The following is a 116,068-nucleotide window of genomic DNA, read 5'->3' on the forward strand; positions in this document are numbered from 1 at the left end:
GGAAGCTTACCTTTCTGTCAGTGACAGTCTGAGGTTAGTAGTAATGGGTGAAAGTAACGAGTAAATCTTTTTGAACAACTCTTTTTAGTGTACAGTATGTACAGTGTCAGCGTGTCGAATGACTTTTCCCTCTGGTCCACTAGATATTATTATGAGCTTTAAGTTATTAAGTTATTAAGTGGAACACGTTAGAAGATGACTGGTAGTGCATTAAAGAGAAGTTTTGTGGGACAGGCAGGACTAGTCATCAAACGTGTATGTACTCAGCGTTCCTCAGATGCATTTCAAAACTCTCAAAAATCGTCTCCCAGCTAGCTTGAGATGACTGGACTCTGTGGAGTTTTTTAAAAAGCAGTTAAAAACCTTCCTATTCAGACAGGAATTTTGGTGGCATATTGTGTTTCATGTTTTAATCCTTTGTTTTTATCTGCTCTCACTGAACATTGTTTCTAGGTTTTATTTTGAGTTAATTGTTTTTATTGTATTCTATTTTGTTTGTGAAGCACTTTGTGAATGGTGTCTGTGAAAGGTTCCACATAAATAAACTTTGCTTGCTTGCTTACTGTAATGAAAGGTTGTGGAAAAAAAAGTGACACGATATTTCGCAAAAAGTATCAAAGCTTTAAATGTTTGAAAGGTTCAGCACAGAGGAATGGTTTCTGAAAAGAATCAGTCCACCAAGATGCTAGTGGTTGAATAGCTTTTTTCCTGTAGGTTAGGCAGGGCTGTGTATGTGCAGACGAGTGAAATATACACAGAGTTGTCAAAAGCATTTTAAAATGTATTTTCAGAGCACATTTTAAACAGTACTCTGTAATGTACACATCTTGTATTAATTCTAGCATTCTGTTTATTTAGAAGCCCTTCCTCGTCTTTCACTTCTTCTCACGCTGCAGTGCCAATTCCTCCCAGTACATGTCTGGTGCAACTTCACAACTTCCACAAAAGTGAGTCTGTTACAGCAAACTCTGATGTAACTGCTGAAATGATAAAAAGCATTATTGTTACTTCCATGAGCAGTCTTCCCTCAGTAGCAGATGCACCTATGCTGAGTGTGTGTGTGTGTGTGTGTGTGTGTGTGTGTGTGTGTGTGTGTACGTACACAGCAGGTGTTAGTGGACAAAAAACAGCTTATTGGGACAGACCAAAGAACAGAGTTGGAGTAAAGGGAAAGGGTGTCATACAGAAGGCGGTTAACCTTCAAAGCCGCCGCACTCTCTGTTCTCACTCTGTGAAGGCTGAAACTTTATTAGGCATTGAGACTCTCTCGCTCTCTCTCTTCTTTAACGGTGCCTTTAACGGTGCAGCTTTCCCACAGTGTCTGCATGGGATTTTTCTGCGCAAGGTTGACAAAACACAGAGCAGATAGATGCCTGCAATGTGAAATGTCAGGGTGAAAATCCTCACTGAGGTTAGCTTGCAGGTTGAATGTGGATTTTCTTTTTTTTTGTGTCTCAACTCTCTGATGTCCTTCTACAGTAAATATTTCTTAATACCCAACATGCAGAAAATGTGATGTGATTCTGTTTAGCACGCTCAGCCTTGAGCAAGCAAAAACTTTAAAAGCTGTGTCGTGACCAGTGGAAATAAAATACTGTAACACAGCTCTAGCATAAGGAAAGAATAGTTTCAGCTCTGATGCTGAACTGGTTCTTGACTTCATATAAGTCAACACCTGATAACCTTTAGCACTTGAACCATGAGCTGATTCCTGGAATGCTGCTGCCGCTCTTCACCACCAGAGAGCAGTAGTCTATTAAAAAATAATAACACCATGTCTCTCTCTGGTCATTTAGATGGAAATCATGACTAAATGATTGATCCTCCTTATTCAAATTCAGAGAGATTGAGGTGTTTCTTTTCTTCTTCTCACACCACTGAAATCTTTTTAGTGCAACGGCAAATAATCTGCAAGATACTCTGATTATGCAGCTTTAGTTGCATCTACAGTGTAATTAACTTTGTAGTGAGTGAGTTTTTTCTTTTTCTCCTCAGGAATTTTTGGTCTCAGGAATATGAACAGCTTAATTTGTTCTCCTCTGGGGGCCTTCTATTCTTATCTGTACTTACGCTCCAAAAGGTTTGTTTAAAAATAGAAAAACAATTAAAGTAGAGGCCTTGAAAATATGCTAAGTGTTTTATTGGTGTAAAAGTCTTCTCCTCATCATGGTTGGTCGGTAATATAGTTCACAGTAACAAGAGAAGGCTGTAAAAGTACTGTAACAAATGTTCACTTCTAGCAAGCCACTAGAGCTGACAACAAGCGCTGCAAATTGACACTGCCTGCAGGGCTGAGGGCTGAGTGCTTTGTCTGATGTGTGATAGAGTGTGGCAGGCTTGTTCCTTATTAGACTCATCACCTCTGTGAAATCACATGAAATAGAGAGAATACGCTCGGCGAGGGGCATGTCACAAAGCCAACCAGCTGGAAAAAGCTTCATACTCGAGCTGTAAACAAGTCATTAATGCCAACTGTTCGACATGGAGGCTCCTCTGCATTTAAGGTAAAAATCCCACCGCTGAATCTCAACCTTGGTGGCACAGGGTTTCGGAAAAGTTCAGGAGCTGGTAGTCCTGAAAGAAATAGATGGAAAGAGTATTTTTCAAAAGCCAGAAGGTGGCTCATTGAAAGTCTGTCTTTTCTCACAGTTTTCGGGGCAATTAATCACAGATACAACAGATATTTACCCAATTCCCCTCTAGGTCATAATAATAACCTCGTTCCCCGAACTGAAAGGCAGCGGCATTGTCATCTGTAATGTAAATGAGTGTGTGAGACGCAGGAACAAACTGACAGTTTCACCAGACAGTAAACATTTACCAGAATGGCACTGTGTGTAAACTCACACGGTCATTGTGTTGATGATTACAGAGCAGCGGCGGCGCTCAGATGCCTGTTTGGAGAAACGAGTTCCTGGTGTGTCCTCTGAATGCCTACTTCTTCACGACTATAATATGGGAACAAAGGCAGACCAGATGTGAATCTGCGTACGGTTTGTAAGTCCTCTTGTGAATGTGTGTGTGCAGTTGTGAAGGGTAGTGGGGGTGATGGGGGTTTCCCATTACACTTTCAGCTGACCCACACAAAAAGTAATTGCAGGCTGGTTCTGCAGAGAGCTAAAATCAGTGGTTTTGCATGTCTGGCCATTGCTTTTATGCGTGGGCTTCTTCATGAAACAACAGGTTGTTTTCTGTTATGGAGATAGTGAGGACAGAGCGAAGAGTGACAGGAGGTCGGCTCCTTTCATCGATGCTGAGTGTTGAAAGCATAAGAATAACAGCTGTGTGATGTAGGAAGCGATGGAGAAGCCATTCAGATTCTTTACTTAAAGGAACACCAACAAAATGACCATTGGTATATTAGTTAGTCATGTTGTGTTACCTTGAATTTGTGAAGAACAAGATATTTTTCTTGCATGCCTGCACATAAAACAGCGAACATTTATTGATTGTTTGCGGGCCGTGTTTAACAGCAGCAAAACTATCTCAAAACACTTGTTTACAAACTCACACACCTTGTGCAGTATAATCCAAGTCTCTTTTATCCAGTCGTATGATCAGTACTTCCCAAACACATGCATTTTTGCTAAAAAGAAGGTGTCTGGCTTTAGAGAGAGTAAAAATAAGCTTCACTTACAGTTCAGTTCAGGTTTTAGCGAAAATGCATGTGTTTGGGAAGTACTGAGCATTTGACTGAATAAATGACTTGGATTATACTGCAAAAGCTGGGGCGCAGGGGGCTGGAATTAAAAATATCGTTTTGTTTGCACTTTAAAAAAAAGTGCCACAAATAAATTAAAATTGGCAAAATCATCAAGTGAAAAGATTAAAAAAAAACAAAACAAAAAACAAACAAACTGTAAGCTGTGAGGCTTTCACCCTTTAAAGGCCCCAAATGGTTTAGTCTGCCCCTGGACTATAATTTGTCCCTGAACAGCTTAAGCACATGAGCGAGACTTTGTGCTGCTGGAGCACTAACATACGCTGTCCTGTCCTTCTCCAAGACAGGGCAATTAGGGTTCCAAAAATGAAAAAAAAGAAAGCAAGAAAAAGGGAGAAGGAAAGAAAGTAAGTAAAGGGAAAGAAAGCAAACTGACACTCAAACAGTAGAGACATGGATCAAGAGAAGGAAGACAGGGGGCCCTAAGTGACTGCTTATGCATAGGGCCCAGAATTTGGTGCTACACCCCTGCATGCAAGAATTACTGAGGTAATTTTTTTTCAGGAATTCAGGGTAACACAGCATGACTAATTGATCTACAAATGTCATTTTAAAATATCCTTTAAATTACAAATAAGAGAAAAGTTTAACTTAGGTGTAAGTTCAGATTTTTAGTTAAATAAACTTTATTATCAAAAGTAAAACTGTTCTCATTATGCAAAATGGCCAATTCCAGAGTCATAATACTTTACTGGATTATTATTCATGATGCATTAATATGTAAGCTGCATTTTAATGATGTAGCTGGTCAAGTGGCTTATTAGAAGTACTTCATACTGGTGAGTGGTATAAACTATTAATGAATCATATTTAAGACTGATCAAATGTTTTGTTTGCAAAATATCAATGTGTGAAATAACCATATCTGTTAACATATGGTGAATAAAGTGTGTAAAATGTCTCATTTCCATCTGAAAGTTAGTAAAGTCAAATCATAGAGTAGCATAAAATGACAATGCACAAGTACAAGTAGTCTAAAAATGTACTTCCACCACTGAGTGTATGCACGGGAAATTCTTCTCTGTGCCATACGAATACATTCACATAATGTACATTATTCATTGGAGTTATGGGTCTTTCATTAAGAAAGCGTGACCAGAAGCAATAAAACCAGTCCTTTGTAATAATGATGCAAAACATGGAGCTTCTTCTTGGATATTGCATGTTGGACATCTGCAGAAATAGATATTGTGAACTAATAGACACGTCAGAAGCGGATAATGTCCGCAGGAAAAAAGAATAAGCGTATATTTCCACCGTCACACTCAGCTTTGACACTGCATCACAGATTAAAGCTCCTACTTCTTGATTCTGTTGGGACAGAGGTGTGTGGGTGGTGTGTGTCTACAAACAAACCAAATTTTCTCAGTGGAGTACAACCACGTTTAAGTGGGCTCATCTTCGCTGTAAGAATCTGCATTGTTTTGTTAGCAGTTATTTTGGGACTAGACAAATCCATCTGACCAACAAAACCTGCCTCATGCATTCACAGACCAAACAACAATCATCTTATTGTAAAATCGATTTAGATAAATGCGCTCTGTTGTGCTCCTGCTGCGAAAACAATGTGTGCTGCAGTGGTGAATATTCATTTGGCGTTTAATGATGAATGTGGTCCAGCTCATCACAAAATGTCTATTCACATAAATTAGCTTTCATGATAAGAAGGGAATGCTTTTGTCATTTGAGGCATGCACGCCAAGATGTTATGCAAATGCAACAATCTGATGGGTGCCTAACCCTCATACTGCCTCATTACCAGACAGTTTTGAATCTTTCTCATCCCCATGTAGGCTCAAACCCCAGAATCTCCATGTGTGGCCTTATCACAGCAGAGCAGCTGCTGAGCAGAAGGAACCCCACATTCAGTAGTGTATGAATATGACATAAATCTGAGGCTGGACTTTCCAAAAGTTTCAATGTGCTCGGTGGGTGAGAGAAATGGGCTGCAGGGGTAAGCCAGAGTTTGAGCGCTAATTAGTCGTGTGGGAACAGAAATAGACAATTAGGGAGTCCAAAATATGGAGTAAATACTGCTCATCAGCTATCATATGGACTCCCCTCCTATGGAAAATAATTCTGTGGGAAACAAATATTTCAGCTTCAAAAGCTCCAGGTGAAAATGCTTACAAGTCTCTAATTTCGTTGACTTAATAACGATCTTTACGTCCCTCCTTTGTTCCTCATCACTCCACCTGTCTCTCATCAGACTTCAGTATCCAGTATAATCGGATTAAATGTACTCCTGTCTCACAGCACAGATCTAACATGCATGTATCTGAATGTTTTGCCTTGTGTAAAAATCACAAAAAGAATGTTCTCCCACATATAAAAAGCACGACAGCTGGAAAAGCTGGGGGTGCCACGTACTTTGAAATAACAAGGCACTAGAAACCCTCTAATCACCTGGCATTTTAAACGTGGGTGGTGGTGAGTCAAGAACAAAATGCAGTCACAATAAGAGCTTCTAAGGTTCAGGCTCATGGATGGGGATTTTAGAGACTCAAAGCTGTCAGGTTTGTGAGAGCAGCGTGGAACATTACAAATATTCACATTTGAAACTTCAACTCAGAAAGGGCATCCAGTGGGATTTAAGCAAGTGCATGAATTTGCATCATACATATTGTTGTTCAGCACTTATTGTTGTTATTGTTTCATATTCACAGTGCTGATCCCCCCCCCCCCCTTTTTTTTTATTTTTACTTATTTATTTTTTTTAAGTACAACACTAACTCATATTTGACTTATGGCAGCCATAAATCTCTACATAAATGCTATCACATATAAAAATTAGCCGACAATTTGAATTGGCATTGAATTACTTAAAAAATTCCTGTCTACAGAGCAGGTGGAGGGAAGTGGGTTTATTTTGTCATGACTTCACCTTGACATGTGTTCCAACTTGCCGTACAGATTTCCCTCTAGGACCACCAAGGTGTTGCAGGATAGATTTTTTTTTGCAGTCGCAAGAAACAGTTTGCAGCATTTTTTGGTCCCTGTCAGCCAAATCTATTTTTCACACCCCAACACTGCAGGTGCTTATGGCAGTATTTTGTTGTTGTTGTTGTTTTTTTGCATCATAGTTTACTGATCTACACTGACAAAGACAGGGTCATTGTTTCTCCAGCCTGCTGCACTTTGAGGTGTGTCTTTTTTCTTGCTTGAGGGAAGGTCAGCATGTTTCAGAGGGCCCACATTCAACTGCTTATTCACCACAAATTAAACACAAAATAAATAAAAAGATGAATTCATGCATGATTAAGAACCAAACAAGCTAGTCTTTTACTTCTATCAGCTTATTTACCCGTAAGCTTTCCGCAGGAAGTGTGTGGTTAGAGTAAATGAGGAGGAACGTTGGAGAGGACTAATAAGCCTACAACAAGCAGAATAATGACAGCATCCCTTTAATTTAGGGAATAAAGCCCAAAGTATCAGTTTTATCTATGTTTTAGCCATACATTAAATATAATGGATCCCCATATTACTTTTTTTGTGTTGTTCTCCCGATCTTGTCAAAGCTAAGAATGTGCTTTTAATTATCATTTTTTGCTCTGCATCCACGTTCTGTAATGTCTGATGTAATTTTGTAGCAACTGTTGTGTTGTTTAGTTCTTCAGTTAAATGTTGATTTCTGTGTTTCTATTTATGTTTTTCTTTTTCTTTTTGTACTCATATGAAGCAGTTGACCTCAAGGAAAATTTCAGATTTTCTTTTATTTTAGAATAAAGTGAAATCAAATGAAATCAGATCAAATAATTAACAATATTGCCCAGTAATACCAAATTTCACAGTTTTCATCAGTTACTGAATTTGTGTAAATAAGCATTTTGGGGTTTACTGGGCAGTTTGACAGACAATAAATAGATGGAGAGATGAAATGCAACAATAATCCAGGATTTTGTGGATAAGCACTTGGTGTCTGGATGAGCTTTATTGTGTTAAGATGTAAAATTTAATAATTAGCCTGTTGTTATTTGCATAATCTTTGTTAAGTGCTATATTTGCATTTTCCAAAAATGATGCCTTCTTTGTTCAACCCTGTACTGGTTAAATCTGCCTTTAGTATCAAAGCAGTAACATAAAGATGTCAGAGCAGTACGTGAACTTTCTCTGACATACCGTGGAAAACATTAACAATATCTGCAGCCCTCTGGGTTACAATTCTGACATTTCTTCCAATTTCATCAGTTTGTCTGAATGCCCACAGATGACATGATAATATGATCTGCTACTCATGAGCAATACTTAAACAGACTATTTTTCTCCAGGGCAATATTATCTTTTAACACCACTGGTATATCTCACAAAGATCCAGACAGAAGAAACTCAGTAATTGCACTGGATGTAATGAATCTGTGTAATTCAGCTCATCTTCTAGTCCCCGCCCCCCTCCTGTGAATGTCAGCCGTGCTGTCCACTGGCGACAAAGCTGAGCTAACAAGCCCTCAAAAATGCTCCAATATGCGCAGAGATGGGCGGCAGCACTTTTACGCAGCCTCTCAAGTGTCTGAAGTTAAAACTCCTGCGCGCTATTGTCGCTCAGTATGTCGAGGGTCCGGACGGATTGATGCACGGGAGTCACCGTGTAGGCATCCAGCGGACTCCCAACATTTAAGGGATTTTTACCTTTTCGAGTAAAAAGTAGCGTTTTTCAACATCACCTCGGCAGAGCGACTTTTTTCCCCGGATGGTTTGGATCACCTCCCTCTCCACGATGTTGTTCCACAGACTTCTCCTGTGTTTTTCAGTAACAGGTTTTGTCTTCGCACAGCCCGACAGCTCTGGATTATTTTACGCGCTCAGATCTGAACTGTCAGAAGATGCAATCTTGGTGGCCAACAACGGAATACGCGTGCCTTTCGGAAGATCTGTCTTCATCGACCCCATCAATGATTTGGTGATTCAGACGCAGCCGGGAGACCGGTGCAGCATCACCGTGCTGGATAATGATCCACTCTCACAGAGACCGGGGCACCTCTCTCCCAAAAAGTTTCCGTGTGATTTCGGTCCTAATGATGTGACATACTCTCACTACGGCTCGAGAAGTCCTGCCAAAGACAGAGTGAGGCTGCAGCTCAGGTATGATGCGCAAACCGAAACCGTTATTATCCCGTTTATGATGGAGGTTGAAGTAGTTTTTACGCAGCTAGAGTTACTCACCAAAAACATGCCTCTCACTGTTGATAATCTCAAAGCGACCAGCAATCCTATTGATAAGAAGATTTTAGAGTTCACTTATGACAGAGACTCTCACAAATGTGAGGTGACATCCCTGTCCAGCGGCAGCTCACTGCCAAGATATGGAAGACTCATAGATGGGGGGAAACTTTCCAAAATGATGGACTGTGATGAATTCACACAAGCTGACATCCGCTATGAGCACACGTTTGACCGCAAGTCTCCCAACAGGGACTATGTTCCCATGGTTGTGGAGCTGCATGATAAGGAGGGCAACCTGGTGAAACAGGAGTATTTCCATCTTATGATTCGCATCAAAGAGGGAGAAGAAAACACTCCCCCCAAACCCAGCTTTGTGTCCATGATGATGATGGAGATCAGCCAGTTTGTCATGACTGCCCTGACTCCTGATATGCTGGCTGCTGAGGATGCAGAGTCAGACCCAGATGAGCTTATTTTCAACATCACCTCTCCCTTATCATACGAAGAGGGCTACATAGTCAGCACTGATGACAGAAATCTCCCCATTACGTCTTTCTACCAGAGAGACCTGCGCGAATTGAAAATAGCCTACAAGCCCCCCTCCCTGGACTCAGACACTGAGAGGATTTTCCAGCTTGAGTTTGAGGTGGTAGACACAGACGGAGCTGTCTCAGACCCTTTCGCTTTTATGATAGTTGTGAAGCCGATGAACTCTTTAGCCCCCGTTGTGACGCGTAACACTGGCCAGCTGCTGTATGAGGGGCAGTCCCGGCCTCTCTTCAGCGCCCACAACTTGGAGATAAGTGATGAAGACGACCTGGATGCTGTGACCATCACAGTGGTGGATGGGCTGCGGCACGGGGACCTCATGGTGCTGGGCTCTCACAGGAAGCTCTTCACACCTGCTGACCTTATGACAGGGGTTGTTGTGTACCAACACGATGGGAGCGACACATACAGCGACAACATTGTCTTCAAGATGTCGGACGGGAAAAACGAAGTCGAATTCCTTTTCCCAATTACAATTGTCCCCACTGATGACGAGCCGCCGATTATAAATGCGAACACTGGCCTGGTGCTGTTCAAAAACCAGATGATGCCTATATCTCCCCTCATGCTCAGCGCTGCTGATATTGACTCTGAGGACTCAACTATTAAATTCACCATCGTCCCTCCCTTTTCTACTATTGGCACAGTGCTCTTAAGGCAGTCGGATGCCCCCGAGGACCCCTCTTCTTGGAAGTTCAATGCTGAGGATGAAGTGTATGAGAAGGAGGTGACAGAGTGGCTTCAGAAAGACATCACTGACGGGAAGCTGTTTTACAAGCACACAGGCCCTCACAACACAGACACCATCATGGATCAGTTTGTGTTCAAAGTTCAAGATGACAATGATCCCCCGAATGAGTCAGGAGAGAGTGCGTTTATAATCCGAGTGTTACCCATAGATGACGTGCCCCCTGAGCTATTCCCCGGCACCACCCTGCAGATGACAGTTCAGGAGTATAAGCTCACCCACTTTAGCAAAGAGGTTCTGCGCTACACTGATTTGGACTCAGAGGACAGAGACCTCAAATATACAGTTATCCAGCCCCCGGTAGATACAGATGAAAATAACCCAATTGCATTTGGTTCTTTGGTTCTGACAGACAACCCTGACACTGAAGTCACTGAGTTCACACAAGCGCAAATTAACCATCACAAGATCTCGTACGGCCCTCCGGATGTTGAGCTCGGAATAACAGCCCACGTCGTGCAGTTCCGTTACACTGTTGAAGATACAGCTGGGAACAGTGTAGAAGGAGCTTTCACCATCTACCTCCAGCCCGTCAACAACAAACCCCCTCAGATTACAAACACAGGCTTCACTGTGTTTGAACGTGGCATGCACATCATCAGTATTGCCGAGCTGGATGCCACAGACCTCGACACAGAGAGCAAACAGATTACTTTTACTCTGAGCCAGCCCCCTAAACATGGCCAGGTCCAGGTTGCATTCACTGATCTAGAGCAAAAAGGCTTCTTCAGACTTGAGGATATCCCAGAGGGAAAGATATCCTACATTCATGGCGGGGAGGAGACGATGAGCGATGAATTTCAGCTGGATGTCAGTGATGGGATTCATGTTGTAACCGTGACGGTCAAAGTTAATGTAAAGCCTGTTGATGATGAAACGCCAACTGTCAGCCTGCCCCCGGGAACAATCGGCTCTCACATGGACGTGCTGGAAAACGGAGCCACGGAAATCACAACTAATGTTATTCAAGGCCATGATGATGACACAGATGACCTCCAGCTGACCTTTATTGTGGAAGATCCTCCAGTTATGGGTGAGATATTGGTAAAAGGAGTGCCTGCCACTCAGTTTACGCAGGCTGATATTATTAATGGTGTGGTTGTGTATGCGCACACCGGTGGAGAGATAGGTCTCTCCTCTCAGCAGGACGGCTTCAATTTGACTCTCACAGACATGTCAGATGATTGGACTGTAGGTGGTAATAAGGTCAACGGAGTCCACGTTCGAGTCACTATTCTTCCTGTGGACAGCCAGGCCCCCGAAGTCGGAGTCGGGATTCAATTCAGTGTCATTGAAGGGGAGAAATATGCCATCGGCCCTCAGCACTTGAACGCTGATGATAATGACACACCAACAGATGATATCCTTTGCACCATCATTGTCCAGCCCACTGCCGGCTATGTGGAAAATATTTCACCCGCCCCAGGCTCAGAAAAGTCCAGATCAGGAACACCTATCAGTGCTTTCACCATGAGAGACATCAGAGAGGGGAATATCTACTATGTGCAGAGCATTCACAAAGGCGTAGAGCCAGTGGAGGACAGGTTTACATTCAGGTGCTCTGATGGCATCAATTTCTCAGAGAACCATTTCTTCCCGATCGTCATCATCCCAGCAAATGACGAAAAGCCGGAGATTTATCTGAGGGAGATAGTGGTGATGGAGGGGATGAACATCATCATTGACACTCCGATTCTGAACGGGGCTGACGCCGATATCCCACCTGAGGAGCTGATGTTCATCATTTCCAAACCTCCCAAACATGGTGCCATTTTAAACCAGCTGTCCACAGGCTCAGTTTTAGTGACTAATTTTACTTTGGAGCAGATTAGGGAGGCATCGAGCATTATTTATGAGCATGATGACTCAGAGACAACAGAGGACAGCTTTGATGTCACTCTGACTGATGGAAAGTACTCCGTGCAGAAAACAGCCGTGGTTATGATCATCGCGGTTGATGACGAGACCCCGAGAATGCTTATTAACGACGGCCTGGAGGTGGAAATTGGGGAGACCAAAGAGATCAACAACAAAGTGCTCAAAGCAACAGATTTAGACTCAGATGACAGTTCGCTCACATATATTATCCGGTTCGGGCCTGGTCAGGGTCTTCTGCAGAGGAAAATCCAATCTGGGTCTCTGGAGAACATCACGCTAGGTATGAATTTCACACAAGCTGAAATCGACGCAGGACTTATAGTTTACACACATAACGGTCAGGAGGGCATCCGAGACCTGGTTAAATTTGATGTGACAGATGGAATGAACCCACTGATAGATCGCTACTTCTACATCACTGTGGGCAGTATGGACATGGTGTTCCCTGATGTCATCAGTAAAGGTGTGTCTCTGAAGGAAGGTGGCAGAGTGACTTTGACCACAGATCTTCTCAGCACAACTGATCTCAACAGCCCTGATGAGAACTTAGTCTTCACTGTCACAAGGGCCCCTGTCAGAGGCCACCTTGAGTGTACAGATACTCCTGGGATGCCCATTGTGTCTTTTACGCAGCTCCAGCTGGCTGGCAGTAAGATTTACTACATCCACACGTCAGATGATGAGGTGAAAATGGACAGTTTTGAGTTTGAAGTCACCGACGGCTACAATCCTATTTTCAGAACATTCAGAGTCTCTATTGTGGATGTTGATAATAAGAAACCGGTTGTCACTGTAAATAATTTAGTGGTCACAGAAGGGCAGATTAAGTTAATCACACCATTTGAGCTCACAGCTGAGGACCAGGACACGGCTGAGAAGCTACTGAAATTCACTGTCACCCAGTTGCCCGTTCATGGTAAACTCCTTTACAACCAGTCGATGCCGGCCACCATCTTCACCAAGCAAGACCTTAACGAAAACCTCATCAGCTACAAACACGACGGAACTGAATCATCAGAGGACTCCTTCTCCTTTACAGTCACGGATGGCACTCACACTGATTTCTACGTTTTCCCCGACACTGTGTTCGAGACTCGCCGCCCTCAAACCATGAAGATCACCATCTTGGCGATTGACAATGGCGTCCCGCAGATTGTGGTGAACAAAGGTGCTCCCGCTTTGAAGAACTTACCCACAGGCCACCTGGGGTTCCCCATCAGCTCCAAAGTTCTGCGGGCAGAGGACAGAGACAGCAGCCCAGCGTCCCTCGTGTTCCATGTCACCACGCAGCCCAGACATGGTTACATCGTCAACCTGGGACAAGGAAACAACTCCATCAACACATTTAGTCAAGGTAAAACAAACACCCACTGGTATTATAATGTATGACCTTTGCATGTGGATGGCATAATCAAATGAGTGCTTTTCAGTGGTTAATTGATGGTGGACTTAAGACAAAAAAAAATGGATTTCAATATGTAATTGTCAGTTCTGGTACACAAAATCCCCTCTCTCAATGTAACATTAAATTATTACAAATAATTATTTGCAGGCAAAATGAAATTAAAATGCCTTTCCCAAAAATTGTTTCAAAATTGTTTATATTTAAACAGTGTTATTACTGTGCTTATTTGGCAAATCAAAGTGATTTTAATCAGTCATTTTTAGTCAAATAATTAGAATCCTCTAACTTGTGATTTGATGCCCATGTGGTACTAAACTTAAGAGAGGAAGTGTTAAAAATCCCTGCATATCTGTAAGTCTTGATTAATGTCTCACGCTGCCTACCAAAGATTTTAATTTATGGAGTAATAATTATTCGTATGTGTGACAAGTGCAGGCTTGGGAATTTCAATAGTTAATTTGTGGGCCTGATTTAGATGTGCCTTCCTCATCAAATCATAATTAGCAGACCAAAGTTAGAGGCTGATGTTTCGCACAAATGTCTTGTAGACGGTTAGGGATGAATAATTTATTATTCCTGCATCTCCGGGGAAATGTTCACATCTGATGTTCTCTACAGTGGTTTGTTAAATGAAGCAGGACAGAAGGAGAAGGATCATGAGAAAAGGTCAGAGCAGATCTTTTAGTGACAGGATGGCATTTGAGTTGTGGAACATCCTCGTGGTTTGCAGGTCCGGTCAAATTTTAGGCAATTTGTTGCAATTTGTGCATGTTAAAAAATTCATATGGAAACCTGAAGCTTGTCAGGAAAAATCAATTTCTATACGGCACCTGCAGAAAGAGCAAGACACGCCACTTGAGCAGTGAATATGTAAACATTCCTGTGTGTGTGCATGTCTTTATTGATAATGCAGACAGTCAAGACCCCGCTGATTGAGGTTTATACTGCAATCAATGCAGTATTTCATGTCACGCTGAGGCAATCACACAAACAAGTAAGAAAATTCACCTGCTTGTGCCACAGCTTGGCATAAGCACAGAAAGGGGCTGGGAACACAGAGTGAAGAAAAAGAGCTCTTCGGTGTGCAGGAGACGGACACTTCTGACAGCCACAGCGCGGCTGCAGTCTTTGAAAAAAAAAAGGACACAGATGAGACAAGAGTGTGTTGAAAAAGAGAGGCAGAGGGGCAGAAGAGGGGGCAGAGAGAGCAAGTAAAGTGGAAGAGAGTGCAAAGGAGGCAGGGGGAAGAGGGGGAGGTGTAGGTGGCATGAGAGAAATAAAGAATGAGGCAAGGGGCGTGAGAGAGTGAGTGAGAGAGAGCAAACAGGCTCGTCAGAGGAATCAGTCAGGTGAAAGAGACAATCCCTCGCTCTTTATTTACTCTTCCCATTTCCAGGGCACATCCCATGAGACTTTCTCTTTAAATATTTGATGAACAATGTGCCCCTGGTTCACAGTGTTGACTTTACATCTGCAAGGTCCTGGGGTTCAAGGCTGTGTCACAACACTCCGGAGATTAGCTTTTTCTTGCTGCCTTCCCTCTATGATCACATCGATACTTGCTAATGTGAAAAGATGATTCCTAATCTGAGACAGTACACTTGAAAAAAAATCACTATTTAATGTATAAATGTGAAATAGATTTTTTTTGTCTGTGTCATGTTTGAAGGAAATAAGGAGAGGCAGGAATGACAGGAAGCCACCGAAGAGGTTTAAGATGCGTCCCAGCCAGGAGTCAGGGGTTTATACTTTTATGAACCTCCCTCCTCTGAAATCTATTATTGAAGGAGGTGGTTCGGAGAGGCCAAGCCCTTTCACAGTCTTGATGATTTTTCCTGCACTGTAATAGACGTTTCTGGAGAATGATGGTGTGAAAAAAAGAGGCAGGCAGAAACCCTGTAATTCACAGAAGCTAGGAAAACAGCTGTGGAAGTGTAGGTGCCCGTTGCAATCCTGCTTTTAACATTCTTACCCTCGTCTGTCATTAAAAGATCCACTGTCACCTGTTTTTTCTCGGGCTGTTGACTCAGAGAGCTGGCAGGTTCAGGATTTAAATGCTTGCTGTTGGTTTAGCTCGAGCCGTCTTGGATTTGAGGTTGTGGCCTTATCGTCCAGGATTACGGATGCATGACTTTCAGAATGCTTTCTCTGGTAGAAAATTGTTCACGCTGAGTGCTGCTGATAAGGAGCAGAATCAGTGTGATACTAGAGACCTGCTGTTATTGTAGCTGATATGGTGCCGAAGCAGGACAGCTTCCATCTTTGAACAATTATTCGACAGAGAGAGTGTTTGAACGAGCCATAAAGCCATAATACAACTTCAAAGTGTGTTTGAGGCTATTTCTGCGCAGCCAGCGTGAAACTTCACACGGAGGGTTTTTTGTTTTTAATCTTAAAATGCAAATTGTTTCATAAATATATATTTTTAATCTCGACAAGGGCAAATCTCTTCGATATACAGTTTATAATTTAGCCATCACCTTGCTCTAAGTTGGTGCAAGGTTAAACTTTTCATCACATATTATCTCACATTGACAGGATAGTTTGAAATGCAGAGTACACTTGCCTTCATTTGCATGTCATTAATTACATCAAAACATTTGTCAGTGTTTGCTTGTAATTTCATTTTTTCCCCTTTGTTGGTTTTGAGGTTGACTATGTTTATTTAATTTATTTAAGGGTTTTTTGTGCTTCTTGTAGCCCAGATTTTTACACCTGTGTTACTACCTGACACTTAAAAAGTTAATTTCCTGTTACAGCTGACATCAATGACCTGAACATCTGCTATGTGCTGCGGAAAGAAGAAAATGCTACATTGGATGTCTTTCATTTCTCTGTTGAAGATAACGGTAAGATTTCAAATTTTTTCTTTTCCAATTGCATTTTCATTTTAGCCACAGAGACTTAACAACACCGTATGAGCAGAAAGGTCCTGAATGCGTTGCCAAATGACATTTGTGGATAGATACAAATTGGCTTAGATGAAGATCAAACCTGTCACTTTTTGGATATGCTATGATCTCTCTAACCTTTAGACTTTTTTGCAGTGAATCTGTAACTTTTTTCTCTCTGAGTTTCTACTGTAGTTGTCAGGGTGTGGAGAATAGTTAGTTTAATTGTGTAAATTGTTCTTGGCAGTCTTTTACAGACACATCAGTAAAGAACATTTTTTATCTTTCTGCTGTTTTCATTCCTAATCAATAAGCTCAACGGAAGTCTTTTCTCTATCAGCCTCAGATTCATGAGGCAACTGATATTTGCACTGACTTCATTCGATTCAGGATTTGCCTATAAAGTAATCTGCCATTCAGAGCAGCAGTGCAGCTGTGGGTCAGAATATCAATCTCTGACAAATCTGTGTAGGTCGACAGAGGCTCTTTGTCTGTAACTGTACACTGCACACGATGTTACGTCGTATTAACTGACTGGGGAACTGATGAGGCTCACAGGTTCATCAAAGATAGGAAAGTAATTTTTGAGGTGCCAAGATTAACGCACTTCACTTTCACAGTTTCATGATTTAGTGCGACTGCCTGTGTAATTTGTGAATATGACTGCAGAAAATGTCAAGTAGAATTATTTTATATTCTATCTTGAGCCAAGGCTGATTTCTCAGGGCTTGTTTTGTCAGCAGAGCGAAAATCTCAAACAACATTTACTGAAAATACAAGCAATACAATAAATAATATAGATCACAATGGAGAAGGGCTGAGTTGTTCAGTCTAAACTGTGTTTATGTCAGTATTAGGGACCTATTATGCTTTTCTTTTTTTTGGTCATATGTATATAAAATGTTACACTGTCGGATGCTCATATTAAACATGGCTAAATTTTCATAATGAGGTAACCATATGTAAAAGTAATCCCCGTGAGCAAAAACCTCAGGCTTCAGACCGATCTGAATAATTGGTTTCCAGTTTTCTTTTTTTTATGATACCGACTGGTGTCAACTCCTGATGGATTTTTTATATGATCATGTGCTCCAGGCACGGTGCTGTAAGTGTTAACATCACAGAGCCTACACTGCTACGTGTGGCTACATGCTCACGCTGTCTATAGCAGGTAGAAGGACTTGCTATAGACAGTCAGATGTTTCCCAGATGCAAGTACACATGTGTATATATATATACACATATATATACACACACGTTAGATTGTGGTATAGGCCGTATATGCATGTCTGAGTGTATGGGGTGAATAGTCAATTAAAATAACGTTAACATAGGTAGTAGTCCATTTTGATAGATGTTTGATGATGTTAGATGTGACAAATAACCTACTCTGCATTTGTGCAGGTTGTAGTCCGTTCTGATAGATATTTGTATCTGACAGAATGACCTACTCCACACTTAACTACAATTTTACGAATAGTAGTCAATTCTGATAGATATTTGCACTTGGCAGAATGACCTACTCCACATTTAACTACGTTTATACAGGTAGTAAGTACACCTGTGTCGACAGTGTTTTTGTTTTTACTTTCACTGCCAGAATCAGTGATTGCAGGTGTAAATTAGTGCAGCAGGGTAATGCAATGAAAGTGACCGGTTAGCTAACTGACCATAGTACCACCATCCAAAAAGAGAAAAACAGTGCAACAAGCAACCCAATATATTAACTTTATTTCTCAGTTGGTCCAGGGAGCAATAGGGAAAGAAGAATTATGCTGTTGTGTTTCTGCCAGAACATGTATGATGCAGCTTTTGTTGGTTATTTTTACAGCAGAAAGTGCAGCTGTACACAGTCATTACCCAGATGCAACTACACTGCCACATGTAGCTTAAGGCTAAAGTTAGGGAAACATACAGTCTTGGTTGCTGATGTTGTTAATGTCTCCCTGATATTTGATCAAATTCCTCTAGTATCATGTCTGGTTTTGAAGACTTTGGTTTAGAATATTTTATTAGTGCTGCTATACTCTGTTACAATCGTTCCCTGGCTGCAATGACAGGGTATAAATGCTGGCATTATTATTTTCATCTTAAGCGTTTTTCACCAAACCCCTACTGTGCTGTGATTGGCTTGTAACACATTAATGTGACGAGTACTAGCCAATAACTGCATGCAGTACTAGTCAACTGCAACACAGTAGGGTAGGACGACACACACAGACACACAGAAACGGCAAGATTCAGAGGGGGTTTTTTGGAAAGAGGGCTAAACTAGACAGGAGCTAAAACAGAGCCTTTTCAGACAGAGGGTCAATAAGGGTCTTTCAGCATAGACATTATGAGAAATATAAAGTGCTTTTTGACCATTAAAGCAAGTAAACATGTTCTAGTAGAAACTGAAAAAATAAAAAGTATGAACCCGGCAATGAGCATATGGTGTGCAGTTTCATTATTTGCCTTCAGAGGGTTAGGACAACCCTCGCACAGAGCAAAGACCACTTTCCGTTTGAAGAAATTACCAACACGCTTTCATTTAATGTGTAAAATCCACCGCATTATGACTGATTTTAGATGCATTATGACTGCCATTTACTTCCTGATTTATGCACATGAAATGGCCACTTAAAGTTACGTACATTTCGCTCTATATGTTGGCTTGCAATGCGCATGAAATTAGAGTCCATTTACTGAGGCAGCAGTTAATGAAGCAATCAGTGATTGGCAATCTCATGTAGGACAATTCTGTCAATGAAGGAGCTTGGTGGCTGCATTTCTCTGAGATCTGGTATATCAGTGGGCCCCTACCAACAAAACATATACAAGAGGAAAAGCATAAACATTAAGGAAAATGCACTCCAAATTAATCAGGCTAAAAACATAAGAATTGAAGCACAAACAAAATTGACATGGAGCAAATAACCAAACATACACAAAAGGCTGGTTGTCTTAGTCATGTTAGAAGCACGTTTCCTTTTTGTTTTTTCTATGTGTTTTGTCCTTTTGGGCCACCATAACCAATAATGATCATATATATTTATCGAAATGTTTGAAAAGCAATGCAGTTTTAAATAAACAACCACGTGGAATCACATGAAAACTAATACACTTAATGTATAGATTTCATATTAAAAAAATAAGGTACACACAATGAATGCTTTAATAGGACCTTCACATTGTGGTTTAAGTTTAAATATCATGACCACAGAGCCACAACTCCCAGAACACACGTTATAAAGCAGTCAGATAATGGGGAGTTGTGGGTTCAGTTCTTACTGACCTCTGCTCTCTTTTACTTTCTTATTTTTGAACCAAATAAATAGTTAATTAAACTTTTTCAACTCCACCAAAACCTTAATGTGCGTGTGCAAATACGTGCATACTTTTGTTTGTGTGTGAAAATATCTAATTTACACACACACACAACCTACTTTTTTGGTTAAATGTTCATGCATTAAGATACAGAATGCTTTTGGAACAACTTAGTTCTCTCATCATGTTCATTTTTCTCCTGTATGATCCAATATGATGGTTAAAGAGTGAACACTCTCAGAACAAGTGATGTAGAGATGTAAGCCTCCCATCATTGAGGTGTTTGAATTTAATGGACTTTGCAGGGAAATTCTCAGATTCACAATCAGATACTGAGTTAGATTCTCAATGCCTCAGTAAATCACAGGACTGTATCATAAAGTGTCGATTTAAAACATAATGTTGAGATCATGGATAACTTACATTGGCAGTGCTGGGTGCATTCTTCAATTTTAATGGGGTATAAGAGTCCTCTGGTAAAGATAATTCTCACTTCAAGTTTAAAACTACCATATGTCTTAACCACCAACAGCAGAAAAAAATAATCTGCTCTCCACATAGCACAAGAATAAATATGTTGCACACTTTTTGTCTGAAAACATGAACTAATGGTTTTGCAAATTAGTCCTAGACTCAATTTTCATACAGTGGTGCTTATGCACTGAGAGGACAATGCTAATGTGTGGAAGAATAACAGCTCTTTTATGCACATGAAAGGAGAAACATTGACTAATTGATTGTCCATGCTCATGTAAAGTTCTCTCTCTGCTCTCGGCAACAGTCTGGTTCTAATAAAAAAGCCCACAGCTTTTAAAAGGAAATCTGTAATTGAAGTACATGAGTTTATATTATCAATCCACTGGATCCACTTGGGCTTACTTCCCTCTCGGGAGAATTGGTGTTACTGGTTCCGGATATAGAGTTTACAAAGGAAAAAAAAAACATTGTTAAAAGGGAGGTCTACAGTGAATCGCAGCAGGTAGAACAAAGTGCAAAACATCCTTGTCATCAGCTTCCTCCCCAAAAATCCCCCAAATCAACTCCTCCATGTCTACAAGCCTCTGTTTTACAGGAAGTCAGCATTATGTGTAACATGACATTAATGCAAGCATGTACAGTATATATATTTTATGAAAATGTCTTCAAAACAGATGTGAGCAGCTATGCACTCACGCAACTAATCCCACACATGCATGCACAGCATAGTGCAGAGGGGTAGCTGTAGGCTAAGGGGCGGTCTGGCCTCCAGCACAAAGAGGTGTTTGATATTTAAGAGCCCAGGCAGCATTGTGGGTAATGAGAGCCCTGGGCGTCTGAGCTGGGCAGAGCTCCGAGGCAGCCACTGGTAATTACGTGGCCCTATTACAGGCTCATCTACAGGGGAAGAGTAGCAGGAAGCACCTTCTTTCACAGGTTAGGACCCGCTGGGATCACTGTAGTTAACTGTAATGGGTTGCAACACGGTTTCCCAGGCTTCTCTTTGGCCGTGGGATGTTCATATGGCAGTTATAATGGAGCAGTGGGAAAAAAAACAACACAAATTATAATGATGAGGCTAATTCAAGGATGATGAAAACAAAATACTCACAACACAAAGTAGGTCTGCAACTATGATGACTCTGCCAGTTAGTTTCTCGATTAATTGACGAATCATTTTGTCAAAAATGTTTTCTTATTTTGTCAAAAACTTACACATGGTCTGTTTACTATCCTATCAACAAACAAAACCAGGAAAAACAAATCTTCAGTCAGAAGTTGGAGAATGTTAACTACTAATCCATCAGTTATCACAATAGTTGTCAATCTTTTTCAGTAGATTGACTCATTGTTTTCATTCTATTAACCTTGGCAAGAGTTTCCCAGTGGTTTTATTGTTGGCAACGCTGTTGAAAGACCACCGTTTTCCGTTTTCGTCAGAGCCGAGCAACTACCTACAACACAACACATTTTCTTTTCCACAGTTACTTCAGTTGTTCCACCATCCATTTACACTATGTGGGATAGTAACTGCAAAGAACTTACACTGAATACTCTTCGCTATTGGGGATGGCTTCCTACAACACTAGCTGGGATATCTAAAAACACTGGTTTATCACCTGCATGGGTGTGGTTTTGCAGGATAAGCTCTCAGACAAGCTCTGTAGTTTCTCAGCCTGTGACTGCTTGGACATACATTACATGATGTGTGCAACTTTATAGGGATACAGAACAAAAGTCCTGCTTTATGTTGGTTAGATAAAAAAGAGAAGCGGCTACTTGTATGGCTAAAACTTGGAAAACTAGTTTACTATTCATAAAGATAAAATGAGATCACTTTATTTGTCACGTTTGAAGGCATACAGAATAATATTCATATTTTCCCATAATTTGTGCATTTGGTCTCATATCTGTATAATTAAAATTGATAGTCTTTCTTGAAAGCAAATTTGAGCTGGACATGATACCAATCGCTATATTGACAGTACGGACTCCACCATCTGAGTATTTTTTTGTTGTTGGATATAATTTTCCATCTAAATGTCTATATATTTTAGTGCTGTGTACGTATTTTTCTTGTATAACATCATAGTGGTCAGTTTGAGATGTACCAGCAGTCAGGTTAAAGTCATTTAAAATTAGATATGCCAGCAGTACAAGGAGCCAGAATCTAAGTGTCCTGTCGATCACACCCAGTGGCAGACAGAGCTGCATGGTAAACGTGAGGTTTATAGGGACCCAATCTTAATGCTGACGGTGTCATTATTCCATAGCTGTTACATTGTGCAGTTAACATTTACTTCAAAATGGTACAAAGAACAAAACTTGTCTATTTCCACTATAAAAGCTCAGTTCATTGAAATAAAAAAACACACATTTTCTCACTGAACTATAATAGCGCACATAGTTTTAGTTTTATTTGTCCATGCTGTGAGATATCAGAGATGTCTTAAACCAAAGCTCTCTGCATGGTTAGATACCACTGGGGGTAGGTGGGAAAAACATGTTGTTTTTTAATATGGGTGAATTTCCATGTTTTAGACACTGGCACTAACCCTGCCGCTTAAAAAAAACAATCATAGAAATTTGTAATAATTTAAATGCAGTTACAATGCAAGAGATGTTATATATATATATTCATACACAGAAAGATCTTGCTGAATTAGACCAGCAGGTTTCATCTCAACCTCTCTGCTCATCCCGCCATTTGTTCTCTATGTTCCTCCTCCCACTGCAAACGAGGTTGATTGTTACAATAGAATCCTTTCATCCCATCTTCACCCCTTCTTGCACATGAGCAACCCCGACATACCACTCCTTTATCTAGAGTTACATTATTTCCCCTTTAAAAAACCCCCCGCAGCTTCTACAATATCCTCATTTTATCCATGTTTCACTGCACACACATACACATCACATAACATTTTTTTGTCTTCACAAATATCTCTTGATTGTATAACAAAATATTTTGCGTGTAACTCTTCCCTTGTTAGTTTTAGAAGACTAATTATCACCGCAGACTACTCTGCAAGGACACTAGTTCTTTATTGTCAGTTTTGTTTGTGCAGGATGTGTGACTGTGCATAGATAGGTCTTTTTTCCCCCCCCTCTATAAAAGCATTGCCAACACTTCAGATGAAATGACCTCCTCGTGTTGCCCTCTTCTCTGTTGAATGATAAGCGCAGCAAATTATTTATGAGCACGCAGACTTTCTTTTCTAACAGATGAAAGGAATCAGTCGCTGAAAAAGAAATAAATGAGTCAATTTTAAAACAGCTTCTATAATATCTTTGAAACTCTTTAACTCAACAGCAGAAAGACTCGCAGAGTTTGATTATGTCTTGGCTTAGAAGTTTGAAGTCGTCCAGTGAATGTAGATGGGATAATCCGGTTTTAGATTGCTGGATTTCCTGGAATTTCTTGAGAAAGCTGCCTTTAATTCGTTTGCCAAACTCATTGTACTATGACTTTTTCCAATCCTCCTTTAATACATATCACCTGCTTTAGAAGAACCTAAAAACAAACAATTACAAGCTTAAACTGACTGTCACCACAGCCACGGATGGAGGTTAATCCCTTGACCTTCTTTTGTTGTTGTCAACATGTCCAGCAAAGTTTACAAATCAGGGCAGAATTACAAGGTAATACATCAGCATGCAGCACAGATACACACACACACGCACACACACGCTCACACGTCCCCTGGCTTTAGGAGAGGATTCTCTTTATCTGTCTGCATTCAGGAATTTACTGTCACTCACTTCTCCAAGGGGCCAAACTCTCCTATCTTTATCCTCTTCATCTCTCCCTTCTCACACTGTCACTCTTAGATCATGTTGGATGTGTTTTATTCATTTTCCATTCTTTCACACCGCTCAGCACCCATGTTCATTATATATTTCATTCTTTAGTGTTATTTTTGTCTGTCTCGCCGCCTATCAATGTCCTCTTTTTCTCCCAAGGTACAGTCTTAATATTTTGCCCTCCTGTCTCGCTGAGTTTAATCTCAAAGTGTGCTGCGGTTTATTGTGCCGACTCTGTCTCAGGCATCAGGATTCGGTTTTTACTGTCACACCCTCGCTGTCTTTTCCTGCTGTCTGCTACCGCCTGCCGTGTTTGTCTGTCAGCGCCGGTGCTGATGGATCTCTCTGTTGTAGGATTACAGCACATTCTGCAGTTGTGAATGTCGCTCGCGATGATCCGCATCTCATTAGAGTGCCGGGATGAGAGTGTGAGACTTGTTGAAGAGATTTTTCATCACGTTAATCATGTTTGATTCTGTGTCTCCTCTGTGCTTGACAGCCAGCGCTCGACATGTAAACACACGAGCGTGACCAAACACCCTGCAATCTTCAGAATCAACAAAAAACTGGATCTTTTTGATTCATTTCGGTACTGAAAGGTTCTGATTTACATTTCTTGCCTAATTATCTGTTAGTTGTTTTTTTGTACTTAAGTTTTTCTGTCACCTTTTTTCCTCACACAATTTGCTCTTTTTTAAGCATTTTTTTTAAATCAAATTTTTACCCTGTCTTTCCTCCTCCTTATATGGCACTTGATTTTCTCTACAAACTGTAGAAAAGTTCTAGCTCACATAAAATCTCATTCCATTTTACAACCTTTGTAAGTCATCCTTGCTGTCTTTCTTTTGTATTTAATGGCTCTTAATGGCTCTAAATGGATCTTTAATTTATATTTAAATCACATGACCATAACAAAGTAAAGAGATGCATTTTCCTTTTCACATTGCAATATAAAAATAAACAGCACTGGGGAGCTGTTGTGAGCTCTCCGTTATTTTTTTTGTATTTTGAAACCTCTAATAAAAACCATATATCTGAAAGTAAACATTCAGAAAGCCACAGATGTAAAAAGGAACATTTTCTGGCAAAATAAAGTTTTGCTTTAAGGATTCGGAGGGTGTAATGGAGGGAAATGAGAGCAGAGGAGGGAAAGTAGAGCTTTCAGTAGCTAGTTTATCAACTCTGTGCTTAAACACAGTTTGCTCTCAGGAGTACCAGAAACCATTCTGAGATACATTAAACTCATCTCTCTGTTAAATATTATATTGGTGGCAGGGGGAGACTTATGCTGTAGCTAGAGCGATAGGCGTGCTGAAGTTATGTCTCTGTGATGAGCACAAGAAGAAAATCCTGCAGAACAAGTGCTTTTAGGTGTTCTCATTCATCTGACACTCGACAAGCACGAGGGCGGGTGTATGCACACGCGTGCACAACTGCAGACACCCGCCTCGAGGAAGCCACCATTTCTTTGTCCCAGAGCCTTCTCCCTTTAAGCTACGCCCAGAGTCGTATACGGCTGTCTTTGTAGACATCAGTGAAAAACCTCACGGTTATTAAATGTATCACACGAACTTCAAAGGAGGGAGGATTCTCAGCCCCAGATGTCAGTTTCTCATGGTTTCATGTGCGAGGTCGCTTAAGGTGTTTCTGCAGCACAGTCTTGCCTCATGGCTATTGAATTTAGGGAGGAAACATTATTCTGTTGCACGCAACTTTTTATCTCTTGAGGTGGTTGAGAGGGCAATACATGCGCCTTTTACTTCCTTTGTTGCCCAAAGGCACACAATCACTGTAAAATGCTCTACACCAGATTGGTCCTTCTGTTCAGTTTGGTTTGATGGCCTGTGAAGCGACTGATCAAAAGCAGTGGCTAGTGGAAATAATCACCTAAACACATGAAAAACCCAACAGTCAAAATGCACTTGATCCTGGTAAATTAACAACAAAGAGAGCTCACACACATTGGCTTCAAATTGCCCTAGAGTTGAGCAGCATTTTAAATACTTCTGTTTGCCCAGGGCCACAAATTCCTGGTCAGCCTACTGATATCTCACCACACCTCAGGAGGTTTCCACTATCACGCTGATTGCCTTGGGCCAAGTGTAAATGTAGTGGGATACACACACACACACACACACACACACACACATACACACACACACACACTGGATTGCTGCTTAAAGACCTGTAAAATGGCCTTATTTCAGTCTGATATATGCATGGCCACACACGCACACACACTCTCCTTGTAGAAGAAAGACACAGCTGAGTGCAGAAACCATCACAAACTTTTCTGATCCTCTTTGCCACCAGTTGCACACACACACCAAGCCTCCCATCGTTTATACAGTGACTGCCACACATCTGTCAGGATAAACTAAAAGGTATTGAAGCATCCTGAGGGGGAGTGAGGTATTTGTATTTTCTCACCCATCACAATTTATGTAGAGAGGTACTCCTGTCAGATGGATGGTGCGTGGGCTCCTATTACTACAAGAATACTGCTGCTAGTCTATTTTAGCAGGAAAGAGTGTCACAGCGCTTCACATGCTTTGTAAAAAGGAACTTGTTGCCAACTGAATAAATAGCAGATTTGGCGATTGCTTCCCAGTCCAATGTTTCTCGAAAGTTTTCCATGGTGAGAGAGAGATCATCGGGTTTGTTGGTTGCCAGTTGCACTGGGAGTTGGGGACTCGTATACAAAGGAGTACAGAAGACAGATGGAGACGTAACAGTGAGGGAAGGGCCACACCGCCAGCAGCAGAATAAATGTACTGAGCAGCAGACGGCATCGCCTCGCTGTGAAACGTTTCCTTTGATTTGGGGTGTGAAGTCTCAGACACGTACACATACACAGACAGTTGAAACTCAAAGTCAAGACAGCTCTGATTTTTTTAAGACTGGAGCTAAGAGCTTAATCTCACGGTTGTTTTGATTCAAAAATATAAAGACAGTAAAAAAAGATGCTTTAAAAAAATTTAAATATCATTTTAACAGCGTTGACTGTCTCTGTTTTATCAAAAGCACTACGGTCCAGCACAAAGAGAGGTGACCTCATACAGGATAGGTACCCTCCCTCCCTACTTCACTACTAAACACACACACACACACACACACACACACACAAACACACAATACTTGCCTCATACATCCCCAAAACCTGTGAATGATACTTCCACCTTTAAGTGTGAAGGCTGCACATAAATGGAAGTTACGTTTATTGGTCAAGCATGCGTCTGTGTTGGAAACGTGTTTGAAAAGCATCGAGTCTTAAGATTTAATGTTGCAATTTTGAAACCCCATTTGCTGTCACGTTGCAGAATAAGTGCTCTATCCACATTTGTTATGCCCGGTGGTGGCCATTTACAGACTGTCAGATCTATTTGTTGCTTGAAAATTTCGGTCTGATGTCCTTGTCATGCCAAGATGGAAAATAATTATGTCGCTGTGCCGCATGTAACATACAGCATTATGGCAGGAATTAGCTGACATTGACATTCTTCACTTAGTGATATACAGTACAAAATAGCAGAGCTACTAATGGCAGTGCATTGGTTGTAAAGGTGATTTGACAGGATGGTGTAATAACAGTAGTTATCGCTATGTTCTAAGAAAAGCTTGAAGTGGTGCTTGCTAGGCTTTTGTACTTTATGAAATTACACGTTAAAAGGAGCAAAGTAATGTCATGTCCTGTAAAAGTTTTTGTTTTGTTTTTTTCATTTAAATCCATGAAACATCAGTATATAGACACTGTTCAGGGATATTTCTGGCTGTCTTACCCTGTTATTCTTTTTTCTCTAAACTCTGACTTTTCTGTTTTCCCTCAAGTGTGTCAAGCAGAACATGCATGGCAGGTCTTATGGTCTCAAATCATACAATCTCACAACCCATAGGCTATTGGTCTGATGATGATAAAGCCTCTGAGGGCAACAGCCAATAATTCTGTTCTGTTGTAGCCAGCGATATCAAGGCCAAGACTTCCTCTTTTGTGTGGCGATCATTGTTTACAGTTTGATTAGCAACTTGAGAAAGGTCCAGACAACATTTTGGCTAATCTCTGTTGAACAGATATCTGCATATGAATGCAAATAATAGTAAAGGTTAATATAAAGCAAGACCATCGCCAGATGATAGCTGATGGGTTCAGAGATTTCATTTCGGCCTCTCGCTCTCCACACAAACCTGCAGGCAATCAAGACCTGCTCAAATGTGATTTGTCAATACTTGTAATACTTGTAATACTCAGATTGTAAGCAGAAATGAACACTCCTGATACCTAAATCTTGCCCAGTTGCCAAGGCTACTGATTCTGCATACATATGCAAATGCTGTTATGCTGTTTATAGAGATTATTTTCATATGGCTTTGAATCAAGTCAGAATCAGATTAAGAATTTGATTCTGCTTTAAAAAACCAAAACTGACTTCCAATTCCACTTTAACACTATCATCTCTGGACTTCTACATAGTCTCCACAAGTAGGTCAGTACTTACTTTAATGTGCTTTCAAATGAATGATTGTACCTTCGTGAAAGGTTTCTTCCTGAGGTCAATGATATACATAGTATCTTTGTAAAGAGAAGGACGAGGAGAAAAGAAATGTGGGGGTTACTCTGGGAGAGCAGCTTTACTGATTCTCTTTATATGAAAATATGTGTTATTTAATAGTAAAAAGAGGCAGCATTTCCTCTGGTTTATTTTTTTTAAAGCGGCCTACAGTGCATCCTAAGGCTCATTTATACTTCCTTTTTCTACAAAAATAGATTTGTCAGTTTCAAATGATGTAAACACCACTGCCCTCATACTTCCATGTGTCCTTTATGTTGGCATAGATATAGCCAATAGATGGCAATAGAGAGGAGAGTCAAATGTTTTGAACAACACCAAACGAGGCGACAGTGGAGGAGGTTGTAATAATTTACCTTGTAACAGAGGCGAGTAGAGGTGTTGTAGATAGTGGTTGTTTGGGAGGCTATTAAATACACCAAAACGTGTGGATGGAGAATTCTTTTGACTAAATTATCGACTCTTTACATTTTGCTGTTTTTAAAAATGTCCTCATCGTCTCCTACGGTCGTATCTCACTTGAAAATGAACACAAAGTATGGACAGAAGGCTGCTTCCGTGTTCATATTCATATATAACGTTAAGCATGTATTAACCCCCCTATTTGATCTTTATTTGCATTGCAGCATTAAGTTTTTAATTGTACACCAAAGTGTCCCTGTCAAGGCCACCCAGGAGGAAATTTTGAAAGTTATATTAAACTTTTTTTTTCTAAACACAAACAAATAAAAGCGCCAAAAATGAGATTAAGTAAATGTTAAAATGTTATGGCTAACAATTACCATTCCCTAAACCAGCAGGCACGCAGCTTTATGGGATTCATTTTAGAGTCATGAATCTGGCCACAGATGCACTTTACTCCACTTACTTCTGACAGATATATTTGGATGTTTAGCTTTTTCCTTGTTCAGATTTGTTCACCAGCTTGTTAGTACAGCACTATTTGGGGTTGGGCACATAGCGTAGTTGATTATTCAGAGATATTTTGCTGAAATTAAGTTGAAGACCCAAACGAGATATAATGATTTGGTTGACATGCAGCACCCGTCTTTTCACTTACTGTACTGAACATATATGATTACAAGCCCTTTGTGATTCTAAAATGGTCTCTTTCGCTGACAGCGATATTCTGTAAAGTAGATCCTACATCACAAGCCAGCATCAAAACTGAAGCATCAAAGTTTTTCTCTGCAGATTTCTCAGAGTGCCCTGATCCTTGAAATTTTCTGTGCAGAAACTATGATCCTTAATTGGTTCAAAACAACCCTCATGGTGAGTTTTTTGTTAGGAAAGCCTTTGAAATCGGGTGTAAAGTGAATTTAGCTCTATTGAGGATGATTTCAAAGCTGCTTTTTTGTACGGTCAGCACATGTGAGAGGTCTTTTATCCCTTCCAAAAGGCTGGAGGAATGAGACAATCTGAAGCCCTCTGACTCAGATCCCTATTGGCTGCACACAGCTCTTCACCTTCAGTGGGAGGTCACTTAGAAGTACTGGTGCACACACACAAACACAAACACAGACACACTAAGATCTTAGGCAGCTTATGCTGCATTTACTATCAGGGAGCGGGGATGAAAGTGAAGGTTGCAGTGAAGTCGGGATTGAAAAGTTGTGTGTGTTTGCATGGGCGTGTGTGCGATTTTGTATTTGCGACCGCTAAGTGAAGCCTGAACTTGGCCCACAGGCTTTTTGGACGATACACAAGCTCTGATTATATTAGCTGTCTCCTCACCTCAGCATGTTGTTGCAATGTCTGCCAAGCAAGAGAGTGCTGAACTTTTCACCTCTGCTGCGTTTTAGCACCATGTCGGGATACCATGTTAGAGATATATTCCAACAGAGAGCTGAACCTGTATGTGCACTTTGTTGTGGTTGGTATCATCTCCATGTTTTATAGTGCTATTTATAATATTTTATCGATTGGATTTGAGATCTGCTCTTATTTTATTTGTTATCAGCATGTCAGAGTGCAGGATTAGTAACAGAGTCGCACCACCTTTTTTACACCGGGAGGTTTGAGCAGCTATGCTGCTCTGCTTTCTTTATGACCTCTACGATGATGGAGGTGAAGCGCTCCACTGCGTGTGCTTTTAACAGCCTTACAGCTCCAGCATTTAAGAGGCATATATTACTTGAAAGAACAAACACCTTTGAAATTGTCCTCAATAGAGCCAAATGAGATTTCCTTTCCGACAGCCTACACATTACGTTTGAACAAACACTCCTCCACCTCTGCATTTCCCTCTGCCAGTAAAGCACACACACACACTCATTTAGTTTAGCACTTACAGGAATGCCCTGCTTACTTAGTCATTGTTTAACACCACACAAAAGAAGAAAAAAAATCCCACCTCCACCTCTTTTATTCAAGTTTTACAATGCTATCTCATTATTTCTTTTCATTATCACAGAACTCAATCCATTTTCCCCTGGCGGTGGGTAAATTAGCCACACAAAGCAGCATCCTTCCTGTCTGCTTGCTGAAGTGACAGCTATTGAGTAGTTCTATTAGCCTAGCACTAATATGACCATTTACTGTGCAAACCATTCCTCAACAACACTGATTGGCTGGCATGCATCAAATCTTCAGGGTGACGTGCACAAGCGAGAGGATAACACTGTTCAACAAATTCTGTATTTAACTGAAGAGGACATTACAAGATTGACTGTTTAAATGGTGTAAAATTGTGTAATTTCATTTTTTATGAATCTGTAAATATTCAGCAGCAGATGTGTTGTGAACGTTTGGACTGCGCATTGAGCATAATTAAAACACTTCTTCTTCATTACAGTTTTACAGTAATTGCCCCCTTGGGTCACAGAACCCCCATACTTTCCTTTCCAGTTTTTACAGAATATTGAACTCAGCATTTAGTTTTTAAATCCGCACAGATGCACCCCAGCATACAGTATTTCCACAGTGACAATATGTTCACACTTGCACTGTCTTTCAGTCCTGCCTCAAAACCCATCTCTTCTCCTCTGCCTTTTCTAGCCCCCATCTCCACCCTTTTTTTTTTTTTTTTTTTAAAGTGACCTTCAGTTCAAGAAAGGTGCTATATAAATCCAATGTAGTATGTGACATTCAGAGCATATATATGAGTAAAAGTTTTAGCCAGGATTGCATTCTCATGGCTCTCAACATGGAAGTGGCTGAGCCGGCGGCTAACAGCTGGTAATAATGGCAACAGTGCTAACAGAACTTACTTTGTTAACATGGAGGTGAACCAGAGGGTGGGTGTTACACTTCCACTACAATGACATTTGGCCACCATGGGTCAGGAAGCCGGAATCAGCGAAGACAGCCAAAATAGCGCAGAAATGAAGCCAAAATCCTGCTGGTGACATCATTTGGAGCCAGAGTCTTTGCAGGAGTGTCTTCCATGGTGGTCAAGGTCTCGCACATACACACGCCTGACCAGTTGTGATTAGCGTTACTGAAGGCAAGCAAACACAACTGTTATTAAGGTATCAAATCCCCCCTTTGTATAGTATTAAATTATAAATTAAAACCAAACTTGAAAAAATCTTGGAAGAAAAACCAAGACTTGAACATATATAGCTTTCTAAAATGAACAAAACCATCTTTGGGAAAAATTTAGGCACGTACTTCAAGATTTTAGTTTGGCCTATGTCCCATTTACTAACATGGAGGGAGTAAGGTTTATGATCTTCAACTTCAACTTCAACTTCAAACAACTTTATTTATCCCAAAAGGGCAACTCAATTTCACCTATACTTGAGCCAGGCATCAGGGGGCGATGAGATGTTTTCTAATGAACATTTTTTAAATATAGTTTATTTGATAGGGACAATGCAAATAAACATAGTACAACTTCCACCTGCTAGAAACAAGCTGTAGTAACTGATGCCTCACATATAGAGATTGTAGCTATTGCTAGTTTCCAACTCCTGTCCCTAGTAGGCTTCTAGTAAAGAAAAGTAAAGAAGATGATATCAAGGTTACATACAATAGAGTGCATTCAATAACAGCTATGGTAAAAATAAGACAAAAAGGTGAATCAACATATTTGGCCAGCCGGCTAAGTATGAGGACTTTTATAAAGTAAAACACAAAAAAAAAAATGTTCACAATCAGGAGTAACAAAATATGTTCTCTTTTCTACTTTGTCCAGGTGGGAACAAGCTTAAAGGACAGCAGTTTCGTCTGGACTGGGCCTGGATCTCTCTGGAGAAAGAGTACTACGTGGTGGATGAGGAGGACAAGTTCTTGGAGGTGGTGCTCAGGCGGAGAGGATACCTGGGGGAGACATCTTTCATTGGTTAGTCTGTTTGTCTTTCAGTCTCTCTTCCCTTCTTAGTCAAGAGGACATAACTTGTGTTTTCGGCCATGCTAGCAGGTTGACCCTTGTGATGAAAATGTAGGTCTGAATTAGTTCACCATTTTGGTCCAAACTGAAATATCAACAAATGTGAATGACTGCCACAACATTTGGTATAGACACTCCTTGTCTACAGAAGATATAAATACTAAATACTAAATACTTTGGCGATCCCCAGATGTCAACTGTAGTGCCAGAGTGAGGCGTCTCAACAATTACTGGATAGATTGCCAAGTCATTTGGTTTATTCATATCCCCCTCAAGATGAATAGTAATTAATTAAGTGATGACCTGGGTTTTCATCTAGTGCCTTTATCATAATATTTCTATTTTATTTTAAATTTTGACAAGATACAAATTACTGAACTGATGGCATTACCACCGGCTTCGGCTGTACTTTGTCATTTGTGCTAATTTATGAATGTTAGCATGCTAGCACGCTATACAAAAATGGTGAACATGGTAAACGGAAAACTGCTAAGCATCATCAGCATAGCATAGTAGTATTTTCATTGCAACCATGATAACATGCCAACATGCTAAAAAAAAATAATTTTCATTTCAATCTTATTAGCATGCTGTTGTTTAGCACTTAGCTCATAGCAACACTATGCTTGAGTACAGCTTTACAGATCTGCTTGATTGGCTTTAGCCTCTAAATGTTGTTTCTGTCCGTCAAACTGACAAACTGTTACAGTCTCTTTTTCTGTAATATTAATTTAAACCTTCATTACTTTATATATTTGTTCATGTAAGGTTTCTGGCTCTACATTTCTGTTTCTATGTCTTACAAGCAGAAGAGAAAAAGCGTGCAGAAAATAACTTTAAAGTGCTATAGAATCCAGGAAATAACGCACAACTCACACCCTATTTGTCTGCTTTTTTGCTTGTATGAGGGTAGCTAGTATACCCAATTTTGTCATTTTCTTCACTGCAGAGCTTTATGTACCTATCATTCACATAGAGTGCTGCTCCAAAAGATCTCCGAAAGATGAAGAAAAACAAAAAAGCAATCGCAACAGTTCCTTTCAACACACACTGTAACCAGATTTATCCTGTAAGCCAAAGTAATTTTGTTTGGCCTTGAGCCATTTTGGAGTTTGCAAAAATATTTTTTGTCATGAGTTAGAGGAAGCTAGATGAGATGGCTGTGAGGTCAATGTGGTGCCCTGGAAGTGGCTCTATTTTTTTTTTTTTTACCAGCCCATACAGGAAAACATTGTCAGGAAAAGTCATTTTGCTACCTGACTGGCTGTGAAGCAACATACAATTTTCCTTGATCTTCAAAATTCAGCTTTATCTGTCCCAGTTGGTCAAGTGTTTGTCACAGTGGGGGCATGAAATTGGCATCAAAAGGAGCACTTGTCAAAATGCAATAAAAATGCATTTAGCAGGTGGATACAACAAAATCCACAAAGAAAACTCTGACTGCATTAATAGAGACAAGCTTACTGAGGTTACATCAAGTCATTGATGAAATAACATCACTGACATCATTGTCGTCACAATCAGCAGAATTGTTACCCCATTATCTCCTTGTCTCTACGAAAAAGCAAAGCTGTAAATACGAATCAATGTTAATCTCTTTCTATCTGATTGACTTTGAGGTTCCTAATGGCTCTGACGCACCAAGCTGACACTCAGCTGTTCAGTGGCGTATGGTAACTGCTGCCTTACAGTTTGACTGGCACAGTTGGCTCCCAAAGTGCCCGTTTACGGTTGGCTAGTTTTCGTGTGTTATTTGGAGTAGAAAAATTGATCACTTTCAATTCATTTTCTCATGCTCACCAGTTGGTTGTTGGTTGAGGTCTTCACAGCTGCGTTTTACAGAGTGGAGCACAAATTATGACAATAGACAGGAGGCGAAGCATGCCGATGCGTCAGTCGATCTTTGTCAAGCTGTTTTATGTAGGTGGGTTTGATGCATCAGAGCCCCAAACTGCAGTGTAAAAGGAAGAGTGGGGGAGAGATTGAGATGATTAAAGGAATACTTCACCCACAAAATGATCACTTGTATATCAGTTACTCACCCTGTGTTACACTGAATTCATGAAGAAAACGCCTCCAAGGTGAAGAAATCCCAAAACAGAAAAAAAAAATCTTGACGAACTGAAATCACAGGGGGTGAAGTTTAACAACAGCAAAAGTATATCAAAACATCGGTTTACAAACTCTCACACAACTCATGCAGTAAAATCGAAGTCTCATTTATCCAGTTGTATGCACCTCAAACACATCTTTTGCCAAAATTAACCTTTTTAGAAAGCTTCTGTGTGAACGGTCTCATGCATGTAGTTAGTAGTTAGTGTGCCTGGGAATGCACATACATTTAAACTCTGTTTATGGAATGAAAGTTATTGCCAGGGACACTACTTGTATGTGAAAATGTTTTTAATAGTAACCTAAGGTTTTGAGGTTTGAGAGGAAATGCATGTGTTTGGGAGGTACTAAGCATACGACTGTATTAATGAGACTTGGATTGAATGCAAGAGTTTGTAAATCAATGTTTTTGATATAGTTTTACTGTTGTTAAAGGCAGCCTCCTTATTTTTCTCAGTTTCTTGATTCTTTTTTCAGCATTGAAGCATGCAAGTATTAGTGAGCATTGATATGCAAATAAAAAAAAAGTGTTCCTTTAAGATCAGGCCAAATACAAATACTTAAGTGTATCGTTGACCGTTTAAAGCACGCTTATCGCAGTCTTGCTTTTGAAAAATGTGTCAGTTTTCTGAGAAGAAAACAAGCTGTCATTACAGTTCGTTCCAAATTGGACCTTTTTTACTCTTAAAAATTAGCTTACCATCCATCAAAGATAGTTAGTCATCACAACTCTTAAATGAGACATTTTACAAATTTGTCAGAAGGCTGATAATATTTGTGAATCATCAGCAAACTTAAAAATAAAATCCCATCGTGCTGGCTGCAGCAGTCTTCACTGTTCAAAAGTGGGCAGCGAACCCACTGCTGGCTCTGTGCTGCTCAAATCCCAAATCCAGCCAGTTACACAAACATCAATGCCAGAGTTTTTAATAAGCTTTTTGACCAGCAGATGGAGGTGGTTTTTTTTCTGTTGGAAACAACAGCCCGGCACGTTTTTGTGCTTATGTCTGAGTGCTTGCTTGGATTTGAAGGTTAAAAGGCTGATGATGATGTTGTCCCTGAACACTCCTCTTAGCCCTGACTTTGTCAAGCAGCTCGTTCGCTCTGGAAGAAGCAGCAGCTGTAAGCAGCTTTAACTCTCTCACACCTCTCATCATCATTCTGATCCCTTTTAATCGTTGGGTCAGGTGCTAGAATCACAGTGTAGCAGTTTATGTAAGCTTTAAGACTTATCTACCTGTGCGCTGGTGTGTGTGTGTGTGTGTAGATGTGTGTATATGTGATTCCTCCCTGGAAGGTTTTGAGTGTATCTCTTGGGCACACATGAAAGCTTGCATTCTGACTCTCATCTCTTTGCGCAGTCGGTGTGTGAGCACCTGGTTATCTCCGACCACACACACAACACATTCACTTTTAAGACCTTCTTTTCATTGAACGGCTAACATGCTATGTAGACGTTGTGCTGAAATGCATCGGTGTAAAAGTGTGACGAAGTCCTCCTACCTAGCCGCAGCTACATGTTGAGCTGTGGCATTTTTATGCATAAGTGCATGGTTTGAAGGGAGATTAAAGAGTAGGAACGTTTACTTGTAACCGTAAAAAATAGTGTATCATCCACCACAGCACCAAACCAAAGTCACCCTGACAACAGTAGTTTAAATAAAATCTGTATGTATGCTTGCATGTTGTGTATGTTTTTCTGTTTTTGTGTCTTTATGCCCGGTGTTGATGTGTTCAGGCACTGATGATGAAATACAGTCGAGTTTAGGGCAACACAGAATGAAAAACAAAAAGTGATCGAAGTCTAATAACTTTCATAGATTTCAATTTACTGGACTGGTGAACAGAAGAATGGAGTGAATGAACCAATAACAGAGTGGGGACATACCCAAGGTGGACAGAATAGCAAGAACACCATACAATGCAGTCAAAATCAATACACTCACAGAAATGCCGCTGTTGACTGATATTGAGCGTTAATTGAACTCATTATAAGGCAGTATATGTCGCTGTTTAGCAAATATCTCATTTAGAGTATGTGTTGTTGAGACTCCAATTGTGTTCCTCTTACTTAACTTTCATGAGTTTGGCTCGAGTCTTAATGATTTTTTAGTTTTGTCCTTGTCATGGTTCATCGTTTTGCAGTGTGCGTGAAGGATGCGCTTGACTGGCCTGTTCAGAAGCTGTCTCATTTCGCCTTGATATCATTGATTGTCAGATAGCTATTAAAGGTGACACGTACTGCTGGCTTTCAAGTTGTGTGACTCTCTTGTAGCATTGTCTTTGTAATTTAGATTCAGATGGAACGGACAAAAACAGCAGAAACACATTTTGAGACAGAGTGGTAACTTATAAGAACAAAATCAAAGCAACAAAGGCAACTTAAAAGCTTTCAGTTAAATTGTAAAAAATAATTGACAGATAAACACTTGCTACCCTTTGAAAATGAGAGCGACATCACTTTTCTTGTGCTGCTTACAGGCACCTTTTAAAATTATTCAAAACTTTGAACCTTGAGCAAATTGGCTCAATAACTTTCAAAAACACAGGACAAAGGCAATGAGCAAGGAAGAGCAAATGAAGAAAAAAACAATGATGATGATACAGTGCAGTTAAGAGTATTACAACTGAGACACATTTTTCAGCAAATTGGATTTGAAATGAAACAATAACTATGAAGTCAAACTGTGAACTTCCAGCCTTATGAAGGCTTTATAAACACCCACATTAGGTTGCCCAAACCCGGTAAGGTCCGAGTTGACCCAAAGGGTCTTGGCTTGGATTAGGCTTGCAAGATTGTGCCACAAATGTCTTTTACAACACTGAAAAGATTTTAATTGACTTTAGCTTGTAATAAATGTTGGAATATTGTTGTTTTTTTGTTTTTTTTAACTGTGTAAATCCATGTTTTTAGTCTGGCCTAGGTCCAAAACCTCTGCCATGGTTCGGGCATGGACAAAAATTATGTAGGTTAATGTAGGGTTGGGCCTGATTTTTTGGGACCAATCAGAACTCTCATCCACATCAGATAAACAGCAAAGGAGCTCCAACCCTGTTTACCCACCAGTTTGTGGGGACAGAACATTTTGAAGCATCATATACAATATTTGGTTGGAAATCCTTTCTGAAATCTACAACACACAAATTATCAGCAGGCACTAAACTGAAGCCAGTTTCGCTTCTTTCTTGTTTCGGGGGTTTTATCTCTTTAGTCTGGTTTTTAGCAGTGAAATGCATAATCAGTTGGATTAAGATCAGGTGACTGATTTGGCCACTTAAAAGGCAGTTTTACCATACATCCTCCTTGGCTGCCTTGTTAGTATGTTTAGGGTACTGTCACATTGTTGGATTATTGGTCGATAAAATGTCAGAAGATGGCAAAAAATGCCGTCACAATTTTTCAAAGCCTAAGGTGACATAATCCAGTCACTTGTATTGTTCCACCAAAATCCAAAGATATTCAATTTATAATTAGATAAAGCTGAGAAAATCTGTGAATTCTCACATTTAAGAAGCAAGAACCAACAAATGTTTGGCATTTTTGCTTTTAACATTTAACCAATTATTGGAATTTTTGCCATTTAATTTTCTGTGGGTTAACTAATTGATTTGATCTACTTTACTGTTTTTAACTCTAAAGAGGACTACGAGTCTGTCTAGCTGATATGGTTATGAACACCCTCAAACTCAAAGTCAGCACTTTTACTTCAGAGTTTAAGTTAAACCAAAGCAATTAGGCCTAAAAACATCATGTTTTTCGTTTTGTGTGTATGTGTATGTATGTATGTGCGTGTGTGTGTAAGGTGTGCCAATGGAGGATATGAGGGGGTTGTAACATAGATCAAAGATCACAAGTAAAACAGAGCTGTAAATGCAAAGATAATTGATGATGGGAAAAAAATCATGTACATATGAAAGGAAAACAAGAAAAGGAAAGGAAAATAGAAAGCCACACAGGATTTCCTGGCAAACATAGACACTGTACGAGCAGGTAGATGGACAAGTTACATTAGATTAGACAGTGAGAGTGTCAGGGATGAAAAAGCAGGGTGAAATACACTCCACAATGTTGTCAGAAGCTTTCTGCAGTTGCAAGGGGTTTAGCTGATGAAAGCCACTGTGGTGCCAGGCAACGGTGGAGGCGAGCTGTTACACATGCTCCATCACAACAGGACGTACAGGTGGAGAGGATCAGTGAAGGAGGAAAGCAGAGATAAGATCAAGGTTCAAAGATGCCCCCTGTGAAGCAAAGCTCAGGCAGAACAGGGCTGGACACGAGCATAGGGATCAGATTGGATTTCTTCTACCGCTGTTATACCTCACTTTCTCACTTCTTAAGAAAAAACGACTAAGATATCGGCTTAATTCTCCATGGGTGTTTGCCCTCTCCCTAACCTGCTGCGTCTTCTTCTAATTGAGTTCTGCTGCTTTTTTCCTGTCTCTTGTGACACTGTCCCACCGACTTGTCCACCCACTTAACCTTGGTTTCTTTTCATCCTTAATCTTTCCTCACCTCATCTCGTTGTGGAGAGCGTTTGGTCCTTTTGCTCCTAACCTGCTTTTCCTCATCAAAGACGCCATGTCTCTTCTTCCTCCTCCCTTGCTGCCTTATAGCCCTGGGTCTATGCCATAGGCTGTCTTATATTCTTCCTCCACCCACTCGCCCTTTGTCATTCGTCTTATATCTCTTCTCTCCTCTCTGTCTCACTCCTGCACTCATTCGCTGTCTATTTTTGCTTCTATTTTCCTTTCCTTACATGCCTTCTGTATGTGGTTGTTACATTGCATTGTATCTCTTCTGGTTCTTCTCCATCTTTGTTTTGTCACATCTTGCTCTGTTCCCTCATCTCTCAAAGTCCTCATCCTGGCCACATCCTTTCTTTCCTTTTCTGTCCTTTCCTTTCTTCTTCCTGTCTTCCTAGCTGTATGAGTAATACGAGGAACCCCGTGGGGAAACGAGGTGGAATTGAATTCTCATTCTTTTTTCTTTTTTTCTTTTTTTTTATTCCTCGCATAAGTCAAAGCTTACTCCTTGAAGACAGTTTTTCTCCCCTTTCTGCGATGTCCTTTTCTGGTCCGTCCTTGCTCCGAGAGATAAATGAAGGATTGTTAACAAGGTGTACATTTCCCAGGTTAATCATTTCCTGTGGGGTGTACTGTATCCCAGCCTCATTAATGTGTCCAAGCAGGGTGGATGGAGTGACAATTTCATTTCACAAGGAGAGAATAAAAAGTGCCCCCCCCACCCCGAACCTCTTGTCGGCAGATCTCCTCCTCATCTGCCTTGATGTAAAATGACCTTTATGGTATAATGAGCACGCAGGTACCTGCAATCATACATTTCATGATGAATTGTTTAATTTACATGCAGCTTGTTGTTGTTTTTTTTTCAACAGTGAAAAAAACTTCACACTACAGAAAAAAGAAAGGAAAGTTTGCAGCTGTAAACAGGATTTGTGTGTGTGTTTTTTAGCAACTCTGTGTTTGTGTGTGAGTTTGTGTATGTGTTATGGAGACACAAACACAAGGGACTGTAGCTCTGAGGAACAGCACCGTAGAGATCAAAAGCCCTCGGGTGGGTATATTTCCACCTGCTGAGAAGGAACCCCAGCGCGACCCCAGGCAACACGTGTCTCTTCCCTCCGGGGAGTCCAGCAACAGTGGCTCAATGAGGCTCCACCCTTTTAAGATCAACGCTCTCTCTCTCTCTTCTGGGCAGGTTTTCGTCTGGTATTTGAATTAGATGAACTGATCATCAGAATAGAAAGATGAGAAAGATAAGATCTGCTAAGAGGACACTTTTCGAGTCGAATTGCCTAGTTTTCACTGTTAAGACTAATTTATACTCTTTTTACATATAGGTGTGTATATAACAATCTAGACCCTAGGCTTTGACGTTATCTATTTTTTTTATACCTTACTGAAATTTCCCTGGGGAATACAGTATGTGATGCTATTTGTGTGCAGCGCTACTCTGGTTTTGTTCATAATAAACCCTTAATTCTGCAAGTTAGATGTGAAAATGTGCTGTTTTTCCCTGTGGTCACTCTCTGCTGCTGCTGGCCAGCTGTTTACTAGTCTTGACATGTTATCGCCCCCCAACTGTGCAGTTGCCATCCTTTTCAGTTAAGTTGCCTGTTCCACTGATAAAGGCTCACCTGGCGCGTAATGTGCACTACATGCAATAGAAATAAAATAGACAGATGGGTGGACATGAAAGACAGATTTTGGACAAAATCATAGTGAAATAGTGTGATACTACCCTACCAGACCCCTCCAGGTTGTTGGTTTTTTTTCTGGTGCTAGCACAGTCAAAAGATGGCAAAGTTTCTTGATTAGTTTGTCTGTCTGAGCAAAACTTATCCACAAAAAAAAATATCTAAACTGTTTCTCCACAAATTGCCATGAAATTTGCTGTTGATAGTCCCGGTCTTTTTTATTTTGCTGACTCCTGTGACCTTTTCTCATTCAGCACAAGCAAGCTGAAAATTTAAATTTCTGCAAGAGAAATGTCAAAATCTGATGGCAGGCTGCCATGGAATTTACTACTCACATTTATGCCTCCCAGAGGATGAATTTTTTGAACCAGAAATTGGATGTGTGGCAAAACTTTATCTTTACATAAGACAACAGACACTTTATTGTCATTGTAGATGTACAACAAAATTATGTTTGGTGACTCTGAGGCTGACAACTACACACAAACGAAATAAGAACATTACATTAAAATTACTTTTAAAACATTTAGACAAGATGAGAGCAAGGTACAACCTTAATTATAGCTGATATAAAACAGTGACAAGTTACACACAACATACATATTCATATGAAGTGAGCCTTAAATACCAATAAATAAAACGGCAGTTGCAGGTTTATAGTGTATTGTTAGTTATTGCACAATAAAAAGTGCATATGCTCAGCAGCTATAGGTTAGTGTGTGCATGTGTTGTGGAGGCGTGGGTGAAGGAGGCCACAGCTCCAGGGAAGAAGCTATTCCTCAATCTGTTAGTCCATGTTTTTATGGTCCTCTATCTCTTTACTGATGGCAAAGACACAAACACACTTTGGCTCGGGTGGTTTCGATCTTTACTTATGCTGCCAGCTTTCTTTTAAAGGCAGCTAACATATACAGTGTCCGGGTGTGGGAGCAGAGTTGCTTCAGTTTCAGGTGAGAAACAGGATTTGAGTGCAAGCTTAGTCATATACAGTACAGGTGGAATTTGTACTGAACTCTCAGATGCCCCATACTATAGTCAGTATTGCTTAGAGGGATACTTTTCCAAGTGGGTAGTTTGTGTAGATGAACAATGGTAAACTTTCCTCCATTCTACCAATGCCCAGATATCCCTCCTTTCCCCTTCTCCAAATTATAATGTAATTTGGAGGACTTTCACTGGCTCTTGGGGCTGTTGCTCAAACTACAGGTAGTACTATTGTTGTATTGCCCGACAACCCCGCTGCTGCTGCCCAACCTTAAAGAGTACACAGCAGATCAAGAGACACATCTACCCCTCTCTCGGTCTCCCAAACTCCAACCCCAAATCCAAACAAATGATAAAACTAACTCCAGATTACGTTAATGCACTTCCTATTTCTCGCGTAAAATGTTTTCAGAAACGTATTTTAACACCCAATTTAGCTGTGATGGCAAAACTTTGTGAACAGGAAGTGGGCGCAACACTGCTTGATGCACAGTAAAAACAGAAGAGATCAAAGGGTAAAACTAAGCTGCGCTGATCAAATATAAACCAAGATTCTGTTACTGAGATGCATATTTCTTGCCTCAGATGTTTCCAGAAACATGTTTTAGCTTACAGTTTAACTGTATACCAAGATCTAGCCATTCGCCATAGTTCCACACGGACCAATCCATAAAAAGTCACATACTAGCGGGCGTGTCGAATAAGGCACTTTGCATTCTGGTAGTTGTAGATTTTCTGCCTCTTGAGCAAAAGTGTCCTTTTTGCTCAGTTTTCTCTTGAGGGCCTTCTTTTTATCGGTGAAATACTTATTTAAGAATGCAGCTTTTTCATGATAAAGTGTTGTAAATTCATAGTTTTTTGATGTATCTCAGAAAACTTGACCCAGGTTAAGCTGACAGGTCCACTCAGCAAGTGAACCAATGAACCATGAGCTGTCCTGACTGAACTTCCATTAGTCGCGTCTTAGATTTCCCAGAAAGACTTTCAACAGTCCCTTGAGAAGTAGGTTTTTGTGTGTTGTATTAGTGCAGCGGCGGTGAGCAATAATCATAAGCTATTCCTGTTGAGAAAAAAAACAAGAAAAGTTGGGAGATAACAATACTTTGCCAAAAATGGAGAGAACGAGGGCGTTACATGTAATGTGCTGCTGGCTGCAGATCAGGTCAAATGTAAGAGAGTGCAGCATTTTATTATGTGGTGATCATCTGTGGAAAATATGTTTTCTCTACACTTGAAATTGGTCCAAAACAGTGAGCCCAGAGAGAAGTATTCTATGATGTTTTGGTTTAACTCTGCACCCAACTGAATTCACTTTGCTCCTGGCAAAATGAACCCAGAAATGCACCAAAAACCATTCATAACAATCATGAAGCTTTCAGTCCCATTTCCACGCTCATGTTTGGGGTTTGTGAATGAATATAATCGCTTACGGTCCTCACAGGGACAGCAACATGAACCAAGTGTGACTGTGTTAAAGTGTGTATTCCTGTGTGTATGATTATTTTCAGCTCAAATTTTGCATACAATACTCAGCGCTCAGATCTCACTGTGTGTATGATCTAATGTATCCAGTCTCATCTGCATGTGTTTGTCACCTTCTTTTTTCTCTCTGCTGCTGAAAAAGGAAAACAAATCCTTTTTTATTTACAGGCACATGCATCAGCCTGCCATGGCTCTGCTCACCTTGTTCTCACGAGGCACTGCGAATGTAGACAAAGGAATATGAACAGCACATTTGCAAATGTAATACATTATTGTATGGCTTATGCCACCCGGGTTTGCTTGATGTGCGTTTGATGTGAAACCCAGTGGTACCAGTAAGCTCTGCTACTTTGAAGAAGGTGTACTGATGAGCATGAATGTTAGATGAATTGTTGTAAGTGGATTCATATGAAGGCCCCATTATAAGTGAAAAAAGAGACATTTCAAGAGAAAAGGAGACACACTCACACACTCGCATGCATACCTAACCCTTGGGAAACAATTGTGGTAGCTAATCCATCTCAGTAAGGTGGAATATGCTTATTTAAACGCTCCAGTCACAAATTCATTTCACACATTCCTGAGGCTCTGTAAGTGATCAGTGAAGAAAAATAGACGCAACGCTCTTTTTCTCACCACTCTCTGAACAACATTAAAGGGTGTGAGTATCTCATCTGTTTTTCATCTGTTTCTCTTCCGCCTGTCACCCTTTAATGGTCGCTTTCCTTTTTTTTTTGTCTCTACTTCTTCCTGTCTGTCATATTTGTTAATCTGGCCTCTTCTTTCCCTTTTCCATCCCTTAACTTGTGTCTCTCAGGCATTGGCACGCAGGATGGAAGTGCGAAGAAGGAGGAAGATTTCAGGGGCAAGTCCCAGAGGCAGGTGCAGTTCAACCCGGGACAGACCACAGCTACGTGGCGGGTTCGGATACTGACTGATGGAAAGTACGAGCAGGCAGAGACCTTCCAGATACTGCTGTCAGAGCCGGTGATGGGGGTGATGGAGTTCCCTGCCACAGCAACAGTCGAGATCCTGGATCCTAGTGACGGTCAGTCCTTTTCTTTTCATGCACACTTTATATCCTGCATAAAATGAAAACATGAATACTTTTAGGGTTGAATATTCTTTTGTGGTGACAATAGGATGGAGTTTTTTTTCTCCACATTTAAATCACAATAGAATCAAAAGCTGAAATGTATTTTTTCATTTTTGCATATTTTGTCTGAAGACTCAAAAGTTTTTCTATCCTGAAAGTAACAATTTGATGCTGATGGAGATGCAGAATATCAGGTGTTGGTAGCTTATCTGAATAACAGGGATGCCTAGTTTCTGTAAACTCTGGCACTCAGATTATAAAGAATTAAAATGCACATAGTTGTGCAGGTTACTGAAAATTTGTAATTAGTCACAGTTACTTCTCTCAGAAGTAATTAAATTATTTCACCAATTACAAACAATCAATTACTCAAACCAATTACTGTATTTTAAAGTTATTATTGACTATGGTGATTTACTTTTGCGTTAATCTCAAATATCTGTTTCAATTCTCTTATTAAGGCACACAGCCATATTTTTTAGTGTTGCTGTGTCACAGTGTGAAACAGGGCAACTGTCATTTTTTTAACTGATGATTATACCCATTGTCACTATGACGAGAAGTTAGTAATAGAACAATAAAACACACTATGCTTTGATAGGCCTATTGACTGTAGCTTTGACGTGCCATCAAAACAAACAATGCAAGTCAGTTTTTACTGTTTTGGAGGAATAAAAAGAAATAACTGTTTCTTAGACATTTTTGTTTTTCAGTTGTCTCTTTGCTAAAATAAAACCAGAACATACAGGAAATATGCATACAGCATTAAAAATGCAAATGTTTCAGAATAAAATGAAAATAAAGTTGCAGTATTTAGTGTGACCTGCCTTTCCTCCTAGCATATCTTAAACTCTTTTGGGCAGACAATATGAGATTTACAATACTAATCTTCTGGTGTATTTACACCAGGTTGCATTCAGAACATGTACAAAGTTCAATATGGATTGTTTGAGCTACCTTTTCTTATTTCTGTACAATTACATGTTTGTTGTTTATCCCTTTCTTTGTGGAGCATAACAAACACAATTTATGATAGTTAAACTCACTGGAAGGTGTCTACTACTGTACACATTTCCTGTATGTTTTGGTTGTATTTTAGTGAAGAGACCACTGAGAAATAAATATGTATGATAAATACAACCTTGCTAGCAAACTCTAGGGTGGCCTGAGACTTTTACACAGTACTGTCCCAATTGCAATGGAGTTAACCCTGACACTGGTATTGTAAAAAGAAAAAAAAAATTTTTTAGTGACTTATTTTGTATTTTCCACCATAAATGTTTTTATTCAGATAATTTTTTAGATTCCATGTGATATTGGTTATTACCTCCACAAAGGAGCTTATTTTTTCTGTTCAGTTTTGTTTGTTTGTTAGCAGGACTGTGGAAAAACTGCTGGCTTGATTTTCATTAAACTTAGGGAAAGGGTGAAGCAGAGGCCAGAAGTGAAGTCCTTCAATTTTGGAGGAGATGCAAATCCCGGGGTAGATAGACAAATTATTTTTCAACATTGTTAACATTGCAAGATAGAGCATTTGGCCTTGGTGGAGGTCTGCGCTCTCAGAGTGCCCCTCTAGTTTAGAAATCAAACACCACCTTTGTGGACAGACAGTATGGAGGACTGAAAATGCAAGTTAATAGAATATTATATCCAAAGCAGAGGTATTTGATTTGCCAATCTGAGTAGACAGATATGACTGCAGGCACAGTGAAGTTTTTGACATTTCTAATCCACACCACACAAAATCCCAACCGCCACTCAAGTATTCCTGCTACAAAGCAATAAAAGATGCACAACCCTTTACCGTATATCACACTTGCCTTGTGAAGCATCAGTCAACTTGGCACACAGAGAATGAAGAATTGTCAATATAAACACTGTCTACTGTAGATATAAAGTCATGTCAAATCTATCCTCAAGGAGGTAAGGAGGAGAAATATGACGTGACAGCCAGCAGAGATTTGTTTTCAGGATGAAGATTATGTTTCTGCACTCGCCAAAAATACTGAGCACAATGTTTATTCCTAAAACCCAATGATACAAAAGAACAGTATGATTAGAGCTCCTCGTTTATTTATTCGTCCATTATCATCAGGCCTAATCAAAGGTTGCCAGCCATATAATTTGATATTGCTGTTTAGCAGTTGTCAAACCCTAATACTTGAGTACAGAAAGTGTGTCTCTCTCTCTCTGTCTCTCTCTCTCTCTCTCTCTCTCTCACACACACACACCGCACATGCACATGCACACGTGCGCACGCACACACACACACACACACACACACACACACACACACACACAACACAACACAACTTCAGTCTTTCGCTCTCTCTTAAATAGTTTGTAATCTGCCATTTTCCCTCATTCTTTGTGTCTTTGCCTGCAAATTGAATTGCTAATGGAATATTGAGTAGTGCGACAAACTGGCACTGGCTCTGAATTCCTCTGCTTCTTTCACATTCATTTTTTGTATGCTTCACTCCTTGCCTCAGTGCAACTTTTAAGTAATTATAGATGTGCAGCAAAGATGGAAACACTGAAGCTTCCATTGTTGTGACACACAACATCTGCTCTCATCACTCTTTCTCTCTTTCCAATTCATCTACTCACTTTTTCTTTCCCTGTATCTTTATCTCTTCCTCTCTTCCTCCACTCGCACCCTCCCTCCTCAATCTATCCTCCCCTGTGGGTTAATTATGGTGTGTGTGGAGGGCAGGGGCTGGTTTGTTTTCTGTTATCTCTGGGGATTGTCTAATGTGACAGAGATGTGCCACTCTGTACTCTAATGGGCCAGTGAAGCTTTAGCTATGCCTGTGGCGTTAGCTGTACTCCAGCTTCTTTCTCTAATGATGAAAACTGGCTTTGTCTGGTCCTCTGCTTAGCCCGGAGATTCCCTCCCCAGAGGACATGTCAGCTAGGCTAATAGCTTTAGAGGAGGAGAGAGGATCGCTAAGCTTTAACCGAAAGTGTTCCAGAATTAAGCAGAGCGTAACAAGCTGAGTTTGTTCTAACGGCATGGACAGGCTGTGTTTCTGCATGCACGAATGCCTGGAGCTCTTCTTTATTGTTTTCTGTTTGTTTTAGTCGTAAGAATGCGGCACCCTCCGCAGCCCTTCTGTATTAGCCTGTTGCTACTTTGATTAATAATGAGGAGTGGGCTTGTCCTGTAGCGCGGTTGCCTGTGGTGCACCCACTTTTCAGTGCTGCAGCAAACACAAACTCTCTTTAATTACAGGGTGTGATAGTCCAGCTTTCCTCCTGCAAAACTTTGTGACTTTCTTCATATATAATCCATGCACAGTGCTGACTGAAGATGAAGGTGGCAGCCTGCTGTTTGACTGTTTGCTGCAAGCAATACCAGCATCTCGCTACAGTCAGTGATATCTTTCTCGCTTCCTCTATACAGCGGGGATGCTATATTTCAGTAAAACTGTTACTCTGCTGCATTTTTCACCAAGGTCATGCCACTAAATGATGAAGAACTGTTTTCTGCTTTGTAATTTTTTCGTCTGAGATCGCAAGGCCGGCTGCAGTCAAGCGCACCCTTGTGTAATTATGAGAGCTTTGTCTCAGTTAGGATGTAAATCTCCGGACTAATGTAGGACACATCAAACGAGAGACTGCTTTTTGTGACTTTGCTGCTGCTTTGAACTGTGGCATGGTGTTTTGCTGTGGTAAGTTAGATGGTGCCAGACCTCAAGAGGCTGTTTAGTTTCACATTTATGCATTTCAGGCGTTTAGCTTATGGGCATGCCAAGTTTTACAAGCTGGGAAAGACCAGAATGCGCAACAACAATCAGACAGCAGAAACAGAGAAAATTTTCCTGCATCTATTGAATATTCATGAAATTATCAATAATGGAGATGTTCCAGGGATAGAAATAAAAGCAAAACATTTCTTTTATTATTATTTTTTTTATTTAGGCAACACAATAGTGAGATCAGGTACTTACTATTTTAACACCCTCTGTGAAAGCACCTTTTTTTCTCTCTCTTCATGAATGTTTTAAAATGACTGTGTGTTTTCCTCCAGGAGGTGAACTTGACCCACTTGGCTGAAAATTTGCTTTTCTAATTCTTGGGTGGATTTAGTGGCACTAGAAGAGTGGAGTGTGAGGTGAAATGTGAAAGAACTGTGAGGAGAGGGGGTGTGCAGTATAGGTGTGGAGAAAGAGAGAGGAGAAAATTAGCGTACAACTGTGTGTCGGCGTGTGTGTGTGAGATAGGTAAGCAGTGGACTCTGATCCCCTGCTATGAGTCCCTGTAACCCCCTGGGGAGTGACAGATTGTGGGCAGCGACAGAAAGCAGAAACGGAGGAGAGGGGAGAAGATTGAGAAGAGAGAGGACGATTTAGGGAGAGTTAGCGTAAGAGAAGAGAAATGTTTGACCCCCCATGGTGCATAAGATTGTCTTATGTCGATGACTTCATCCCAAAGAGTCATCTCAGGTGTTGATCCCTTTTTACGCTGGGTGTCAAATCAAATATCTAAATCTGTTTTTTTCTCTTTTTCACTTATTTTTAACGCTCCAGCACTTGCCATTTTAATGTGAGTTTTTGTTGCACCAGCAAGCCACAAGTGTCTTGAAGCGTCCATCATTCACTCATTCATTCACAGTCAAAGAGAAAGGGGGGGGGCAAGAAGATCTGGGGCGAGCTGAAGCTCAGTCCACACTGTTAGTATTTTTATTGGTCCCTGTGCGTCTGTGGAAAATAGCTCCAACATGTATTGTTTCTATAATGCCAGTAAGTTCTTCGCCTTGATAGATGATGCTTTCACTGGCTCCAAGTCTCTCTCTCAATCACAAACTCCTCTCAGAGAAGGCGAGGGGAGTGGAAAACAAGAGGGGGGAAAAATAAGAGAGATGGTTTTGCTGACCCCTCTGCGTGTCGAGGAGTCGATGTGTGAAACTCCCAGCTGATTCCCCTCTGTGGGATGAACTGAGAGGCTTGCATGTGTAATTGTCTGCGACACACCAGGCAGTAAGAAAAACTTCCGGAGGGGTCTCTTTGAAGAGCACCTCTGGTTGCATCAAACTGAAAACTGTGATGGAGAGTTATTTTTGAATATGAATAAGCACACCGCAGGACCACCACTTCAATAGAACTGAATAAAAAAATGTCAGCTGCGGCTCACTAATGCAGAGCCAGAACAAAAGCCTGTATCAGTCCTTGATGGCCTAATGTACTGTGGATTTTTGCAGATTGTTATACATATCATTACCCTTTTCTTTTTTACGCTGACTCGCTCCACTCTTTCTCTTTCCTCCACCAAACAGAATCGACTGTGTTCTTCCCCGAGCAGATCCACTCAGTGGAGGAAGATGTTGGAGAGCTTTTCATCCCGGTGCACCGCAGTGGAGACATCAGCCAGGAGCTTATGGTGGTCTGCTACACACAGCAGGGTACAGACTAGCCTTTTTCACCTCATCTAACCCGTTTAGCCTCAGTGTGCCTTCTCTGACTGCCAGCCTGCTGGTCAGACTGATAATATTAGATGGTGAATGTTATTATTTATGACTCGATGAATAATTTTTGACCACATATCCTGTATGCACATAGATTATTGAAGTGCTTGAAGCATAGATGAAACATCATTAAAATTATTTTATGTTATCAGGATTATCATATTTATAAACAAATCATAGCAGCATCAGACAACACCAATAACTCAAATGTTTTTGTTGTTTGGGGATACTGCACACATAAAAGAAACCGTCATTGTTGGCCAATTTTAGCGTGACAGTAGGATTCAATCTTATGTAAATTTGTATTAGCCTGGTAAGACCATTCTGATGATGTGAGCTCAACATTGTGTTTCCCTCTCAGTAACAGTCTGGACTGGCTGCCACCCAGAACACTTTCAGTTTGTAGGCGTACTTGCTTTGACTGACCAAACTCCTTCAGCCAATCCTGATTTGAGCACTAGCCTTACTACACAAATACATTGTCAGTTAGACAGTAACGGTTTAGAAAATATAATTTATTTTTTGTCAGCGTCTTTGTTGACTGTCAGAAGCATTGTGAACACGTCCCTGCATGGCCGTGATCATGAATTTGTACCGGGAACATCTGCTTCATCCCCAACCTAGGCAGTTGATAAATCAAGCTTTTGCCAAATCCAGTCAGAAGAATGTCGAAGAAATCCTCTCCTTCGAGAAACTCTGCAAGCGCATGCTCCTGCTCTTGTTTGATTGTTTTTATCAACTTCTTTACCGAATTAAGTTAGCACTTTTTGCTGCAAGATCAGCCATTACTGTTTTGCAAGCAGTGGCCTGCATGCTACGTCACCACATACAGCACATACCCTGATTGGCGGCCACCACTTTATGCTACTACTGGTTAACAGTCAGAATTTTATGAAACCGAGTACTGATGTTTGATTGTTAATCTGATGTGCTGAACCTTCTTTGAATTCATTACACTTTATCACACTACTTTTCTCATCAAATTCAGCACAATATGAATATGTATATGAAAGTTACAAATTCAAATGTAGGGGATCAACTATGAAAAATGTATTAACCTGACGCTGAGCACTCAGCATTCCAAGTTTTCTGATGCCTTCTGTCTATTCTATATGTTTTGATTAAGTATTTTTTCTTAAGTGGAGTATCTTTTATCTCTTCCTAATCTCCTGTCACTGTCAAATCTCCTCCAAAGGTTCTGCCACAGGGACGATTCCTACCACTGTCCTGTCTTACTCAGACTACATCTCCCGTCCAGAGGAGCACAGCAGCGTCCTTCGCTTTGACAAGGGTGAGCGGGAGAAGCAGTGTCGCATGGTGATTATCGACGACTCTCTGTACGAGGGAGAAGAGAGCTTCAACGTTACTCTATCACTGCCTGTTGGAGGCCGTCTGGGAATGCACTACCACACCACCAAAGTCAACATCTTGGAAGATATGGATGATGGTAAGGCATGCTGGTGTTGTCGACCGTGTTTTAAACACTTTTTCCTTTAAATAAGATATACCCAAATCACATGGATGGAGAGGTCATGGTGAACTTTGCAAAAGGGTATTTTGTCTCCAAAAAGAGACTGTGAAGATGAAATTTATTTCTGCTTTGTGTGCACATATGTAGCTTTAATGTTAAACAACACATGCATATGGACACATACAGGCATGTGCAAACACAGTGTGTTGACACACAGCGCTACATGTTGTGATGAATTGTGATCACAGCCTTTATGCCACAGAAACTCACGTAATTAAGCTTGTTTACAGATTTACTGTCTGTTGGAAACACCCTGACATGGACCCTTCAGTGACAGTAGATACACGGAATCAAACTCCCATCTAGCTGTCATTCAGTTTTTAATTAAAGTTGAGACCCGCACCAGAGTCCAGTGGGACGACATTATCAGAAGTGTCCCAGGTCTGCTTTCATCCTGTTGCAACATGTTATGGACAGAGTCAATTACATCTTCTGAAATGCAGAGAAATGCGCAGAGGATTTATCTGGGGATGGAAAAATCTGCAGGGAAATATTTATTCCCATCTATAGGCTTTCTCCACCATCTCACTACCCTGCATTGATTTAATTTATAGACTTATGAAGATTAAATGTCTCTGCTCAGGTTTTTTGTTAAATGCCATGCTACAGGCAGTAAAAAAAAAACTTTTTCTTTTGGCATAATCAGTGTGGGTCAAATTCCAGCAATGTAAAAAGACGACTTTACATCATCAAGGTCCTATAGATAATGTCAAGGAAGTCTTATCTGTCCTCATGTACACTGTAGCTCTCATATTGGCGTATAAGCTCACCCACCCATCTGGCATCAAATCAGAGAAATGCAAAGTGTAAAAATTGCCCTGGTTTCCTGTTAGTAATATCTTAAGCCAATATTTTAAGATGAGGAAAACACATCAACAAATAAAAAAAGGTCTTGTTGACCTACATCTAGTCCAACTGAGTATAAATGACTGGCTACAACGCTCCACATGTGAAAACATGGCAGTGCCCTAAATTTATGTTTTCATCTTTCCTTTTTGAGTGTTCTCTCACCCCGTAAAGTAGAAATTGAACTAACTATTTGTGATATTCTGTAACATAGGCTACATTTAGCTGCCATCGAAAATAAATATACAGGATGTAAGAGAAACATTCTTCAGGCATTGTTACAAGCTTTTATTTAGATGAGCACATTTGTTAACCTATTTCAAACTATGACATGCCCAAAATGGCTCAACTTAATAGAGTTTATTTCTGCAACAACAAGACCTACATGAATCATAATAGAGGTAATGCTTGTCAGATTTAATAGAGGAGTGGAACCATTAGTATATATGCGACTGGGTCAGGGTAAATAAAGAAATAAGACAGTCTAAAATGAAATATTTTTTATCTAAGCCTAACAAAACTTAGCACTTTTACAATAATATCTATTTGGAATTTTGGACTTGCAGCCGAAAACCTCTAGCACACCATATTACAACATCTGTACATTATCTGTGCATACACGGGTGCTAATGAAATGAAACAGAACACATTTGGAGAGCTTTTAGTAGAGGCATATAAAGATGGAATTTCCAAATTAGCCATTTCAGGTACAATTGTGCACCTTCTTTTCTTCTCAGGTAACTGTAAAACTCATTTAATGTCACTTAAATGTCACAATTTGTATTAACTGGCTAGACAGTAATACAAAGGTCCCATATTGTAAAAAGTCAGATTTCTATGTCTTAATAAACCAGGTTCAGGTGCTATATAAATACTGTGAATGTCTAAATCCCCAGAGAAATGCACAAAGTCCGTATTCAGAAACTGTGCCTTTTAACAAGCCGCCAGGACTTCTGTGAAGTTGTGATGTCACAACTATTCTGAATAAAACTAGAACAGACAGTCATTACCCAGGGTGCAGAGATACTAAGAGTACAGATGTGTAAAATCAGGAAATACTCCAATCGGAGTAGACTTGGCTTTCTTTGGGAGGTGGCCTTAAAGAGACAGGAGCGAAAATGGAGCATTTCAGACAGAGGGTGAATACAGGTATAATCAGACAGGCAGTATTAGAATTATAGTGTGTTCTTTTGAATATTTCAGTCATGTAAACATGTTATAGTAGAAACCCCAAATACAAGTTTGAACCTGAAAATGAGCACAATACAGGACCTTTAATTCCATTTGAAAACAACTGTTTTGGGCTTTATTTTGAAAAATCAATGAATAACACTACATGTTCTTATTCATAGAAAAAACATAATAAATTGATGGAAAACAAATTGATTGCAACTATGAAAAGACAATACATCAGAAATAAAAAATATTGCATCACACAATAAGGTAACAAACAGATGACTATAGAGGATCCGGTCGTCTCCAGCCTAAAAAAACATTTTTTGTAACATGTGGGCCTGGATGAATGTCCAGGTTCAAAATGCTGTAAATCTTGAAAAATGAGGACTTCTTTCTCAGACTATTTTTCAATCAGTCTCTCTTTTTAGTTGCTCTTTCAGTTTGTCATGAATTGTTTGGATCAGAAGGAATAGTGTCAGAAAAGACTTGTCAAGCCATTGCGAGCCTGAATACTGGGATAAATAAAACAATGGTGACTTACAACTGAGAACTCATTTAGGGATACAAACAATTGTGCCAAATTGAATGTGTGTGTGTGTGTGTGTGTGTGTGTGTGTGTGTGTGTGTGTGTGTGTGTGTGTGTGTGTGTGTGTGTGTGTGTGTGTGTGTGTGTGTGTGTGTGTGTGTGTGTGTGTTGTTTTAATGTGCATGGAGGCATCTGGGGGATAGTTAACAAGAAACATGACACACTGTCTGATTGTTAGTATATTGTCAGAAGACTTCAGTTGTGGTGCTGAGTTCAAAGGAATGGAAATGTGTTTGTGAAAGCCCAACTCCAGTGAGAGATGATGTGTCATTTTTTGCCTCCCAGAGGATAATACACCATCTGACAGCGCTCTAATACCTGCACCCAGCCAGTCAAACTGCACCCTCCCTCACTTATACAACCTCAACTCACCAAGAGAAAAAACAAGAGTTACGGCGCTCAGTGTTTACTTGTGTGCAGGGTTACTGTCTGCGTCTGCTGTGCACGTGTGTTGTTGCGTGTATGTGTGCGCAAATCAGACCTCAAATTCTGCATCAAAGGTAAGTGGTGAGAAAAGCACTTGTAAAACTCTAAGTGTGACTGCTGGTGCTCTCTCTAGCCCCATTTTTCCTTCCCCCAGGTCAAAGTCAAGTTCAGTCCACCATTCTCCTTCCATCTATTTCTCCACCACCTCTTCTCTCTCCCTCTCTCACACTTTCTCTCACTTCAGCTAAAAAAAAGAGACCCAGGGGTGTCTGCTAGATTTAGTACTTTATCAGATTAAACTATACTGTACCCTGTCTCCCTGAGTGTTGCGCTCCGCATGGCTGCACAGTCTGACTCAAAGTGAGTGTTGTCATCTCCTTGTACCTTTCCAAGGAGAGAGGACACTCAGACTCTCTCAGTCGGGTGCATATGGCCACAGCTAAGTTTGTAGAATTGTAGATTAGCTCAGAGTATTTCTTGGAATCCCAGTCCTTCATTTTAATATTAGGGCAGCCTTACTGTTGGTCACACTCCCAATGCAGCAGAATCGCTCGCTCATTGCTCGTTTGTATGTTATGCTGTTGCTGTAGATAAAAAGTGTTTTTTTTCTTTACTATAGGAGGCAGATTGCAGCTGACTGAGGACTGGGGCAACGTTGTTTTACCTGTTGTCATTATATGGCAACACAATCCAGTCTTAATCCAATTATTTTTCAGTTTTAATTTGACATACATGCCATCTTCCAACACATGTTCTCACTACTTAGCATGCAGGCAGCAATGGGAAGAAGGTCATTTTCATCCTAAATTTTGCCCCGTTATATAGAAGATAAAAACTGAATTTCGAGATGGTTAATACAATGTGGCAGCTGAATTCTGCATCTTGGCAGAACGTTGGAAATGCCACGATTCCTAAAATTCCGATTAAAAAATATTTTAAAAAGGTGTAAATGGTAATTATAATAGTCACCTACTTAAATCAGTCAAGCCAATGAGTGATGATGAATATTTTTTGAACACCAAAAGCGGTAATGCTGTCCAGTATTTCACAATAAAAAGCAAAAATTGGAAAAAGAATTTGAAAGAAATACTTTTTAATTGTATAGCAGATCATACATTTATAGAGAAGTTCTCAAGTTTTTTGTGTCAATAACTTTTAGATTGATAGACAATTGGTCAGTGATTTTTATTTAATAAGATTTCACTCCAGGGACCTCCATCCGAAAAGATTTTGGTTGTCAGATTTTTTTAAAACTGGAACTCTATAGCTGAGGAGATACCGTGATCACACCTTTGATCAGAGATGTTGGACTCTTTTAAATATAGGTTGGAATGAAAATTGGGGATAACAATATTTTAATTGTCTAATGCCTTTAGAGTTTCATGTGTGGACAACATTATAAAGTTTTGCAGAGGTTGGATTTTGTTATTCGTACCTTACAACTAAATGCCATTATTACATGACGTTGGCATGAGACGTTTAGATGACATTTAATTTTGGTTACTGAGCACAACTTAAAACACATTGTCACTGATCGTCAGTGTTCTTCGTCAAATTGACGTTGGTATTGTAAGTTGTCCTGAAACTGAATTTTGGTCACAACCTAAATTCAGTTTCATTGTCTAGCGACGTTGTTGGCCAGCTGGGAATGATCATAATAGTCACTCTTGAATCTTTTACTGATATTGGGCTCACTTTTTAAATTAAATGCTGATTAAGTGAATCAGATAGTGAAAATAAACCCCATTTTTCTCAGGATCAACTGAAACTCCTGCAAGAAACCCACAGGGGTCCTTGGTCCCCTGGTTGAGAACCATTTCATTATGATGTGTACGCCTTTTAGTCCCAAGCACTGACGGGAAGTTTACAACATAAAGAAAAGCACACTTTACTGTAGGGTAATATTGACAGTTTTGTAAGATATTATTAGTCACCTTACTCCAAAAGCAGGGGCCCTGCTGTAGAGGACAGCTGAGAATGTTTTTTCTGTAAACTGTATTTAAAGACACAATGACACACAAATGGCTACAGACACCCACACATAGTAATTATCACAATTTGGCTTTACACCTTCCTCAGCCCTCACACACACTTCAGAGTGCTAAACCACAGGCGCGGCCCTGGAGGGGAGAGAGGATGCAGTTCTCACTCATCAGTCATCACTCAACTCCCTCTTGTGGTGTCAAGAATTTGTCGTCCCCGAGTGCAGTCAGGACGTGTGAATGCAGACATGTATATTAGCACTCCAGCAGAAGTTTCCTCTCTGGGCACAAAGAGAATGCGTGCCAGATTGACTACATACTGTTTACAGATATGCTAGTTATTTACAATACTATTGAAGCATGCATTAATAAGCATCCCAAAACACCCTTACCAGCCTCTGCATTGTTTACCAGTGTCTGGTTGGATGTTTTTTTCCCATGTGTTTTTCCACCTACACAATCTGTAATTTTCCTTTTACTCTTCCATTGTGCAAATATGCGAATTCTATTTGCATTACAAACCAACGCTACATCTGCTAGGTAAAGCCGAGTGTGTAGGAGGAAAGGTATGAGAAAAAGACAGATGCATTGAGGAACCAAGTCTTTTGATGGAGAGGGAGGACACACTTGATGTGTGATACTTGCTGGGTATTGTTGCCCTGGGCTGTCACTTATTCTGTCAAGTTAAGAGTCAAAATGTAACTGCAGTTAATTTTCTACATTCCCTTAGTTATGTACACTATGCTTAGCTTTGTTATCTGGCCCAGTTAAAGTATATAAATAAAATATGAAAGTTCATATATCAGCAAAGTAATATTCAGGGAAAAAAAATATCTCTGGACTGCTGAAGTGTTTGATCATGACACAAAAAAATGATAATACGCATGCTATTTTTGGATTATATGCCAGAATATAAGAAAGGAGCCGAGTGAGAGAGAACTTTTATTCTGTCAGTTTTTTTGGACTTGACGGTGGGGGGTTTGTGAGAGATGAAGCTGTCAAATACACATTGGACTGCCTCCACTTTGCTGCCTCAGGAAACAATGCCAGTTCAAACAAGCCTTTGAGCAGTCTAGGGGGCCGCTTTCTCTCTGTCTCACCATCTCACTATACCACATTCAGAGAAAGAGAGACACACACACATAGAGAGGCCTTGTTTTTCAGTGCTAACTGCATCTCTTTTTTAGTTGAAAGTACTCAGTGGTTTCTGTCAGAGGAACAGTAACAAAGAGGTGGGATGAAAGGCCAGGAAAGGTTGAAAGGTCACGCCTCCCTCTAGTTAAACTTCAGACTAATGGGCTGTCGCTGTTTGACCTCTGTGTCCGGCTGCTGGCTTTACAAATGAGTCATGTCAGACTGTTGGAGGCTGCTGACAGGTTTTATGTTACCACAGGTGCACACATAAGAAGAGGAGACAAGTAACATTAACCCTAAACAAAAAATGAAATAACAAAGTTGCAAATATGAACCCTGTGACTTAATTGGGTCATTAAACACAGGCCAAAGGCCATTAAACTGAATTTATGGGGTACAAAAGTGTGAAAAAGCAAGTTTGATGTTGAGTTTCAAACCAACATGAGCACTTAAAAGGCCAAATCACCAGTTCCTAAATGCACTCTGAAAAAAATAAAATTAAAGCTCATTAACCTCATTAATTCATGGTAGAATAAACAACACAATAAAACATTGCACAAATACTTATAATTTAATAATTTCCATCTTGCTTTCTTTGTGCTCCAGCTCCAGTGTTTTACTTCGGAGAGGTTGAGTATAATGTGGATGAGAGTGACGGATACGTGGAGGTCAAAGTTTGGAGGACAGGAACTGATCTGTCCAATACAGGCACCGTCACCGTCCGCTCCCGCAAGGCCGAGCCTGTCTCTGCAGAAGGTAAGCCCCCAATGATAGAGACAGTTTACCAGTATGACCATCATTCCTTACGTCTACTCAATGTGTTGTAATTGGCTTATTTTCTGACCCTTTGTCTTGCTCTCTGTCCATCTTCTAGCTGGTATTGACTATGTGGGCATCAGTCGTAACCTGGACTTTGCTCCGGGTGTCAGCATGCAGACGTTCAGGGTCACCATCCTGGATGACCTGGGACAGCCAGAGCTGGAGGGAATTGAGAGCTTTGAGCTTGTCCTACGTATGCCAGTGAATGGCATCCTGGGAGAACCTGGGAAGGCAACAGTCCTCATCAATGACTCAGTGTCTGACTGTAAGTGACATGATTTCCTCAGACTCTTTCATCACTATATCAATCCTCATCTGTTTTTGTCTTCCCATAAATACTGCATAACTCTAGGGATGCAATATCTTATTGCCGGTCAGTCTTGATAGTTTGTACAAATTTTCATGGGCCACAGAACATGAAGCCTACTGCATTTGTTGATCCCGTGACTTTTCCTCTGGGGTCAATAAGAGCTTTACATTTTTTGCTTTTAATGAAATGTCTTGGCATTTATTAGTCTGGTATCACAATATCGATATAATATCGATAAATCGCCCAGCCCTACCTTGTGCTTAATGCCATTACCGTAAGCCTCAGCTGTACTTTCTGTTTAGTGCTGATTAACATATGATCTGTCAGTGTGCCAAAATGCAGTGTCACAGCTGCTAACATGGCTATAGATTCTGTTGTTTTTTTGTATAATCTGCTTAATCTGCTTAGTTTAATTGTATATATCTGTTAAATTAGCTGATATATGAAAGCCTAACAAAGCACCAATGTCTTAGAAATGTCTTTTTCTTGCTTGTCAGGACAACTTGTGTACACTTCAATTTATCTGCTTTACTAAACACAACTTAGCAATTAATTTGTCACTTTTCTTTGACTTTGTATTCATACTTTCACGGCTTTCATTATTGACGTTCAGTCAGAAATAAGGTTGTTGTGACAGCTGTGTTATTTGCTTTGCTTTTTAAAATCAGTCCAGTTAAATTTAGCTCAGACAGCATGTGAGACATTATTACTCACTTTTTCATATATGATTGAACTATCCTCTTTACTGACAGTGCCAAAGGTCCAGTTCCGTGAGCCGGTGTACATTGGAGAGGAGAGTGATGGTCATATCACAGCAACAGTGTACCGCAGCGGCGACATCAGACACAAATCCACGGTTCGCTGTTATACCCGCCAGGGCTCTGCGCAGGTCGCCTCCGACTTTGATGAGCGACCCAACACAGAGACATCTATCATCACTTTCTTACCAGGTATTTCATCAATCACACAAACACATCACAGGTTTTTGCTCAGTGTTTTGTTTTTTTTTTTTAATTTAATCTCTTGTCTTGAGAATTGACACCTTTTTAATCAATTCAACAGCTCTGAACAAGAAACAGTGTTTTTTGTCACACATTCTTTGCAAAATCAACAGTGCCTTGCAGAAATTGCAAGGGCTTGCAGGTTTAACTATATTCAACACGTTACCTGCTGCGCTGTCATTTTCTGTATTTTTTTCTTACAAAATGTGCAAACAGCTTCCAGAAACTCTGGAGGAACAGAACAAAGGGTTATGTGGGTTAAAGTTATATAAATAAGATGTCATATGCTGTAAGAAGAAAAAAAAGAATTATTGCAGAACTTATTCTGTCCTTTCTTCCACCTCAAATTTCTTGACATGTCCCGTCATCACCATCCCACTGTACACTCCAGGCGAGGAGGAGAAGCAATGTATTCTGTCACTGGTTGATGACACGCTGTACGAGGAGGGAGAAGAGTTGCGGTTGGTCTTAGGGAATCCGAAGAGCGACTCACAGTTTGGCGCATCAGTGGGAGCTCTGAATGAGACCCTGGTAAAAATCAAGGACACAGCTGACAGTAAGTAAGATGAAGAGGGGGAGGAAAGTCAGGAGAGAAATATATGGTAAAATGAAAAGCAGTTATGCCAGTTTTTTCTACATTTCTCTGAATAGTGGCGTAGTTTAGGCTGATGGATATGAAACATGGTAAACGCAGCATAAACCAGAGCACGTTTACATTTTAAAACAAAATTCATAAGCAGTCATAATTAAGGGAGTGATAATTAATCCATTAATAAATTGTCCATAATCCAATGACACATTAGCATTTTATCATGTTTTTCTCCCTTTCTGTGCACCTCAGAACCCATTATTCGTTTTTCGGAAACCAAGTTCAGTGTTAGTGAACCAAAGGAAGCCAGTGCCGTGGCAACTGTGAGGATCCCTGTGGTACGAGTTGGTGACACATCAAAAGTGTCAGTGGTCCGCGTCCACACCAAAGACGGGTCAGCTATTTCTGGAGAGGACTACTACCCCGTGTCTCAAGGTAAACCTTACACAAATCCTCTTCTGTCTCTCAAAGCTACACTGTGGCAGCTACATACAAAAAAACGCTCATGAGCAGTGATTGACATGAATGACAGCTGCGTCAGAGATTCCTCAGCTCTGATTGGTTGTTGGTGCATCTATTCTAGGAAATGCCATTAGATGCAGCATGAAGAGAAGGGTTACATATTTTTTACAAACTGTCTGTCTGATGTACGTTTTTTAGAATGTAGTAACAGTTTCAGCATACATGACATAAAGTTAGTTTTATAAAAGTTATTAACTGTAGCTATAACATGTTAAATGCATGTCCTAAAACAACCTTAATAGCACCAGAAGTGGTCAGAAACTTCAAATGATACATTACCTTTGTTCTTACTGGCCTGCAGGTATCCTACTGATAGATTTCTGCTATGCATTTACAGCAGCTGCAGTAATAAGAGAAGTTTTGAAGTTTTCAAACAGGACTCCCTATAGGAGTGTTAAATTAATGAAAGTGGGCATAGAGATTTATTTGGGCGAGGGTCATTGATTTCTAATTTCATCCCAAGTGGGGAAAGGTAATTTCTGCAATAGTCCAGTGGAGGGTCATGTAATTTTTAATTGAATTTCAGTATATTTCATGCTTTGTCAGCAGGGTGAAGTCTTCCTCTCCGTCCGCTTGGCTTTTAGCGCAGTGAACCTTTCTTAGCTTAATCAAGGCTTGAAATATTTATATGAATACATTCAGTCTATTCAAATCATACCTGCCTACCCACCGTTCAAATTTCCCAGCAGTTTTGAATCATGCAGCGTTGAATTTCTCATTTTGCACAATATTTTCTCAGCGAAGCACATTTCCAATGCAAAACTCTATTACTTACCTCACTAGAAGATGGACCACCTTTGGCACTATGCAAATGCAAAACCTGCAGAGCTTTTTAGTTAAGTGATACCTTCCTCTGAAGCAATAAAACATGAATTGGGCTTTTTAGTTTCTTTTTAACTAAAATCAAAAAAGAGAGAAAGGTCATCTTTATGTCACCTGACTAGTTTTAATCACCACATCAAACATTATTTCAGCGATGCATTACACTTGTAATGATAATTTGTTGTTGTATATTCTGTAAGTTAATTTAAAAGTGCCTTTCCTGCTGTTTGTGTGTGTTCGTGTGTGCGTGCCCAGACATAGAGTTCAAACAGGGGGATAAGGAACATGTGGTGGAGGTGGAGGTGCTATTCGACGGCATCCGTGAGATGAGAGAAGCCTTCACTCTCCACCTGAAGCCTGATGAAAACATGGTGGCTGAAACTCAGGTAAGGAATGCGTTCCTGCCTAACCACAACACAACAAACTACACAAAATCCAAACTAACAGCTATTGCAATTTCAGCTTCATTAACAAGTAAAGAGATTTAAAAACTTTATTTCTTTCTGATTTGACCCATATTTATTCAGGTCAGTCCCACTGAGACCAGAGATCTCTTTTACAAGGGTGCCCAAGCCCAGACAACAGGAGCACTTTACTGTAGTTGCAGCCAAACGAGCAACGAAAACATTTCACAATAAATAATAGATAACCCCGAGAAGAAAACAGGCAGAGAGAAATAAGAGAGAAGGGTAAAAGGAGAGAAGCTGAGAATCAGCCAGAGATTGTAAACACATCCTGCTCTGATGACGTGAACCAATTCATTGATAAGAAATCACTTGATTCACAAACTGCACTGCGTCACTTCTTATCAGTCCTAAACTTCTTTTTTTTTTTTTTTTTTGGAACAGTTAACTAAAGTCATAGTTTACATCGAGGAGACCAACAGCATGGCCGACGTCACCTTCCCCTCTCTGCCTCATGTGGTTTCGCTGCTCCATTACGATGACGTCGCCAGGACACCAGATAACCTCCATCCACCAGCCGGCTACCCTGTCATCTGTGTCACTGTGAGTCAAAGTGAAACCACATTCAGGGACGCAAGTGGCCTTTGAGATATCTTCTGAATTTTATTGCAAGTCCCTTTACAGGATCAGTACACTCTAGCAACGCCTGGAAACTCTAACTCAGCAGTTTAATTTGTAGGCTTTTTCTGTAATGAGGTAGCAGGGCCTAATCAGGACCCACATCCTCTGGGAGTCGAAGGCACTTTGTTATCCCTCAGGACCCGTACTTTTCTTCAGCCAAAGTTAAGCTGTCCTTCCGAAGTTCGCTGGTCTGTCCTTAAAAGACACATTACACAGTTTAGTAGGCCACAGTCCTCGTGCTTTCACACACTTGAGAATTACTTCCAATCCTGAATATAGGCTCAGGGAGACACTTAAATGGATTTTTTGATGTGTTAAGTCATTTGCTTCTCAGGTGACTGCTGCGTATGTGTGTTCGCGAGTGTGTGCGTGTGTGCGTGCGTGTAGGGTGTGCATTTCCCTGCATTGTGGTCAAGGAGATGAAATGAAGCAGTCTTGTCAAATCTGAAATGTTGAGTCAGGAGACTTAGTGTCAACAGGTATTTAAGGATACCCATGGAAACACTTCAGAGCTTACCCCTGTAACCTATATCTCTCTCTTTTTAATTACTAGTGCAGTTTCAAAAACATCTATTTGGAACAGATTGATTGCTTGGCCTGTTGTATTTCTGCACGAAGCGTCCATAAAAATTGCTCAGAAAAAAATAAATTCTGAGTATTTCTTCATTGTATCATTATCCAGCGGTTCATATAATAACCTACAAATAAGCACCCCACGAATTATGTTCTGTACTTAACATAAAGTTCCAATTTAAAGTAAAGTTACGTAGCTGAGGTTTAGCCAAGTAAAGTTACTGTGGTTAGGTTTTGAAAAAGAAACATGGACGATGCACACACAATTAATCATATGATATCCTACAAATTAACACTTCACAAATGATGATGCAGGCATAACGTAAAGTTACATAACATAAAGTTATGGAAGATGGTTTAGGCAATTTCAGTTTTTTTGGGGTAGGTTGAGGAAAGAAACATGGTGATGACCAACCTCAAAATGAGTAAAAAGCACATAAGTCACTTTCTTTGACATAACCACCATGTTTAGAAAGTCAAGCATGGATTTAATCAGCAGAGGTATTTTTCCTACAATAATGTTATTAGTCTTACAAATTAATTTGGCAAACAAATTGGCAGAGTGGCACAGTTCCTGTGTGCTGTCTGCTCGTGCTGGTAACTTCAGGGTAGTGAAGAAGAGTTTGGTTGTAACGTTGTCATATCCAACACCGAACAGCTGAAGTGAACTCAGTCCTCACAGCCTTGAAGTCCCCCCTCTGCTGCTGCACAGAGCTACACTGCGCTGTTTGCTTGTTTATTCAAACTTTATAAACACCCACTGTAATGTGAGTCCAAACGGCACCAAATTCAACACGTCACATTCTTGGCTCCTCAGCAATACATCTGCCAAGTACATTGGATAAACGGTATTTAAGAAGCCATTTTAGGAGCTTAAATACAAGAACATGACCGTCTTGGCGAAAGTAAAAAAACATTTCAAGAGCTTAAATATGAAAATCCAGCAGACTGAAACATCTGGATTTCCTTGGCAACAGTTGCTTACTCGTTTGTATTCTGCACCTCTTTCTCCTTTTGTCCTCTGGCATCTGCTGTATCTTTCCCATCTCTCTGCTGTCCCTGCCCACCCGCCCACTCCCGCTCTATTCCTTATCCATCCTCCAGGCTTGCAATACAAAATACCCAGACTATGACAAGACGGGCTCTATCTGTGTCAGCGAGCACATCAACAACACCTTGACCCGCTACCGCTGGCTCATCAGCGCCCCAGCTGGCCCTGATGGCGTCACCAGTCCCATGAGGGAGGTGGACTTTGACACCTTCTTTACATCCTCTAAGATGATCACATTGGACTCAGTCTACTTCCAGGCAGGCTCCAGGGTCCAGTGTGCTGCTAGAGCCGTTAATTCTAATGGAGATGAGGGTTTAGAGCTCAGCAGCCCCATCATCACTATCAGCCAGGAGGAAGGTGAGAACAGAACAATGAATATCCATCTCTATGTATTATGTTGCCAGTTTTCTGGAGGAGGAAATGAACAGGGATTTGGCCCCATTTTGCGATGAAACCCAAAAGGATTTGTTCTCCAAGCACCATGAATGTTCAGGAATAGTGCTTTTGAATGAACATTACCTACTGAACAGTACAGCTGCATAACAGGCACATTAAAATGAAAATACACCTAAAACCCATTGTATTTTGCATTTCTCGGTTATATAGGACGTCTGAATTAAATGGTAAAAAGTGTTGAAGAAGTATTCAAATCTTTTACTTAAAGGTCCAGTGTGTAGGATTTTGGGACATCTTATGGCAGAAACGGTATGTAATATCCATAACCATGTTTTAACTAGTGTATAATGATCATCTGAAAATAAGAATGGTTGTGAGTATAGAATGACCTGTTTATGTCTCCATACACAGCGGGTTCTTTTCCACTAAGTCCATCATGTTGTTTCTACAGTAGCCCAGAAGGTACAAATAAAATACTGGCTCTAGATTGAGCCATTCGCGTTTTTTCTGACAGCCACCGTAGTCCACCAGATAAGTTTCAGTTCTACAACCTCAGCACTAGAAAGCAATACATCCTACATGCTTAAAGGTCCAGTGTGTAGGATTTAGAGGGATTTGGTGGAATCTAGCAGAAGATCGCAGATTTCTGCTAGCAAAAAATTCCTTCTGAGTTCATTGTTCAGGAGTTTTGTTTTTAAGCCAATCCACAGATGTTTCCTCCTCTCCAAAACAAAAAGGCCTAGTGATTTTAAATGGCAAAAAAACTGAATAAATCAGATTTATGTTACAAATAATTGTCTCTCCAATGCCGTTTGGCACATTGCAGACAGATTGCAAGCCTAGCACCTGCTAATATGTGCTCACCTTTTTTCTCAGATAACTTAAGATTCAGACGTCCATGAGGTTTTTACCAGGAATCGAATTATCTGCAGAGGTCTCTTTTTCTCCAAAACAAATGGATACTGTGATTTAAACCAGTAAAAAAATTAATAAAGTAACTGGCAACATGGCAATCTCCATAAAAGAAGACACGTTCCGAATCTCAGTATTTCACTCTGCATTGTACTTGTATGATCGTGAGTGTGACAAATAAACTTGAAACTTGAAAGTTGAAAAAGCTCATTCAAAGACAACAATTCTTATTTTCAGGTAATAAAACACCAAAGGAAACAAACTCATTACATTATATTCCATTTCTGCAAATATATCCCCCTAAATCTTACACACTGGACCTTTAAGTAGAAGTAACAGTATCACAGTGTAAAAAACTCCACTAGAAATAAAAAGCCTGCATTTAAAATGTTACTTGAGCTCAGACTTAAGTTTTACAAGCAAAATATACTTAAAGGGATAGTTCGAGATTTTTGAAGTGAGGCTGTATGAGATACTTAAGTATCATAAGTATACTTACTTATACATGTATAGTCAGTGTGTTACATACAGTAGCTGACACGCACCGCACAGCTCAGCATTTCCATGCTGTATAGAAGGGTTGATATCAAAATGAGTTTTAGCCACTTTAAAAAAGGCCTACCTTAAAAAAATCAATATCAGTCTAGGTGGGCGCTATATTAAGAGTATTTTTGCTGCTTTACCTCACCATCAGACAGCCTTTTCCTTTGGCACTGCATTTCTCATCCACTGCGGGTCATCTGTTCGGGTCAGAAAGTGCTGTCATTGGCTGTTTAGCGATCCGTTTAAACGAAACTTCACACCGAAAACACTCTCAACACAGCTGGTGGTCGGTGCACCGACCACACTGACTATACATAAGTACCTTATACAGTCCCACTTCAGAAATCCCTAACTGTCCCTTTAAAGTATCTATAATAAAGGTACTTACAATGCAGAAAAAGTGTTATAGTATTTAAATATAATTATAAACTACTATGATTACTGATGCTTTAATGTGTATGTAGAATTATAATGTTGTGGTTGTTACAATGTGTCATATTTTACAAAATCATTATTTGTTTTTTTAGCAAAATCATAATTTGCCGAGAAACTAGTAACAGAATCTGCCAAATAGATGTAGTAAAATACTTGATTACCCTCTTAAAGTATAAAGCGGCATTAAATGGAAACACTCAAGGGTCCGAGCTCTCACTCCTCTCTCATATGTTGTTGCTATGCCATCACTTATGCTGTGCTCACTCCACCTACACATCCTGAATGCAACAAGTACAGGCACACGTTCTCAAGCTGGTCGCAAGGTATTCTTAGAAATGTGGAAATCACTATCTGACTCAGTGAGAGTTTGTGCAGGTTATCAGAAAAATGTATTTAACAGTCTATTACAGTAAATGTAACAATGTAAAAATAACTGAAGGTGGATTGGATTGTGCTTTGTCCTCTGTCTTTCAAAGTGTTACAGCCTGTCCTTGTGTTCAGAATCTCTCCTCTCTGCTCCTCTGTCATATAAAGGTATGTGTCACCCACGAAAGATGGGGACCGTCGGCGCCGAGCCTTTCTCTGCCAAGCTACGCTACACTGGAGCAGACGACCCGAAACACCCCAACCTCATCAAAGTGACTGTCACCATGCCTCACATAGATGGTAGGTAGGAGCTGGAGGCAGGACTCGTACCACAGATGAAGTGAAATGTAATGTAGTGTGTGTAATATTCACGTCCGTGGATCCTCAGGAGCGTGACAGCCAGAATGTAGATCTTGCCGGGTTGTATCGAACCCTGCTGTAGAAACCCTCCAGCACACCCGCTACTTAACATTCCCTTCTTGATTTTTAATCAGTTTCCTTCTGCCTCGTCTCCTCCAGGTTTCCTTCTTCCTTTTTTTCTTGTTGCTCCCCTGCTTTTCTTTTCATCAATTCTTTCGTTCAACTATTCCTTTCTACCAAGTTTTTTGAAATAATAATTTCTCTCCAGGTTTCAAAGATAGTTGGACACAGTTAGAATCACATCGTCTCTTTTCGCCTCGCAGGCATGCTTCCGGTCATCTCCACCCGCCCCCTCATGAACTTTGAACTGACTCTCAGTCCAGATGGAACTCGGGTCGGAAACCACCGCTGCTCCAACTTGCTCGACTACGATGAGGTCACCACAGGTCACAGCTTCATCACCGCCTCGACGCGCAGCCCGGAAAGCATGGGAGACACGGCGCCCTATCAGTTCAGCAACTCTCTGCGGGGGAACAGCACATTACGCTTCTACAGGAACCTCAACCTGGAAGCCTGTCTCTGGGAGTTCACCAGCTACTACCACATGTCTGAGCTGCTCACAGACTGCGGAGGCACCATAGGGACTGACGGACAGGTGTGTGTTTGTGTGTTTCTTTGTCCATAACGTATAAATTCCAATCTGGGGTTTGTTTGTACATCTGCTTGACTGTTAGCCTTTGTGTGTGTGTGTGTGTGTGTGTGTCCACCTGTGTGTTCTGTCTATTTACAGCCGTCTGAATGGGAGGGTGGTGCACAGACAGAACGGCACCGTATCTGTTTGCCTGCATTCTACATCTCATTCACTGCATGTTTGCGTGTGTGTTTGCCAGCTCTGTGATTGACAACTTTTTTCTTTTTTTTTAACTTCTGTTTATGGGGGGGTTCAAAATACACATACAGAATCTCCTTCTGAACAGAAATTGAGTACAAATATATATACACACACATAGAAAAAGAACAAAAAAGAAAGCAAAAGCGAAATTGAAAAATGGTTGTCATGTCAGGTAGAACACATTCCCCTTTCCTCTTAGCGAAAATTAAATTTCATCACATCATTCAATAAAGTTAGGTGGGCTGGTGGGTTTTTCTGTTTCCATTTACACAAAATCAGCATTTGTGCCAACAATGTCACAAAGCGTATCGTGTTATATTGGCTTTTCTCAGCTCGATTGTGGCTGCTTTCACTCCAAACGATGTTCCAATTAGGTCTGGTTCACACTGAATCTGTAAAACTTCAGACATACTTTGGAATATTTTAGTCCAATAATTAACAACACTTGGGCAGCTCCAAAACATGTGTCCTACTGAAGCTGGTGCTTGTCCACAACATGGGTTTGTGATTGACTTTTAGTGCTCATGCACACAGCAACACACACACTCAAGCTAAATATTGCCGGCTTGTCTGTCATTCACCTAAAGCTCACCACTGTTACCATATCAACATGGAGCATTAAAGCTTAGATTCACAGGAAATCTGTGAAATCTTATAAGGGAAGTCACTTTTATTTGGAGTCTTTGATATGTTGAATACACCTACAGGCTGTCAAGGTTAAGAGAAGATTTTAGTTACCCATCAGGCAGCCTTGCTTAGTTTTTTCTTTGACTTGCTTCCTGACATGACAGGTGAACTCACCAGAGAAGTCAGCTGTTTTGGCATTACAGTGTGTACCGGCTGTCAATTAGCCGCTAACCAACTTCCACTAGCTGTTTGCCATTGTTGCGTCATTGCAGCAGATGTTGCAATTGCTGTTTGTGTTTGTGTTGTATACTGTACCGAGCCGCAGTATTCTCAGGGTTCTTGTTGTTATTGTGGATTATGAGATGGACCCTTGCTCCCCGGCTAATGTCCTGCTGCTCTTTTGTGTTCCTCCAGCCTTTGATCTGTGAGCTTCTTGTTGCTGATCAGACTGCAGAGTGTGTGTGACGCTTTTTGTGTGTGTATGTGGGGAAAGAGAAGGAGATGGAGAAAAAGTAAGAAATTAGTTCACTTGTCCCCAGTCACAGAAAGAGGCGCTTGCACACGTAGTTACACATGATGCCCGTCATCCTCCAAGACCTCAAGTCCACTTCGTTAAGGGAGATCACTGTCACACTGTCACTGGGGTTATTTTTTCCAAAGAGTGCCAAAAGAGAAAAAAAGACGCAGTCAGAACCTTGCAGCTGTACCACGGTGTGTGAATCAAAGCTCACAGAAAGAATAAAATAATTCAGCTACCTCTCAAGAACAAAAGACCAAAAACAATAATGTTAAAAAAAACACAAGATTTTGACTATAATAATCTTGATTGGTGCTTTATTCTTGTTTTTTTTTATGACAGCTTTGTTTTTTGTTCTCCGTAACTGCAGTTATTTTCTTTGTGTGGGGAGAATGTGCACTAATTGAAAGATTTAACTCACAAGAAAAAGGAAAAGAAAATGTTCATCTTAAATCTAACAGTGAACTTTGGCCATCTTTGTTCCTTTTCCATACAGTATACAATAATTTTAGGAACATAAAATGTTCGTTGAGGTAGTTTGTCTCTCAGCTAGCAGTCATTTTAATCCCTCATTTGGATCTGGCGATTGCACAACTTACCCTACTGAGACGCTGTGGTGGATTGGGGAGGTTTCAGTCTGTGTGCACAGAGAATTTCAGCTCTTTAGTGGAGATTCTCTCTGTTTGCAAAGATATTACACCAGACTCTTAATGTGGTGCTGCTTTGTGTTCCAACGCTATTTGAGAAATAATATTGGGTGTTATAATATATATGCTCAAGTGATAAAGGATGGTTGATGAGAGATATACAAAAAAACATCTTTTGCCAAATTGCTTTTCTCAGTTTGTTTTGTCAGTTAATCTCCTGCCCAGCATTCATTTTTGGTAATTAAAAATGCAAACTGACAATTTTCACTTCAAGTCAAACAAAGATGATGTGGCACATTCTCAATCTGTTTCTAAGACAAACTCTGGCTTTGTCAAACTTGTGTGGGCACAAAGTTCAAATCTGTCATAGAAGTGTTGATATAATTTTGGTGAGCAGAGACATCTAGTGGCTGCTCTCCTGTAAATACATCTAAGAATACATATCAGCATACTCAGGTTTCAAGTTATATAGAATATTATCCATAAAAAGGTTTAGGGTAGAACAGTTTTTTTCAGCTTACAGAATCAAAGTAAGTGTGATCGGATTTTTAAATACTTGGAAAACTTTTAAAAAGAAGCACAAAAAAACCAAAACAATTCAACCCACGTTGCTGCCCACTGTGGTTTCTCGTGTACAACACAGGAAGACTCTTCTGCTACTTTGAAAACACTGAGTAGGAGTGAAAAAGTTCAAGGTCCTTGTGGAGAAGAACAATGTGTTCATCTTTTTGCATCTTCTCAGCACTTATTATAGTGTATAGACCTACCATCACCCCTTCATCTAACATAGTGAAGGTTTCTTTCTTATAGCTTCAACCAAAATCTAAAATAAATGAACAGTGTGCCATGTCTATTTACATTTTTCCAATGAATTTTACATTATGATTCTACAATAACTGTTTTTCTTTACTCATCTCTGATTGAAACATCCTTACAGGTGTTGAACCTGGTCCAGTCCTATGTGACCCTGCGCGTGCCTCTTTACGTGTCGTATGTGTTTCACTCTCCTGTGGGAACCGGCGGCTGGCAGCACTTTGACCTGCAGTCTGAGCTGCGTCTCACTTTCGTGTATGACACGGCCATCCTCTGGAAGGATGGCATCGGCAGTCCCCCACAGGCCGACTTACAGGGTAAGCTCCCAAGACTGTAAGAACATTACAGTTTGTGTTTCTGGACTCAGTATCATCCAAATAAAAAAACTGTTTCTGAAGAATAAGGTGTGTTTTAATGTATTTTTGACAGGTGCGTTGTATCCAACCAGCATGCGCATCAATGAGCAGGGACGTTTGGTGGTAAACTTCCGCACCAAGGCTCGTTTCAGAGGTCTGTTTGTGGAATCACATTCTGGAGGCAGGATAAAAAGAGCTGGTGAGAAATCTTATTGAAACCACATTAGTTTTAGTCTTCCTTAGTTGTGTACAATAGGTGTCAAATTCGTTTTTGTTAGTCGAAAATCAATCCTCCATTAAGAACTTTTCCCTCTCTCACCAAGCAACCTCTATGTCCTCCATGGTGATGAGTGTGAACCACCCTGGCCTGACCTTTAACCTCACCCTAGTGAGGAGTGAGCCGACCTACAATCAGCCAGTCCAGCAGTGGACCTTCACCTCTGACTTTGCTGTAAGTATGGCAGCATGAAATTTTGTTGTGCCCTGGTGCACAGCCTGAAACATCCGCTGGAAGGACAGATACATACTGATGCTTGCTTATCTGTTTTCTTTGCTCCATACAGGTGAGGGACTACTCTGGGACCTACACAGTAAAGCTAATCCCTTGCACAACAGCCCAAAATATGGAGTACACCATTCCACCTGTCTGCAGTCCCAGAGAACCAGTCACCTTCGATCTAGACATCAGATTCCAGCAAGTAAGGCAGTTTTTTTTAACCTTAAGATTCAAAAGTGGCAAGTTTCATTGTTCTGGGGTGCTTTTCTTTCTTTCTTTCTTTCTTTCTTTCTTTCTTTCACTAGCTCTCTCCTCTATTTTTGTTATACTATCCTTTGTTTTGCATCCTTTTTAGGTGAGTGACCCGGTTGCAGTGGAATTCAGTCTGAACACTCAGATGTTCTTGCTGTCCAAGAGGAATTTGTGGCTCTCTGATGGCTCCATGGGATTCAGTCAGGAGACTGACGTAGCCTTTTCTGAGGGTAAGTGCCTTTGTACTGTGTTTATAGACCTGTCGGTGCAGTGAATATTTAAAAGACTACAGCATATGTGTGATTGTAGAGGTTTTTGTCCTTTTGTCTTCGAGTGGAATTTGTTTTGCATGCTGTCGGTTTTGCAAAGAGTGCCAAGGTTTTGGATTGATTTTTTACCTTCCACGCAGACACCCATTTGAGTTCATGTCAGCACAACGTTGTAGATCAACTTGCAAAAGATAAGCCTTGCTTGGGCTACAGTGGCTGATCCATCACAGTGGACATTACATTCGCTTTTCATTTTGTTAAAGTAATATTGTTGTGTGGTTTGTAAAGTAACTGACATCAGATATTTGAGCCTAAAGGCATTGCATTTACAAACAAATCCTGGAAGACAACCAGTTTGCAAACATAAACATCATGGAGAGGATAAAGTGAATTTGGGGCTTTTTGCTTCTGCTTGGAAGATAGAAAATAAATTTAAAGGCAATGCTGTGGACATGGTTGACAGTTAAGTACGCTGATTTGTAGTACAATGGCTAAAACATACAAAACCACCACCATGGCCTTATATAATTATTTTTATATTCACTTCTATTAAATACTCGGTCTTCCCTGGATTTATGTATGATATGTAATAATAACTTGGCGTAAGCTTTGGGATTAATTTCTTCTTTCTGTATTTCAGGTGATACAATCTACAGTCGTGTGATGGTGGACCCTGTGCAGAACCTGGGGGACTCTTTCTTCTGCAGCATAGAGAAGGTTTTCCTCTGCACTGGTGCTGATGGATATGTACCAAAGTACAACCCGACCAAGTTTGAATTTGGCTGCCTAGCTGATTCCCCGTCATTGCTCTATAGGTTCAAGATCCTTGTGAGTATTATTCAGATGTTTGATGTTGCAATTTAAATATGTAGAGACATACAAAATAATATTTTAAAATCAAATAAAAAAATATGTCCTTATCTCCTTTTTTTCCCTCATTCTCACACCTCACCAGGACAAGGCTCAGCCAGAGACTCAGGCACGAGTCTTCGGGGATGTCAGCTTTAATGCTGTGCTGGCAGTGGATGATCCATCTGCCATGTCCCTCGTTAGACAGCCTGGGTCTGATGGCTTTAGGTTGGACTCTACAGCTATGTTCCAGGTATTCTTCATCTTACTGTTCCACATAGTCAGTGGCAATTTTATTGTGAACTAGCAGCTTTGGTGATAAGTATAACTTTGTCATTCAATGGATAAAAAAAAAGCTTTACTGTGCATTTTCTATCATGGGATACAGTTGCACAACCATACAGCTTGTGTGTGCATTCACTCAAATCAAGGCTGATAAAGTGCACTTTTGCCAGAAACCCAGTCTAATAGATCAGTCCAGCACCTGCAGGTCACACCTTTTCAAAAATTCATGTAGATATTTTTTTAACCACTTCTATTTGCTCAGTTTGTAAATTGAATATAACTCAAAGATCTGCCTAATTTTGTGTTTCTTCAGGTTGCAGCAGGCCGTGAGTGGTACATTCACACCATTTACACAGTCCGCTCCAAAGAAAATGCAAACAGAGGCATTGGAAAGCGCAGCCTGGAGTACCACTCTTTTGTCTCTGCCAGCAACGATCTCGCCCTGACCCCATCAAATGCCAAAGGTCATCGCTCCAGGAGGTCCATTGGCGAGGAAGTCCCAGAGATCGCTGAGGATATTGGTGCAGACAACAACCGCGGGACCAATATCATGCACATCGCTTTGGACCGCACCAAGCGGCGGGCAGGGGGGTCGAATGAGCTGTTTACAGACGGGCTGGAACCCAGTGGGCTGAACGCAGAGGAGGAGGAGGAGGGTCTGGTGACTGTGGTGGGGGCACTGGTGGGGCTGCTGCTGACCGTGCTCATTATTGTCACCATCGTACTGGTGCTGAGATCCAGACAGAAGGATGGGAAGGAGGGGTGGAGGGAGGGGGTGCAAGAGGTGGTGAAAGGCTCTGTCAGTACGGAGCCCATGCTGGTGGTGAGGATGCAAGACTGCCACAACAGCTCGGAGGTCTGAGCAATGGATGCGTGGATGGACAGATGGACAAAGGGATGCAGAGTATGTGAGGGTTTTTATAAAATTTGGGAATTTCTTTTCTTGTTTTTTTACTGGTATTAAATTACTTTCATAACACCAAAAATCTGAGATTGATCATAAGTGTTATTGGGTGTGTGTGTGTGTGTGTATGTGTGTGTGTGTGTGTGTATGTGTGTGTGTGTGTGTGTGTGTGTGAGTGTGCCTGTCAATGGAGGGATTTCTACAGCATTGGATCCATCACATACCTTGATCACTGCAACAGAAAACAGCACAGACGATTCTGCTATACGCCATCTTCACTTAACATTCTCACTTGTGCTGCTAGTAGCATGGTATTTCCTTTCTCCCTTACTGGCTTTATGGTGTTAAAGTGCCTGAAGCAGCTTTATCCCTTCAGGACAGTCCCAGTCACCAAGAGCACTTTTTCTCATAAAGCTAGTGTCACACAGGCCAAGTCAGAGATTTAGTGCCTCAGGTTTACCTCGGGTAAAGGGGACTAGATGATGTCAGTGTTCATACTGAAAGGAATAGTTCACCTTAAAGAGAGCACTCAGATGTTATCGACCTGCCCCTGTGTCAGTCAAAACTTCACTGAAGTTTGTGAGCCCTGGTACTTCTCTGTCTGTCTACTATAATATTAATCATATTAATGGTAACAAGACCATCTTTTCTACAGCTTGCTAAGGATACAGCTGATTACTGCACACATTGTGCAGCATATTCCAGTTGTTACGTATCTTAGCAATTGTGTTATGGATGCAAAAGTCCAGTGTTTACACTACAATCTCACTTACAACTCAAAGTTATTATAAAGTTCATAGGTGGCCAGAGGATAGTGTCCTTTCAGAATATTGGGGATTGAAAGGTAAATATTAAACCCAAGAGTTTGGCTAGAAAATGTAAAGCTATGGTGTGTGTGTGTGTGTGTGTAGATAAATATTCAGTCTGGGGTGAACTGTGCCTTTAGGCCTACAATTTTGTCCTGAAATATTTGCCTAGACAGTCAGTTTGGAGCTTCATCACCTGTTTCTTATCTGTGAACCTGCAGAAGGCTCTTATCACACTGGAGATTAGGACCACTGTCGTCAGAATTTCAGAATTAATGTTTAATAACCAGCTAATTGTTTTATTAACTCACATTTCTTTCTTTTGTTTACCATGTGATACAGAATGTGAGATGTATTAAGGATTTTTGTTTTTATTTTGTAAACTCAGTTATGTAGTTTTTCATGTGTTTACAAGCCATCATAACTGCTTCTGTTACCACAATGTTTACTATTATCCATCCTCGCAGGAATTGTTCCTCCACTATGTGTTTCTGTGATATTGTCATATTTATTCAAAATATTTCAGGCACATATGTTCTTTTTTTTTAATAATACTGGTTAAAGTTTATAAAGACACTCATCTCAGGAGTTATTTCTTTTCCAGACTGTGTATTGTAGCACAATTTACTACAGTTGATGACTGAAGAGAATCTCTACAGAGCCACTTTCCACTTCTGTGTTACACTGCTGATAAGTGTGGTGCCGTGAACATGCAAATACTGTATCCATATTGAGTGATTTAACCCCCTTCTCACATTAAGTTTCTGTAAGCTTTATTTGTCACTAGTGCTGTGTGGGATTCCAATGTTCTGAGTCATGTTTTTTTTTTTTTTTAACAAAGGATGCAAACAAAATAGCTGCTTACAAATCTGTATGTCACGATAAAAATGGTGGCATGAGGCATGAATGTCTCATTATTTAGTTGATATCACTGGTGAAATTTCTTGTTTACATGTGTTGTTAAACCTGTGTCTTACTCTGCTATGGATATACAACATGCTGAGATCAGTGTTCCTGAATATTTGTCTTATTATGGTGTTGTCAGTCATCATTGCATAATTATTTCCGGTATTTATCAGGGCTAGCTGATGTGATGAACATGAGCCAGGAATCAGCCCGAGGTGTGAATCAGCGAGGGATGTGATGGTTTATAAAAGGTAATAGTCTGCTGAAAGCTGGCGGTGATTTCTTTTTTCTTGCCCTGATGAATTTGGAAATAACACCACGTCTGACATCGAATGCACTTTTTGAGTCACATCCCTCACATGCCAATCCAAGCTATGCAATGTAATGTATATTCCACAGCCAGTTATCCCCATGTATATGACAATTTTAGCACAAACAATCAAACTTGATATTCAGTTTGTGTCTTTTTTATGGGTTTTATGTATATGTATTTAAAAATAAATATTGTTGCTTAGTGGTTGTTGTTAATTTATTCAGCATTTTTTTTAGAAGTGTGTAGCTGAGAAAAAAACAGCACACAGGACTAGGAGTGCTTTGAGACTGACTTGAGACCAGAAAGCATGAATTCTTGAAAAAATAGAAAATGGACAGGCAGGCAATGGCAATTACATTAGATAGAAAAATCATAAAAATCTTTTGTGTGATTAACCCTTTACGATCTAAAAAATTGGCTTGATTTCTGTCAAAAACATGGAAAAATCACAATGTGCAACAGAAGAAGAAATGTCCCCAAAATTAGCAAGAGATTACTGTAAGGTAAAAGAAAATGACCTGAAAATTAGTTTAAAAAACCCCAAAACAAAACAAAAAAATGAAAGAAAATAAACAAGAAAAATTATAATTCTGTAACATAATTTTAACACTTTAGAATTTGTTTTAAATAATGTGAAAAAAATATTGGAACAGCTAGTTTTATGAGTCATTAACGTGAAACCTGTTCATAACACATGTGTAAGTGGATTATTAGTAAAAATGAAATCGGTCCAACAAAAGTTTTTACATTTTAAAGGAATTTTAAAGAGATATGTAATTATAATTACAAATGTAGTTTTTCCCTAGCTTTTTTCTTTTTTCCCAAGGGAGTTTCCTTGTGTTTGTTTTTAATTAAAAATATCTAAATCTATTTAAAAAATGTTATAGTTGTAGAAACACATTTTTACCAAGTTGCTCATTGTCCTTTGGTGGCTCAAAGATTTAAATACTTGTGAATGGCGTTTGAAAGGAGCACAAGAAAAGTGATGTCACTCCAGGTTTCAGAGATTAAGTCTATGTACTATAAGGAGAGAAAGCATGAAATAAGAACTTAATATGCTACATTAGTGATGTAGTGACATACATCAAAGGCTAAACCCTACACTGGCAGCGTTTGTCAATGTCAAGCAAATAAAAGTTTGATTTCATCAAGTATTAAGTGTTATTCTCCTCGCCAGATACTGGATGTATGATAGAAACTTTTTAATTCTTTCACCTGATTGGATCAGGATTGGATGAGAGCGAGCCAGGAAGAGAGGAGAATCTGATTGGTCAAGACGGAAAATGACGCAGCACAAATATGCCCGCGTCCTTCCATCCCTGGCCCCGCCCTCTCCTTCCTTCACTTCCTGCAGTGTGGCGCTGTGGCGGTGTTGTGCTGCTGTTGGCTTGTAAACATGGCTACTGCTGGAGCAGCTGGAGACGACCTGAGGAAAGAGCTCACATGTGCGATTTGTTTGGACTTCTTTAAAGACCCCGTCATACTGAAGTGCGGGCACAATTTCTGTCGTTTTTGTATCTGCATGCACTGGGATGAAAATGGCGGAGACTACGGTTACCAGTGTCCTCAGTGCCGAACCGTGAGTTAATGCACGTTTTCTGTATTTTCCACCGTATTTTTCATCACGAAATATGCCGAGTACACTTGTGACAATGTTGATTCAACGTTATTAAATTTATAAGCGACTTCAGAGTGGCTTATTGGATGTTGCTGTGTGAAAAATGACACAAGCTACGCAGTGCATTTTTGTAGCAACCGTTGATATGGTGGCTGGCTTTAGCTAGCTTTCGGTAAATTGTCAGCAGGTTAGTTGGCTAACAATGATGACCTAATTTTGCATTTCGCCATTGAAGAACTGCTTTAATGTAGAATAAATATATACACACTGTAGGCAAAGTAACACTGGCTTTTGGCCTTGGTTACAAGCAGATGTCTGCGTTTCTCAGTTGCTTTCTTTGTTGTCTCAGGTGTTCAACAAGAAGACCTTCACCAAAAACTACCTGGTGCAGAACCTGGTGGCCAAACTGGACGATCTGGACTGTCTGGGCTCTTGTCCTGCACCCTCTAAGCCCGTTAAAGTAGATGGAAAGTGTGAGCAACACGGAGAAGAGCTGAAATTGTACTGCCAGACTGATAAAAGGCCCATCTGTGTGGTCTGCAGGGAATCTAGAGCACACAGGTTGGTCGTGTTCGCACCTTTTTTTCACAGGGAAATTAGACACAATCTCTTTGGTTAGCTTTTTGTTTGCTCTGAAAGATATTCTTTTGCAAATTCATCACTGTCGCTTTCTTGTCAAGGAAAAGCTTGTTTGTAAGTAATCATTAGTCACTGAGATTGCACAGGTCAGGTTGCCAGTGAGATTCATTGCCCACGCAGAGTAGCCTAAACCTATGACATGCTACATTTTAGCTGCATATAATGAACTGCAGATAACATTGACAGTAACCAGATTTGAATTTGTAAGCAAGTATTGATATGATGAAACTCACACTTGAACATTGCCAGGTTTCTGAACATTTAATTTGCCATTTAAGCACATACAAGAAACCTAAGTATTGTGACAAAAGGGATTAAAGGAAAACAAAATCAGATCTGACAGAAACTGTTAAGTTTTCTTCCTTAACCTTGCCATACTTCTGCCAAGGCAATAGTTTCCTGGTGTTGTGTCTTTGAGATAAGACACAAACCTTGAGATAACCTGAGAAAACCCAATCTAAGTTTATGCCTTTGTCAGTCTTTCTATCCTTAAGTCATAGTTGTTTTTGGTGAGGAGAAACCTGAGTGTATCAGCATTAAAATATTCCATTGTTTTATCTCTGTGATCATTAAAACCAAATTAAACGCTGACACCCCATTAAAAATCTGAAACTGCAGCTGTTAATGCACCTGAGGTGACTTTGAGTAAGTTGAATGTGCCTTTTAATCCCTTTAAAATGACATTTCAAACTTTTATGTTACATCAGTGTGAATTTTTAAAAAGAAATAGGGATTCTGGCAAAAATGTATTATATATGTGGCAAAGTTTATCAGCACAGCTGTGGGTACTGAAAGTACAGTACACAAGAACAGTCACTGCTGTCGTCTAAGGAAAAAAAATATCTGCATGTGTATCTGATGTAAGAGGGTGCAAAGGCGAGGTCAGAAAATGGCTAAGAAAGAGTGAAATTGAAATTTCCGTGGCAGTGAATTTACTTATAGACAGAATATTGTTGTATCCTCCCCTTGTCAAGCCACAGCTTTAACATAAAGTTAAAATAATGCAAATTTTTATCATTCAAATTTTGCTACCATAATCTTTTGTCTTGATTTGTTTGCATCCATTTTGCAGCACAAAGACTTGTTTTTGCTCTTGTGGGGTTTGGTGTTGCTACTCAACTCTTCAAGACAATCCAAAAACTGTTAACAGTATGTGTAAAAAAAATGACAGCATTATGTCTTACCACAGTGGTGTGACTACATGTTCTTTTAGTTGGACTATGCAGTTGACTTTAAGAGTTTGGAAACACCCTTGTCTTAAACTAGTTGGTGTTCAGCCATTTTTTGGCATTCAAAGGGGAACTCTTGATAAAATGTACCAAGAGAATATTACTCCTACCGGCTTTTTAAAGTCTCCCTGTGGAGTTTTTATTATTATTTTATTTCTTTATTTATTTATTTGGCATTTTAGCCTTTTATTGGACAGGAAAAGAGAGAGGGAATGACATGCAGCAAAGGGCCACGAGTGGGAGTTGAAACTGAGGCTGCTGCAGCAAGGACACTGCCTTCATTCTTGGGGCGCCTGCTTTATCCACTCAGCCACCGGGCGCCCCATTGTTATTTTATTTTAAGCACTGTAGAGCATTGTATTTTAATGTCCTCAATGTGTTTTTTTTTTTATGTCTTTCTTTGTGCATGATGATGTACTTGTATGCAGGACTGTGAGATTCCATCCATAGTTGGTTGTGGTAAGACACCAACAAAGGCAGTGATGAATAATGCTGCTAGCAAACAGAAATAATTAAAAAAAACTTTTTTTTTTTAATGTTTTAAAAGGCAGTAAATGCACTTGTTTGTTTGTTTTTTTTTTACACCTCTAGGATACACACAATGTGGTTTGGTAAGAAAAACAGACTATAAACTTCTTTTAATTTACAAAAAACCCCACAGGGTTCTTTAAGTGTTTTGGGGGTGGTGTGACTAATTGCCCTGTAAACCACTAACTGCCCGCTCATTTGTGTCGTTGTTGTTTCAGACACCATGAGGTAGCACCGGTGCCAGAAGTTGTGAATGACATGAAAGTAAGTCTACATGTATAAATGTGCTCGGATGCGTTCTCCTCAGTATGCTACTGTACATTTGGGCAAGAGATAAGAGCTGGTATGGCTTTTGCCAAATGTCTCATTTGCTATCCGCCCAATATTTGGTCATTTTTTTCCTATGATATCCTGTTTTACTGTGTACATGTGTCTTGATATGCATGTGTGTTACAGATGGAGTTAAAACTGAGGTTAATGGAGCTCAACTGGCAGAAGTCTCAGTGTGTAAAAGTTATAACGGCTGATGAGCGCACCAGAAGTGAAGTGCGGGTATGTAATCGACAACTTTGTAGTGTATTTTGAGCTGGTAACATTGACGTGTATATTTTGGTTCAAGTAGTCTTTCAAGATAACAACCTTCTTTAACTTGCCGGTTTAAACCTGTTTTGTCCGTCCAGTGAAATGCATCATTTCAAACCAGTTTGGAGGCCTGGGTAATAGTCAGGAAGTACTTGATGTATAAACATTGCGGTACACACTGCACAAAAATGTTGGTTAACACTGAACAAACACACCATTGACACTTTTAACTATCACCTAATGAATCTTTCATCTTAATCCTCTGAACATCGCTGCCCTCCAGTTGAAGAAACAGAGACTCAAGGAGAAGATTGAGGCGGATGTTGGTGCTTTGGTGCAGTTCTTGCTGGATGAGAGAGACTCCCTGCTCGAGAGCCTGGATGCTGAGGAGGTGGCCACCATGGCCGTCATAGACGAGAACTTAAAGATCGTGGAGACGGAGGTGTCCGCTGTGGACAAAGCCATAGCTGACATCCACAGCCACATCAGTGGCAAATCTAGCTTTGAGGTCAGTCTAATATAGGAGTGGTCTGATTCACAGATGTGATTTAACTCTTAAATCACCATGCCTCCTCTAGAGATTCACAGTAGAGGTGGATTTTTGTCAGATAGACAGTTACTGTCGGTGTGTCTTAACCAAAGCTTCAAAAACGTGTTATGAAACTAGTGTTTAAATTGCATGTTAAAGCCGCCACCCAAAGCTTGAAATCATTGCTTTCTACTGGTAGTAAGCATTTAATTTTAGCACAAAGTCTTAGCTCACAATCTCACAGCAAGTGTTGTCAACATTAGGACATGTTTAAGACATGGATGTGGGTTAAACTTGCCAATATGTTTGACCAGCTTTGAAATCAGTGTGAAGTTTATTCAGTATTAATCTAAAGGTGTCCTTTTTTTCCTCCACCAGAGTCTTGCTGAGACATTCAATGAGTAAGTTAGCCTATGGTTGTTGATTTGATATGAAACTATAAATATTCTATTGACAGTGACTTTTCAAAAAGGCAGCTTTGTGCGATCATTTCTTATCCTATCTTTCCCCTTGCAGAGTCATTCATTGCAAGCCTTTCACATCTCTCGATACCGTTAATTGTGCGACTGAATTCACAGACTTCTCAGGGCCCTTCCAGCTTATCATGTGGAAGAAGATGATGCACGTGCTGCATACCAGTGAGTTAACTCTACACACAGAAGCTTGCACTGAACACAGTCAAAACTGTTGCAATGTGAAGTCAGAAAACCAGCAGAATACACAAGGTTATTTAAATTGCTTTATCTTAAATTAATCTATTGTTTTTTTGTGTATAGAGAAAAATAATAAGATGCTGAAAGGTAAATTATTTATCTGAATTCCAAAGAAGATCAACTAGGCTGCAGTGATCTTATTTAAAATCATGCACCGGTCAGACATAAGATGGAGAAGTCTGGCCAGAGAGGAAATCAGGCACGGGTCTTACAGTTAACATAGGTAAAATATATGTACACTGCCTTTCATGTACATCATGTCTTAGTTTTAAGTGGAAAACAAGCTTTAGGTAGTAATATACTGTATGTGGTTTGGCTCCTCTCCGTCTCGGTTCTCACATAAGGAATCCATGCAGGGAATTGTTTACTATCTCACTGGCTTTGCTCCAGACAGACAAAGAAATGCAGGCATTGTATCTTATTTACACACACTTCTAACTAGATATGTCAAAGATTTTTTTTTTTTTTTTAAATGAAGGGGGTTGCTTTAAAAGAGTCTAAAAGTGAGTTGCATAAAATTTAGATTTTTTTTTTTTAATCTTTAAAGTTAATATTTGTGCCTATATTCTTAAATGCAAACCAATACAGCTTTTTGCCTTGTATCATCACTTCAGCAGGAACAATGTAATGTTGCTTGATCAGCCTACTTACACTGTAGCAAAGAAATGGTTCTTTCTGGTTTTGGAGTCTCCAGGTTTTCTTGGACGACAAACGTCAAATTGGATTCCTCTCTTTTTTCTGAATGTACTGCCATCTTCTGCCCTATTTAAGAGCAAAGTAGACTAATTTATCCCCTCTCTTCCTATGTAGTGCCTCAGAACCTCACCTTAGACCCAGACACAGCTCATCCAAACCTGCTTATCTCGGACTTTGACACAAAAGTGGAGGAGGGCCGTGTTCGTAACCAGGAACCAGACCTGCCAGCCCGCTTTAACCGGTTCTGCGGTGTCCTTGCCACAGCCCAGTATGCCAGTGGCCAGCACTACTGGGAGGTGGATGTGAGGGACAAAGGTGTGTGGTACCTGGGAGTCACCACTGAGTGCAGCAACAGGAAGGGCTTTGTCAGCCTCACTCCCTCGGCAGGATACTGGAGCCTGTGCCTACAGGACCGGTTGTATGCCAACGGTGAGGATGGGCGGATCCCTGTCGCTGACTACTGGAACTCTCCTCGGGTCGGTGTGTACCTGGACTACGACAACGGGCGCCTTAGTTTCTATGATGCCGTCACAATGAAGAGACTGTACATGTTTGACACTTGCTTTGAAGAGCCCGTCTATCCTTTCTTTAGCCCAGGGAAGAATGATCCAGGCAGCAGGCTGCAGATATGCCACTATTACTGAGAAAGCTGCAAAGAGTGTTTCAGTCTACTTCTCTAAGGGCAAACTCATGTATGCCAGTGTTTCAGATTTGCTGTTAGCAAGGTTTTATCTCACAGCCCAGGCTGAAGTGACAGGGTGATGTTGAGCCTTGGAGCCATATACTGTACGCATTTGAGCTGTCACTTGTTGGTCTTACTGGTTACACTGAATAACAATTACCAGGTGTCTCATCACACTCTGGTTGTAATGAAGAGCTCCATTTCTCCAATATTTTGAGGTTGAACATTTAAAATTTGGTACCTTTCAACCTAGACACACACTGTAGGCTTTTACCCCTGACTACTGTGGCTGGGGGGATTGGAGAGGTGCTTCGCGTCTATATCACTGTGTCTGCTGGGATGCAGATGCATCAGATGCTCTTGTTGATCAGAGCATATCCAGTTCTTATCCTATTAGCAACCACTATGCCATACTAATGTTCATTATTTTTTTTGCCAGACAGGGTCAGTGCTGTTGCCTTGTTGGGTAGAACTTGAAGGAAATATGACATTGTTATCACATTGATAGTTGTTGACCGTAAAGATTCCCTCATTAATTTTAGACTGAAGAACAGTCAGTTCAGTGCTGATAGTTATCAAAAGGAACAGACTGAAACTGGCCAGCTTGTGCTGGGATTTCAGCTCTCAGATAATATAAAACTTCCAGGGTTGTTTGTTTTGTGGACGTAATCGTCAGTGCAAATAATTTTATCATTAGCCTTTTAATATCACATTATGCCCCCTTTTAAAAAAAAAAAAAAAAAAAATCCATACATTAACATTTTTGGACAAATTCTTCTGTATATTGCTCTTAGTTGCATTTTGAAGCTTTTTTTGTGAGCAGTGAGAATGAAGGCATGAAGTCGTGCCATTTTGCTTTGTTAGAGGTATTTTAAAAATCTGAAAACATTTTATCAGTCGTCCTGAAAATGAGCAGGTATAAGACAAAGCATACTGTTTTCAAATACTCAAATGGCAAATTAATAAGCTTCAGAGATATGCCCTCAAATTTGTGTCACTCAACAAGTGAACCTGTAATCGCGTTTATCTTTAGGAGACTTCCAACAACAGCCATCAGCCAGTTGGACTTGGCTAAAATGACTGTGGAATGCGGATTGACGTTTTATTACATCTTCATGTTGTTTTTCTTTGCTTTTTACTAAATATCCCTTCAGCGTTTCCTTAATTATATTCATTTAACTAATCCTACTTTAGATTATTAATTGCTAGCTGTTGAGTTGGTCCTGATGCTGCAAAGTAGTCCTCACATTTTTAGGTCTGTTGTCCAACTTGGTCCATTCAGTGTGATTTCTATTTTTCATTTTTGCTGTTGAAGGTGAAAATACATGTATCTGGACAATTATATATATTTTTCCTTTCTTCATAAACATGGGCATATTTTAGATGATGATCTGTATGGGTTTTTATTTTTGCTTGTGCAGTTGTCCACACTGTGGTTCTACAAGTGAATGTTTGCCACTTTTTTCCTTTTTCAAATGATCTTATTTGCTGATCTGAGTATTCACTGATAAATGTTTTGTCTAAGATGGTATACCTCATTCAGTCCCTTAACGTACTTTTCTTAGCTGAGTTTTCATTCATGCTTAGCAGTGTTTGGGCTGTGTCTTGATAAGTGTGACAAAAAATGGACCTTGGTAGTCCCTTTTTGTGGCCCTTTCACCTTCTATAAATGTGCTTAGTGTTTCTCAGACTTAATGATGAGATTAAAAAAGAAAAAAAGAAGTGTTTATTTTATTTAAAGCCTTGATTATCCACTCCCTGTGCTTAGTGATATTATCCTTCTTTTCATGAGACAGCCAGCCAGCATATATAGCTGTGTAAGTATGTCAGAATTCATAACTAGCCTATAATTTGGTTTTAAAATCTAATTTTTTTTCCTACAGTGGCTTTGCAAAATGAGTCGAATCCTGCTGGATTTGTTATTTCCGGTTGCTTTATGGCAGTTATGTGAGATTCAACACTTTGAATTATAAGCATACCTCTTCTTCTACCTCTTCAAGACTCGCAATACTTTTTTTAGTTAGGCATTCTGTTTTTTGCAACTTGGCAACATCGCAATATTTACATCTTTAACTTAATTTCCTTGTTAAACTGACATAGGTAGCTGTACTGCCTGTTACATGGTCAGATTTTTACACCTGAATAACTAAGATTTTGAACTTCAATATGTAGAAATTCCTGTCAAGGGCTCCTTTTGTTTACATCTTGAATTTAACGACACTTTGCAGTGACCAGGCTGCTGCCTGGAGTAAGAGGCTTCTCAAAAGAGCTGCTGCTCCCTGTTTGCTATTCTGGTCCAACATTCTCATTTAACCTCTGCGACAGTTTGGCGCTGCTGATTCAGTTTTCCTACTGCCAGAACATTTAAGGAGGAGGTGAGAAAACAGAGTTCTCTCCTCCGCCTGCTCTGGTAATGACTCAATAGTGACTTTTTTTTTCTGTCACTTTACAAAGATGTGGTTTTAATAAAGGGCCATAGAAATAGACCATACAGTGTGATCCAATAATATTAACATGAATGATATATCCCAAGTTGAGGTGGTTTGGGCATCTGATCAGGATGCCTCCCATTGGAAGTGATCCAGGCATGTCCAACTGGTTGGAGGCCCCGGGGCAGACCCGAAACATGCTGGAGGGATTATATATCTTGTCTGGCCTGGAAACACCTTGGGGTCCCCCAGAAAGAACTTGGAAAGCGTTGCTGGGGAGAGGGACATCTGGAGTGCTCTGCTTAGCCTGTTGCCCCCACGACCCAGCCTCAGATAAGCTGATGTCGATGGATGGATGATATATCCACCAATTAGTGTGATCAAACTGTGTTTATGGGGACCTGGCCCTAAAAACTGAAGGGAACATGAAACCCATGAAAAACACCATAGTATACCATGTTGCTAAAAAATGTTTAAAGCAAATGACAAAAAACTCATAGTGTAGTATGTGATCCAAAATATGACAAAAAAAAGTCATACTAAAGTATGTCATCCAGAATATGGGGAAAAAAGTCATAGTATAGCATGTCATCAAAAATATGACAAAAAAGTCATGCTAGAGTATGTTGTCCAAAATATGACAAAAAAAGTCATACTATATAATACGTTAGCCAAAATATGAAAAATAAGTCATAGTATAGTATGTCATCCAAAATGTGAAAAAAAATGTCCTAGTATAGTATGTGGTGTTGGTGGTGTCTGCTGCCTGACCTGCAGCTGGATTCAAACATACAGTAAATCCATACTGTTACACCACTGCATTAAGTCTTGTTTCATTCTATTTCATGTGAAACAGGTACTGTATAAATTAACTTATTTAATTTGACTAAGACCTGCATTTAGTTTGTAACAAGATTTAACAGTAATATTCAGGAATAACTACAATAATAATGATAACATCAGTTACTCAGAGACCTCAAATAACTGGCTAAATTTACATGCTTCAGAGAGATGGTCGATGGCAGATTAGAAGGCCCCTCTCCAGCACCTGTTGGGAGCTTCTGCAAAAGTCACCAGAGTGCATCTGGACAGTTACAGAGTACATTAGCCGGTTACTGCACAAGCAAAAGCATGTAGCTGCAGCAGACAGTGTAGGACAAACTGCTGCAGTGCATCAGTTATTTCTGAGTTGTGATTATTCATTAATAAAATAAATGAGGATGCACCACAACTAAACAGTAACACGTGCCCAACAATATGCATGTTTATTTGTCCATATTGGCCTTTTTTATGTTATGAAATTCTCTATTTGGATCTGTTTTCTCCCTCCTCTATTTTTAATTTTCTAAATTGCGCAGCTGAAGGTTTAGACCTTTTTTTAATGAAAAAATGCAAACGTAGATAACGTCTAACCTGCCTGTTGACATGTGTCAGTCAGGCTTCTCTCGCTCTCTGACCTGAGGTGCACATCAGAAACTCATCCCCGGCTTTACCGACCGTCAGTGCTCGCGGTGCAGGCTGGTCAGGGACATGCCACTGATGAGAAACAACAGGGGCGCTGAGTTTATGATTATTTCTCTCTTTATGTTTTCATTTGTTATTTTCGAGGCAGAACACGAAGAAAGGGTGCTAAGGGGCGCAGTTATTGTCATTTTTTGTTGTTGGTGTTGTTATTGGCGTGACCAGCGGCGCCCTTCCAGCGCGTGGCGCTCTAGGCGACCGTCTGTATGCCGAGGGCCGGCCCTGCTCCGGGGGCTGCACCTGCAGCAGATGGGTGGAGTGCCGGTAACACACGAGCATGGAGACGCCGAGGAGCTGCTGCCTAACTCGTAAGAAATGATCCATCCTGTTTTTCTTTAGTGCAATGTTTGGAAACAACAGAAATAGACGCATACATGTTCTAAAAGGCTCAGGAGGAGTCGAACCTTTGGTTAAAACATTTTTTTTGAACACTGAACACAAATCAGTGGACGGCATTATTGGAGTGCGGGTTGAACACCGAGATCTGCAATATAGTTGTATGATTGGTTTTCTTGTTATTTGTCCCTAGAAGGATATATAAGAAGGAGAGACTGTAATACGTTTTAAGTTGTTTGTTTAACACAGATTTATTCTTTGGATAGTGATGCAATTTTTATTTGTGGCGACTTGATAAAGAGGACTGTATTGGGGAAGTAGACAACATACCATCAATAGTGGCCTTAGATTTGTGCTTTAATAGCCACGCTGAATCTTTTCTTGATTTCCTTGGGGATTCTAAATGGCAGGATGAATTTAAATGATGATAACTTTACTTCCATATCAGTAAGAGGAAAAGCTGTGGTTGACCATAGGGAAGCCCCCTTAATGGCCCTGAATCTTGTCTTTCCTTTAAAGTAATCACAGCAACAGATCTTATGGATCAAAATGCTGAACCCTGTATTAATCTCTTTTGAGAGAGATGTCATTTACCTGACAACCCCTTATTGCTGTTAACTTTGAAAGCAGGAGTTCAAATAACAGAAGAAAATATACCAGTTTTGCAATCTAACAGGAGACGCAGAATCTTCCCTTAGAATTTTCTGTCCTCTTATATGTATATGTTGCTTTTCACTATAGAGTTATGTAGACGACTTGAAACGTGTGAGAGTAGAAAAAATAGTATTATAGTTGGTATTATGAGTTTTGTGATATGTTAACTTTAGAAAAGGATAGATGTCAACCCAAAATCTTAAATGAAAATAAACATCAGGAGGTGCTCAGAACCTTACAGGAACCCCCACCTTCAGTCTCTGAAAAGCATTTCTTCAATGCAATGATCCTTTGACTAAACAACAGCTGAGAGAAAATTACAGAAAATTAAGCAAGCACAATTAGCATTTGATAAAAAGTTAAGATTTTCCAAAAGGAAGTTTTGGAGGGGACAATCCTTGAGATGAGATTATTAACAAACTAATATTTCATACAATTTTGGAGGAAAATTAATAAATTGGGTCTGAGGAGTAAACAGAAAGTACCTATAGAAGTTGTGCCAAATATTTCCTGAAATGCAGAAAGAGTTTGTAATCAAAAATGGGAGCAGCATTTTGCTGATTTATATTCAGACAGTCAAATTCCACCTATTTTTGATTATATTTCTGTTAGAGATGCATATAAATTGAAAGCTGACCTGGAGAGAAATGTGAACTGTGAAAACTATTTCATGTATAATAATCATATTTAATCTTGAATCATCACCCTGGAGGAAGTAAAAACAGCTATAAATAGGGCGAACCTGGAAAACCAGCAGGTGTGGAAGAAATACCCAATGAAGTATTAAAGTCACCATCTCTTTTAAATATGATTTTATGTTTATTTAGATTTTGTGTTAAACACAGTATTGTTCCTTCTGCGTGATATAAATCCATTATCAGACCTATACCAAAATCATCTAAGGATAATCCTACAGTACCACATAATTATAGAGGAATCAGCCTTCTTCACAGTGTATACATTATACTGTAGTATTTTGAATTTTGAATATCACAAAGTAGCCTGTCAAAAAAATGACCCAAAAAGCAATACTATAGTATGGCAAAAAATGTCAAACGATGACTTGTCCCAAAAACTGCTGAAAGCCACATAACATAGCATGCAGAGTCACGCCATAGCCTAGAATTTTGCAAAACCCCCATTGTATAGCATGTTGGAAAAACTACCCAAAATGCAATACTATGATATGGCTAAAAATGTCAGAATTTGACATGCCTCAAAAAAGGCTGAAAACGGCATGAAATAGTGTGCCCAGACATGCCGTAGCATAGCATAGCAAAAGGGACAAAAACATCCTAACATGGCATGTCCAAAAATTGACCGAAAACCTAAACTGTCGAACATGTCGAAAAAATGACCAAAAAGGCAAGGCTATAGTATTGCAGAAAATGTCAGAATTTGACATGTCCCAAAAACAGCTGGAAACAGCTCAGAATAGCCTGCCAGGACACCCCATAGCACAGAAATTTGCAAAAAGGGCCAAAAGCATCATAATTTGGCATGTCCAAAATATGACCTAAAAGGCAAGGCTATAGTAAGGCTAAAATGTCAAAAAACTGCACTTCTTTAAAACAACGGAAAACATCTCAAAACAGCATAAATATTGGCCAATACACACCATAGCATAGAATATTGCAATAACAGCCCAAAAGAAAATAAAAATGCATGTTCAAAAAACGACCAAAAAGGCAAGGCTATAGTATGGCAAAAATTTCAGAAAATTACATGTCTCAAAAACAGCTGAAAACAGCTCAGAATGACCTGCCAAGCATAGAAAGTTGCAAAACGGCCAAAAACATCATAGTTTGGCATGTCCAAAAAACAGCAAGACAAGTAGAAACAGCTCAGAGTAGCCTGCCAAGACACACTATAGCATGGAATGTTGAAACAACGCCCCAAGACACCAAAATAATGCATGCTCAAAAAATGACTGAAAAGGCAAGGCTATAGTGAGTCAAAAATGTCAAAAAAGGCATGTCCCAAAAACAGCTTAAAACACCTCAAAACAGCATAAAATAGCGTGCCAATACACACCATAGCATAGATTATTGCAATAACAGCCCAAAAGAAAATAAAAATGCATGTTGAAAAAATGAGCGAAAAGGCAAGGCTATAGTAAGGCTAAAATGTCAAAAAATGGCATGTCCCAAAAACAGCTGAAAACACCTCAAAACAGTATTAAATAGCGTGCCAAGACACGCCATAGCATGGAATGCTGCAAAAATTACCCAAAACAACAACAACATAATGCATATTGAAAAATTGACCTGAAAGGCAAGGCTATAGTAAGGCTAAAATGTCAAAAAAAGGCATGTCCCAAAAACAGCTGAAAACACCTCAAAACAGCATAAAATAGCGTGCCAATACAAACCATAGCATAAATTGCTGCAAAAACTACCAAAAACAGTTAAATTATGCATGTTGAAAAAATGACCGAAAAGGCAAGGCTATAGTAAGGCAAACATGTCAAAAAAGGCATGTCTCAAAAACAGCTTAAAACACTTTAAAACAGCATAAAATAGCGTGCCAATACAAACCATAGCATAAATTGCTGCAAAAACTACCAAAAACAGCAAAATAATGCATGTTGAAAAAATGACCGAAAAGGCAAGGCTATAGTAAGGCAAAAATGTCAAAAAATGGCATGTCCCAAAAACAGCTAAAAACACCTCAAAACAGCATAAAATGGCATGCCAAGACACACCATAGTATAGATTGTTGCAAAAACTGCCAAAAACAGAAACATAATGCATGTTGACAAAATGACCAAAAAGGCAAGGCTATAGTAAGGCAAAAATGTCAAAAAAGGCATGTCCCAAAAACAGCTGAAAACACCTCAAAACAGCTTAAAATAGTGTGCCAATACACGCCATAGCATAGAATATTGCAAAAACAGCCCAAAAGAAAATAAAAATGCATGTTGAAAAAGTGACCGAAAAGGCAAAGCTATACTATGGCAAAAATGTCAAAAAAAGGCATGTCTCAAAAATAGCTTAAAACACTTCAAAACAGCATAAAATAGCGTGCCAATACAAACCATAGCATAAATTGCTGCAAAAACTACCAAAAACAGCAAAATAATGCATGTCGAAAAAATGACCGAAAAGGCAAGGCTATAGTAAGGCAAAAATGTCAAAAAAAGACATGTCCCAAAAACAGCTGAAAACACCTCAAAACAGCATAAAATAGCGTGCCAATACAAACCATAGCATAGAATATTGCAAAAACAGCCCAAAAGAAAATAAAACTGCATGTTGAAAAAATGAGCGAAAAGGCAAGGCTATAGTAAGGCTAAAATGTCAAAAACAGGCATGTCCCAAAAACAGCTTAAAACACCTCAAAACAGCATAAAATAGCGTGCCAATACAAACCATAGCATAAATTGCTGCAAAAACTACCAAAAACAGCAAAATAATGCATGTTGAAAAAATGACTGAAAAGGCAAGGCTATAGTAAGGGAAAAATGTCAAAACAGGCATGTCTCAAAACAGCTTAAAACACTTTAAAACAGCATAAAATAAGCGTTGCCAATACAAACCATAGCATAAATTGCTGCAAAACTACCAAAAACAATAAAATAATGCATGTTGAAAAAATGACCGAAAAGGCAAGGCTATAGTAAGGCAAAATGTCAGAAAAGGCATGTCCCAAAAACAGCTGAAAACACCTCAAAACAGCATAAAATAGCGTGCCAATACAAACCATAGCATAGAATATTGCAAAAACAGCCCAAAAGAAAAAATAATGCATGTTGAAAAAAGTGACCAAAAAGGCAAGGCTATAGTATGGCAAAAATGTCAAAAAAGGCATGACCCAAAACAGCTTAAAACACCTAAAAACAGCATAAAATAGGGTGCCAATACAATCCATAGCATAAATTGCTGCAAAAACTACCAAAAACAGCAAAATAATGCATGTTGAAAAAATGACCGAAAAGGCAAGGCTATAGTAAGGCAAAAATGTCAAAAAAGGCATGTCCCAAAAACAGCTTAAAACACCTCAAAACAGCATAAAATAGCGTGCCAATACAAACCATAGCATAAATTGCTGCAAAAACTACCAAAAACAGCAAAATAATGCATGTTGAAAAAATGACCGAAAAGGCAAGGCTATAGTAAGGCAAAAATGTCAAAAAAAGGCATGTCCCAAAAACAGCTGAAAACACCTCAAAACAGCATAAAATAGCGTGTCAATACAACCATAGCATAGAATATTGCAAAAACTACCAAAAGCAAAATAATGCATGTTGAAAAAATGACCAAAAGGCAAGGCTATAGTATGGCAAAATGTCAAAAAAGGCATGTCCCAAAAACAGCTGAAAACACCTCAAAACAGCATAAAATAGCGTGCCAATACAAACCATAGCATAAATTGCTGCAAAAACTACCAAAAACAGCAAAATAATGCATGTTGAAAAAATGAGCGAAAAGGCAAGGCTATAGTAAGGCTAAAATGTCAAAAAAGGCATGTCCCAAAAACAGCTGAAAACACCTCAAAACAGCATAAAATAGCGTGCCAATACACGCCATAGCATAGAATATTGCAAAAACAGCCCAAAAGAAAATAAAAATGCATGTTGAAAAAGTGACCAAAAAGGCAAGGCTATAGTATGGCAAAAATGTCAAAAAAGGCATGTCCCAAAAACAGCTGAAAACACCTCAAAACAGCATAAAATAGCGTGCCAATACAAACCATAGCAGAAATTGCTGCAAAAACTACCAAAAACAGCAAAATAATGCATGTTGAAAAAATGACCGAAAAGGCAAGGCTATAGTAAGGCAAAAATGTCAAAAAAGGCATGTCCCAAAAACAGCTGAAAACACCTCAAAACAGCATAAAATAGCGTGCCAATACAAACCATAGCAGAAATTGCTGCAAAAACTACCAAAAACAACAAAATAATGCATGTTGAAAAATGACCGAAAAGGCAAGGCTATAGTAAGGCAAAAATGTCAAAAAAGGCATGTCCCAAAAACAGCTGAAAACACCTCAAAACAGCATAAAATAGCGTGCCAATACACGCCATAGCATAGAATATTGCAAAAACAGCCCCAAAACAGCAAAATAATGCATGTTGAAAAAATGACCGAAAAGGCAAGGCTATAGTATGGCAAAAATGTCAAAAAAAGGCATGTCCCAAAAACAGCTGAAAACACCTCAAAACAGCATAAAATAGCGTGCCAATACAAACCATAGCAGAAATTGCTGCAAAAACTACCAAAAACAGCAAAATAATGCATGTTGAAAAAATGACCGAAAAGGCAAGGCTATAGTAAGGCAAAAATGTCAAAAAAAGGCATGTCCCAAAAACAGCTTAAAACACCTCAAAACAGCATAAAATAGCGTGCCAATACAAACCATAGCATAAATTGCTGCAAAAACTACCAAAAGCAAAATAATGCATGTTGAAAAATGACCGAAAAGGCAAGGCTATAGTAAGGCAAAAATGTCAAAAAGGCATGTCCCAAAAACAGCTGAAAACACCTCAAAACAGCATAAAATAAGCGTGCCAATACAAACCATAGCATAAATTGCTGCAAAACTACCAAAAACAGCAAAATAATGCATGTTGAAAAATGACCGAAAAGGCAAGGCTATAGTAAGGCAAAAATGTCAAAAAAGGCATGTCCCAAAACAGCTTAAAACACCTCAAAACAGCATAAAATAGCGTGCAATACAAACCATAGCAGAAATTGCTGCAAAAACTACCAAAAACAGCAAAATAATGCATGTCGAAAAAATGACCAAAAAGGCAAGGCTATAGTAAGGCAAACATGTCAAAAAAGACATGTCCCAAAAACAGCTGAAAACACCTCAAAACAGCATAAAATAGCGTGCCAATACAAACCATAGCATAAATTGCTGCAAAAACTACCAAAAACAGCAAAATAATGCATGTTGAAAAAATGACCGAAAAGGCAAGGCTATAGTAAGGCAAAAATGTCAAAAAAAGGCATGTCCCAAAAACAGCTGAAAACACCTCAAAACAGCATAAAATAGCGTGCCAATACACACCATAGCATAGACTGTTGCAATAACAGCCCAAAAGAAAAGAAAAATGCATGTTGAAAAAATGACCGAAAATTCAAGGCTATTGCAAAAATGTCAAAAAATGGCATGTCTCAAAAACAGCTTAAAACACCTCAAAACAGCATAAAATAGCGTGCCAATACACACCATAGCATAGATTGTTGCAAAACTACCAAAACAGCAAAATAATGCATGTTGAAAAAATGACCAAAAGGCAAGGCTATAGTATGGCAAAATGTCAAAAAAGGCATGTCCCAAAAACAGCTGAAAACACCTCAAAACAGCATAAAATAGCGTGCCAATACACGCCATAGCATAGAATATTGCAAAAACAGCCCAAAAGAAAATAAAAATGCATGTTGAAAAAGTGACCAAAAAGGCAAGGCTATAGTATGGCAAAAATGTCAAAAAAAGGCATGTTTCAAAAACAGCTTAAAACACCTCAAAACAGCATAAAATAGCGTGCCAATACAAACCATAGCATAAATTGCTGCAAAAACTACCAAAAACAGCAAAATAATGCATGTTGAAAAAATGAGCGAAAAGGCAAGGCTATAGTAAGGCTAAAATGTCAAAAAAGGCATGTCCCAAAAACAGCTGAAAACACATCAAAACAGCATAAAATAGGGTGCCAATACACGCCATAGCATAGAATATTGCAAAAACAGCCCAAAAGAAAATAAAATGCATGTTGAAAAAGTGACCAAAAGGCAAGGCTATAGTATGGCAAAAATGTCAAAAAGGCATGTCCCAAAAACAGCTGAAAACACCTCAAAACAGCATAAAATAAGCGTGCCAATACAAACCATAGCATAAATTGCTGCAAAACTACCAAAAACAGAAAAAAAATGCATGTTGAAAAAATGACCGAAAAGGAAAAGATATAGGAAGGCAAAAAAGTCAAAAAAAGGCATGTCCCAAAAACAGCTGAAAACACCTCAAAACAGCATAAAATAGCGTGCCAATACACGCCATAGCATAGAATATTGCAAAAACAGCCCAAAAGAAAATAAAAATGCATGTTGAAAAAGTGACCAAAAAGGCAAGGCTATAGTATGGCAAAAATGTCAAAAAAGGCATGTCTCGAAAACAGCTTAAAACACCTCAAAACAGCATAAAATAGCGTGCCAATACAAACCATAGCATAAATTGCTGCAAAAACTACCAAAAACAGCAAAATAATGCATGTTGAAAAAATGAGCGAAAAGGCAAGGCTATAGTAAGGCAAAAATGTCAAAAAAAGGCATGTCCCAAAAACAGCTGAAAACACCTCAAAACAGCTTAAAATAAGCGTGCCAATACAATCCATAGCATAGAATATTGCAAAAACAGCCAAAAGAAAATAAAATGCATGTTGAAAAAGTGACCAAAAAGGCAAGGCTATAGTATGGCAAAATGTCAAAAAGGCATGTTTCAAAACAGCTTAAAACACCTCAAAACAGCATAAAATAGCGTGCCAATACAAACCATAGCAGAAATTGCTGCAAAAACTACCAAAAACAGCAAAATAATGCATGTCGAAAAAATGACCGAAAAGGCAAGGCTATAGTATGGCAAAAATGTCAAAAAATGGCATGTTTCAAAAACAGCTTAAAACACCTCAAAACAGCATAAAATAGCGTGCCAATACAAACCATAGCAGAAATTGCTGCAAAAACTACCAAAAACAGCAAAATAATTCATGTTGAAAAAATGACCGAAAAGGCAAGGCTATAGTAAGGCAAAAATGTCAAAAAAAGGCATGTCCCAAAAACAGCTGAAAACACCTCAAAACAGCATAAAATAGCGTGCCAATACACGCCATAGCATAGAATATTGCAAAAACAGCCCAAGAGAAAATAAAAATGCATGTTGAAAAAGTGACCAAAAAGGCAAGGTTATAGTAAGGCAAAAATTTCAAAAAAAGTCATGTCTCAAAAACAGCTTAAAACACTTTAAAACAGCATAAAATAGCGTGCCAATACAAACCATAGCAGAAATTGCTGCAACAACTACCAAAAACAGCAAAATAATGCATGTCGAAAAAATGACCAAAAAGGCAAGGCTATAGTATGGCAAAAATGTCAAAAAAAGGCATGTTTCAAAAACAGCTTAAAACACCTCAAAACAGCATAAAATAGCGTGCCAATACACGCCATAGCATAGAATATTGCAAAAACAGCCCAAGAGAAAATAAAAATGCATGTTGAAAAAGTGACCAAAAAGGCAAGGCTATAGTATGGCAAAAATGTCAAAAAAAGGCATGTTTCAAAAACAGCTTAAAACACCTCAAAACAGCATAAAATAGCGTGCCAATACAAACCATAGCATAAATTGCTGCAAAAACTACCAAAAACAGCAAAATAATGCATGTTGAAAAAATGAGCGAAAAGGCAAGGCTATAGTATGGCAAAAATGTCAAAAAAAGGCATGTCCCAAAAACAGCTGAAAACACCTCAAAACAGCATAAAATAGCGTGCCAATACACGCCATAGCATAGAATATTGCAAAAACAGCCCAAAAGAAAATAAAAATGCATGTTGAAAAAGTGACCAAAAAGGCAAGGCTATAGTATGGCAAAATGTCAAAAAGGCATGTCCCAAAAACAGCTGAAAACACCTCAAAACAGCATAAAATAGCGTGCCAATACAAACCATAGCATAAATTGCTGCAAAAACTACCAAAAACAGCAAAATAATGCATGTTGAAAAAATGAGCGAAAAGGCAAGGCTATAGTAAGGCAAAAATGTCAAAAAAAGGCATGTCCCAAAAACAGCTGAAAACACCTCAAAACAGCATAAAATAGCGTGCCAATACACGCCATAGCATAGAATATTGCAAAAACAGCCCAAAAGAAAATAAAAATGCATGTTGAAAAAGTGACCAAAAAGGCAAGGTTATAGTAAGGCAAAAATTTCAAAAAAAGTCATGTCTCAAAAACAGCTTAAAACACTTTAAAACAGCATAAAATAGCGTGCCAATACAAACCACAGCATAAATTGCTGCAAAAACTACCAAAAACAGCAAAATAATGCATGTCGAAAAAATGACCAAAAAGGCAAGGCTATAGTATGGCAAAAATGTCAAAAAAAGGCATGTTTCAAAAACAGCTGAAAACACCTCAAAACAGCATAAAATAGCGTGCCAATACACGCCATAGCATAGAATATTGCAAAAACAGCCCAAAAGAAAATAAAAATGCATGTTGAAAAAGTGACCAAAAGGCAAGGCTATAGTATGGCAAAATGTCAAAAAAGGCATGTCCCAAAAACAGCTGAAAACACCTCAAAACAGCATAAAATAGCGTGCCAATACAAACCATAGCATAAATTGCTGCAAAAACTACCAAAAACAGCAAAATAATGCATGTTGAAAAAATGACAGAAAAGGCAAGGCTATAGTAAGGCAAAAATGTCAAAAAAGGCATGTCCCAAAAACAGCTGAAAACACCTCAAAACAGCATAAAATAGCGTGCCAATACACGCCATAGCATAGAATATTGCAAAAACAGCCCAAAAGAAAATAAAAATGCATGTTGAAAAAGTGACCAAAAAGGCAAGGCTATAGTATGGCAAAAATGTCAAAAAAAGGCATGTTTCAAAAACAGCTTAAAACACCTAAAAGCAGCATAAAATAGCGTGCCAATACAAACCATAGCAGAAATTGCTGCAACAACTACCAAAAACAGCAAAATAATGCATGTCGAAAAAATGACCAAAAAGGCAAGGCTATAGTATGGCAAAAATGTCAAAAAATGGCATGTTTCAAAAACAGCTTAAAACACCTCAAAACAGCATAAAATAGCGTGCCAATACAAACCATAGCATAAATTGCTGCAAAAACTACCAAAAACAGCAAAATAATGCATGTTGAAAAAATGACCGAAAAGGCAAGGCTATAGTAAGGCAAAAATGTCAAAAAAAGGCATGTCCCAAAAACAGCTGAAAACACCTCAAAACAGCATAAAATAGCGTGCCAATACACGCCATAGCATAGAATATTGCAAAAACAGCAAAATAATGCATGTTGAAAAAATGACCGAAAAGGCAAGGCTATAGTAAGGCAAAAATGTCAAAAAAAGGCATGTCTCAAAAACAGCTTAAAACACTTTAAAACAGCATAAAATAGCGTGCCAATACAAACCATAGCATAAATTGCTGCAAAAACTACCAAAAACAGCAAAATAATGCATGTCGAAAAAATGACCAAAAAGGCAAGGCTATAGTATGGCAAAAATGTCAAAAAAAGGCATGTTTCAAAAACAGCTTAAAACACCTAAAAGCAGCATAAAATAGCGTGCCAATACAAACCATAGCATAGAATATTGCAAAAACTACCAAAAAAATAAAATAATGCATGTTGAAAAAGTGACCAAAAAGGCAAGGCTATAGTATGGCAAAAATGTCAAAAAAAGGCATGTTTCAAAAACAGCTTAAAACACCTCAAAGCAGCATAAAATAGGGTGCCAATACAAACCATAGCATAAATTGCTGCAAAAACTACCAAAAACAGCAAAATAATGCATGTTGAAAAAATGACCGAAAAGGCAAGGCTATAGTAAGGCAAAAATGTCAAAAAAAGGCATGTCCCAAAAACAGCTGAAAACACCTCAAAACAGCATAAAATAGCGTGCCAATACAAACCATAGCATAGAATATTGCAAAAACAGCCCAAAAGAAAATAAAATGCATGTTGAAAAAGTGACCAAAAAGGAAAGGCTATAGTATGGCAAAAATGTCAAAAAAGGCATGTCCTAAAAACAGCTGAAAACACCTCAAAACAGCATAAAATAGCGTGCCAATACAAACCATAGCATAAACTGCTGCAAAACCAACCAAAACAGCAAAATAATGCATGTTGAAAAAATGACCAAAAAGGCAAGGCTATAGTAAGGCAAAAATGTCAAAAAAAGGCATGTCCCAAAAACAGCTGAAAACACCTCAAAACAGCATAAAATAGCGTGCCAATACACACCATAGCATAGAATATTGCAAAAACAGCCAAAAAGAAAATAAAATGCATGTTGAAAAAGTGACCAAAAAGGCAAGGTTATAGTAAGGCAAAAATTTCAAAAAAAGTCATGTCTCAAAAACAGCTTAAAACACTTTAAAACAGCATAAAATAGCGTGCCAATACAAACCACAGCATAAATTGCTGCAAAAACTACCAAAAACAGCAAAATAATGCATGTCGAAAAAATGACCAAAAAGGCAAGGCTATAGTATGGCAAAAATGTCAAAAAAAGGCATGTTTCAAAAACAGCTGAAAACACCTCAAAACAGCATAAAATAAGCGTGCCAATACAAACCATAGCATAGAATATTGCAAAAACAGCCCAAAAGAAAATAAAATGCATGTTGAAAAAGTGACCAAAAGGCAAGGCTATAGTATGGCAAAATGTCAAAAAAGGCATGTCCCAAAAACAGCTTAAAACACCTCAAAACAACATAAAATAGCGTGCCAATACAAACCATAGCATAAATTGCTGCAAAACTACCAAAAACAGCAAAATAATGCATGTTGAAAAAATGACTGAAAAGGCAAGGCTATAGTAAGGCAAAAATGTCAAAAAAAGGCATGTCCCAAAAACAGCTGAAAACACCTCAAAACAGCATAAAATAGCGTGCCAATACAAACCATAGCATAGAATATTGCAAAAACAGCCCAAAAGAAAATAAAAATGCATGTTGAAAAAGTGACCAAAAAGGCAAGGCTATAGTATGGCAAAAATGTCAAAAAAAGGCATGTTTCAAAAACAGCTTAAAACACCTCAAAACAGCATAAAATAGCGTGCCAATACAAACCATAGCATAAATTGCTGCAAAAACTACCAAAAACAGCAAAATAATGCATGTTGAAAAAATGACCGAAAAGGCAAGGCTATAGTATGGCAAAATGTCAAAAAAGGCATGTTTCAAAACAGCTTAAAACACCTCAAAACAGCATAAAATAGCGTGTCAATACAAACCATAGCATAAATTGCTGCAAAAACTACCAAAAACAGCAAAATAATGCATGTTGAAAAAATGACCGAAAAGGCAAGGCTATAGTAAGGCAAAATGTCAAAAAGGCATGTCCCAAAAACAGCTTAAAACACCTCAAAACAGCATAAAATAAGCGTGCCAATACAAACCATAGCATAGAATATTGCAAAAACAGCCCAAAGAAAATAAAATGCATGTTGAAAAAGTGACCAAAAAGGCAAGGCTATAGTAAGGCAAAATGTCAAAAAAGGCATGTCTCAAAAACAGCTTAAAACACTTTAAAACAGCATAAAATAGCGTGCCAATACAAACCATAGCATAAATTGCTGCAAAACTACCAAAACAGCAAAATAATGCATGTTGAAAAAATGACCAAAAAGGCAAGGCTATAGTATGGCAAAATGTCAAAAAAGGCATGTTTCAAAACAGCTTAAAACACCTCAAAACAGCATAAAATAGCGTGCCAATACAAACCATAGCATAGAATATTGCAAAAACTACCAAAAAAATAAAAATGCATGTTGAAAAAGTGACCAAAAAGGCAAGGCTATAGTATGGCAAAAATGTCAAAAAAAGGCATGTTTCAAAAACAGCTTAAAACACCTCAAAACAGCATAAAATAGCGTGCCAATACAAACCATAGCATAAATTGCTGCAAAAACTACCAAAAACAGCAAAATAATGCATGTTGAAAAAATGAGCGAAAAGGCAAGGCTATAGTATGGCAAAAATGTCAAAAAAAGGCATGTCCCAAAAACAGCTGAAAACACCTCAAAACAGCATAAAATAGCGTGCCAATACACGCCATAGCATAGAATATTGCAAAAACAGCCCAAAAGAAAATAAAATGCATGTTGAAAAAGTGACCAAAAAGGCAAGGCTATAGTATGGCAAAAATGTCAAAAAAGGCATGTCCTAAAACAGCTGAAAACACCTCAAAACAGCATAAAATAGCGTGCCAATACAAACCATAGCATAAATTGCTGCAAAAACTACCAAAAACAGCAAAATAATGCATGTTGAAAAAATGACCGAAAAGGCAAGGCTATAGTAAGGCAAAAATGTCAAAAAAAGGCATGTCCCAAAAACAGCTGAAAACACCTCAAAACAGCATAAAATAGCGTACAATACACCATAGCATAGAATATTGCAAAAACAGCCCAAAAGAAAATAAAAATGCATGTTGAAAAAGTGACCAAAAAGGCAAGGCTATAGTATGGCAAAAATGTCAAAAAAAGGCATGTTTCAAAAACAGCTTAAAACACCTCAAAACAGCATAAAATAGCGTGCCAATACAAACCATAGCAGAAATTGCTGCAAAAACTACCAAAAACAGCAAAATAATGCATGTCGAAAAAATGACCGAAAAGGCAAGGCTATAGTATGGCAAAAATGTCAAAAAATGGCATGTTTCAAAAACAGCTTAAAACACCTCAAAACAGCATAAAATAGCGTGCCAATACAAACCATAGCAGAAATTGCTGCAAAAACTACCAAAAACAGCAAAATAATGCATGTTGAAAAATGACCGAAAAGGCAAGGCTATAGTAAGGCAAAAATGTCAAAAAAAAGGCATGTCCCAAAAACAGCTGAAAACACCTCAAAACAGCATAAAATAGCGTGCCAATACACGCCATAGCATAGAATATTGCAAAAACAGCCCAAAAGAAAATAAAAATGCATGTTGAAAAAGTGACCAAAAAGGCAAGGCTATAGTAAGGCAAACATGTCAAAAAAGACATGTCCCAAAAACAGCTGAAAACACCTCAAAACAGCATAAAATAGCGTGCCAATACAAACCATAGCAGAAATTGCTGCAAAAACTACCAAAAACAGCAAAATAATGCATGTTGAAAAAATGACCGAAAAGGCAAGGCTATAGTAAGGCAAAAATGTCAAAGAAAGGCATGTCCCAAAAACAGCTGAAAACACCTCAAAACAACATAAAATAGCGTGCCAATGCACACCATAGCATAAATTGCTGCAAAAACTACCAAAACCAGCAAAATCATGCATGTTGAAAACATGACCGAAAAGGCAAGGCTATAGTAAGGCAAAAATGTCAAAAAAAGGCATGTCCCAAAAACAGCTGAAAACACCTCAAAACAGCATAAAATAGCGTGCCAATACAAACCATAGCAGAAATTGCTGCAAAAACTACCAAAAACACCAAAAAAATGCATGTTGAAAAAGTGACCAAAAAGGCAAGGCTATAGTATGGCAAAAATGTCAAAAAAGGCATGTCCCAAAAACAGCTGAAAACACCTCAAAACAGCATAAAATAGCGTGCCAATACAAACCATAGCATAAATTGCTGCAAAAACTACCAAAAACAGCAAAATAATGCATGTTGAAAAAATGACCGAAAAGGCAAGGCTATAGTATGGCAAAAATGTCAAAAAAGGCATGTCCCAAAACAACGGAAAACACCGAAAAACAGCATAAAATAGCGTGCCAATACACACCATAGCATAGAATATTGCAAAAACAGCCCAAAAGAAAATAAAAATGCATGTTGAAAAAATGACCGAAAAGGCAAGGCTATAGTATGGCAAAAATGTCAAAAATGGCATGTTAAAAAACAGCTGAAAACACCTCAAAACAGTATTAAATAGCGTGCCAATACAAACCATAGCATAAATTGCTGCAAAACTACCAAAAACAGCAAAATAATGCATGTTGAAAAAATGACCGAAAAGGCAAGGCTATAGTATGGCAAAATGTCAAAAAAAGGCATGTTTCAAAAACAGCTTAAAACACCTCAAAACAGCATAAAATAGCGTGCCAATACAAACCATAGCATAAATTGCTGCAAAAACTACCAAAAACAGCAAAATAATGCATGTTGAAAAAATGACCGAAAAGGCAAGGCTATAGTAAGGCAAAAATGTCAAAAAAGGCATGTCCCAAAAACAGCTGAAAACACCTCAAAACAGCATAAAATAGCGTGCCAATACAAACCATAGCATAAATTGCTGCAAAAACTACCAAAAACAGCAAAATAATGCATGTTGAAAAATGACCGAAAAGGCAAGGCTATAGTAAGGCAAAATGTCAAAAAAGGCATGTCCCAAAAACAGCTGAAAACACCTCAAAACAGCATAAAATAAGCGTGCCAATACACGCATAGCATAGAATATTGCAAAAACAGCCAAAAACAGAAAATAATGCATGTTGAAAAAAGTGACCAAAAAGGCAAGGCTATAGTAAGGCAAACATGTCAAAAAGGCATGTCCCAAAAACAGCTGAAAACACCTCAAAACAGCATAAAATAGCGTGCCAATACAAACCATAGCATAAATTGCTGCAAAACTACCAAAAACAGCAAAATAATGCATGTTGAAAAATGACCGAAAAAGACAAGGCTATAGTAAGGCAAAAATGTCAAAAAAAGGCATGTCCCAAAAACAGCTGAAAACACCTCAAAACAGCATAAAATAGCGTGCCAATACAAACCATAGCATAAATTGCTGCAAAACTACCAAAAACAGCAAAATAATGCATGTTGAAAAATGAGCCAAAAGGCAAGGCTATAGTAAGGCTAAAATGTCAAAAAAGGCATGTCCCAAAAACAGCTGAAAAAACCTCAAAACAGCAAAAAAAAACGTGCCAATACAAACCATAGCATAAATTGCTGCAAAACTACCAAAAACAGCAAAATAATGCATGTTGAAAAACATGACCGAAAAGGCAAGGCTATAGTAAGGCAAAATGTCAAAAAAGGCATGTCCCAAAAACAGCTGAAAACACCTCAAAACAGCATAAAATAAGCGTGCCAATACAAACCATAGCATAGAATATTGCAAAAACTAGCCAAAAAGAAAATAAAAGTGCATGTTGAAAAAAGTGACCAAAAGGCAAGGCTATAGTATGGCAAAATGTCAAGAAAAGGCATGTCCCAAAAACAGCTTAAAACACCTCAAAACAGCATAAAATAGCGTGCCAATACAAACCATAGCATAAATTGCTGCAAAACTACCAAAAACAGCAAAATAATGCATGTTGAAAAATGACCAAAAGGCAAGGCTATAGTATGGCAAAATGTCAAAAAAGGCATGTCCCAAAAACAGCTGAAAACACCTCAAAACAGCATAAAATAGCGTGCCAATACAAACCATAGCATAAATTGCTGCAAAAACTACCAAAAACAGCAAAATAATGCATGTTGAAAAAATGAGCGAAAAGGCAAGGCTATAGTAAGGCAAAAATGTCAAAAAAAGGCATGTCCCAAAAACAGCTGAAAACACCTCAAAACAGCATAAAATAGCGTGCCAATACACGCCATAGCATAGAATATTGCAAAAACAGCCCAAAAGAAAATAAAAATGCATGTTGAAAAAGTGACCAAAAAGGCAAGGCTATAGTATGGCAAAAATGTCAAAAAAGGCATGTCCCAAAAACAGCTGAAAACACCTCAAAACAGCATAAAATAGCGTGCCAATACAAACCATAGCATAAATTGCTGCAAAAACTACCAAAAACAGCAAAATAATGCATGTTGAAAAAATGACCGAAAAGGCAAGGCTATAGTAAGGCAAACATGTCAAAAACGGCATGTCCCAAAAACAGCTTAAAACACCTCAAAACAGCATAAAATAGCGTGCCAATACAAACCATAGCATAAATTGCTGCAAAAACTACCAAAAACAGCAAAATAATGCATGTTGAAAAAATGACCAAAAAGGCAAGGCTATAGTAAGGCAAAAATGTCAAAAAAGGCATGTCCCAAAAACAGCTGAAAACACCTCAAAACAGCATAAAATAGCGTGCCAATACAAACCATAGCAGAAATTGCTGCAAAAACTACCAAAAACAGCAAAATAATGCATGTTGAAAAAATGACCGAAAAGGCAAGGCTATAGTATGGCAAAAATGTCAAAAAATGGCATGTTTCAAAAACAGCTTAAAACACCTCAAAACAGCATAAAATAGCGTGCCAATACAAACCATAGCATAAATTGCTGCAAAAACTACCAAAAACAGCAAAATAATGCATGTTGAAAAAATGACCGAAAAGGCAAGGCTATAGTATGGCAAAAATGTCAAAAAAAGGCATGTCCCAAAAACAGCTGAAAACACCTCAAAACAGCATAAAATAGCGTGCCAATACAAACCATAGCATAAATTGCTGCAAAAACTACCAAAAACAGCAAAATAATGCATGTTGAAAAAATGACCGAAAAGGCAAGGCTATAGTAAGGCAAAAATGTCAAAAAAAGGCATGTCCCAAAAACAGCTGAAAACACCTCAAAACAGCATAAAATAGCGTGCCAATACACGCCATAGCATAGAATATTGCAAAAACAGCCCAAAAGAAAATAAAACTGCATGTTGAAAAAATGAGCGAAAAGGCAAGGCTATAGTAAGGCAAAAATGTCAAAAAAGACATGTCCCAAAAACAGCTGAAAACACCTCAAAACAGCATAAAATAGCGTGCCAATACAAACCATAGCAGAAATTGCTGCAAAAACTACCAAAAACAGCAAAATAATGCATGTTGAAAAAATGACCGAAAAGGCAAGGCTATAGTAAGGCAAAAATGTCAAAAAAGGCATGTCCCAAAAACAGCTTAAAACACCTCAAAACAGCATAAAATAGCGTGCCAATACAAACCATAGCATAAATTGCTGCAAAAACTACCAAAAACAGCAAAATAATGCATGTTGAAAAAATGACCGAAAAGGCAAGGCTATAGTAAGGCAAAATGTCAAAAAGGCATGTCCCAAAAACAGCTGAAAACACCTCAAAACAGCATAAAATAGCGTACAATACAAACCATAGCATAAATTGCTGCAAAACTACCAAAACAACAAAATAATGCATGTTGAAAAAATGACCGAAAAAGGCAAGGCTATAGTAAGGCAAAATGTCAAAAAAGGCATGTCCCAAAAACAGCTGAAAACACCTCAAAACAGCATAAAATAAGCGTACAATACAAACCATAGCATAAATTGCTGCAAAAACTACCAAAAACAGCAAAATAATGCATGTCGAAAAAGTGACCAAAAAGGCAAGGCTATAGTATGGCAAAAATGTCAAGAAAAGGCATGTTTCAAAAACAGCTTAAAACACCTCAAAACAGCATAAAATAGCGTGTCAATACAAACCATAGCATAAATTGCTGCAAAAACTACCAAAAACAGCAAAATAATGCATGTTGAAAAATGACAGGAAAGGGAAGGCTATAGGTAAGGAAAAATGTCAAAAAAGCATGTCCCAAAAACAGCTGAAAACACCTCAAAACAGCATAAAATAGCGTGCCAATACAAACCATAGCATAGAATATTGCAAAACAGCCAAAAAGAAAATAAAATGCATGTTGAAAAAGTGACCAAAAAGGAAAGGATATAGAATGGCAAAAATGTCAAAAAAGGCATGTCTCAAAAACAGCTTAAAACACTTTAAAACAGCATAAAATAGCGTGCCAATACAAACCATAGCATAAATTGCTGCAAAAACTACCAAAAACAGCAAAATAATGCATGTCGAAAAAATGACCAAAAAGGCAAGGCTATAGTATGGCAAAAATGTCAAAAAAAGGCATGTTTCAAAAACAGCTTAAAACACCTAAAAGCAGCATAAAATAGCGTACAATACACGCCATAGCATAGAATATTGCAAAACAGCCCAAAAGAAAATAAAATGCATGTTGAAAAAGTGACCAAAAGGCAAGGCTATAGTATGGCAAAAATGTCAAAAAAAGGCATGTTTCAAAAACAGCTTAAAACACCTCAAAACAGCATAAAATAGCGTGCCAATACAAACCATAGCATAAATTGCTGCAAAAACTACCAAAAACAGCAAAATAATGCATGTTGAAAAAATGACCGAAAAGGCAAGGCTATAGTAAGGCAAAAATGTCAAAAAAAGGCATGTCCCAAAAACAGCTGAAAACACCTCAAAACAGCATAAAATAGCGTTAACAAACCATAGCATAGAATATTGCAAAAACTACCAAAACAGCAAAATAAAATGCATGTTGAAAAAATGACCGAAAAGGCAAGGCTATAGTAAGGCAAAAATGTCAAAAAAGGCATGTCCCAAAAACAGCTGAAAACACCTCAAAACAGCATAAAATAGCGTGCCAATACAAACCATAGCATAAATTGCTGCAAAAACTACCAAAAACAGCAAAATAATGCATGTTGAAAAAATGACAGAAAAGGCAAGGCTATAGTAAGGCAAAAAAGTCGAAAAAGGCATGTCCCAAAAACAGCTTAAAACACCTCAAAACAGCATAAAATAGCGTGCCAATACAAACCATAGCATAAATTGCTGCAAAAACTACCAAAAACAGCAAAATAATGCATGTTGAAAAAATGAGCGAAAAGGCAAGGCTATAGTAAGGCAAAAATGTCAAAAAAAAGGCATGTCCCAAAAACAGCTGAAAACACCTCAAAACAGCATAAAATAGCGTGCCAATACACGCCATAGCATAGAATATTGCAAAAACAGCCCAAAAGAAAATAAAAATGCATGTTGAAAAAGTGACCAAAAAGGCAAGGCTATAGTATGGCAAAAATGTCAAAAAAAGGCATGTCTCAAAAACAGCTTAAAACACCTCAAAACAGCATAAAATAAGCGTGCCAATACAAACCATAGCATAAATTGCTGCAAAACTACCAAAAACAGCAAAATAATGCATGTTGAAAAATGACCGAAAAGGCAAGGCTATAGTATGGCAAAAATGTCAAAAAAAGGCATGTTTCAAAAACAGCTGAAAACACCTCAAAACAGCATAAAATAGCGTGCCAATACAAACCATAGCATAAATTGCTGCAAAAACTACCAAAACAGCAAAATAATGCATGATAAAAAAAGGACCGAAAAGGCAAGGCTATAGTAAGGCAAAAATGTCAAAAAAGGCATGTCCCAAAAACAGCTGAAAACACCTCAAAACAGCATAAAATAGCGTGCCAATACAAACCATAGCATAAATTGCTGCAAAAACTACCAAAAACAGCAAAATAATGCATGTTGAAAACATGACCGAAAAGGCAAGGCTATAGTAAGGCTAAAATGTCAAAAAAGGCATGTCCCAAAAACAGCTGAAAACACCTCAAAACAGCATAAAATAGCGTGCCAATACAAACCATAGCATAAATTGCTGCAAAAACTACCAAAAACAGCAAAATAATGCATGTTGAAAAAATGACCGAAAAGGCAAGGCTATAGTAAGGCAAAAATGTCAAAAAAAGGCATGTCTCAAAAACAGCTGAAAACACCTCAAAACAACATAAAATAGCGTGCCAATACACACCATAGCATAGACTGTTGCAAAAACAGCCCAAAAGAAAATAAAATGCATGTTGAAAAAGTGACCAAAAGGCAAGGCTATAGTATGGCAAAATGTCAAAAAAGGCATGTTTCAAAAACAGCTTAAAACACCTCAAAACAGCATAAAATAAGCGTGTAATACAAACCATAGCATAAATTGCTGCAAAACTACCAAAAACAGCAAAATAATGCATGTTGAAAAAATGACCGAAAAGGCAAGGCTATAGTAAGGCAAAAATGTCGAAAAAGGCATGTCCCAAAAACAGCTTAAAACACCTCAAAACAGCACAAAATAGCGTACAATACAAACCATAGCAAAGAATATTGCAAAAACAGCCCCAAAACAGCAAAATAATGCATGTTGAAAAAATGACCGAAAAGGCAAGGCTATAGTATGGCAAAAATGTCAAAAAAAGCATGTCCCAAAAACAGCTTAAAACACTTTAAAACAGCATAAAATAGCGTGCCAATACAAACCATAGCATAAATTGCTGCAAAACTACCAAAAACAGAAAATAATGCATGTTGAAAAATGACCAAAAGGCAAGGCTATAGTATGGCAAAATGTCAAAAAAGGCATGTTTCAAAAACAGCTTAAAACACCTCAAAACAGCATAAAATAGCGTGCCAATACAAACCATAGCATAAATTGCTGCAAAACTACCAAAAACAACAAAATAATGCATGTTGAAAAAATGACCAAAAGGCAAGGCTATAGTATGGCAAAAATGTCAAAAAAGGCATGTCCCAAAAACAGCTGAAAACACCTCAAAACAGCATAAAATAGCGTTAATACAAACCATAGCATAGAATATTGCAAAAACTACCAAAACAGCAAAATAATGCATGTTGAAAAAGTGACCAAAAAGGCAAGGCTATAGTATGGCAAAATGTCAAAAAGGCATGTTTCAAAAACAGCTTAAAACACCTCAAAACAGCACAAAATAGCGTACAATACAAACCATAGCATAAATTGCTGCAAAACTACCAAAAACAGCAAAATAATGCATGTTGAAAAATGACCGAAAAGGCAAGGCTATAGTAAGGCAAAATGTCAAAAAAGGCATGTCTCAAAAACAGCTTAAAACACCTCAAAACAGCATAAAATAAGCGTGCCAATACAAACCATAGCATAAATTGCTGCAAAAACTACCAAAAACAGCAAAATAATGCATGTTGAAAAAGTGACCGAAAAGGCAAGGCTATAGTAAGGCAAAAATGTCAAAAAAAGGCATGTCTCAAAAACAGCTGAAAACACCTCAAAACAGCATAAAATAGCGTGCCAATACACACCATAGCATAGAATATTGCAAAAACAGCCCAAAAGAAAATAAAACTGCATGTTGAAAAAGTGACCAAAAAGGCAAGGCTATAGTATGGCAAAAATGTCAAAAAAAGGCATGTCTCGAAAACAGCTTAAAACACTTTAAAACAGCATTAAATAGCGTGCCAATACAAACCATAGCATAAATTGCTGCAAAACTACCAAAAACAGGAAAATAATGCATGTTGAAAAAATGACCAAAAGGCAAGGCTATAGTATGGCAAAATGTCAAAAAAGGCATGTCCCAAAACAGCTTAAAACACCTCAAAACAGCATAAAATAGCGTGCCAATACAAACCATAGCATAAATTGCTGCAAAACTACCAAAAACAGCAAAATAATGCATGTTGAAAAATGACCGAAAAGGCAAGGCTATAGTAAGGCAAAATGTCAAAAAGGCATGTCCCAAAAACAGCTGAAAACACCTCAAAACAGCATAAAATAGCGTGCCAATACAAACCATAGCATAAATTGCTGCAAAAACTACCAAAAACAGCAAAATAATGCTTGTTGAAAAAATGACCGAAAAGGCAAGGCTATAGTAAGGCAAAAATGTCAAAAATGGCATGTCCCAAAAACAGCTGAAAACACCTCAAAACAGCACAAAATAGCGTGCCAATACAAACCATAGCATAAATTGCTGCAAAAACTACCAAAAACAGCAGAATAATGCATGTTGAAAAAATGACCGAAAAGGCAAGGCTATAGTAAGGCAAAAATGTCAAAAAAGGCATGTCCCAAAAACAGCTTAAAACACCTCAAAACAGCTTAAAATAGTGTGCCAATACACGCCATAGCATAGAATATTGCAAAACAGCCCAAAAGAAAATAAAATGCATGTTGAAAAAGTGACCAAAAGGCAAGGCTATAGTATGGCAAAATGTCAAAAAGGCATGTCCCAAAACAGCTTAAAACACCTCAAAACAGCATAAAATAGCGTGTAATACAAACCATAGCATAAATTGCTGCAAAAACTACCAAAACAGCAAAATAATGCATGTCGAAAAAATGACCAAAAAGGCAAGGCTATAGTATGGCAAAAATGTCAAAAAAAGGCATGTCCCAAAAACAGCTTAAAACACCTCAAAACAGCATAAAATAGCGTGCCAATACAAACCATAGCATAAATTGCTGCAAAAACTACCAAAAAACAGCAAAATATTGCATGTCGAAAAAATGACCAAAAAGGCAAGGCTATAGTATGGCAAAAATGTCAAAAAAAGGCATGTTTCAAAAACAGCTTAAAACACCTCAAAACAGCATAAAATAGCGTGCCAATACAAACCATAGCAGAAATATTGCAACAACTACCAAAACAGCAAAATAATGCATGTTGAAAAATGACCAAAAAGGCAAGGCTATAGTATGGCAAAAATGTCAAAAAAAGGCATGTTTCAAAAACAGCTGAAAACACCTCAAAACAGCATAAAATAGCGTGCCAATACAAACCATAGCATAAATTGCTGCAAAAACTACCAAAAACAGCAAAATAATGCATGTTGAAAAAATGACCGAAAAGGCAAGGCTATAGTAAGGCAAAAATGTCAAAAAAGGCATGTCCCAAAAACAGCTGAAAACACCTCAAAACAGCATAAAATAGCGTGCCAATACAAACCATAGCATAAATTGCTGCAAAAACTACCAAAAACAGCAAAATAATGCATGTTGAAAAAATGACCGAAAAGGCAAGGCTATAGTATGGCAAAAATGTCAAAAAAAGGCATGTTTCAAAAACAGCTTAAAACACTTTAAAACAGCATAAAATAGCATGCCAATACAAACCATAGCATAAATTGCTGCAAAAACTACCAAAAACAGCAAAATAATGCATGTTGAAAAAATGACAGAAAAGGCAAGGCTATAGTAAGGCAAAAATGTCAAAAAAGGCATGTCCCAAAAACAGCTGAAAACACCTCAAAACAGCATAAAATAGCGTGCCAATACAAACCATAGCAGAAATTGCTGCAAAAACTACCAAAACAGCAAAATAATGCTTGTTGAAAAATGACCGAAAAGGCAAGGCTATAGTATGGCAAAATGTCAAAAAAGGCATGTCCCAAAAACAGCTGAAAACACCTCAAAACAGCATAAAATAGCGTGCCAATACACGCCATAGCATAGAATATTGCAAAAACAGCCCAAAAGAAAATAAAAATGCATGTTGAAAAAGTGACCAAAAAGGCAAGGCTATAGTATGGCAAAAATGTCAAACAAAGGCATGTCTCGAAAACAGCTTAAAACACTTTAAAACAGCATTAAATAGCGTGCCAATACAAACCATAGCATAAACTGCTGCAAAAACTACCAAAAACAGCAAAATAATGCATGTCGAAAAAATGACCAAAAAGGCAAGGCTATAGTATGGCAAAAATGTCAAAAAAAGGCATGTTTCAAAAACAGCTGAAAACACCTCAAAACAGCATAAAATAGCGTGCCAATACAAACCATAGCATAAATTGCTGCAAAAACTACCAAAAACAGCAAAATAATGCATGTTGAAAAAATGACCGAAAAGGCAAGGCTATAGTAAGGCAAAAATGTCAAAAAAGGCATGTCCCAAAAACAGCTTAAAACACCTCAAAACAGCATAAAATAGCGTGCCAATACAAACCATAGCATAAATTGCTGCAAAAACTACCAAAAACAGCAAAATAATGCTTGTTGAAAAAATGACCGAAAAGGCAAGGCTATAGTAAGGCAAAAATGTCAAAAAAGGCATGTCCCAAAAACAGCTTAAAACACCTCAAAACAGCATAAAATAGCGTGCCAATACACGCCATAGCATAGAATATTGCAAAAACAGCCCAAAAGAAAATAAAAATGCATGTTGAAAAAGTGACCAAAAAGGCAATGCTATAGTATGGCAAAAATGTCAAAAAAGGCATGTCCCAAAAACAGCTGAAAACACCTCAAAACAGCATAAAATAGCGTGCCAATACAAACCATAGCATAAATTGCTGCAAAAACTACCAAAAAACAGCAAAATATTGCATGTCGAAAAAATGACCAAAAAGGCAAGGCTATAGTATGGCAAAAATGTCAAAAAAAGGCATGTTTCAAAAACAGCTTAAAACACCTCAAAACAGCATAAAATAGCGTGCCAATACAAACCATAGCAGAAATTGCTGCAACAACTACCAAAAACAGCAAAATAATGCATGTCGAAAAAATGACCAAAAAGGCAAGGCTATAGTATGGCAAAAATGTCAAAAAAAGGCATGTTTCAAAAACAGCTTAAAACACCTCAAAACAGCATAAAATAGCGTGCCAATACAAACCATAGCATAAATTGCTGCAAAAACTACCAAAAACAGCAAAATAATGCATGTTGAAAAAATGACCAAAAAGGCAAGGCTACAGTATGGCAAAAATGTCAAAAAAAGGCATGTTTCAAAAACAGCTTAAAACACCTCAAAACAGCATAAAATAGCGTGCCAATACAAACCATAGCATAAATTGCTGCAAAAACTACCAAAAACAGCAAAATAATGCATGTTGAAAAAATGACCGAAAAGGCAAGGCTATAGTATGGCTAAAATTTCAGAAAATTACATGTCTCAAAAACAGCTTAAAACACATCGAAACAGCATAAAATAGGGTGTCAATACACACCATAGCTTAAATTGCTTCAAAAACGACTAAAAACAGCAAAATAATGCATGACGAAAAAATGACCAAAAAGACAAGGCTATAGTAAGGCAAAAATGTGAAAAAATGGCATGTCCCAAAAACAGCTGAAAACACCTCAAAACAGCATAAAAAACCTGAAAAAAATCTATAAACAGCATAAAATAGCGTGTCAAGATCCACTATAGAATAGAATGTTTCAAAAACATCCCGCATCAAGATAAAAATGCATCTCGGAAAAGGCAAGGCTACAGAATAGATAAAATTTCAAAAAATGGCTTGTACCAAAAACAGCTGAAACCACATAAAACCTTTTAATACTATTAAGAGACATGCCATAGCATAGGATGTTACAAAAATGGCCAAAAACACCATAAAAAAGCATTTTTAAAAAAAACGTCTCAAAAAGCAACACTATAGTATGGGACTAAAAATTAAAACATGAAATGTCAACAAAACAGTTGAAAACCACATTAAACCTCATAAAATACTACACAGAGACACACCATAGCATAGGATGCTGTAAAAATGTCCAAACGCACCATAACATATGTCAAACGACCCAAAATGCAATACTATAGTATAGCAAAAAATGTCAAAATATGCCATGTCAAAAAAACAGCTGAAAACCACATGAAAGAGCATTTTATAGCTTGTAGAGACATGTTGTCGAACATAAGGCCAAAAACGTCATGATATAACATGTCAAAAAAATTGTTGAAAACACCTCGGGGGAGTATCTTCAAAAACATCAAATTTTGATCTTTTAAAAACTGGTTGAAAACACCACAATATAGGTTGTAGAGACACATCATAGTATAGTGTTTTGAAGAAAAAAAAGCCAAAAACATTATTGTCTTGGAGCTTCAGCTTTCCTCATTAAGAGTCTTTTTCTCCCACCTTACTTAGACAATATAATCGAACGCCACCTCAAACCTGAGAGTGGCTTGTTAGAGAGGTACGATGTCTTTTTCTTTAACTGAGTGATGGATACCCAAAGGTGTTTACTTTCACAGTTGACAAAACCAGGAGATAAAACCCCTACCACTCGGGCCAAGGGAGCGTCTCCAGTCCGTTCTCTCTTGGGGGTTCCAGGGCAGCTCTGGGAGTACCTCTGGTGCTCCCCACCCTTGGTTTTTTGTGGGTTTTTATTCACTTTTGGACAAAACCAGGTAGGAAACCTGTTTCTTTTTTTTTTGTTTGGTCTTTTTTAGCCACTCACCAAGATTCTCAGAAGGATGAAATGCAAACACCCAAGGATGGTTGAAAAGGTTAAAACTGCTCGAGGCAGGCTTTATTCAAAGATAAAAATTTCACAAGCGTAAATCAAAAGTTACAGTTACCTCACTCCCTTTTCCAGGAGCTACATGTTAGGTCTAACACAAGGTCTGAGCAAGATGAAGCAGGAGCACAAAAAGCCCCAACAATTTTACACTATGGTCTGCTGTTCCTCTTTACCTGGAGGTCCAGTTCGTCCTCACTCTCTCCACTCTGTCCATGTCCGAGTAGAAACTTCCTCCTGCTGCTTGGGGTGTCATGTTTGGGTAGAAGGTTGCTTCTCCAGCTGAAGGGGAGTTTCCACCCCTCTGCATGTAGTTTCCTGTCACTGTTTGGTCAGACAGCTGCAGGTTCATAAATATGTTAAACATGCTCATTAACCAGGATGCAGCCGTTAATTTCCCTCTGGGGTATGAACAGCTTGGGTTAGGATCTGGGTGCGAGTTTCCATCCTGGGCTCGTAAGTCATAATATAGCATGTTGAAAAAATGGCTGAAAACAACATACAATAGCTTGTAGAGACATGTCATAGTATACATATGTCAAAAAGAAGGTCAAAATGTCATGATAAAGCATGTCCAAAAAACGGTTTCATGTTCTGGGCCTGTTTCTCAGATATGCTATACTATGACATGTCTCTACAAGCTATAATATGTGTTTTTCAGTCATTCTTTCAACATGTCAAAATTTGAGATTTTTGGACATACTACATTATGTTGTTGTTGCATTTTTTTTCGACATGCTATATTATGACATTTTTGGCCTTTTTTTCCAAAATGCTGTACAATGACGTGTCTCTACAAGCAATAATATGTGG

General features: G+C 39.0%; 2 protein-coding genes across 2 annotated transcripts; both read left to right on the forward strand.

Moving 5' to 3' along the window:
* The first annotated feature begins 8,249 nt into the window (after positions 1-8,249).
* On the forward strand, positions 8,250-77,315 carry frem2a (FRAS1 related extracellular matrix 2a). Its single transcript, XM_042499407.2, has 24 exons — positions 8,250-13,410; positions 16,221-16,310; positions 32,646-32,792; positions 44,454-44,684; positions 50,011-50,136; positions 51,395-51,646; positions 58,487-58,636; positions 58,755-58,964; positions 59,762-59,959; positions 60,402-60,566; positions 60,852-61,034; positions 62,199-62,329; positions 62,792-62,950; positions 64,706-65,009; positions 67,473-67,604; positions 67,988-68,319; positions 71,285-71,477; positions 71,590-71,715; positions 71,840-71,967; positions 72,080-72,214; positions 72,368-72,494; positions 73,174-73,361; positions 73,489-73,635; positions 73,981-77,315. The coding sequence occupies exons 1-24, from the start codon at positions 8,409-8,411 to the stop codon at positions 74,527-74,529; spliced, it is 9,405 nt and encodes a 3,134-aa protein (XP_042355341.2). The 5' UTR covers positions 8,250-8,408; the 3' UTR covers positions 74,530-77,315.
* A 597-nt stretch (positions 77,316-77,912) lies between these two features.
* Positions 77,913-85,534, forward strand: trim47 (tripartite motif containing 47). Its single transcript, XM_042499956.2, has 8 exons — positions 77,913-78,175; positions 78,564-78,775; positions 80,829-80,874; positions 81,067-81,162; positions 81,476-81,700; positions 82,100-82,122; positions 82,238-82,359; positions 83,245-85,534. Exons 1-8 carry the CDS (start codon positions 77,993-77,995, stop codon positions 83,772-83,774), a joined length of 1,437 nt encoding a protein of 478 aa, XP_042355890.1. The 5' UTR covers positions 77,913-77,992; the 3' UTR covers positions 83,775-85,534.
* Positions 85,535-116,068: the final 30,534 nt, after the last annotated feature.

The sequence above is a fragment of the Plectropomus leopardus genome, chromosome 15 (assembly GCF_026936395.1).
Source record: "Plectropomus leopardus strain MGB_pleo_1.0 chromosome 15, ASM2693639v1, whole genome shotgun sequence".
In the NCBI taxonomy this organism is placed as follows: domain Eukaryota; kingdom Metazoa; phylum Chordata; class Actinopteri; order Perciformes; family Serranidae; genus Plectropomus; species Plectropomus leopardus.

What these genes read in the sequence shown, in the direction of transcription:
- trim47 (XM_042499956.2), top strand. Translation starts at nt 77,993, where the DNA reads ATGGCTACTGCTGGAGCAGCTGGAGACGACCTGAGGAAAGAGCTCACA. An exon ending in AGGGAATCTAGAGCACACAG is followed by an intron (nt 78,776 to 80,828) that starts GTTGGTCGTGTT and finishes TTGTTGTTTCAG; the next exon opens with ACACCATGAGGTAGCACCGG. An exon ending in CTTGCTGAGACATTCAATGA is followed by an intron (nt 82,123 to 82,237) that starts GTAAGTTAGCCT and finishes TTCCCCTTGCAG; the next exon opens with AGTCATTCATTGCAAGCCTT.
- frem2a (XM_042499407.2), top strand. Translation starts at nt 8,409, where the DNA reads ATGGTTTGGATCACCTCCCTCTCCACGATGTTGTTCCACAGACTTCTC. An exon ending in ACATGGTGGCTGAAACTCAG is followed by an intron (nt 62,330 to 62,791) that starts GTAAGGAATGCG and finishes TTTTTGGAACAG; the next exon opens with TTAACTAAAGTCATAGTTTA. An exon ending in AGGCAGGATAAAAAGAGCTG is followed by an intron (nt 71,716 to 71,839) that starts GTGAGAAATCTT and finishes TCTCTCACCAAG; the next exon opens with CAACCTCTATGTCCTCCATG.